Source organism: Cygnus olor, chromosome 1 (assembly GCF_009769625.2).
Source record: "Cygnus olor isolate bCygOlo1 chromosome 1, bCygOlo1.pri.v2, whole genome shotgun sequence".
Taxonomy (NCBI): domain Eukaryota; kingdom Metazoa; phylum Chordata; class Aves; order Anseriformes; family Anatidae; genus Cygnus; species Cygnus olor.
The window spans coordinates 102,869,639-103,010,517 of NC_049169.1; the positions used below are offsets into that span (position 1 = coordinate 102,869,639).

General features: G+C 45.5%; 6 protein-coding genes across 10 annotated transcripts in view; 5 read left to right on the forward strand and 1 right to left on the reverse strand.

The window, feature by feature from the left end:
• Positions 1-13,384: 13,384 nt before the first annotated feature.
• LOC121073131 (alpha-2-macroglobulin-like protein 1) lies at positions 13,385-23,360 on the forward strand. Its single transcript, XM_040563831.1, has 14 exons — positions 13,385-13,443; positions 14,007-14,190; positions 15,222-15,384; positions 15,733-15,785; positions 16,693-16,710; positions 17,212-17,371; positions 17,960-18,044; positions 18,893-19,007; positions 20,290-20,404; positions 20,815-20,924; positions 21,429-21,596; positions 21,995-22,225; positions 22,637-22,700; positions 23,181-23,360. The coding sequence occupies exons 1-14, from the start codon at positions 13,385-13,387 to the stop codon at positions 23,210-23,212; spliced, it is 1,557 nt and encodes a 518-aa protein (XP_040419765.1). The 3' UTR covers positions 23,213-23,360.
• An 18-nt stretch (positions 23,361-23,378) lies between these two features.
• LOC121073181 (alpha-2-macroglobulin-like protein 1) lies at positions 23,379-41,078 on the forward strand. Its single transcript, XM_040563962.1, has 24 exons — positions 23,379-23,394; positions 23,455-23,600; positions 25,746-25,895; positions 26,308-26,424; positions 27,016-27,163; positions 27,581-27,698; positions 29,609-29,834; positions 29,969-30,095; positions 30,390-30,511; positions 31,022-31,076; positions 31,771-31,854; positions 32,262-32,438; positions 32,628-32,709; positions 33,090-33,246; positions 33,444-33,518; positions 36,871-37,033; positions 37,477-37,685; positions 37,882-38,097; positions 38,603-38,727; positions 39,124-39,214; positions 39,643-39,711; positions 39,923-40,025; positions 40,118-40,159; positions 40,247-41,078. Exons 1-23 carry the CDS (start codon positions 23,379-23,381, stop codon positions 40,156-40,158), a joined length of 2,817 nt encoding a protein of 938 aa, XP_040419896.1. The 3' UTR covers position 40,159; positions 40,247-41,078.
• A 4,400-nt stretch (positions 41,079-45,478) lies between these two features.
• On the forward strand, positions 45,479-69,898 carry LOC121073253 (alpha-2-macroglobulin-like protein 1). The gene is made up of 36 exons (XM_040564065.1): positions 45,479-45,537; positions 46,469-46,652; positions 47,380-47,542; positions 48,105-48,157; positions 50,063-50,083; positions 50,596-50,755; positions 51,217-51,301; positions 53,079-53,190; positions 54,159-54,273; positions 54,700-54,809; positions 55,284-55,451; positions 55,700-55,930; positions 56,232-56,295; positions 56,685-56,830; positions 57,123-57,272; positions 57,564-57,716; positions 57,950-58,034; positions 58,869-58,978; positions 59,588-59,896; positions 60,024-60,150; positions 60,750-60,871; positions 61,408-61,462; positions 62,500-62,583; positions 63,468-63,644; positions 63,785-63,866; positions 64,615-64,771; positions 65,171-65,245; positions 65,630-65,792; positions 66,252-66,466; positions 66,616-66,831; positions 66,939-67,063; positions 67,368-67,458; positions 68,069-68,137; positions 68,450-68,552; positions 68,691-68,732; positions 69,595-69,898. Exons 1-35 carry the CDS (start codon positions 45,479-45,481, stop codon positions 68,729-68,731), a joined length of 4,380 nt encoding a protein of 1,459 aa, XP_040419999.1. The 3' UTR covers position 68,732; positions 69,595-69,898.
• Positions 69,899-71,470: 1,572 nt separating this feature from the next.
• On the reverse strand, positions 71,471-94,778 carry LOC121073326 (alpha-2-macroglobulin-like protein 1). Its single transcript, XM_040564168.1, is given in 33 exon segments — positions 71,471-71,511; positions 72,152-72,254; positions 73,456-73,524; positions 73,828-73,918; positions 74,598-74,713; positions 75,420-75,635; positions 75,904-76,118; positions 76,545-76,716; positions 77,870-78,026; positions 78,675-78,756; positions 79,084-79,260; positions 79,696-79,779; positions 80,173-80,224; positions 80,634-80,761; positions 80,925-81,048; positions 81,348-81,576; positions 82,621-82,774; positions 83,393-83,477; positions 83,948-84,142; positions 85,259-85,404; positions 85,929-85,992; positions 86,124-86,348; positions 87,641-87,808; positions 88,146-88,255; positions 89,327-89,444; positions 90,290-90,410; positions 90,958-91,042; positions 91,498-91,651; positions 92,767-92,787; positions 93,090-93,142; positions 93,918-94,080; positions 94,410-94,549; positions 94,688-94,778. Coding segments are annotated over 33 exon segments (4,149 nt in total).
• A 4,205-nt stretch (positions 94,779-98,983) lies between these two features.
• LOC121078608 (alpha-2-macroglobulin-like protein 1) lies at positions 98,984-127,927 on the forward strand. Its single transcript, XM_040574970.1, is given in 37 exon segments — positions 98,984-99,051; positions 99,704-99,887; positions 100,888-100,932; positions 101,262-101,406; positions 102,119-102,171; positions 102,469-102,489; positions 102,973-103,132; positions 103,734-103,818; positions 104,248-104,362; positions 105,642-105,750; positions 106,589-106,698; positions 107,538-107,702; positions 108,577-108,798; positions 109,636-109,699; positions 110,248-110,393; positions 110,960-111,106; positions 111,912-112,085; positions 112,469-112,574; positions 113,136-113,244; positions 113,339-113,564; positions 113,771-113,897; positions 114,035-114,156; positions 114,317-114,368; positions 115,611-115,694; positions 116,151-116,327; positions 117,206-117,287; positions 117,385-117,541; positions 119,169-119,243; positions 119,590-119,743; positions 122,335-122,519; positions 122,934-123,149; positions 123,570-123,691; positions 124,827-124,917; positions 125,614-125,682; positions 125,986-126,088; positions 127,231-127,272; positions 127,694-127,927. Coding segments are annotated over 37 exon segments (4,320 nt in total). The 3' UTR covers positions 127,702-127,927.
• Positions 127,928-137,015: 9,088 nt separating this feature from the next.
• PHC1 (polyhomeotic homolog 1) overlaps positions 137,016-140,879 on the forward strand; it is a 16,677-nt gene continuing 12,813 nt past the window's right edge. For 3 of the 5 annotated variants that reach the window (XM_040574998.1, XM_040575019.1, XM_040575027.1), the window contains exons 1-2: positions 137,173-137,245; positions 140,831-140,879. The exon at positions 140,831-140,879 is cut by the window's right edge and continues 108 nt beyond it. In XM_040574998.1, coding sequence (XP_040430932.1) covers positions 140,874-140,879 — 6 coding nt within the window. In that variant the 5' untranslated portion in view covers positions 137,173-137,245; positions 140,831-140,873. Of the gene's footprint in view, positions 137,070-137,172; positions 137,246-137,596; positions 138,127-140,830 lie in introns of those variants that run through there. The other 2 variants (XM_040575014.1, XM_040575007.1) reach the window with 2 other exon arrangements.

Genomic DNA, 140,879 nt, shown 5'->3' on the forward strand with positions numbered 1-140,879 from the left:
CATGATGAGGCCTCCCCTCAGTCTCCTCTTCTCCAGGCTGAACAATCCAAGTGACTTCAGACGTTCCTCATACATATTCCCCTCTAGATCCTTTACCATCTTTGCTGCCCTCCTTTGGACACTCTCTAACGGTTTTATGTGGCACCCAAAACTGCACACAGTACTCAAGGTGAGGCTGCACCACTACAGAGCAGAGTGGGACAATCACCCTTGACCAGCTAGCATTGCTCTTCTTGATGCACCCCAGGATATGGTTGGCCCTCCTGGCCGCCAAGGCACACTGTTGGCTCATGGTCAGCTTGCTGTCAACCAAAACCCCGAGATCCCTTTTTGCAGGGCTGCTCTACAGCATCACTGATGGGTCCCAATATCCTCAAAAGCAGCTTCCTGGGAAACCTTACTAACTAGTTCCCTGAACAGCCTGAAGTCTGCCATGTCTAGATCCAGGACTGAAGTTCTGGTGGCATTTCTCTTCCTATCACCAAAGATTTTAAACTCGACCACTTCATGATTACTATGGCCAAGATGTCCACCAATTCACCACTTCACCCATGAGATCCTCTCTGTTCACAAGAAACAGATCTAGGACGGCACCTTTCCTAGCCAGCTCCCTTAGTACCTGTACCTAGAAATTATCATCAAGGTGCTTGAGGAATCTCCTGGACCTGTTTGTATCAGCAGTCTGATATTCTCAGTTCACATCTGGCAAGTCGAAGTCACCCATAGGGACAAGGACAGCTGATCTAGAGGTATCTCTTAGTTCCTTAAAGAGATAACTCATCTGTGTTGTCATCTAGGGTGGGGCCTATAGCAGACTCTCACAATGACATCTGCTTTATTTACTTGTCCCTTAATCCTAACCCAGAAGCGCTCAAGCCCCGTACAGTGTAGTCTCTCCATTACACAGAATGCCACCCCCTGCCTCACCTGCCCTTCCTATCCCTTCTGAAGAGCCTATAGCCACCCATCATAACACTCCAGTCACAGGACTCTTCCCACCAGGACTTGCTTGCTTATGACAATGATGTTACAGCTCTGGGACTGTAGCAAGGCTTCTAGCTCCTCTTGCTTGTTCCTCATGTTGCATGCAGTGGTATAGAAATGTTTCAAATGTGCTTCATTGTACCCAGCGCCTCATGGAGCAGACTGAAGGATCTCACAAGCACACAGTCCCTCAATTTTTGGCACGCCATCCCATGGCTTATCATTGGTGGGCCTGGTTTTATCCTTTTTCCCCTTCAAATCTAGTTTAAAGCCCTAATGATCAGCCCTGCTAACTTCTGCACAAAAATCCTTTTTCCCTTCTGAGAAAAGTGTATTCCCATCAGGCACCAGCAGTCCTGGTGTTGTGTAGACTGTCCCATAAGTGAGAAACCCCAAATTCTGCCGGTGCCAGCCTTGGAGCCATGTCAATGTGGTTCCCTGCTATTGGAAGGACAGAGGAAAACATTACGTGCATGCTTTATCTTTTTACTAATTGCCCCAAAGCCCTACCGTCCCTCTTGATTGCCCTTGGACTTCTCTTTGCTACTTCATCACTGCCAATGTGAAAAATTGATAATGGATGATGATCAGAGAGCTGTACCAGACTAGCGACTTTTCTAGTAACGTCTTTTTGACAGAAGGAAGTCACCTATGACAACAACTTTTCTTTTTTTTTTTCTTTTTCTTTTTTTTTTTTTTTGTGATGGAGGTGGTCATGATACAGGGGCTAGACTGACTTGCTGACCCCTCCAACCCAGACAGTCCTCTGTCCACATCACCATTTTCCTGTCCATCCAGTTCCAGAGCCCCATGCAGGTGTAAGAGCACCTGGGAAGATGAGGGAGGCAGGGAGGGGGGGTCTGCCTGTTGCCCTGAGCAGAAGATTGCTTCCATTCCCCCGTCTCCTGGGTTCCCTCCTATTGCCTGGTGGCAAGTGGGGTAGGGGATCCTTTGTTTCTTGTGGCTGGTTGAAAAGTCTGTTTCAGCGATAGTACAGGACGATTCCACCAGCTGATCTCCTCCTCCAACTGCCTGATGCTCCTCAGCCTGCCCATCTCTTCCCAAAGCTCTGTCACCAGGCGAAGCAGCCCTTCAACCTGTGCATACCTCCCACAGCTGTGCTCGCTGCTCCCCTCAGACACTGGCAGATCGCTCAGGTACACCCTGCAGCCCGGGGCCTGGATGGCCGCGTGTCTCCTGGAGAGCTCCGTCTGGGTAGGCGCATTGCTCCCCGTGGCTGGAGAGACCACGAGGGGACACGGAGGACATGGCTTTCTGCTGGGCACATACCATGACTGGAGCTCCTTGTGAGCGGGCTAAAATGGCCGCTGCAAGCATGGCAGCACTGTCCCTGCACCATTCCTGCCCCACTGCAGCCTTCGTTGGCCCACTCAAACCCCGCCAGCCGATCTGGCAGACGCTGCCTCCTGTGAGCCCTTCCCGCACGCCCTGGGGTCCCCTCGCCCAGGCCCTCCTGAGCACTCTGCTCCAGGACATGCCTGCACCGGAGTCCCTCGCCTCGGTGAGTGTTGTAATGGGATCAGGGCACAGGGTGCTCTTTTGTACCAGAGTGTGCTGCTCCTGAGATCAGGGGATGAGCTTTGCAACAGCAGCGTGAATGGCTGGCTGTGACAGGCAGTGAGCCAGTAGAACGGGCAGAAAGACAGAAAAATTGTACTGAGTTGTAGTAGGAGTTGAGCTGGTGAATGGACAGCAGGTGTTTGTGCTGAGTAAAGAACTGGGGTCAGAACTGCAGTGCCTCTAAGATAAACTGATGCAAACTGAAGTGCTGTAAATCGTTTATGTAAATACATTGAAATGAACTAATATGAAGCCGTTAAGATATTTCATCTTCTCTTGGGGTACTAACCAGTATACACTGAATAAATATAGTCTGTGTTACATTTTAAACTATTTTTGCTATCCAGAAGTGTGTATACTAAGGCTGTGCATTTTTATCAGCCCCGTTAAGTTAATGGTTTAGATTCTTCACTTTTATCCTTTTTTCACGATGAGTAAGTAACTAGATAAGCATCAGGTTTTGTTTCTCAATGCATTCAAGTATAGCTTCATGGAAGCTGGAATTCAGTTAATGCACAATCCCTCAGCACTTAAAATTTGTCATTAAAGCTACCTTAAACATGTTGGATTCACAAAAAGTAAACTAGTCTAAACATATTTAACATGGACATGGATTCAATTTAAATAAAGCAAGATTTATCTCTCAAAAAATAATTAGTTGATTGATCTTTTTTCTTTTTCTGGTTACTTCTTTTCTGTGTTTCAGAAATCAGGGAGCTTATCTCCTCAAAACTATTTCCTATTTGTAGATATGGAGGGAAAAAGCAATTTCCATGCTTCTTCAGTCCCCTAAGCCTGTTTTAGTTTGAATAAGCTAGTCATTACTTTGAACCAGGTGAATAAACAGAAGAAAGGAAATATTCTGTGGGGACATGAACAGACTGCTCTTGTCAAAAACTGGCTGAACACCTTTGTAAACTGTTTTCTGGACTGTTACTAATGACATGCTCAGTAGTTTGATCTTCAAAACCTTGTAGGAAACTTCTAGGGCTTTATTAATTTTTTACTTTAGTTAATTGGCTGTATTCTAAAAAGTTAGTCAGAACTCAGCATGTCTGTTATGATTTTAAAATGAATTGTAAAAATACTTATTTTTAAACCAAACTGTTAAATAAACACCAAAAACTAAGACAGTTTGACTTCTTAGTGACTTATATGTTATTTGTCTATGCCTTTCTCCTTCATTTTAAACTGCTTTTTATGAATTCTTAGTGTCCTAATTCTTATAACCCAGTTTTCCTGTATGTCTGTACTTCTGGCTAGGGCAAGAGGCAGTGCATATTCTGGCTGACTGAGAACTATTTGTTTGCTCTCTGACTAACCTGTAGTCATCCACTAACCAGCTGGCCATGTAGCTGCTGTACAAGATAGATCACTGCTGATCTTCAACAGCATACTCCTCCTCTGTGAAATATATGATAGCTGGCCTCTCTTTTCTTTATAACTGTTAACTTCTTAATCAAACGTTATAGAGTCAGAGATGTTTCATATCTTAGAGACCTGATGGGTTAGTAGTTCAAAAAGCTATTGCCAGGGAAAAGACACAATCACCCTAACTTTCCACAGACTTTGAAACCTTCAGCAAGTCTGCTGAAATATGATTAAAAGACACTATAATTCTAGCTGTTAATAACTGATGAACTTGTTTAAATAATTTTTTGGTGCTACAGTACGTGGTGGCTTGCTGGTATTTGAAATGTAAGGAAGAAGGAAATCTGTGGGATGATAATCTATCATGGAGTCACCGTCCCTGGGGGTGTTCAAGGAAAGGTTGGACCTGGTGCTTAGGGACATGGTTTAGTAGGTGATAGTGGTGGTAGGGGGATGGTTGGACCAGATGATCTTGGAGGTCTTTTCCAACCCTAATGATTCTGTGATTCTATGGTTCTATCATGTGTCTTGTCTGCAGTGTGAGCTTTTTGTTCCTTTCTCTTGGAGTTCCTGTGTGATAGCAGGTGGGATAACCTCCATTTTGAGATTGAAATTGATGAGGACATTGACTGCTCTGTACCAGGGTAAGGTCATTTCCAGTACCTGTCATTGATCCTGTGTCCCTAGAACGTAGGAGATATCTTTTCTTGTGGCTTAATCAACCAGCTTGACTTCCTCAGCTTTCTAAAGGTAGATTCCTACAAGCTCTTCCTGAGCTGAGAAGCTGTACAACACCTACAGTGAGGGAGAGAAACCTGCAAAAGAGAGACAAGCTGTTAATGCTTGCTGTGTTTTAACCCCGGTAGGCAGCTAACCACCACACTCCCCAGATGGGATGGGGGAGAGAATCGGAAAGGTAAAAGTGAGAGAACTTGTGGGTTGAGATAGAGACAGTTTACTAGCTAAAGCAAAAGCTGTGTGTGCAAGCAAAACAAAACAAGGAACTTGTTCACTATTTGCCATCAGCAGGCAGGTGTTCAGCCACCTCCAGGAAAGCAGGGCTCATCACGTGTAACGGTTTCTTGGGAAGACAAATGCCATCACTCCAAACATCCTCTCCTTCCTCCTTCTTTACCCCAGCTTTTACTGCTGGGCATGATGTCGGGATGGAGGGGAGAATCAGCCATGTGTTGGTGACCCCTTGTCCCACCCTCATCCTGATATATGTCATATGGTATGGGATATCTCTTTGGCCAGTTTAGGCCAGCTGTCCTGACTGTGTCCCTTCCCAGTTGCTTGTGCACCCCCAGCCTCCTTGCTGGCAGGGCAGTATGAGAAGATGAGAAGTCCTTGACTCTGTCTAAGCACTGCTCAGCAACAACTAAAAACATCAGTATGTTAACACCACAGTTTTCATCAAACATCCAAAACAGAGCATCATATGAGCCTCTGTGAAGAAAATTAACTATCTCAACCATGACAGCGCTAAGAGGCTGTTTTTCAAATGATCTCTGTTAATGATCTCTTTTGGTCATTTCATACTCACAATAGACAAATCAAAACGGAATCCAGCTGGGCCATGTTCAGGTGTCGGCAATACAAACTGTCAGATACTTTTTGTCTTACATGTCTGAAACAAATTAATTTCCAAAGTAAAGCCAGTGAACATGGCAGAGTGGTCTTTAAGTCTGAATGTAAGCCTGTAAGTTTCCATGCTGAATTCTGAGTCCTGCAGCTACAAAAGGATCTGGGATTATTATCTTTTTTTTTTCCTCCAAGTTAAAACAAACAATTAATGCTAACAAAAAACAATTATATCTTTAGAAGTCCAGTTTTCATTTTAAATATCTGATATGGACCATAGCCTTGTGCTTTATGGGTTGCTTCCTGCAGCTAATACAATGTACTACTGAAGCAATCAGACTGATCCTTGGGCATTCTGCTGCTGGCAGTGATGATGACAGATGGAACAACCAGCCACCTTGTGGAATCATTAAGTTTTAGTTTCCTCAACTTCTATGAAAAGACCTCAGGAAAGACTGGAGGAAGAAGAGAACGAGACGGAGGGTGGTAAAGAAAATGGAGGGAATTAATTTAGTGACATACCAAGAAGCAATACTGTAAGGAAATATAGACTTCCATTTCTAATGTTTTATTTGTTTTATTTTTAAAGTCTATAGTGAAAAGAAAAGAAGACATGGGAGTGAAAATTCTTGCAAATGGCAGGGTAAAGAAGCCAGTGGATTTTGTATTTAATTATGAATAACTTTTTTTTGGGGGGGAGGGAGGGGGAGGAGGGGCATGTGTGTGGCTACACAAGAGAAGGACACAATACTCTGTCCACTTCGTGGAACAGCAATACTGAAATACTGAATTTCTTCCTGAATACTTCAGGAGGAAACCAAATGAAGTTTAACAAGAGCAAGTGTAGAGTCCTGCACCTGGGAAGGAACAATCGCATGTATCAGTACAGGCTGGGAGATGACCTGCTGGAGAGGAGCTCTGCAGAAAAGGACCTGGGGGTCCTGGTGGACAACAGGTTGACCATGAGCCAGCACTGTGCCCTGGTGGCCAAGAAGGCCAATGGGATCCTGGCGTGCATTAAAAGGAGCGTGGCCAGCAGGTCAAGGGAGGTGATCCTCCCCCTCTACTCTGCCCTGGTCAGGCCTCACCTGGAGTACTGTGTCTAGTTATGGGCTCCCCGGTACAAAAAAGACAGGGATCTCCTGGAAAGAGTCCAGCGGAGGGCCACAAAGATGATATGGGGCCTGGAGCATCTCCCCTGTGAGGAAAGGCTGAGAGACCTGGGTCTGTTCAGCCTGGAGAAAAGAAGACTGAGAGGGGATCTTATCAATGTGTATAAACACCTTAAGTGTGGGAGACAAAGGGATATGGCCAACCTCTTTTCAGTGGTCTGTGGGGACAGAACAAGGGGCAATGGCCACAAAATGGATCACAGGAAGTTCCACAACAACATGAGAAAGAACTTCTTCACAGTGAAGGTGACGGAGCACTGGAACAGGCTGCCCAGGGAGGTTGTGGAGTCTCCTTCTCTGGGGATATTCAAGGCCCATCTGGATGCATACCTGGGCAACCAGCTCTAGGGAACCTGCTTTGGCAGGGGGGTTGGAGCCAATGATCTCTTGAGGTCCCTTCCAACCCCTACAGTTCTGTGATTCTGTGATTCTGTGAAATGCCAAGACATTCCCAATGCAAGACCCTCTGGTTTCTCTAAGGTGAGTGAAGAAACAAAGCCCCAAAGTTCTGCAAATTTACACAGTGACAGTGTGTTTTTTTGTTGTTGTTGTTTGTTTGTTTGTTGTTTTTTTCCCCACTATTATGTACTTACTATGTTTTCCTTTATGTCTTCCACAATCTGGAAGATGTACTGGGGAGATTTCTCACAGCTCTCCCCTCTGCCCAAAAAAAATGTAGATGTGAATTGAAAAGTCGGGAAAGGCTTCAGAAACAATAGAATTTTCATTTAGGCAGTAAAAATGTGCCGAGCAGGTGCTGGTGGTGAAAAGCAACTAGTACACAAGGAATACTTGTTTTTCTATAATGGGGACATAATTTATATAAATGTGCCAATATGTGTATGTACTTGAAGGTCACTGATCAGCACGTGACCAGTTCAAACTGATCTTTCTTCTTTTTTTCCTTTATTGCTGAAATGTTTAGTTCATCTCCCTTCTGTGTTGGAACTCAGGAGAGCCATCACTATCAGAGGTACTCTGGCTGGGTGGTATGTGTTGAGTCATTATTTTCTTTGCTGTCCATTGGTGGGAAATTTCACCTGGAACATGGTGTCATGCTGCTCCATGAGAACATGGTGTAAAATTCAACAAGGTCCCAAGTGTTGGTGCTGGGTAAGGAATTTGTCAGGTACCTGATGTGGTCAGGAGCTGGGAAAAGGGTGCGTTAGCAAATGGCATGTGACTTGGAACCTGCACAGGTATGTGGAAGAATTGGATGTCAATGAAGAGGCTGGGGACTTTGCAGAAGTGCATTTGGATTCACTGGAATTTTGTTTATTTTTCAGGTATCTGTAGGGAAGAGCGGGTACAGAAAGGGTGGCAGGTAAGAGGAACATGTGTATCTATTGTGCCTGTGTGTTTCTTGTCTATTATTTGAAAAATGAATTTTGTTTACTTTCCAAACAAGTAGGTTTGGAACTATGCCTGAATATCTGAGCTTTGCCCTTTCCTTGTTGTCTTTTATCTTAGATGCCCAGGTAACATCATGGGGATGGCTCTGAAGAACCTGGACCACCTGGTTCTGTGTCCCAACCAGATGCCCATGGCTGTGGGGAGCAGAACATGGCACAATTTGTCCCCATAATTTGTGTGCTACAGTACCTGGAGAAGACAAGGCAGCTGACAGAAAAGCTGAAGATTAAAGCTATGGAATTCTTGCAGACAGGTTCAGACAGGTTCATCAGATCTGTTACACCATTTCTTTACTGTCAGTACTGAGTGTTCCAGTTCTCTTAACAAGTGGTTTCTTCTTCATGAGTACGATACAATTATGGCAGATGGAAAGTAGTTGTTGCTTCTGGAAGATCTTCACTCTTATTTCTCTCCCACCCAGGCTACCAGAGAGATTTTCAGTTCAAACATAGCAATGAATCCTCTGCTGTATTTGGAGAGGTACATGGGAAAGGCAATACCTGGTAAACAACTGCCCTTCTTTTCTCAGTACAGTAAAGAACAAGTCTTCTTAAACCTTGTGTCTCTCCTTATGTGGACCCAAGTCTGTTAGTGGACTGTTCTCTTTCTGATTCTCTCTCCTAGGCTGACAGCCCCTGTGACCAAATGCTTCCTGAGAGCGAGGCAGTACATATTCATAGGTGACAAGATCATCCAAATGGTTGCAAAGTGCATGGCCAGGAAACAGCAGGACAACTGTTGCAGTGCAAGTGTGGGGCAGCTATTCTACACGGCCATGAAGGTACAGCAGTGAGGTCTTCTCTTGCTCGCTACTCTCTCCATGGGCTGCATACTATAGACAGGCACAACTGCACTCTTCCAGATCCATCTTGGGGAGTAAAGAGAGGGTCTTTGATTTGTGATGTCCTCTAGCCATAATCTCATTTTTCTGCAATGTCTTTGGTCCTGGATCCTTTCTTGCACTTGCTGTTTTTGCAGACTGGTTCATACCTATGTCACCCGGTGCTGTCAGTGCTCATGAACCAGTGCTACCTGAGAGTCCCTTTCAGAGCACCTGTCAGTACCAGATTGTACCTATCAGTCCCTTTCTCTCTCTCCCACCGCACTGGGATGGGTTCTTTCATCTTGGACATTTCAGTAAACACCTTCTCCTTCTGCACAGGAGTCTGTCCTGTGTAGAAGTCCTTGTCCTGTGCTTGTAAGGGTGGGGAGCCCTAGTGGCACATATGTACAAAGGTGTCCTCTCTTCCCACCCTTCTCAGTGGGAGTAACTATGACTCATTGTTACTATACGGGCTCAGACCAGTTGTGTCACTTCTTCTTGGTCCCACTGAATTCCCCCTGCCAGGGAAACCAATTGTACAACTGTCCCGGAAATGATGGAGGTGACTTACAGTTGCTCTCACTCTTCTAATAGGCTGGCTAGAGCACCTTGGTGGTAAAGGAAACATGCAAAAATGCTGTTAGTCCTCCTCATAACTGTCACTGGCCTGATACAAGCATAAGGCTTATGATGAACTCTTTAGGACACTGGTATACCTCTCACCTCTCCCTCCCTTTTCTTCTGACTCTTTTAGAAGGTGAAGAAAAGTGATCCAGAACTAGTAGGGTCCAAGCAGCTGGCTGCAAAGACAAGAACCAGGGCAGTCATTATGCCTGGAAAGCTGGTGAGACTTTCTCAGTTCAGTGGGGGGGTAAGTGGGAGAGATCAAGCAAGAACCAGAGATTTGGTTTTGTGTCAAGAAGGTTCAGAAGACAACAGATGCTTTCAATGGGTTGCACAGATTTTTGGAATGTTAGCTAGAAATAAGTTTTGCTAGTTATTTGTGCCCTTTCATGTAAAGTATGCAAAAGCTGCAGGCTTCAGGGTTTATACCTGTGTTTTGGAGAGAGAGACATGGCTTGCCCTCTGTTTGAGAACCTTCTTGTGAAGATTTCCAAAGTCCATACTTCCATAATTCTCCAAAGCTCAGTTCCAGTTAACAAATTCAAAGCTTATGATATAAAAAACTTGCACTAGATTCCCAGGCAAAGATTTCAGAAGACGGGATTAATCCTGATACAGGCTTTTGGATTTTCCTTCAAATTGCAGTTCTTTGGATGGTCTCAGTGTAGAGGCCAATCATTGTTGAGAGGCATAGAACAATTTACCCTATGTCTCCTTCAAGCTTTCTGACCCAGTCAGTTCCTGCTCCTTCTGCTGTTTGTCCAGGTGTGCTCTCAAGTCCTTGACTGACTTTGGTGCAGTGGACAAATTTTGCTGTCAAAGCAGCAGAAAGTAGGCACAGTTCTCCACCTTGGTATTACAGAAAGATTCTTTTGAGGACTCCATTATGTTATGCATGCTAGTCAGGTTGCAGAAATATTATGGCCTCACAGATTTTACAAACCTTGAATGGACTGTGTAAATTCTTAATGCAAAAGTATACTTCAGTATACTATCAAATCCCATTGTCTTCAAAGAAGATACTACACAGTGGGTATAGATGGTATGGGTGTATAAGAAGTGAGCTGGGAATGTCAGTGATCAGGATCATGAAGTCTGCGGTTGCAAAGGAAAGGAGGCAACAATGGAGGAGGCCCCAGGCCTGTTTGAAGATGGAAATGAGTGTTTGCAGGAAAATGAAGAGTGATTCAGTGGCTTTGACGGCCAATTATGCAGCACAGGCTCTGTGACAGATATGGTTCTTTAAAGAAAATGATAAAGTCAGAATCATAGAATGTCTGAGTTGGAAGGGGCTTTTAAAGAACATCTAGTCCAGCTCTCCCCCTGCCATAGTCAGGGACATCTTTCATTAGATGAGGTTGCTCAAAGCCCCATCCAACCTGGCTTTGAACACTTCCAGGGAGGGCCAATGATCAGTTCTTCTTCTCTGCTCAGTCTCCTGTCAGTGCTCTGCTTTCCTAGTGCTCTTCTCATAGAGAACAATAATACTATTGCCTTTATAATTTCTTCAATTAGATTAAAACATTGGAGTGAGTTCCAAGATGCCACTGCACTTAATCCCGATTCTGAACCATGGAAGGTGTCTTCCCTGATCATGGATGTGACCTTTACTAAGTCTCTACTCCTTCCTTTCCATTTTTGATGCAAACCATCTATTGAGAAACAGGTTTCTGTTTGGTTTTGTGTTACCACTATGTGTGTCCTTTGCTCCAGCTGAACAGTGTATTTTCATGATGGATATAGATCCTTTACCTCCCTTGGATTCCTTGACTGAGCACTTCTCTCACAAAGGCATTCTCTGAGTCCATTTACAGAAACAAACTGCAGAAGCTGTGCACAGCTTTGCTGTACTCTCTGTATTTCAGAGACTTCTTCAGGTCTGTGACACCTCTGCAGCTGTCAGTAACTGCCTTCATTACATATCCTTCATATGCATGTTGCTGTGACCAAGAGCCAGGTTTGCCTCAGTCAAACAAGAAACAGAGAATGCACCTGGGCAAACACTGTAGGAGGAGCACAGTGGGACAGGATCAGAGAGCTCTCCCCAGCGCTGGTCTTCGTGGGCGCAGGTCCTGTCAGAAGTCTGCCAGCAGCTGGCCCTCTCTGGCTATGGTTTATTGTTTTTATTGCTTTTATTTTATTGCACCTGGCTGGTGCTTTCTCTGGAAAATGTCAGATTTTAGGCAAAGGAGCAATTTAAAAATCTGTCTGCCATTTTCAGTAACGTGACCTTACTTCACAAGAATGGGGAGAATGTGTCTATCAAAATAAAAAGTGGCCGGTCTCCCTTGCCTGGCTGCCTAGCTCTGATTTAGGCTGACTCAAAGTGATCTCTGAAATGAGTTGTGAGAACTGATAAGCTAATTGGCCAGAGGCCAGATGAGCAGTGAAATACTCACTTGAGGCAAAGGCAGTACTAGCACCAAGTGCTCCTGTGCATAGCAGATAGCTGACATGACACATGCTTGCTTTAGAGTGGCCTGGTGATAGAGGTGAAATGGAGAGCAGTCAAACGGAGATCAGTCTTTCAAACCCCAGCTGGAAAAAGAATATGGAGAGCCCGGGGAACAGCAATCTCAGGTTAGATGGAAATTTCTGGGCATCCTGGAGCCTGGTTTTGCCAGATATGGAGGTCCCAACTGCCTGCTTGAGTAATGCCACATTAGGACCTAGATAGCTTAGCTTAGGCTTAGGCTGCATCAGCACTATTAGACAGTGCTGGGAAATATTTCCATGTACAGAACCTTAGCTGTCTGTATTTTTAGGACAGTCCCTGTTACATTTCCACCTGACCTAACTAATGCTGTCTCACACGAGTTGCAGATGTAGTTCATGAGTTTATGCAATCCATGCACTACTCATGACTGGCAATTTACATGGTGACAATGCTCTTCTGAAAGCCAGGATGGTTAAGCAGCACAATTGCCTACCTTTCTATACAGGTTGTCAGTGCTAGAAAATGGCCCCCATGTTTAATTTCTGAGTTCTAGGCTGACCCTCGGGTGCTAAAAGATGGTATCCCTGCACCCTAGACCTTTCAGACCCAGACATGAACAATGAGGAACTGGAGCTCGTTCTTGAGACATCATCTTTGCAGATGGTGCCGTTTCTAATGGATGTTGCAGAGAGCTGGTGGAGACCTCTGTTGGTCAGTGAATGTTTCCATTTCCCTCATTGTGTGCAGGGAGGGAAAAGGCAAAGTCACTTTCAAACCAGTGGTTGGTGGCTGGTGGTGGTGTTGATACAGTGCTCCTTTGTGCACAAGGAATTGCTCTATGCTTTCAAACCAAACAGCCTACAGATATCCTCATTGCCATAAACTGATCCAGAGCTACTAAACCTCTGTCCTGAATGACAGCACTGCCTTCTGTGTTCTGTGTGCAGGGGTGAGCTCTTCCTGTCGGCTGCACAGCAGCAATCCATCTCCAGATGAAACAAAGGGACGCAAGTGACAGGTGATCAGGACCTGGCCTGGGTCAATGATCAGCAAAGTTCTCTCTGTTTTTTGTGCTTTTTTTTTTTTTTCTTTTTCCATGAAACGCCCATTTGGTCAAATGTCTCCAAGGTGGCCTTGCAGGAGGGGATGTTATGAACTGGTGGATGGCAGCCAAAGCATCTGCTATTGGCTAAGGGACACTTGGCACTGTATGCCCATCTCTGCTGCTGAATGAGTATAATCGCAGGAGAGAGAAGGAGGTGGGGAGAAGCTAGCTCCTCCTCCCATCCAAATCTCCATTTAGGCTGTCCTAGAAAGAAATTACCCCCCTAAAATCAGTCTTGGTGGTTTCAGAGGAAGAGGGTCATTGGAGATTGGGCAGCAAGAGCCCCCAAGATGAGGATAGCCATCCTCCTGAGCCTTTTGTTCCATGCTGCTGCTGCTTTTCACCAACTGTGAGTGATGCTGAATTTCTGTTCCAGTCTCTTTCACAAAAGCATCAGTCTAGGTAGATTGACCATATTCCAGGCCACCAGCTATCCTTCTTCCTGTTCTTATCGGATCACCCCAAAGAGCAGCTGAATTGTTATGTTCTCTCTCATGTCCTGTAAATTAAAATACGAATCTTCTCTTTGGGAGTCTTCCAGGTTAGACCTTATGCCTAGGTATGTTTGCTTCTGTTGTTGTCTAACTGGATCAAATCACTGGTGTCTAGACTGCACTGCTATGAGGCCACCTCTTCCTGAAGACTGAAAAGGATAGTTTTGGGAAGTTGAGGAGATATATGCAGTAAAGGGGTTGAAATAGGTTATAGGTCCGTACTTAAGCTAAATCAAGCAGAAACTACTTCTTAAGTAGGCTGTAAAGCAATCACTACATTGTTGCTTTGGGCTGTTGACTACAGTAATGTCACCTTGCTGAGGAATTCTGCAGTTGTGGGCTGCTGCAAGGAAGCTCTTTTGTGTCTCTGAGCCCTCAACTTGATGCAACCTTTGATGTCTTCTTTCTCCTGTCCCAGACATTACCTGGTGGTGATCCCTGCAGATCTCCGCTACCCATCCACCCAAGTTGCTTGCCTCCATATCACCTGTTATGAAGCAAAGCTTCAAGTGAAACTGGTCCTGGAGCACTCTGCAGGACACAATCTCTTAGCGCAAGAAACCATCCAGAAGGAGAAGACTTTCACATGCGCTAAGTTCTGGGTGAGCCACCCTAGGCAAATTGCATCTCTTCAGGAATTGTAAAACCCTTGTAGCTGCTCCTTAGCCAGGGCTGACATGGACAGGCTCTACTTTGCCTTGGAGTGAGTCTGCTAGCAAGGAGAGTGGATGGTCCTTGTGGTTGTGTAGCTCAGCACAGTATCCCTTGGTCAGCACTGAATTACCCTTCTGAATCTGACTTTTAATTTGAAGTTACGTTTGTTAAAAACTACTACCCATCTGAGTGTATAATAAGGACCTACCTGTTTCCTTGTCCTCCGCTCCAGATCAGATAGAGCAGCTTTTCTTGTCTCTGAAGGAGTTGTGCAGTTTCATAGCTAAAGCCTGGGGAAATGGTGGTGTGCATGTGATAAGACTACAGTTTCTGTAGGACCTGCAGCCAGGCAGCAGCTCAACTCTTGGGATCTACTGAACTGGAAATGGATGTACTTGTTATTTGTAAACAGCATCTTAGAGCTGATTCATTGTTAGTGAGAATTTAACTAAGATTTACGATAAGGCAGGCATGCCTCGGCAGTAACCCTTCTATTATGCATTATATTCTGTGCTGAGGCTGCTGGGATCTTTGGCTGCAGGAATCAGGAAGACCCTGTGGTTTGCTCTGTCCTTATAATACGGCTTTCTTACTTACATATGCTGCATAGTTTTGAAGGCCTATCTTCTGAGGCCATGTCAAATAGCTCAATTTCTCTGTTTCGATTCTGTGCTACTATATCCCACCTTTCTGGTATTTTCTCATCTTCCTAACTGTCACTTTCTTGTCCCAAAAGTTCCTTAGACAGCAGGAAAAATGATGGATTCCATGGTATGCAGGGCCTCTTGCTATAGTGTAGTGTGTGCACTGAGTGCAATCTGGATGTGATCTGAATCCACGTATTGAAAGGGATTACCTGTGACAGGTGGAGAAGAACTGCTTAGTTTTTCCATTTCCACCTTACTCTCAATTCCTGCTTAGGGCCCCCAGAGGTAATATCACTTGGGAGCTTCATGCTCTTCTCTCCTTTTCTGTACAGGTTGCACCTCCAGCTGATGGCACAGAGGAAATTGCCACCGTCAAGCTGATTATCACAGGCCAAGGAGTCAATATTGAGGAGAAGAAAAAGGTCCTGATCAGAAAGGCCAGCAGTGGCACCTTCATCCAAACAGACAAACCCATCTATAAACCAGGTCAAACAGGTAAGAGCTGCAGATGGGAGCAAGCAGGGAGCCTAGGCTCTCTGCTTGTAACATCATATGAAAAGACTATAATTGCCTGAGACTCATGGAAAACCCTAGCAGAAGGCTTTGAGATAACTTGTTGAAATTATGTTTTCAGTGGCTGTGATGTGCAGACTGTGGTGACTGTAAAGTTGCAGGAGGCAGTAGGTCTTTATCCATGATATCTTACATAGGGGAATATCCATGTCAGATGTTACCACACACATATGTAGAATGGAAACAGGACCTGGGGAGACAGAAGAAGCAGGGGTCTTCAGGGAAGGACTGAAATGTAATAAATATATTCCCTGGTTTCCTTGCCTTCAGTGAAATTTCGTATTGTGACTCTGGATGAGGACTTCATTGCACTTAATGATTCGGTAAGCCAGTCCTGGAGGACCATGGAGGAGGCTGCCCTTTTCCATGTGTGAATCCCACTTCTTTTTTCCCCTGCTTACCTGCCAAAGCTCCAATTTCTCCTTGTCCCCTGCATTCATCCCTGGGCCAGGCCTAGTGAAGGTCCAGAGGAGAACAGTTACTCAAGTAAAAGCAGCTAACTCAGGAAGATGGCAAAGGTGTATGTGTCTCTTGCTCATCTTGGTAAAATAGCCCTACAAGCACAAGAATGGCTCATACTGATGTGTGAGGTGCTAATGCCATGTGAGGAGCGAGTAGTTTACTAGTGAGGTTTTCCTGGGCTGGGGAGTGGAGGGGTGCTCTTAGGCTGGCTCTTACAACTTGGAACATGAGAAATTCTGATAAGACATTAGGAAAAAGCTTTTTCATTATGAAGATTATCAGATATTGAAGCAGGTGCCCAGAGAAGGAATTTTCTTCCTTGCAGATGTTCAGAACTCAACTGAAGAAGGCTCTGAGCAATCTGCTCTAATAAGATGTACTTTCAGATGACCTCTAGAGCTTCCTTACAAACTACAGGATTGTGCAACTCTGTAAACCCTTTGAGACTCTGCAGCTGAGCCAGAGCTACATCAGTTTTAGTAGTGAGTTTTCCTGATGGAGGACTCTGTCAGGAAGTCATCAGAAAGTGCTAGGTGATCTTTAAATTGGCTTTTCTTTTCCCTCTCTCCAGACCTGCCCATAATGGACCCACAATGTGTTTCTCCTTTTTGGTGACATTTGGACAATTTATATTACTTATCAGTGCTCTAGATTTCCAAGTCACTAGTCCCACACCCTTCACAGAAGGCTCTGCATCTCAAGTACCTTGTGTGTGTTACCAGCATGTGTTTCTCTCTTTTAATGTTTTTACCTTTCTTTCCCTCCCAGATTTCCCTGTTTCTTCAGGTGAGTGATGCTGAAATCTAGTATTACAGTAATGTTGATGGCAGCCAATTCACTGGGCTATTCATATTCAGTTCCTGGTAGATTTTATGGATCTGTGAGTAGAATGGTAGAACTTCAAGATTACTTAATTGAACATACTACATACAGCCTCTGTGCCTGTTTTATGTACTTGATATTATGCTCTCAGTTACTTCAGTGTACATCTGAGTTGATCCTGACATACAAGAGTATAGATAGAACAATTTAGACCATTATGATAACATGTTAGAACTGTAAAGGATCTTTCTTTAAGATCAGAATTTACAGAAGTGTAGAAAGGGACTCAGATGCTGAGAGCAAAATGTAGCATTACATTGTTTTCAAAATTTCTTGACTGGACTATTCCAAACCTTGTTTCTTACCTATCTGCCAGCTAGCACCAAAATCCTGAAGCTGGGTTTCTGTGGGGTGTGAATCACTGAGATGCTGGAACAATTCCTTCTTTCTCTTTTGTGGATGTAGGACCCTAACAACAACCGGATAGAGCAGTGGCTGAACGTGGTGCCCCAAGATGGCATTGCAGATCTGTCTTTCCAGCTAAGTGATGAGCCACTGCTTGGGACATATATCATCAATGTAACCAATGGGGAAGCATACGACAGCTTCTCCGTTGAGGATTATGGTATGAGCCTGTGGGGGATATGTTTGAGCTGCAGAGATAACCTTTCTCTCTGTTCCAGGAAGCTGGGTGTTTATTCCATCATAGCCATCCTGGGAGCAAATGAGAAAAGTAATAGCATATGTCATAGAAAAGAGTCTGAGCTGAGGCTCAGGAGAGAGAACACTTTGGGACCTTGGGCTGGTGTGTGGGAGCAATGTTGTGCATGGCCCTAGACCTTTGACACAGTTGGTCCCTGTAGATCTCTGTGTGAGACAAAACAAGGTCATTGGGATGGGCTTTCAGGAGTGTGTGAAATTCAGCGCCATCCCATTTCTGTTTTATTCCCTAATTAACTGTGCTGGGATAAATAGCTTTCTGATGTGGAGGGACATGGACATGTTTGGACTTTACTTTAGAAAAGATCAATCAACCAGGGGCTACATGCAAATTTGTTAAAGAAGTAATGGAAATCTTCCGTTTCCCTTTCCCACCACCTTCCTTCTCAATTTCTTGGCTCTTATTCCAACGCAGTCCGTTTTTATGTTGATTCTCTGGAAAGGCTGTCCTTGGCCAGTGTTTCCTACAGTTTTCTGTTTTTTTTCCTTCCAGCGCTGCCAAGATTTGAAGTGATCTTTGAGGTACCAATTAAGATTTATGCACTAGATAAAACCTTCCCGCTCCGGGTATGTGGCAGGTAAGGATTTTGCTTGAAGAGGTGGGCCCTATGTTAATTTCTGGCATGAGATGAGTACAGGATGGTTAGGTACCCCTGAGAAGTTCAAAGGAAATTTACTACGTCAGTTACAGGAGGCCAGAATCTTCTATGGCAGTTGTTTGCACAAATAAAACAAAATATTCCTACATTCCGTAAACATTCCATAAAAAAAAAGAATCCTAAAATTACCCTTCTTGTAATCTAGTGCCCTTTCTGAAAACAGTCCACAGATGTCTACACACAAAATATGGGGAAATGGCTTACCCTTGATAACTAGCCATTTGAGGTGCAGAGCATGGAAGGTGTTTAGTGTTCATCTCCTACAGAACAAACTCATGGAAAAAGAAGGGAAGCTTTTCCAGGTAACAGTCTAGCAGAATCTACAGAGATTCAAAAAGAAATTGCCTTAGGTACACTCCAAGGACAACACTAGGGTCAACAGCCTCATGTAAAGGCATTTTATTTGAGTCACTCATGCTTGTGCTCATTGGAGGATGCATGCCTTCAGCATTTCCAAGTGTTATCACAAGTGATGATAAAGGAAAGCTCAGAACTCTGTGTTGGGTCAGCACCTAAAACATTTCAGTTTTCCAGAATAGAGTACTCTGACACTAATTTTATCACAGAGCTCTTGATCTCCCATCACTGCAGTGTCCTAGCCTGGTCTTGTTGAGTGGATCAGGGCTCCTGGACCTGCTGTACAGCTACCACCTTTGTGCTATACTGTGAATAGCCATGAATAAGTTTCTCTTGGGAAATGCAACAGAAGTTCCTGTGTTCTCTCACTGTGTGTGAATCTCTCTTCCTTTCCCTGCTCCCCCAAACAGATACACCTATGGGAAAGTTGTCCAGGGGATGGTTCACGTGCACCTTTGCCAGAAGATAGCAGTGTTCTTACCCAGTGCTTCGAAACCTGATCTCTGCCAGGAATTCCACAGCCAGGTGAGATGCTTAGCAGGAACTGAAACCCATTCAGTGAAAATTATGGTCAACCTCAGGGTAAGGCAAGGCTGCTGGAGCCCTTAGCTGAAACAGTAGTGATGTCACCCCTTGGTTTTGGCTTCTTGGCCAAGGGTCTGCTAGTGCTGCCTCCTAGTAACTGTGTCTGCTGACTATGACTCTGTGTGTAACATATGCCTGCTCCACATTCTTGACTGCTATCTGTACACTGCCTTGTTTTCTTATTGAATGGGGCCTTATTTAATTTAACATATAATAACATCTAGAAGACCAAAACCAGAGAAGAGAACCAGAGAACTTTCTTCTTTGAAGAAGTCTTCCTTTTACAAGGGCAATATGCTGATGATGCTGATTCCTCTGTGGCACACAAGAGCTGGTGAGAAGTCCCTATCTCCCAAAACCACATGACACTCCAGGTGCTGAGACTTTGCCTGGCCCAAAGACAAAAATATCGTAGACTTTGTGAAGTCTACCTGGACCTTCTCTCTTGCTGCTTGCTGTGCAAAGAAGGGTCAGGTTCTGCAGCCACCAACAGCAGACAACCCTTGAAATAACAAGACCACAAGACTATTGGAGTGTCATATTTGTATATGCCTTTGGCCTTCAAGTCTCATCCTTCCCCTTTGTCTTTTTCTACTGCTGCTTCACTTCTCACTAGGCCTTACTTTTCCTCTTGTGTTTGCCACTTTAGCCCCTTTCTCTGGGTCTTTTGAGGGAAGCTGTGACTACATGTCTTTGATCTGGTGTTTATTTTCTTAGCAGAGACCCTTACCTCAAGGAATAACTGCTGTTTTTAAAAAAGGAATGGCTCTGAACTACATGTTTGCTAGTCTAAAAGGTGTATCCTGGAAAGAATTAAGGGATACAATGGTTTTTTGGTTTTTTTTTCTGGGCATTGGACTACATTTCTTGTGGAGTTCTGATCCCTTCTGAAAAGAAAGGGTCACTTTCTTTTCTGTGTTTATGTGGGTGCTTCCATATAGGTTCCTTTCACTCAGTGAGGAAGATAAATAAAAGTGGTTGTGAAACCGCACCAAAAAACAGGCTAAAAGAGTACTACAGGGAGTACTCACAGAGGATTCACATTGTGGCTTAGTGGATATGGATGGCAGAGGCTGCGAACACGGCAGCACTCTCTGAGTGAGATTGCATCTTAGATAGTCATCTGTGAGCAGGGATTTTGCACTGCTGTTACTGCCCCATTTGGATAATTTCTGACATAATTGTCTAAATCAGACGTTGTTTCCTCTCTCTGTGATTTCAGACAGACAAGATGGGTTGCTTCTTCACAAATGTGACCCTATCCTCCTTCAGCCGAGACTTCCGGTACTACCAGGACAGCATAGTTGCAGAGGCCTCACTGGTGGAAGATGGCACAGGTAACTGGAAATATCTCTGCTAGCTGTGAAGAGGCATGTGAAGATGCAGAGTCTTACCAAGAACACCAGAGACTTTCAGTCTAACAAGGACTCTGAGCTTTTTGAGCCCATTGGGGCCTGCCATCTAACCTCACAAATGCAGGCAAAGCCAGATTCCTGAAGGCATGACACACTCAGATTGCCTGTGGTCTAATCTCATGGAATGAAGCTTAGGGACCTTTCTAAGGGCTCAAAGCAAGTGGGAGAGAGACTAGATACTCAGAGCCCTTTGGCGAGTCATCTCTCTGATATGAAATGTATGTGTGCATGTATGTCAGTATTACCAGTGGGTCACTCGACAGGCAAATTGCTGAGAAGAGCTTGGTTTCCTTGCTCCTCCCTTATGTTTCTGTCTTACTGCTCTTATTCAGAGATACAGGTCAATGCATCCCACAAATTACTCATTTCCAAGATTGGCGGAATGGCCTTGTTTAATGATGTGAATTCTTACTACCACACCGGAGAGATGTACAGGGGGAAGGTAATTGCCAATTATGGTCCATTGGAGAGTAACATCTTTTCCTGCCCCACCTCCAGCATGGGCTTGGGAGGGCATGAAGGACTCCCAGAGATAAAACTTTTGAATTGTCAGAAGTGAGAAAAATATCCAAGACTGTCATTTGTCATTGATAACGACAATTGTCATTGTCAATAAACCCTGAGTAGTAGCAGCTATGGGGATCTAGGGGTGGGGGTGGGGGTGGGGGTGGGGGAACTCAAGCATTTGGAATTTCAGCAGCCTAGAGGCCTTCTACTGTGAAGGGGTGGAGAGTATGGGGATTTCATCATGCTTAAATAGCACAGATGAATCAATAGGGTAGTGCATGGGATAATAGGAGGTTACCAGTAGCAGTGTTGGTAAAATTGTTAGGGACTGGAAGGGTGACCTTGCTGGCTTTGGAAATGCTGCTAGTGACTTGGAGAAGAGGAGACTCTGTCCACTCACACTCTTCTGTGTTTCTGTCACTCGCCATGGTATTCTCAGATTAGAGTCATCGACTACAATGGCAAGACACTAAAGCACAAAAAAGTTCTCCTCGTAGTAAGCAGCAGTGAGCAGCAGTTTCAGCATAAGTACATCACTGGGGATGCTGGGGAAGTTTCATTTAGCCTGAATACAACTGCTTGGAACAGCACCTCAGCCTCCCTGGAGGTGAGTGAAGAAAGGTCTGTCTCGCAGACCTTTGTTCTCACAACTGGCTGTGTTTACATCTGTCTGTTCTCACATTGGTTGTGAAGGTGAGGGGTAAGCATGCTTCTCAGTGCTATTTACTGTCCCACAGACGTCTCCCTTGTTCCCTCCTGAGGGACTGGAATTCCAACCTGAAACACCTCCGCATGTTCTGGCTCTTGGTGCCCCTTTAGAGCTTATTCTCTGGATCCCAGCTGCTTTACTCATGAGCTGTTCACACAGAGACTTGTGTGATGGTGTTGTTCAGACCTGTCCTGAGGTTCCTATTAAGCCACAGCTGGAGTAAATTGCAGCTGACTTGCTTAACTAAAGAAATAACCTGTTGTTTGTTTGTTTGTTTGTTTGTTTTGTCTTACCAGGCAAGCGTCCTGCATCAAGATTTGGATAGAGAGCCTGGGACAGTTGATTTGAATTACCAGAAAGCCTCTCATTTCATACGTCCATTCTACAGCACCAGCAGGAGTTTTCTCACTATTGTCCATGTGCCAGAAACGATGCCCTGTAGTAAAAAGCAGGCTATCCAGGTGGACTTCAGAATCTACCAGGAAGACCTGGAACATGGGCCCAAGCGTGTCATTTTCTCCTACTTCGTGAGTTTCTGGGGAAGTGCTAATAGGTGGTGGCTCAAAACACAAGATCAGCATCCTCCACAGGAAGCACCCAAGCCTGATACTTGATAGCTTGGACTCGGCCCAGGACAGGTAGCTCATCTAGCTATCATGGGGCTAGGATCCTGGTTTTGATTCCGGGACTGCAGTAGTGGCATGAAAAACCAGCACCTTTCTTTTGGGCTCTGCACAGGTCTAGGTCAAGTATTGACTTTATCTGTCTCTCCCCGCCCCCAGGTTCCCTGAACTTTCCTTGTTACCTGAGCATGTGTAAAGCTCCTATCCTCCTCACACTCCCCAATTAATCTCCAGTTTCAGGGATACATTGGTTTGCACAGTGGTCTCAGAGACTATGTGACTGGCATTCCCTTCCCTTTCTGAATTCTTTCCTAGTTCACGGGAAGAAGAGGGATAGTCCATGCAGGCCAGAAGACTGTTTGGGTTGGGCTGCCAAGAAGTAAGTACACTGCCTGGTTTCATGTCTAGCAAGCATTCAGTGTTCTGTGTGGCATCCCTTAATTGGACGTGTGATATAAACCTCTTTGCAGTTTAGAGCTGGCTCACCCTTCTTCTGTCATGTCAGAACAACTTGCATTTCTAGCTTTCATGTTTTGTTTTCCCTCTTGCTTGGTACCAAGAGAACAATGCTCAATATTTCCTGGCCCATAGGCTCATTTCTTGCCTTCATTTTCTAAAAAATTCTCCTTTTGCTGCCCATGCAAAGGGCATGAAACTATAACTTTGTCCTCTATCAAAACTATTCTGCTTTGATTTGTAATTGTGTCTACAAATAACCTTTGAGTAGTTAGAATGACAGAACTTAACATTTTGATGGGTGTTGACTGTTGACTCACTGTTGTCTTTTTTTTTGTTTAACCTAATATAACCTAAATTATAGGTGCTTTGAGACAAATGTGACCTCTTTGTTTGGTGATAGGATGGGAGATGTTTGGTGATGGGAGGCTTTGAAAGATATCTGAGACTCACTCCTTGTGGAGCTAAGTTTGAATGAACAGAACCAAGAAAAGTCTTCCTCAGGTCTTAAATACCGGGTCCAGAGATGTGCTGATTGTTTCAGTGGTCTTCAAAATCTCCATGGTCCTGAAAGAGCTGAGGAAAGGAATTAAATAGCCACATGCAGAAGGGCAAAAGTTGAGTCCATTTCCATTACCAAATTTACTTTTTTCTCGATTCCTCTCTCCTCCATCTAGTGCTGAAAGGCTTCTTCTCCATCCCTGTTACCTTCAGCTCAGTCTATGCTCCAGCTCCAACACTTATTGTTTATGTTATCTTCCCTAATGGAAAAATCATTGCTGATTCTGCCACCTTCAGTGTCTCCACGTGTTTCAGACATAAGGTAGGATTCGTGTCGGAGGCCATGACTAAGTGTGTGAGAGTGTGTGTCTGCTGCAACCGAAGAAGAGACTGTGTAATACGTAATATGTGTGCTGTGTGTGGCTGGCACTGTGTGGGGTGCCATGTCATGTGAACTGTAGTATGTGAACGGTGATGGGTGTTGTAATGAATGGACCAAGTATGTGCTGCTGTGGGGTGCACCATGAGTGCTGAGGGAGCTGAGAGACGTGATTGTGATGCCTCTCTATATAATCTTTGCTCAAATGTGGCAACTGGGAGAAGTGCACAAAGACTGGAGGAAAGCAAATGTCACTCCCATCTTCAAGAAGGTCAAGAAGGAGGACCCACAAAACTACAAGTTAGTCAACCTCATCTTGGTCCTTTGGAAGGGGATAGAGCAGCTAATCCTGGAAACCATTTCTAGGCACATGAAAGAGAAGAAAATCATCAGGAATAGTCGGCATGGATTCACAAATAAATCATGCCTGACCAACCTGATCAGCTTCTGTAATGAAATCACTAGTCTGATGGATGAGAGTGGATCAGTGCTTGTTGTCTTCCTGGACTTCATTAAGGCCTTTGACATTGTCCGACGTAAGATCCTCAGAGAGAAGCAGTTCAAGTATGGGCTAGATGAGTAGACAGTGAGATGGACTGAAAAAAGGCTGAATGGACAGAACCAGAGGGTAGTGGTCAGTGGTGCAAAGCCTAGCTGGAAGCCAGTAAAAAGCGGAGTACCCCAGAGATCAGTACAGGGTCAAGCATTGTTTAACATCTACATTAGTGATCTGGACAATGGGGTAGAGTGCTCCCTCGGTAAATTCATGATAAAAAGAAACTGGGGGGAGTGGTTGACTCACTAGCGCAGCCATCCAGTGGGACTTGGACAGGTTGGAGATATGGGCTGACAAGAATCTCTTGTCAGCAGAAACACTGACAAGGAGAGCCAGAAGGAGCTGGGACTGTACAACCTGGAGAACAGGAGGCTGAGAGGGGGATCTTATCCATGTGTATAAATAACTGAAGTGAGGGTACAAAGAAGATGGAGCCATGCTCTTTTCAGTGGCGCCCAGTGCTAGGAAAAGGGGCAGTGGGCACAAACTGGAACACAACTTCCATCTAAATATCATGAAGAACTTCTTTACTATGTGGGTGATAAAGCATTGGCACAGGTTGCCCAAAGAGGTGGTGGAGCCTCCCTCCTTGGAGATCTTTAAAAGCGACCTGGACGTGGTCCTGGGCAACCTGCTCTAAGTGTCCCTGTTTGAGCAGGGAGGTTGGACCCGATGACAAACACAGATTCCTTTCAACCATTTTGTGATTCTGTGCTGCTGTATTTGGGAAAGGCAGAGAATATCTATGTTTATCTTCATAAGCTTGTATAGCAAGTGCACCCAGTAGGATCAAAGTCCAGCACAGGTTATTTGTGTGACTCCCAGAAGAGCTCAGGGCTGCCCTGCTATTGTAGCAGACACTTAGTCTTGTTGGTACATGAAATTAGAAAGACAGCTGATGGAAGAAATGGATTTTACTAGCCATTCAGAAAGGGCTGAACTTCTGTGATCATTGTGACATTCATGGGAATCTGCTTTCTGAGCTGTGTCTTGCACTCCAAAGACTAATGTCTGAGGTCTGGTATTGCTCCTGCTCCACAGCTGCACATCTGCCATGAACAGTCAGGTTCAAGCAAGAACGAGAAATGCTTCAGGAAACTGAGACCAACCCCACAAAGAGCCTGGAGACAAAGACCAGGCTTGTTCTTTATACAGTGCTTCAAAAGGAGCAGAAAGCAAGCTGTGTGAGGTGTGTGATCATGACTGGCTGGCTTGCTGGATAAAGAGAGTGCTGTGTTCTAACACTGTAATATCTCCAGTACTGTTACCTGCACACAGTGATGGTGGATAAGATGGTTTCCCCTCTGTTGTTCATGTGACCTGTCATCTTTCCTCTTAGAATTGCAATGTGGTGTTTTCTTAAACACCAGGAGTTCTGGGAGTCCCTATGAGATCCCTTGGTTTCCAGTTCAAGTCATGTCCTTGGAAATTTTCTTCATGTAGGACCCTTTCCTGCACAGGAAGTGGTAGGGTGGCCAACACCTGCAATGTCATATATATTTTGCCTGCATTTATTTGTTCTTCTCATCCAGGTGGAGCTGGGCTTCTCAACATCCCAGACTCTTCCTGATTCAGAGGTTGGTTTGAACCTGCTGGCAGCTCCTGGGTCCACATGTGCTGTCTGGGCTGTGGATCAGAGTATCTTTTTGCTGAAGCCAGAAAAAGAACTCAGCAGCTCCATGGTGAGTAAGTCTGCTCTGACATGAAGAGGGAGGGAGAGAGAGAGGAAGACAGGCTGTTGTATCTGTTAAGAGCTTCTCTCTCAAGGAACTAAAAGCACTGACTAGAAGGATCAAGAGCACTCTCAGTGTGGCACAGGTGAGGATTAGGAGGCATCTCTTAAAGAGGTTGAAAGCCACTCAGCGCACCTGTAGTAAATCCAGACCCAGGTTCTGTTGTTCTGTCTCATGTTCAGTTCAGCAGGTTGTGCTGGCTCTATCAAAGAAAAGCTAGTGAAGAGTAACAATGAGCCTGTGCTTTCTGGCATGCATTCATGCGTGATAGCCAGGAGCAATTCAAACAGGCCTTGGATGTGCTACACAAAGTGAATGCCAGGTATTATTTGCACTGATTTTTTTTTTCTTTTTTTCCCAGATCTATGGGCTCTTCCCATCTGTTTATAACTCCGGGTATCCTCGCCAAGTGTCTGAAGATGATCATTCATGTGGGTTCCCAAATTCTGATGAGCCTGATGTGTTTACAGCATTCAAGGTGAAAATGGCTGATTTTGTGGCTTGGTATAATTCATGAATTGAGGGAAGTGTGGCCCCCTGACTTTACCAATGTCCTAGGAATGTCATCAAAGATAGCACAGAGAACAGGTTTGGTATAGGTCCTGATAATTCACTTGTTCTCTGAATAAGTGACTTGAAATTGTTGACCAAGGAGAAATTATTGTGTGGTTACTGCACTTCAGTTGTGTTTTTCAGGATGCCAAGTATCATTGGTTACTTTAATTGGATTCCACATATTATGTTTAATCTCCATATCACGAGTAATTTGGGCTGCCCAAGAATAATCTGGTAGGAATTGTCCTCTGCAGGCTGAGAAGACATTGTGCTTAAATGACCACGTGTTTGAAAAAGAAGAAACTTGGTTGACTCAGACCAGATGGATTAACATAAAAGGTTTGCCCCTTGCTGAGGATCTGAATAATTCTCTCCTAAACTGAAGCAAGAGAATAGATCACCAAGACAGAAGACAACTGGGTCCCCACTGCATAAAGGGACAATAAGGCACAGGATGAAGGACAGAGAGGGTAAGACAAGTACGTGGCTCATTTTTTTTCTTTTTTTCCTACAGAAAATGGGGTTGAAAATTATGTCCAACACCAATATCAGGAAACCAAGACTGTGTCTAACTACTCAGCCAACAACTATGCTGCAGGAAACAGGCGTGATCACTTCCAGGCCCATGTTGATGTTTGCTCAGCCTCATAAAGCACCTAACAGTAAGCACTTGCCAACTTCTTCTTACATGAGATGCTCAGTCTTTCAGGTGAAAGCATTCCCAGGTTTGAGCTAAGAGGCAGTACTTACTGTAATTGCAAATGGAGGAAAGACTGTTCCCTGGCTCTAAACCTGTTATGCTAGCGTGATACTGTGTGGGACTTAGAGCTTCTAGCTCTGAAATGTTAGTGAGCTGTCTGGATCCCAGGTCTTAGCTCTGACGTGAGGGAGTAGTTGCCCTTCCTGTGGTGCCTTCAAACACAAGTAAGGCCCAAAGCAGCTCTATCATTTCAGATAGGCAAGATTAATGCAGTGCTTCCCATGTGCTGGCTGTCTGACCTGCAGCCTGAGCTGGGATGGAGCCCCTCTGTTCTATGGTGCTGAGGACCCTGTAGTAACTCTGCATTTGTTATTTCCAGCAGGGCATCTGTTGACATCTACCCATCAGCCCACCATGTTTTCACCTGTTTCTCCAGCAGAAGAGAAAGTGCACAAATATTTCACAAAAACCTGGATATGGGATTTGTATTCTGTGGGGTGAGTAAACTGAGAAGTGGGGGCCTAGTCTGGGTGGTCTAGTCTGACCTGGAATGGCAGCAGATGCAACCCATTTTAGATCATGAGCTACCAAGGAAGACACTAGGCTGTGTCTCATTGAAGCCGATGTCTGCATCAAATGTGTTGTGTTTTCCTCTACTAGATGACCATCCATCCATAGCAGGTGGCTGGCATGAGCATACAAGAAAGCAGGTGTGGTTTGGCAAAGCAGCTTGGTTTACTGCCTGCACTCTGCTTGTAGTAGCCCTGTAGTAGTTCCCAAAGTGGGCTCACGGGTTGTATCCTAGGGTGCAGGAGAAGCTGATCTCCACAGAAGCCCTTCACAAGACTGGGAATTATGTCCTGTGAGAAAGGCTGACTGTTCAGTGAGTGTTCAGGGAGCCTCATCAGCACAAGTGAGGGAGAGAAGTTACTTGGGTCTGGAGTGAGTATAAGATGGGGGGATGAAAGGGCAAACACTGCATGAACTCCCAGGTAGTTCCCCAAGTACTGTGGAGAAGGAGGTCCTACTCAGCATCAGTGTTGCTCTTCTTCCCTGATGCTCCCTTCCAGCTTCCCTGGAAGGGTGTGCAGTGTATCCCCCAGGAGAGGGAGCAGAGTGCTGGCGTGGGAAGCCATTTTACACTGAGCTTCAGGAGAGGGGCAGGATGAGCTTTTGGAGATTTTTCATCTCTGGCTTTAAGAATTTCTTGTCTGGTGTCTGGAGACTGGCATCTGCTCAGGCCAGATCCCCCCAGATCTGCCCTCTCCCACCTGCCCTCTGTTTCCAGTTACATCCATCTCTTCACCTGCTATCAGTGGATATCTCCTATGTGATTGCCTGCCAGCCTGGTGTGAACAACCAAAGGTGTTTCATATTGTATGTGCCTGTCAAAAGTGGATTCTTTAGGGGAAAGAAAATGTTTTCAATTGTTGGAGTCAAATAATGTTGATTAGCTTTAATGAGGGTTGTTTTTGTCTGCTGTGGTAGCAGCTGTGGAATAGTCTGATGCTCTCAGAAATTGTGACATGGGCATAGGCCCTGTCTTCATGTTAGAGATTAAGCTGTCAATGTGTTTCACAGAAAGGTGAATGGATGGACCTGTCTCTTTGGCTAAATTCTGATGGTCTTGGCCAGTCCTACTGCTCTTTTGGTGCCTGGTTCTCCATTCCTAGGCCTAGAGGAATAAAACTGCTGACAGCTGTAAAGCATTTTCACATGTGCAAAGGGCAAGTGCTGTGTGAGAAAAGTGACAAGTATGATGATAGCATCTTTCAGCTATGTAAATTATTTTCAAAAGTTTTCTGTTGATATAAGTATCTGAGGCAGGTGTCCCTAATTTATCTGGGTAAGGCCATCTGACTGTCAACATGAAAGACAGAAAGAGTGAAAGAAAGGCACTATTCCAGTGAGGAATAGCAAATGCCCATAGTAAGCTCTTCTGGGATAGTCTGGGGACTTTCAGACTTCATATTGGCCTGCAGGAAGAGTGTGCTGATGGATGGAGGGGAATAGCAAGGCAGTGATACACACAGAGGCCAGACAGGAAGACATTGTGAAGTTAGATCAGTGAGGATCAAAGGGTGTAATGCTGAGGGGAGCTTACCTCTCACAAGGGCCTATATGGGGGGACTGAGCTGCCAAAATCAGACACCTGAAATAGATGCTGTGAATACCTGTTCCCTCAGCTGCTCATGGATGCTGTGTATTGGCATGTCTAGTTCAGCTGAATGATGTGTCCTTGGGTGCTTTGCCTATGCTCCAACAGATAAAAATTCAGTAGAGGTTAGGAGTTAGGTGGAGGTTAGGGGATGGGGTGCAGTGGGGAGAAGGGCATAGACCAGGTCATCTGGTGCTGCATACAACAAGATTCAGTTAAGTGCTCTCATTGCTGTCTACTTCTCTTCAGTCCCAGTGGGAACAAGAGTGTCACTGTCACTGTGCCTGGCACCATCACAGAATGGAAAGCAGGGATGTTCTGCACAGGACGTAATGGCTTTGGACTTGCTCCAACCTCCAGTCTGCTTGTTTTCAAGCCCTTTTTTGTGGAGCTCACACTGCCATCTTCTGTGATCCAGGGTGAGACCTTCATCTTGAAGGCCACAGTCTTCAACTACCTGCAGCGATGCATGAAGGTAGGTGAGCCCCGACAGGCTTTGAAAGAAAAGTGGGGTATGAGTAGGTAGGAGATGGCTAAAGTCCATAGCTTATTTTAAGAATTATGTGACATTTGTCTTGTTACCATCTACCATCCCTGCTGCCCCTTCAGGTCCAAGTGACTGTGGAGGAGTTCACACACTTCCAGCTGAAGCCATGTAAAGGCTGTGTCTACAGCAGCTGCTTATGTGCTGGAGAAGCTAAAACGTTTCAGTGGAGTGTCACAGCAGAGCAACTGGGTAAGAAGAACAGGGAGCTGGGGTGGTGGAGTTGGGAGGGAGTGGGACCAAGGTAAGGATGCTTTATAAGGGCTAAATGAGGGAGTTGGGTTATATGCCCTGTTAAATCTGAGGGTACTCATTTGCACTCATCCCAAGGTCATGACTGCTCACAGTTTTGTGCTAGGAGGTACAGGACCTTCTGTATGTAGGGCTCTAATCCAGTTTTGTTGTTGCCGACAGGTGACTTCTATTATATTAATGGGAAGTGCTTCCTCAAAGATGTTTTCTGTACTAAATGTGCCTTATTTTCAGGGCTCATGAACATCACCATCAGCACAGAGGCCGTGGCCACCAAAGACCTCTGTGACAAAGAGATACCATTTGTCCCAAACCAAGGACAGAAAGATACAATCACCAAACTCCTTCTTGTCCGGGTTAGACAACCTCTTCTGTTACCTAGATCATAAAATGGGTTTTGTGCAATTCCCAATTTGGTGCAGATTAATTCTGAGAGTTGCCCTTTGTTATTCAAGGTCTGTAATTAGAATCTCGAGGCATGAGCTGGGGCCAGTTTTGAGGGCTGATGGATGTGGGAGGTATGTGGGTCTCCTCCCAGCCCCCATTCTTCTGTTTGTGGTCAGGCCTCTACATGAAAAACTTTAAATATTTATACCTTTTCAAGTTCTCTCTCCTGAGCTGTCTGCTAAATCTTACAGTATCTGTTTCACAGACATTCAGAAGTTACAATATTCTAAAAATATTTATTGATTTCTTATCTGAAATTAAAATGATTGACAATAATTAAAATGTTTATGTGATAATGATGTTACTCCATCTGAATCTCCAGCCTGAACCAGAATTTTGCTCAAATCTATTTCTAATCCACTTGTAATCCTGCTTCTCTCCTATGTGCTCGTTACCGCTACTTTCAAATGTTCCAACAGCCAGAGGGAGTGCTGGTGGAAAAGGCTCACAGCTCCATCCTGTGTCCCAAAAAAGGTAGAGAGATTGTTTTCTTCTTTCACCCCCCTCATTCTCTGCTTCCTGGCTACCTCCTGGGTCTTTCCAATTATTGAATTGTTTTCCTACGTCAACATGACCAAGCTATGGAAGCACACTATAATTGTGGTGCCTTCAGGAGCTTCCCTTGGGTAAGGGTGGGTAGGGCGGGATTCATGCTTTTAGCATCCACATCCCTGAAGCTAATATGGCAGCTGGAGGACTTTTTCACCTGTGGTAATAGCCACACTATTGAGCATGATGAGGCTAGAGGATACGACTTTGAATTTCTGCTCCTGTCTTGACTATTATGGTGTATTATGGGGCTATTTGCAGCTTTTGAGAGTGCTAAGTGCATTGAGAAGACATGCCTGCAACTGAAATCTGAAACAAGTTGGGGTAACTTATGTAGAGAAAAGCAGGTAGGTGGCTTTCGCCACAGATGGTTTCTAGGAGAAGATCATCTCACCCTCTTGAGAAGTAAGACTTAGGATAGCACAATCACAATGGAGGTGGGTGGAAAAGAGTTGAGGGTGGAATGGAACATGGTTTGTGAGGTGATCTGCAACCTTTGTGACAATAAAATGGGATGTTAGCACTGTCTTGAACAGTTTCTGGGGATTTTTAAGGCTATTTTTATCAGAATCTCTTTCTTTTTCTCCTTCCCCCTGTACCTTACACCGTCTGGTGCCAGGAAGTCCAGCACAGGAGTCTGTGTCCTTGATGTTGCCTCTAAATGTGGTTGAAGGTTCAGTCAGAGCTACAGTCTCAGTCACTGGTAAGGAATTCAGCTGTGATAATACCTTTCCAACTTCTTTATCTCTGAGAATAGTCCTAGGAAAGCCCAAACTGAGAATGCCCTATACTCTTTCTGAGGTTTCTGAGGCTGCAACTCCCTTGGTCTTTCCATGTTTATGGCTGAGTTTCCTGGTTCCAGATGACCTAAAACACTCAGCAAGGGAGAGGTTGTTCTCTTTATGGGTTTCCCCTGGCAGGATGGAAATGTACATGCAGAGCACAGTAGAACTGTGGAACTGATAAGCTGACTGGACAGAGCTACCTGCATACTGCTGTGCTGGGGGTATCTTACCTTGTACACTACCAGGAATTGGTCACTCATTCGAGGAGGTGAATACCCAAAACCCCTGTCCAGGAGGGGGTCAGGGTGCCTATACTCTGTTCCAGGTGACCTCATGGGGACTGCACTGCAGAACCTGGACCACCTGGTGCATATGCCCCATGGATGTGGGGAGCAGAACATGGTGCTGTTTGCCCCCATTGTCTATGTGCTGCAGTACCTAGAGAAGACAGGACAGCTGACCCCTGAAATCAAGGAGAGGGCAACAGGATTCCTGCGCAAGGGCAAGTACAACAGATCCACCTTGCTCCTCTGCCTTCTCCTGTGTCCAACCTAGTAGTAGTCCCTGGTGCCTACTCCCCTTACCTGCAGGGTGCTCCACCACTTAGAATGTTAATACCACTCCCATTACCTGCTCAGTGATTTCATTGAAAATACCAGTTTGAACCCTAACATCCTATCCTACTTCTCAGGGTACCAGATACAGCTGCAGTATCAACACCCTGATGGTTCTTTCAGTGAATTTGGTACCAAGGATGAGTACGGTAATACTTGGTAAGCCCTGGGCTCTCTCCCTGGTGTCCTCCTGCTGTCAGACCACCTGGAGGTGGGCAGCTTTCTGCTTCTAGCACTGAATCCTTTTTTGTCCTGTTGGATGCAAAGTGTTCCAAATAAATGATTTTTTGGGTTACGGCACCCCACTGGTATGCAACTATCCTTGGGATGAAGGATGACACTGGACTGACAGATTAGGATAACACAACAATAGGTGAGGAGAGACCCAGAGGTTTCAAATTCCCACTTTTATTCCTTTTTGTTGGTTTCTGCTTAGGTTCTTTCTTTTGACATCTTCTTCTCTCTCTCTCATTTGCTCAGTCTCTTACTGTTTCTCTTTTCCTTCTCTCATGCATTTTTTCTGTTCTCTCTCCAACCAGGCTGACTTCATTTGTGGTCAAATGCTTCGTCCAAGCCAAGCCATACATTTTCCTGGACAATAGGAGCATCCAAGCTGCTCTCAACTGGCTGGAGTTCCACCAGCTTCCTAGTGGATGCTTCAGAAATGTGGGCCAACTTTTTCACACAGCCATGAAGGTAGGAGCCAGAGTACCTTGAAGGGCAACTCAGAGCAGTTCTTGCCAAGTGTACTGGTAATTGTTTGAGCTCACTTTTCTGTGTTGTTCTGCTTTCTTGCATGGAAGAAAACCTGGGGTAGGTGGGACCTTTTCTGAAAAGTTTCAGGTCTTTGTGTATTACCTTTCCCAGCTTTTGGATATTTATGCTTTTTGCAGGGAGGTGTGGATGGGGAAGTCCCCTTGGCTGCCTACATCACAGCTGCATACTTGGAGGCAGGGGAGACACCAGAGGTAAATACTTGGATTCTTTGCTATGCTCTTGCCTGAATCCTGAAGAACTTAGCGTGGTGACTTTAAGCAGGCAACAGAACATCTTGGAAAGGCTTGAGGACAAAGTAATGGGTCAGAAAGTAAAAAAAAAATCATCACTTCTCAGGAAAAAGCTTAAACTGTCCCTTGTGGAGGACACTGTTGGCAGGGGAAAATGTGAGGTTAAACTAAGGGGAGCCATTGGAGTTCATGGCTAGATACTATGCTCATTTGCCAGTCTTGGGCTGCTGATTCCTGCTCCCTCCGCCATCCTCACACCATCTTGTTGCTCCTCACACCTATATATGTATGATAGCTAGCAGTGAGGTGTTAGGGAGGAGACGTGGGCATAGCTACTCCTGCAGAAACATTAATAGACATAATGACATTTTTAATGTGACTTATCTTCCCAGAAATTGGAAGTCTGGGAAAGGAGTACTGTAGGGAGATTGGATACTGTGGGCAGTTGGAATTGTGCAGATAGGTAATAATAATAAGGGGGAACTCTTACAAGTGCTAAGGTTCATACCTAAATACTGGACTTTGTGGTACTGGCAGTTAAAAAATATTTTCAACTTGATGAAGAAATGCTATTGCTACAGACTTGGAAAAACAGAGTTCCCTGGAAATAAGTAAATTAAGTGAAAGAGCGGTGTTTTTCATTGCATCTGAAAGCTGTGGGCTTAGAAAAAAAAGAGACTGATGGAAATTAACCTTCATTCTGACAACAGATGTCCTCAGATCACCTTTTTCACTGTGAGGACACTCAAATGTTAGAACAAGTTGATTAGAGAGATTTAGTCATCTCCATCATTGGAGATTTTGAAGTCCTGACTAGATAAAACCCTAAGCAACCTGGTTTGATCTCATAGCTAACCCTGCTTTGAAGAGGTTGGATTAGAGACCTTCTGAAGTCCCTCCTAATCTGAATTATTCTGTCTTCTGGTAATTCCACTGAGTGTCTGAGTTTGGCTGACTTTTGTGGAGGAGTCTTTTCATGAAACTATTTGACATGTTCTGCCAAATGTAGCAGAATGAAACACAAGGACAAGCACTTTCATCCTGGTAGAAAAAAAAAAAAAAGAAGACAGTTTATTGTATATCTTAAGAGCCAGTTCTGTTATTTGTAAAGGAAAGCAAAGTTACTGAGAAGCAACCAGACTGTGCTCCAAATTCACGATAAAATCCAGAAAGGGAGACAAACGGGACCTCAAATCAATTTGTGTGATCAACTAGTGGAAGCCACTCTGTCCAGAATGAATCCGCAGAGAGTGACTAGCACTTTGATACTGGTGATGTGATTCTTCAGGCTCCAGAGAAGATGACAACAGCATTGTTAGCACAGAAAGGATTGTCTGTGGAGTGAGGAATGCTTGTTGATCTGAATGTAATCAGAGAGCTATTGGACAGCCATGCATAAACCATTGTTTTAAGATAAAATGGCCATGATAGTGAAAGAAGTCAAAAGTAATGACAACCAGATAAAACACAAGTCTCACAATAGTTATCCTAGCCCTAGTGAAGGCAATTCTGAGGAGGACTGTGAGTAGACGAAGTGGGAAACAGAAAGCTTGTCATAGGGCCCAGGAAAAGAATGTTCTTGACTGGGTTATAAATGGTTTTACAAAGAATGCACAGTCACTAGAGATGAAAACCACGAGAAAGAGATTGAGGGTGTACTGCAAGGGCTGATGCACTCAAGATGTTCAGAACAGATCCTACTTTCCCTTACCAGCATACCTACGAGGCTCATGGAAATTGTTAGGGGTTAAAATGTAAAGAAAATGTTGAAGATAGTTTACGCTGTCCTGAATAAACTAACATTAAAGCATGGTCTGTATGACAAAAAAATCCAGTCAAACAGCCCTCTACTTCCACTGTGTTCTGGAAATAGATCCCTTTGAACAAAACAGATTGTTTATGTTGACTGGAGAAACAAATAGCATATTGTAGAGGAGAAATTCCTTAGCTGGCATGTGACTGCTCTCGGGGAAGTTCAATGCTTCTGTATAGTATGCACTCAGGACTGCTATTGCCGACGCCAGGATGAGCACAGATTGCAGTAGAGTGGCACTCAGTTCTTGTGTTAGTTTCACCAGAAGACACCAGAGACAGATGGGTTAAAATATGTTAAACTGTTCATAGACAAGGTATTAAGATGCGTGATAATGATCACCACTTCACAGGTGACACAACTACTTTTGGTGGAATTCTGGTAGCTGGACAAACACTAGCTCTGTTAACTCCATTTTAACCATCTGGGAAAGTGAGAGATATAAGGAAAATTAATAATAAAGGAACCTCTGAACTGAACAATTCAGGGACTTGCTCTAATTCTTACTTAGCTTTATTCAGTTACAGAATACAAAGATTACCGTGTCACTTGCAGTTATTATATTTAAGATCAAACAGTAAGGTAGGATTTTTGAAATGATGGGAGCTTAGCTTAGCTCTTCTGTTGGGCTTTATCAAGAGAACAACCAAAATTAAACAGTTGTATCCTGCAAACTTTTGATACTTTGTGAGTAGATGCAATGAGAATTTCTGAAAATCACTGGCTGCATCCAGCAATATTACGATCTGGAGAGCTCCAAAATGACATAGACAATATCTTTTCTCCTTTCTAGAAGGGAAAGAGGTGAGGAACATGTCACATGTCAGAATAAATCTTAAATGTAGCCCTTGTGTGATCCTTACCATACTTCACCAAGAAGCCACTTGTAGAGGGAAAACCACAAACTGCTGTATATACACAAATACCCAACAGGCAACCACTGCAAGCCTTTGGTTCATGCTTGAAATGGTGTAACTGAATGTTGGAATACAATGCTGCTGAAACTGGTAGATTTGCTGTGTCCTGCCAACAGTACTGATATTGTGAGGGAAACTGGAAGTCTGAGCAACCTTAAATTCAGCTCTTCAGTGCCTTAACACAGTAATATTGGTCACTATGCTGGGTACAAGCATTTGCAATTGTGTTGTTACTCTGGTGTTCAAAGTAAGAAGTGGTGGTGTTATTCCAGCAGTAAGGGAACTGATTTCTCTGAGAGAGCCCTGCTGAAATCCATGACCTGCTTTGGGGGCAGTCTCTGTCAAGCACCCTGCAGCAAGGGCTGGAGACACAGCTTAGTGTCTCAGGACACTAAGACATGGCAGAGACACTGCAGTGATACACAGGTAAGAGTGCAGGCTCAAGCACAGTGACACATGGTTGTGTGTACAAGGTGCTCTCTATGTCAGCATATGCTAGTGCATCCTTCTGCTTGTGTACCTCCATGTTTGCCTACCTTGTGTGTCTGTGTGTGACCCATATCAATGTAATTCTTCTCTGTAGAGTACAGTGGTGCGCAAGGCTCTGGGCTGCATCGCTCCTTCCCTTCCCAAAGCTGCCAGCACTTACACACAGGCCCTGCTGGCCTACACCTTTGCCCTGGCTAAGGACCATCAACGCACACAAGAGCTTCTCGACATGCTTGATCAAAAGGCAATCAGAGCAGGTATGGGAACCTGGTGATCATCAGAGAAGGGACATGTGATCCGACAAGCTGTCTTACTTCTTAGTCCCTGACCCTCAGGACCAGCTCGTGAGTAGCTAGCTAATATCAGGTATCTAGTGGACCTGGCAAACAGGACAATGGAGAAGTCAGGTGTTTGGGAGCTACTCAGTATGCAGATTTTTGTCATATTAGTTTGCGTTTTGTTTTGTTTTTTTTTTTTTTTCTATCACGTTGATAAACGGGTCTCCAATGTATAATACGGAGTTTCGGGTATTGCAAAACACAAGTTGCATACATGATATTGCAGTTCACCCAGTGATGTGATGACCAACCCAAGTGGTATTTACTCATTGGTCTTTGCACACACAAGCTACTGTGCCTCCTAGACCTCAAGATTTCTTCCCTGACATCTCTCAATATTATCTACTTCCTTTCTTTCCCAGGTGGGCAGATCCACTGGAGTCAGAGCCCATCCGAGACACCCAGCGCTTGGTCACAGCCACTGTCTGTGGATGTGGAGTTGACGGCCTATGTCCTCCTGGCCCTGCTCTCCAAGCCAAATGTCACAAGGGCTGATCTCACCACAGCCTCTGGCATTGTGGCCTGGCTCACCAGGCAGCAGAATGCCTATGGAGGATTTGCCTCAACACAGGTAACTCGGGGCTGGGGAAGGTGATACTGCCTGAGAAAGATTCTTTGCAGAATCTATGCAAACGTGAAAACAACAGTGTGAACACTGATTAGAGGAGTCCTTGTATACAGAGGTCCTCAGCTCAGCAAGTTCAAGTGTCTTTGGGCCTCAAAGCTGTGGAGCAAGCATGCAAATGTAATCGTTTCTTCCTTTTCAGGACACAGTGGTTGCCCTGCAGGCCTTGGCTAAGTATGCAGCACTGACGTACAGCACAAAGGGGGTTGCAGAAGTGAGGGTGAGGTCCCAGAGAGGCTTTGGGAGGAAGTTCCAAGTCTCCTACCAGAACCGACTTTTGGTGCAGGAGGTGGCACTGACAGAAATCCCAGGAAAGTTCTCAGTGCAGGCCCATGGCAGCTGTTGTGTCTTTACCCGGGTAGGTTGCCCACTTCCTACAGCCCCTTCTGCTCACCCTTCTGTCAACCTTCTGCTCATCATCTTGTCAAAAACAACAATCTCTGCTGCAGCTCTGTGCAAAGAAATGTGCATTAACTGGGTCTTACTTGTACCTTCTTGCCAATGCAACAAACCTGTGTATCGTAAGAGACTGAGATAGAGTGTGTCCAAATGTGAGTGCTGCTTCTGTGGTTCTTGGGGTATTGGCGGGTGTAAACCTTGCATAGTGGTCCCTCTGTTGTGTGCCTGACTTTGTGTGGTCTCAAGCAGACAGGAAAGCAGAAGTAGCCCCAGCTGGAATGATCATGGAAGTTTTCCATTCTGAGTCACGTTTATTTCTGGTACAGGGATGAGTGTGCTCACTGCATATCCAGTCACTGTCTGTGGTCCATACCTTGAGGATTGGAATAGTCGCTGAAAAGGTATGGAGATGATACTGAACTTACTATCCATGTCTTATTCTGTCTTTTTGTCTCTTTATGCAGATGGTGTTGAGGTACAACACACCCTTCCCACAAGTCTCAAAATCCTTTTTCTTGCGAGTGAAAACCAAGCCAGTCAATTGCACCAGGGATGATACCCACTCTGTAACTCTCTACGTCAATGTCAGGTGATTGTAAAGACACAGAAGACACAGCCACACTTAGGAAGGAAAGCCACAAATTGCTGGAAAGGTTAGGGGTGCTTGGCTGCAATACAGGCATCCAGCAGTTTCAGCAGAAGGGCCAGATGCCAGATGGAATGGGTGGGAAGGAAAGATATAGGTGTCTCTGGGGAAGGGGAAATGTTTCCAAGGTCTTTGGTTCTTGCTAGGAAGAAGAGTGGAAGTAGTCATCTCAGATTAGGGATGCTCACAGCAGTGCAGCAGTCATCTGCCTCATGAGAGGGAGCAGCAACTGCCTTGGCCACAGTCCTGGCTGGGCTTCCTGGCTTAGGGTCTGCACACAGGGTATGGTGATGGAGGAAAGGGGGAGCTGGGTGAGCTCTGTTTGATCTTCTCCCTCAGGTACACTGGGAAGAGAGCCATTTCCAATATGGTGATTGTGGAGGTGTCCCTACTGTCTGGATTCGTCCTGGCTCCAGGATCTGGGATGCCTGTAAGAAGCCTGGAATCAGGATGATGATGTGGTGTCAGTTGGACCATCCATGCCCAAGGGGAGGGGAGATTGCATAGGAATGTGTTGCTTCTCTCTCAAGCAATCTCATCATCCCTACCACTCTGCCACGTAAAGAAACGTGAACTTTTACTGTAGTCTCTTACCTTGTACCTTGAAGGTGGTGATCCTTCCAGCCCAATTGACTCAGTATATAGCAGCCACATAGCCTAGGTTCCTGCCTTTGGGTTCTGCAGGAGGTGGGTGGCCCAGCAGGGAGATCAGCCTGAAAGAGTAAGAGCCCCAAATAATTTTGGAAGTGAGTGAATGAGAATCTGCTCAGTCAGGCTTAGATAAACCATTTGGGGATGTCTCACACCTTCTTTTCCACATTACTCAACTAAATTGCCTCCTCTACTCTCCTGTCTTAGATGGAGCATTGGCACCCTGTGAAAAGAACTGAGAAAACCCAAGCAGGTGTTGCCATCTATTTGGACAAAGTAAGTGTGTGCTACTAGAGAAGCTGTAGGAGTGGAGGACACTGGAAAAGCTGTGTGGAGAATCCAGGACTGGGGTAGCAGAGCAGGATTAATCTTGAAGTCCTGTCTTTGGCTCCCACAGAGTTGTTATTGCTTATCTTTAGGATCAAATTTAGGTGAGGAATAAAAACAACAGCTCATAAGTGAACTGTCATTTGCCTTTCTCCCTCAGCTGAGCCATAAGTCTGAGACATATGTCCTGCACCTGGAACGGGAGATTGGGGTGACCAACCTGAAGCCAGGACATGTCAGGGTCTATGACTACTACCATCCAGGTGAGTATGGTACCATGGGGTGCCAGGGCTGTCTGGGTATTTGTGCTTGACTCTGTGCAAGGATAACTTTGGTCTCTCCTGTCCTGTTGCAGAGGAGCAGGCCATGGCTGATTATAATCTTTTCTGCATCTGAGGTAGGTGTGAGCCCCACAAAGATGTGTTGCTGTTCCCTTCCTTAGCCCCTGTACAGACCTAGCAGCCTCATGATTTTTTCTCTGCAGCCCCACTATCTTTGCCTGAGAGGAGGAGCCCTGTGTACCTCTGATTCAGCATATTCCCTTTATCTAGAACTACATCTGGAATTCCCTGGGCCTCCATCTGTCCTCTGTTTTCTGGATTTTTTTGTGTTGTCTTTGCTAAATTGCTCTGTAGGTGGTACATGAAATGGTTAACACGTGTTCTTGCTGTAAAGTCTGGGGGATATCTGGGCTTGGTATAGCTGATGGGTCTGCCTGCCAGCTGAGTGACAGTGCTTGCAGACAGTTTTCACTGTTCCAGAAGAAATTCCAAGCAGAATTCATGGTACTATTTCCAGCTTACACTATTTGGGTATGGCTGGATATCCCACCTCTTCCTGGGGAGAGGCTGAATTAAGACAAGAATACTTGATCAAACAAGAGAAACACTTTCCCTGAGAGTCCTTATTGAGGGTCTGGTCTCCCTAGCTGTTAGCATCCCAGGATTAATCATTTCAGTCATCCTATTTTCTCTCTGTTTTCCTCCCTCTTCATACTGTTTTTTCTCCAAGGACCTGGTATGCTCTCTTACTATCCCCTGTTTCAGCCCTCGGGGGTCCCATTAGTGGGAGATGCCCTAGCAGAGCACAGCTACTGCTTTATTGCTTTTGGTATGGTGGGGCATACGTCACCTGCAAAGTCACATCTCAGTGGGCTTGGGATATTGGTGCTGGAGCAGATCTCAAGTTGGATTTCAGGACTAAACCCAGCCCATGCCATGCTGCTCATCCTGACAGCCATTTCCTGGTGAATTCTTTTGGGTGTCTGATTAATTCTGATTGTTTTAATCCAGGGATTTTCTTGCTTGTAAACAGAAGGAAAATAAAATATAAATCACAAATCTGGGTCTTGTGGTGTGTTTGTACTCTATAACAGATTATATTTACTCTATAACTTGGAGGAGAGTGTGGAAGCAAACTCCTACAGAGACAGGTACCTGAACCCTACACCTGGCATTCATTTCTTCCAGCACTGGTTTTCACTCCAGCAACATCATGCAGCAATCAACATGGGGTGAGGACTCTAGCCCTCTTTGGGGAGTGATCCCACTCAACTTCTGTCTTCCTTGCCCAGAAAGAAGGAGAGGAGTGATTCTATTTTCTCCTTCTCTGAAGCTGTATCTTCCACACGACAACTGAAACACGTGTTGTTGGGCAGGGATGGTGCATGAGGCTTGACTCCATCCCTCCTAATGAGCTTCTGGAGAGTGGACAGAGTGAACAGGTCTCCTCAGCATGAGATGATAAGAGGCAAGGGCAATTCGGCAGCCAAAGGGCAGGTGAAAATTCAACATCTATTACTGCTTTTTAAAACCAAACCTCACAATTTAAGAAACTATATCTCGTGATCTAGGATTTTTAAGCTTGTCAGTGCTGTGTCCCTGTATAGACAGGTCTCCCTAGAACCTTGCTAGAGTCGGCTGTGACTCTGCAGCAAGGCTGGGATTTGTGGTGGTTTGGAGGGAGGGATTTGGAGAGTGCACTTAAATTCCAACTTCAAAGTTCCAGAGCAACCATAAAGTCTCAGCAAGTCCCCACTTTGAGGCAAAGACAGAAGCATTGGAAGTTCTTCTGTTTAAGAGTCAACACTCTCCTTAAAGCACTGAAGAATTCTCCCAGTAAAGCAGGCTACTGAAAGCCTGCTCCATGTTTCATGTACAGGATAATAAGACCAGAATGAATGCCTAAATTCAGCATAGTGGTTAGGTGTTACCAGTGCCCTGTGCAGTGCCAGAAGTGTCTGCACTGAAATTGGCTTCTATTCCAGGAGTCACTTTCTCCTTGTTTGTGCACCTTTGTTTAAACAGGTGTTTTTTCCACCTCATTATTCAATTTCCTCAGCATTTCATGAGCAATGCAGAGCCCAACTCAGCAGAACAGGATTTTCACCAGAATACTACTTTCTCTAAAACATTTCAAAAACAACTTTACAGCTACTGCAGGTTCCTTTGCAGGTATCTCGTCTCCCCACTTCCTTTATCTCTGGCAATGCTTGTGTCCTTGCTCTTAATCCAAAACCAGAACCGTAGCGCATGAGGTTTGTACTTTGTACTGGTATCAGTATCTAGAGAGCAACCAATAGTTATAGCTTTGGCTTTTGCAGAGAAGGAAAGACCCACCTTAGCACTGCCATTGGCACAACGTTCTAATTATCTGTTTTGCACTGCTTAGCAAAGCCCAGGCAACAGATCTGATAAAAGTCCCTGTATTCTGGAATAGCGATGTATTGGCAAAGCAACTGCTATATTGGTCACACCCACACATATATTCTGCATACTCCTTATTGAGTCCAGAAGGGGTAGTTCATACCTGAACACATTATTGCCAGAGGAGTTCACATCCCTGAAAAACAGAAACACTCACATGCATATGTGTACATTGCACGTAGCGACATTTTTTGACTTGCTATCCACTGCAATTTCTCTGCCCACATTATTAAGAACTCTTCCAGTTCTTTCAAAATATTCTTTCTCAGACTTAAACTGCAGTATCTGTTGGGTCTGGCTCTTAGACAGCATTTGGAGGGAGGTGGCTGTGTTCCAGCAAGGAAAAAGTAAAGACAGAGAAAAAAAAGAAAAAGAAAAAGAAAAAAAGAAACTTTTGTACAAAATGCATCAACTTCTCTGCAGCTTAATTTTTGCCTTCTCTGCTTAGAGCTAGCAGTATCAAACATCACACTCATTTGTTTATCCTTTACAAAATCGAGAGGGTGAGGTGATTTATCCTGGAGACTTAGTGGAGCGCATTCTTCCACCTGGCTTTTGATCAGCTCCGCTGTTTGAGCACCAATTACTGACTGCCTTCAGAGACACAAACCCAGCCCCATCTAGAGGACTGCAACAAAGGTGGTAAAAAGCCTGGAGGGCATGTCCGATGAGGAGAGGCTGAGAACACTTAGGTTGTCTAGTCTGGAGAAAAGGAGGCAACCTCATTGCTCTCTGCAGCTCACTGTGCAAGGGAAGTGGAGAGGGAGATGCAAGTCCCTTCTCCCTGGTAACCAGTGACAGGGCGCATGGGAAGAGCACAAAGCTGTGCCAGAGGAGATCCAGGCTGAACACTGGGGAAAATTTCCTTACTATGAGGGTGGTCAAGCACTGGGACAGGCTTTCAGATAGGTGTTTGATGGCCCATGCCAGTCAGCGTTCAAGAGGCATTTGGATAATGACCTCAGTGACACGCTTAAGCTTTTGGTTAGCCCTGAAGTGGTCAGACAGTTGGACTTGACCTTTGCAGGTCCCTTCGTACTGAACTATTCTGTTATATTCTAACTACTTGTAGGCCTCTTGCCTGTCTGTTGTCCTCATGGTCAATGGGTCCATGAGAGAAAGGACCACAGCAAAAGACAGCAGCCACATAACTTGTGTCCTGCCACAAGCTGCAGCAGGGGCAGAACCCTGCTGAGAGGTACTCACTTCCTAGGCACCCCCTGGCCATGAGTAGCTGGTCACCATGCTGGTCACAGGGGATGGAAATGGGACTGAGTTGGATGAATTGTACATGCCAAGCCTGGGACACTGTTTTTGCTGTTCCAACATTTTTTTTTCATTCTGCTTCATTGTCTGTGAGTTGGATTGTGGGTTTTTGTTTGTTTGTTTGTTTGTTTTCCCCTCAGGATATGAGTTTCCAATCAGTATTAAGTAGAGAACTCAAAGATGTTTGGACTCTGCGCTCACAAAACAGCTACAGAAGTCAGTAGGAGCCAGGACTCTAAATACCATTGTGAGCCCATATGCTTTTATGAAGAATTTGGCTGTCCCCTGGAACTGCTGTGGGTCTACTGTGAACAAACAAATGTCAGCTGGGATTGTTCAGCAGGCACTGCCCGTACTTTTTGAGACCCATTGAAAGAAATGAAGGGCAGCCTGGTGTCAGAGTGATTCCCTTTCTTGCTCTGGTTCCTGTTCATTTGTTTATCCAGGTGCACTTTCACCTTCTTCTCAGCCATTGACACCAGAATCACTCAGCTGAACAAAGCCCTGGAAAGAAAGAATTTTTTTTTTTTTTAAAAAAAGGATTTGCATCTGCCCACTCTGCCAAGAAAAGAAAAATCTTTTTTTTTTTTTCTTTGTAATGCGTCAGTCTTTCCAAAATGAAAAGAAAATATTCCTAAATGTTTAAGATCTCAGTTTAGCACCTGAAGATAAATTGGTTTTTGATATAAAAATGATATAAATCATATAGATATGAAATGGCTATTACACTAAAATAGAAGAGCTTCCTTAATTTAGGAAGTATTTCAAGAACCAGATTTTCCTTTGAATTGTGGTAACATGCTCAGGTAAAAGTTCAGTATAAACAGTAGATAACAGGTTTAAAACTGGCATGTGGAAAGAAGCTCCCAAACTAGATAGCATGTGTTGCCATTTTGTAGAGATAGAGACACACCCTGCTGGTAGCTGGGGAAAACCACAGGACTCAAGGCATGCAGTTTTTGACCTGCCTGCCTACTGTCCAAACCCCATTTCCACTGGTGAATGCATGCTTAAGTTGGCCCTGGACTGGACTAAGCAGGGATGCGTGATACTGCTGGAGTGCACTGCAGTTGTTGGATTTCCTGTTCAAACTCAAACACCTGCAGGGCAGAGATACGAATTCTAGTTTTTCCTTCTCTCTCTGCTGTCCTGCTGGGCGTGGGAGTACTGTGTCAAGGAGCCTAGCGCTATGTATATGCAATTTTTGTGTTCAGAATCCAGTCTCCCTTTCAAGACTGAGACCTGCCTGGGGAGATGCGGACGTAAAAGGTTTGGGGACAGTATGACCACAAGAGTTCGACTTGAGCTCCAGCTGAATGCACACGCCAAGGGGTCGAGCAACAATCCATCTCAAGGCAAAACAATGGAATAGAGGCTGCAGCTGGAACAAGGAGCAGGGGCAGTGCAGTGAAAAGGAAACAAGCTGTTGCTTAGCAAAATAAAAAGTAAACTTGTCTAAATGATGCTAGTGCATCCACAGGGAAGTAGGAAAGCAGAGGCTGGAGGCCAAAAGGACTTGGATTGGCTGGAGAACATCCTGAATGGTACAACCCTGTACCTGGAGCACTATAAACATAGGAATGAGGCAGAAGGAAGGAAACTCTGGGGCTTCTTGTCTGCTTCCTGGGAGAAACGGCAACAACAGCAGGTGGCTTGGAGACCTTGGAAGGAGAGAAGCTGCACTCCATCTTCTCTCCTGACCTGCCCTCCAGACAGACCCACCTCTCTGGGGCTCTCCCAAGAAAATGTGGACTCCTTTCCTCCTGAGCTGCCTGCTCTACACCCTGGCGATAGTGGCACAACCGTAAGTGCCATTTCGAGGTCTGGTGATTGACAGTTCCAGTGCTGAGGGAGGGGCCAGGATAGCAGGGAGAGAGTATGCGACCCTGCGAGTCATCTCCTATAAGGGATAGATACGGGGTGGTATGCATGCTACAAGCCCTGTTATGAGCACAGGATCCTTCTAAAGGTGGCAATTTTTTCTTTGGATGTTGCTGCAGTGCAAGATCTAAGTGAGGACTGTCAGTGGGAATAAGAACAAGGGTCTGCAGTCTGAGGCAGTCTTAAGGGAAAGGTGTAGGATACAGAGAAGGGCAAGAGGTTGAGGGTTGCAGGGCTGGGAATAATTAAGCAGGAACCAGACTGCTGCCAAAGTAATTAAGGAACCTTCTCGAAGCAAGAAAGGTGGATCCTTTTCTCTCGAGGCTGGAGTAAAAGCTGTAGAGAATCCTGCACTTCTGATGTTGGAGTCAAACAGACCCAGAGCCACAGAGAGCTTTGGGATCAGAATTACACAGCTGCAACTTCCTGAGTGAACACAGCAGTTTGGTTTTGGATCCAAGTCTTAACTTTGAAACTTTTTCCATCTCCCAGTCCGATAGCACTGTTCCCTTTTCCCTATGTACTGGGAAGCCCTAAAAAAGAGTTCTCTTTGCAGAGGCAGAGATGGTCTCTACTGTGTACGCTTCCTTGTGCCACTGTAGCATGCTCCAGAATTCCATACACACCAGTGTAATGTGAGGTCACCTCAAAGCAGTTTTCATGTAGTCTCCTGAAATTTCTTATATCCTTTCCATCAACACTGGGAGGTGCACATTCTCACTGTTAATCACCTGTCCCTCTCCCCAAGCAGAGCAATTGGTCCTGGAAGAGGTAAACCCTGCTGCTTCCTCAGACCGTGGAATATTAGTCTCAAGGCAGAGAGACTAGTTGATTGTCTTGTTTCCCCACTGCAGGAAGTACCTGATCATCCTCCCGGCTGAACTGCCCTTCCCCTCTTCCCAGAGGGTGTGCTTGGACCTGCGTGGTGTGGAGAAGCCTATTCGTGTAGCCTTAACTCTTGTGCATGCCTCTGGCAACATCAGCATCTACCGCAAGGTTGTCCGGAACAACTGGATCTTTGAGTGCTCCAGGTTTCAGGTGAGGACCATTCTTGGGAGCAGCTTGTAGCTAGCGGCTCCCAAAGCGCTCTTTTGGCTCTGACTCTTCTTGCCAGAGAAATGGAGAATGAGGATGATGGGAGGAGAGAGGGCATGGAAAGGAGTTAATGTAAAGCCAGGCAGAGTGGGAGCTTAGTGTCTTTCCTCCCTGCCTCTGTCTGTCTGCATGATATTGTTCCTGTTGGGTAGCTTACTATCCACCCTGGTGGCCCCGTTCACCATGGGTGCCTGGCCAGTCACCAAAGGACCGAGGAAGGTAGAAGAGCTCAGAAGCACCCAAATGGCAGCTGTTACCTCATTCTCTCCACCAAGAAGGATGCACTGTCACAGGATGTCATCTGTGCACTGTGATGCACGAAGAACCAGACCTTTCATCTCAGGCAGTCTCACCTCACACCTGCATCTCTCCAAGCTTCTCTTGCAGGACTGTGAAGTGTGCTTCAGGACTAGGAAGGGCATGGCAGGGTGTCTACGCAGGCTCAATACGATGCTTTCTGATCTGCCATACCCACGAACCTTATTTTCTTTGTTTGTGCTGGCAAGTAAGAGCTAATAAGCCCCTGAAGGGACACACTGTGCTGGCCTTTGGAATGAGGTGGGGAAGAAGGTGTCACAGTTCGGGATATGCGAGGAGAAGAGCATATGCATAATGTCTAATGTCTTCACCTGCTCCCTGCTAACCTGGCGATTTCTCTTCCCTGTCCTAGGTCCCCAAACCTGCAGGCAGCCAAGAGGTGGGCACTGTCCAGCTGCATATCTCCAATGGCCACTATTTCAGTGCAAAGGAGGAGAAGCAAGTCCTGATTCGTAGGACTGGCACTGGCACCTTCATCCAAATGGATAAACCTGCCTATAGGCCAGGACAGACAGGTGAGTGCTTTGCATGGAGCACCCTGGCAGTTCCCCTGCCTTGACCTGTCTTTGTTTTGTTCCCGTTTTCCCTCGAGGGCTGTGCTTGGAGCTTTGAGCCTTGTAGTCCTAGCCGGGACAGAAGGAGAAGCTGTATGTGACCGAGGCCTCTGCTGCCATCTGGGGAGATGTATTCATGCTTGTGTTTCAGGGAAGGGAGGCGGGGGGCTGGAAGCTGTGGTCTCACAGGCTGTAGGAGCAGGCTTTCCAGCCACAGGCTGGGGACGAAGTGAGACTTTGTGTCCTCCTCCTCAGCCTGTGCCTCCAAGCACTTGCCTCTTTCGTGGGTGAGTGGAGCCAGCGGGTGGGACAAACTGTCAAAAAGCAAAGCAGGAACACCACAGCCTGCTGTGTGTGGGGAGGGAAGAAGTGGTGAGCAGGGCTGAACGAGCACCAAGAGGGGGTTGCAGGCAGGCATGGGGGTGCCAGCAGAGCCCTGATTTGGGGTTGAGGCAAGCACGGGTTTAGCCCCGTCTTGAATGTACTGTCTCTACAACATGCTCTTCTCCTTTTCTCCCTTCAGTGAAATTTCGGATAGTGACATTGACTGAAGACTTTGTCCCCGTTAACAGCAAGGTAAAGCCTGTCTAAGTGGATGCAAGGAAGTCTCCAGACTTCCTCTGCCAAGTCTGCCTCCTCTGCCAGCCCCACGCTGTGCCTGCTGACACGGTCTGCGTGTCTGCAGTACCCAAGGCAGCAGACACTGACCTGTTACAAAACCTTGCTGAATTCAGTCTCCCAGCTGCACTGTCACTCTGACAGGACAGTTGTTGGCTGGTGGTATCTCTGGTATGGCTGCTGAGGTTTGGGGAGCGTGCCAGCGCTGCCTGCTAGCTGAGTTAGGAGCTCAGAACCTGCTTGCACTTTCCCCTTGCCAGAAAAAAGCTGGCTTCTGAGGGAATCTGCAGGCTGCTGGCTGTGGGCACGGTTACCAGACGGACTGTGCCCAGGCTCAGCCAGAACTGGAGTTGTGTAGCTTTGTGCAGCGTGGTGTTCTTACGGGTGGTGGGAGGGTCTGCAGCAAGCCACGGCACGTCTGCAAAATTTTAAGAAAAATTAATTGATATGGGAAAGGATGCACATGAACTGATTATAAAAAGAGACAAGAGAGAAGGCAGTATAAGCAAATTATACTTACTTGCTGCTGGCAGCAGCTCGTTCTGCCTGAGTCAAGGAAGTGAGAAGTTGCCAGAGACTTGCATAGGTGCTAGCCAGGAAACTGCAAGACTAGCATCTCTCTACAGTGAGCAATTTTACCTGCTGCCAGCAGCTGTAAATATCTTACATTCGTCTGTCCTGAAGCAATTTAAGGAGAGCCAACTGGAATTCATGCCATGATAGATAAATGCTGAGGGGCACAAGTGTGCAGAGTTAAATCAAATCCCTCCAGACTGAGATGAAGGGAGAGATCCTTCTGGCTTCTTTTTGACTTAATTTCCCCTTTTTTTGGTTATTGATGAGGGCCTAGGATCATGCACTCACTTCCTGTCCCGGAAATAGAAGGCATCTGTCTTATATTAGTTAGGTAATAGAGTAAGCAATACCTTTGCTTCCATGCCTACATTTGGTTCATGAAGATATTTGGCCATAAATGTTTGGTGGCTATGTGTAAGTATGAGTAAATTAGCATTATAACTGTTAATAATGCTGTGATGAAAATTCAAAAGAGGTCGTATTTAACCAAAGCTATTATGAGGCTTGAGTGCACTGCAACATTAAAGCCATAATGTCTTGTTTATGAATTAGGTGGGTTGGTGATAACACAGGTGCTGTTCACTGGCATGTTTTGTTTAGCATTGACAATGGATTTGGTTATATAAATAGTTAAACTACACTGTTTTTGTTTGTTTCAATGAAAACAAATGTCTATGATAACTTGCATGAAAGTTCATAATGATGAATAATGTGAATCAAATGTGGCCTTCTGTTTACACACCAGTTACTTTCTCTAGTCCCCTTCTTCTGCCTCCTTATGCTTCACTCTCCTTACACCACTACTGCCTCCTGGCTGGCAGTTCTTGTGATACAAGAACAGAGTTAATAGACATAGGAGGCCCTTCTTTGCGCCTGCCTGAATGTGCTGCTGGAGTCAGCAGCATTACCTATCTCCAAGCCTTACCTCCTAGGCCAGGGACTTTACAGGAAAATGTGGGGTTTATTCATCCTATAGATGATGCAGTTTTGCTATTTATGAGTTTGGAATGATTGTATTTGTGAGTACCTCTAATTTTCTCCCTTTTTTTTTTTTTTTAAATAGTAAACTATAGCTTTCATGGTCACAGAGTAAAGCTCGAATATGTCTAAATGCATCTTAAAAATATATCCATATTATTTCAGAACCATTTTCCTGGTTTCTGTAGGATCAAGCTCCTTGTATCGTAATGTTTGGGACTGTCACGTGGGCTAGGTGGGTAAGATAAGTCTATATGTAGGTTGGTATATCATGCCAGCTTCTGACATTGCTATCTGTTTGCTTTGCAGTACTCCATGGTGGAAATCCAGGTGGGTGTGTCAGACTCCCCAGGTGTTATGAGGAAAGGTACTTCAGGAGGGATATTTAGGCCGTTGTCTTACTGAGTCAACTTACTTTTTTCAGGGTCAGTGTATACATGTGTATGCATCCACATGCTTGTAAAAACCATTGAAGAGACAAATTGTTTGTTCTTTTCAATGTTCAGGAGCTCCATCCAGACTTTAGCTAACTCTTACAGTTTATCCTTACATTAAGACTGGAGAGTTTAAATGTTGGGATCTTTCCCACTTTCTTTTTCAATGGCAGTACAATGTAGAGTAACCCTTGGTGTGTTGGTCTCATCTCTGTCGGTGTTTCAGTGTTCAGGTTGCTGCAGCACCTCCCATTAAAAAAGCAAACAAACAAACCAAACCAAACCAAACCAAAACAGGAGCCTGTGAAAGCCTCTGAAATCTCTCAAACTTTAAATCCAGTGGGCTTTGGGAACAGAACAGCAGATATTTTTAATGACAGTCTCTTGTCTCCTTTCCTCTAACTGCAGGACCCAAACCAAAACCGCATTGGCCAATGGCTGGATGTGAGACCAAAACAGGGCATTGCAGATCTCTCTTTCCAGTTAGCTACTGAACTCTCTCTGGGGACTTACACCATCAGTGTGGTGAACCCAAAAGTGTCCAGTACATTTAAGGTGGAGGAACATGGTAAGATGGAGTATGGGGAACAAAGAATGGGATGGAAGAATTGCTTATTTCTGTCCTTATAACAATATGCAGCCAAACACTGTAAACTAAGTTTTAATGTCTGAGAGCTAGGTTTCAACAAAAATGTATAGAGTGGGCGATATCACAAATGCCAACAAGGGAGATTGTACTGGAGATTCCTGGAGAGGGCATCTAGTAACAAGAGTTACTAGAGTGTCACAGAGAGAGAATAAACCTAAGACCTCTGTAGTACTTCATAAGGTTGGGGAAAAAAGGGAGATTCTTCCTTTAGTTTCCCTGTTTTAAAGTAATTTTAGTTTAAACATTTTAATTAGCTTTTATTTCACGAACATGCTCCTTTACGGGACTCCAGCTTTATGGTAACAAACTCATCCCTTTCATGATCCATGTCTAGGTAGACTGCTGCCTTTGATAGAGTAACTTTGTGATTTTTGTTCCAGTGTTGCAGAAGTTTGATGTTTTCTTCGAAGGACCGGTTCAGATTTATGCTTCAGATAAAACCTTCCCACTGCGTGTATGTGGCAGGTGAGGAGACAATCCTGGAGAAAGGAAACAGCTCATCAAAATCTTGTCTGTTCTTCCACACGTGTACTCTCTTGAGTCCATCAAGGAGAATTGGCTAAAGAGGGGTGAAACACAAGCATTGCTTTCAAAGAATCATAGGTAGTACAAGAGTCTGTTTGGTTCTTGCTTGGGATGGAGGTACCTGAGCTACACCCTGCTCTGGAAGCTGTGTCCATCTGGCCTTGGTGGACCTTGTATGGGGGAATATGCATATCTGATATGGGACTGATCTGTTGAGGTACAAGGATCAGTACAAGGTTCTCATTTTATTTTATGCTGCTGAACTTCTTTCTTTCTTAGTAGCAGTGTTTCTCTAGTTCCGTAATCATTAGCAAACACTGAGCAGATGAGGGTGTGAAGGCAGGCATGACCTCAGAAAGTATAAGCACAAAGGAGGAAGGAGAATGCTCTGGAAAGCACTTTGTGGACAGATAAGGAGGCGAACAGAGCTGTATTTGGAGCTGGGTTGTCCGAAAACTTTTACTGCCTCTTTGCTGCTGAACAGGAATCATTTCTTATTAACTGGGCATTTCAAATCAGAACATTTAAATTGCTAATAGAAACAGCACAGCACTCTTCATCACCAGGGTAGTTCACGAATGTTTTCCTGTCACTGATCCTGTTAGGGAACATTGTTCCCCAAGAGAAGACCAGAGAGGAGCTGAAGCACAGAAAGTCAGCAAGGCAGTCAATGGAAAAGTCCGCCTTGACAAGGGCATGATTCTGCTATAGTTGAGGGGAAAAAAAAAAAAAAAAAAAAGCAGAGCCAGTCTGGTGATGGAAAGAAGAGTCCAGATTATGAGATAAACCCATGGTGAGGAGGAAGGACTGAGGTCAATCCTGGAAGTCAAGCCAGTGCGTCAGGCTGAGAAGCAGTGCACTGGCATAGGTAAAGTTATAATGTAGCTCAACGTCTGGAGCTTAACCATAGCTCCCAGATGATGTGGGGAGGCCCCAGTGAAGCTTTTAACAACACCCTGTGAATAGGGGAAAGGGGTTGCAAAGCCTGCTGGTTCATCCAAGGCTCTGGCAGATACTGCTGCAGAGGTTCTTACACCTCTGCAACTAAATAGACCTGTTAACAGCCACACAGAAAGACAGTTTGCTGGATAAACAGATTTTTCAAACCACAGAGCATGAGTTTTGCCCTTGCTCTACCAACCATCCCACCACCTTCTGAATTACAGTGACCAAGGAGTCAGTGTGACAATGAAAAATGTTTTTGATTTGGATGCCCGGTGGGGTGTGTCTGCTGTGGGGGCAGAGACAACTTTGCTGGGGCTGCTAAGGCCATCACCAGAAGGAGAAGTACTGTAGCTCTATTAATGTCATATCGTGCACATTTTATTGATGTGTACAAGAACATAGGCTTCTGCTCCTTTCGCACCTGAGCCAATATATCCAATGGGTGCCGCTTCATGCTGTGTGCACACAACTCAGGCCAGCTCTTTTCTTCTGCCTGCAGTTCCCGAACAGAAAGCACCCAGAAGTGAGAGAGCTTTGGAAAGTGTGGTCCTTTTTTTGCCTAGGCTCTGTTTCTGACTGCGTTGGATGCAAGACTGTGTTATTCCATTCCCCAAGTGTACTCTGTGCTGTATTTTTGTTTATGCCTGCTTGCTTGCAAACTGAATGAAGACCGGCATCAGGAAGCCCACTTGTGTGTAGCAATGTGCTCAGCAAACCACAAAATTCTCCTCAGTGTCTCTGCTTGGCAGCTCATCTGGTGCTTTCCCTGCAGGTACCACTATGGAAAAGCAGTGCAAGGGACCATGCGGGTGACTTTGTGCCAGAAGGCAAGGAGGCGTCTTCAAAATGTCAGCAAGGATATCTGTAGAGAATACAGTGGTCAGGTGAGTAAAATCCTGGAAGATACATGGTTGGTGGAGGAGCACCACATATGACAATGTGTGACAGTGCCTGAGAGAATGGAATGAACTTCTACTTAAGGAAGGTTTGCCAACCTCTGTAATGTACCTGTAGACTAATCAGTTAACATTTTTATTAAATTAATGCAATTATTGTTACCCTGACCAACTGAGATACCTTTACCCCTAGAAGTTCTTCTATGTAAATTTGTTTATTAAGGATAGGGAATAGAAAAGAGGAAATCACATGCAGACCTTAAAGTTCTGTTCTTTTCTGTAAAGAAGCATAAATACCCAAGAACTGATATAGTGCAAGAAACAACAGGTGCAAAAATACCATGTTAAGGTGAACCTACCCTGGAGATGCACAAGGATACCAATGTACAGTGTACAAGGTTATTTCCACAGCCAAATCACATACTGGCTTTTTGTTTTTTCACCTTATTTCACTCTTTTCATCCCTAACAAAACATGTCATAACTGGACTCTTCGTATCTGCATATATGATTAAAACTTTTCATGTTTTATGATTTGTCATCAGGACATCTTATGGTAGTTGTAACTTTCCAGCTCTGAAAATAATAAGTTACTTTGATTCTGCAGATTCATTTGATTCTGCAGTTTTACTAGTCAGATCTCTTAAAATACTAATATACCTCCTTTGTGATCCAGTTAATGCAACCTTCAGTTTTCTACTAAAGCTGGAAAGTTACCAACATTGCAAACTTCATGCAACTATGGTGATTTGTTTTATATTTCTACAATATGAAATGAATTACATGCATGTATACATATAAAATAGGAAATACCAATTTTAAAATGTGAACAATTTCTATCTGAGTCTGCATTATTACTTGTTGCGATCAAATTATGACAGAATGATTAATATCGTGTACTTCTAACTCCTTCACTTCCCCCCAGCCTCAAATAATATCTACCATTTCACCTTGCAGACAGTGAGCAAGGGGTGCTTCACACCTTCTGTAAGCACATCGGTGTTTAATCTGGCTCCCAGTGAGGAGGACAGCAAAATCTATGCAGAAGCTTCTCTTCTGGAGGCAGGCACAGGTACCCGTAAGGTCTGCTTACGGTCATTTGGTGCAGAGAAGGTACGAGGATGAGACTGCCCGTACCTGGGGTGTGAAGGTCAGAGCAGGCACACTTCCTCCTCTCCTCCACACTGCTGGGGCCATCACAGGACTCTGGGTGCTCCTGCTTGAGGTGCACTGCATCTGCAGAGAGCTGCTCTGCCGGCAGCAGGCAGGCAAGGAGTGGCTGGGAGCCTGGTCCATGAGGCCAAAAAGGGTCTTAGGAACACCTTAGCTAAGGATTGAGCTGCCACAGGAACAGCCTCTGTACATTAAATGTGCTCGTCTTGGGAATGTTGAGATGCTCCAGTCAAAAGGCCTGGGCGTAACGAAGTGAGATTAAACTAGGGTGCGGCAGTCACCTCCAATAATGATCTTGCATCCCTTGTACTCTGCATTCCAACAGGGGTCCAAATCAACTCTTCCAGCCAAATCCTCATTTCCAGGACAGCTGCATGGGCAGTGTTTGAAACACCAAATGCTTACTACATCCCGGGAGTACCCTACAGGGGGAAGGTGACTTTTCCCATGCTTCTTCCCTCCCTATCATTTGCCAATGAATTTAGTGTCTAGCAAATTTTGCTGACCCAAACCATTTTCTGTTCCTCAGAGCAGTTTTCCTTACATTGTGTCACATTACGTGATAGTGCAGCATGGCTCCAGTTTCTGCATTTCAGATTCCCTGGTGTGATTACACTTCTGGCTTCTGTTGAGAGCACTGAGTGATTTTTGCTGGAATTTCTCAGCTGTTGGCTAGGAGCTGAGCTCCTCATGCTCTAGTTACATGCTGCTTTTGGGGAGGATAAAATCACCCTCAGCTTAACTTTACAGATGAGGGAGTTTTACAGGTCTGCTATCTTCTTGGGGCCAGGCTGAAGCCAAGGCCACTTAAGCAAGAAGGTGTATGTTTGTCAGAGGAAAGAAGGTTTGGGTATGACACTGTGACTGACATCTGACTTTGGCTTTTCTGTCCTTCCCCATTGTCACCAGATTAAGCTTCAGGATCACCATGGAAATGGTATGAGAAACAGAAAAGTTTATCTCGTGATAAAGTTCATGAGACGTCGGCTTATCAAAATGTATATCACAGATGGCAATGGAAGAGCATCGTTCAATCTGGACACAACTGCCTGGAACAGCTCCTCAGTCTTTTTGGAGGTAAATCCCACCTCTGCATACAGGAAAGTGAAAAGCCTCAAACTCTGTCAGTGCTCCCCACTCCTGCCCTGCAGCCCCCTGACAGCTTGGTCCTGGGTTCCCCACACAGTTCTGTCGGTGTAGAGCCATGGGGAAGGTGTCAAGCAACGGCCTTTCCCAAACCAAGCTGATGACATCCTAACCTAACAAAGCACTGAAGCGTGCAACTCCCATGTCCTGATTTCCGTATGTCTCTGATCTCCTCTCAGGGAAGGTTTACACTGGAAGATCTCACGCACACACCCTGGAAAACTGGTGTCAGTTACACAAATGCTTACCATCACCTGCAACCCTTCCATGTCACAACGAAGAGCTTCCTGGACATACACCCACTCACAGGAACACTGCCCTGTGGACTAAAGCAGAGTGTCCAGGTGACCTTCACACTCAGTCGGGATGACCTGGGAGAAGACACCAGCCGGATAGGTTTTGCATATTACGTGAGTGAGGGTAGTAGAGAACCGAGGTGGGGGGAGGCAATGCTGATGGGACCAGGCCACAGTGAAACACTGAGTGTGTAATTTAGATCATCCCTAGAGGGATGACAATATGGACTTGTTCTTGAAGAACTCAGGGAACTCTACCCCTGCATAGAGCTCACCCTTCTCACCTGGGTCACCTTGGATTGGGCCCACAGTTTATTTCTATGGTTGCTTTAGAGTGCAAGACACACACAGGGCAAGCATGAGTGTACCCTGGTGACAGACAGCAGTCTGCTCATCCAGTGTCATCTTCCCTCAGGTCACTGGGAAGGCTGGCATTGTTGTCAGGGGACAGAGGAGCGTCCAAGTTGGGAAGCTGAACAGTAAGTTTGCAGTGGCCTGCCTGAACAATGGGAAACAGTTGGGCCTGGTGGGTTCCTAGGTTGGATGGTGAAAGTTACTGGAGTTTCTCCTGAACTCTCTGAAGCTATAGCTCCTGGGCAGTCAATAAACAGGGTGGATGGAGACAAAGAAGCAATTATATCAGCTGAGAGAGGACAAAGAGACAGAGCAAGTGAAACAATGAAGGGAAGAGAGACTGGGAAGAACCGTGTGGAGACGGGACACACAGGGTTAAAGAATGGAAGGAGAGAACAGACAGAAAAACAGAAGGAATTAATTTGATATTGTGGGATTATAAAGCAGAAAAAAGGAGACCGAAAAAAGATCTCAGTGGGGCTGTGATGGAAACACTTTTCTTTTCCTTCCTCAGTGTTGAAGGGCTCCTTCTCCATCCCTCTGACCTTCACTGCTGACTTCACCCCATCACCTTCTTTAGTGGTGTACGCTATCTTCCCCGGTGGAGGGATAACAGCAGATAGCATCCGCTTTGATGTTGCCTTGTGCTTTGAAAATGAGGTGAGACTCACACTGACAGCTGAGGGACAGCTGACAAGCTGGAGTCAGCATACTGTGGAAGGAAAACACTCAAATCCTTCAGAGAACTGGGGAGAAGAGAGGAAGGGGATGTCTGGAGCACAGTGCCCAGGGTCTGGGATCTTCCATTTAGCAGTGACTTCTATTTGTAGCAGAGGTTGAGCAGGGAGGATGTTAATTGAGCTCCGTCTTTCTGTCTGTGCCATGTGTCTGTCAGCCTCCTTACCCCTCTTTTTCTCTTTTTCATATTTCCTTTCTTGGTATGCTGCTCAAGGTCAAAGTAGGTTTCCTGGCTAAAGAAGCCCACCCAGAGTCAACAGTGCAGCTCCGACTGCAGGCAGCCCCTGGCTCCGTGTGTGCAGTACAGGCCGTGGATGAAACCATGTTCCTTGTGAGACCAGAGAGTGAGCTGACAAGCCAAATGGTGAGTGTCTGTGCAACCAGATAAATACATAAAAAATAAAATAATAAATAAATAAATAAAAACAACCAACTACAAAAAACAGGCATGATATATGAGCTGGGCAAAGACAGGCAGGGCTGTGGCAAAGGGAGCTGGAGGCTAATGGGTGAGAGGATCCTTGTGTGGAGGAGTGTAAGTAGTAAGTGGTGTCTGCCTAGAAAGACAGCAATCTGTATGTTGGGGAGGTTGTAGTGAAGCATTTGAAGGTATCTGCTCCTGGCCTGACTCTCCCCTGCCTGTGAGTTTTCCTAGGTCTATGGCTTGTTCCCTGCTATCTACCGACATGGGTACCCTGCCCAAGTCGAGGAGTATCCAGATCACTGTGTTCAGCCCCACTCCACATCACCTCTGCTGCAACGGAAACTGCAGCATTCCTTTCAGCCTGACATCTTCAACCTCTTCTGGGTAATCATCTCTGTCTTTCCCCAGTGAGACACTTGTTTAGAGTCCTTCTGAGAAAGAAGGGACCAGGGAGGCTGTGCCATACCTCCCTCAGCATGCTGTCCATTTGGGCCAGTGCTGACATGGACTGTCTGGGCAGCTGGCCGTCCTAAAAGTGATGGTTTTCAGAGTCATTTTGAGGAAGAGTGGCTGCCCTTCCCCACTCACATCCCCTCCTCTCCTTCTTTCTCCAACAGAACATGGGTCTGAAAATCTTCTCAAACCTTGCAATCAGGAAGCCAACTCAATGCTCTCATCGGGCAGATAGCAAGCCAATGATGGGTGAGCTGAACTTTCAGCCGACCCTTGTGCCGGGACCTGACATCACATAGATGGAAGAGCTTTCTGATCACTGGGGTTTGCTGGTGGTGAATATTAACATGCTAAGGTGTAACAGATGCTGCTGCCACAGCCTCACTGCCAGGTCCATCGGACCTCAGCAGGAACAAATGGGTCACTTTTTAAAAAGCTTTGAAAAATTCCCCTACCTGCATGTTCCCTGACATTAAAGGATGGCGTTCCCTTTCTGGGTACAGACAAACCCAGTGGTTTCTGAAGGGGAGTGTCTCCCATTCATTATACCACAAACTGTGCTGTGGCCTGGCTTGTGTTCCCACCTGTGGCTGCAGGAACTGTCACCTGCTTCCTTAATGTCTCACTTTGCACTAGGTAATTATACCAAACTGCCTTATCTGCCTGCTGATATTGAAACTACTATTGTTTGCAGAGGTCTCTGCATTTTCTGCAGACAAGCAAACGGGAATATTGTTATTCCCAGAATTACAGAAATGTTGGTTTAAAAGGGCCCTCTAGAGGTCCATAGTCTCTTTAACACCAATTTTGGTTCAGGTTGGGAAGAGTCTTTGCCTAGCCAAGTCTTTCAAAACTTATAGCCACAGCCTGCTCACTGCAAGCTGATTTTCCTATTACCATTTTCTTCTCCTTCCTACTTTCCCTCTCCTACCAACTCAGCTCACTCCCTTGTGTATTACTCTGCCTGACTCTTCTCACATCTCTGTTACTGCTTGCTTTGCCTCTTGTCCCAGTGTTTGGCTGTTGATCATTGTCAGGGCTCATCTCTTCCACTCTTGTGGGAATTTTTATTCTTTTTTTCAGGGGGTCCTTCTATGGAATACAAAAGAATGACCGAGGAACAACCCCAATTAACAACCCAAGGAAGATTTCACCACTATTTGCCTGAAACTTGGATCTGGAATCTGTTCTCTGTTGGGTAAGTGATGCTAGACTTTACAAGTGGACAGAGGGATGAACCCTTTGTTATTGAGTTTTGGCTGACTTGTATCTGTTCAAAAAAGCCATCCATAGGTGTAAAGAGAGGTCTGCATGTAAATTTTATGGCTCTTCCCTGCACTTAAAGTGCATCAGAATGAAGAACTAGTGGACTTCAAGGAGCAAAACTTCAGTCTGCTTAGTCATGCTTAGAAAACAGCAGTGCTGTTCATCATCAAACCACCAAGTATCCTCTCCTCACGCAGTGGTGTACACTCTACTAATTTCCCAGTTTGGTGGGTGCACTGTCTAAATTTGTAGCCTTTGTTGCCACAATGCTTGTATTGGGACTGATGAATCAGCACTCAGGCTGATGTGGTGCTGCTGCTTTTCTGGACATTATGCTGTTGACTGAGTGTATAGAGCTGGAATGCTGGGACAGTGTCTTTCTCAGGAAAAGGGTATAACATAATTACTGGAAGCATTTAATCAGCAATTATGGCTTTAAGGAACAGATTTTTGAGATCTGTCTGAGATCTGAGCTACTCGAGTGGGAGTAATTGATGAGAGGGCAGAGGTTGATCTCAGTCTGAGGATCTGCACAGCATCCCTCACCTGGTGTCCTGAGCTCTTCCTGTTGCAGTGGGGTGGGACAGACTTCCTTATGCAAGTGCTCTCTTCCTCTCAGCTCCAACGGGAGCAGGAGCGTCCCAGTCACAGCGCCTGCTGCTGTCGCTGAGTGGAAAGTCAAGACATTCTGCTTGGCTGGGAGGGGGTTTGGACTTGCCCCGACCACAAGTCTCAGAACAGTACAACCTGTCTTTGTGGATGTGACATTGCCATATTCTGTGATACAAGGAGAGACCTTCACGCTGAAGGCTACTGTCTTTAACTACCTGCAGCAGTGCATACAGGTATGCGCTTGTGCCACAGGAAACACTGTGTGGGACAGGCCTAGCATGCCTTCCAGTTTTACAGCAAATGTACCACACCATCTCTCCCAAGTTGCCCAGTCATTCTCCTTCATCGGCACTCTTTCAGATACAGGTAGCCCTGGCTAAATCCCCGGACTTCCAGGTGGAGCTGTGCCGGACCTGCAGGGACAGAGAGTGCCTCTGCGTGGAAGAGTCCAAGACCTTCGCGTGGAACGTGACAGCAATCCAGCTGGGTGTGGCAATAAGAACGGGAGCAGTGGTGGGGAGCCCTCAAAAAGAAGTGGAAGGGAGTGGGAGGTCCAGAAAAGCTGGCAGAGCCTTGCCTTCCCTGGATCCTAAAGCTTATTTTTAGTGGTACAAGAATGCAAACCATCATGGTTGCTTTCTTTCTCCCTTCTTAGATAGGCTCATCAGAGAGAGTGGGAACTGAATGGGTAACATGGAGAACTCTTGGGGATAGAGGTGTAGAACCGTGTAGAACCAGATTGGGAGGAAAGGGCTGCATGTGTGTGAGTGGGAGAACCTAGTATGGCTGGTGCTATGCTTCACGTGCAATGGGAAGGGGTCACTGAGGTCCAAGGGGCTGCCGAACCTTCTCACACTACAGTCACATGTAGTGTACTAAGGTCACTGTTGGTGAGGCACTACCAAGTCCCCTCATACTTAGGGTGTCTGGACAAACCATTGGCACTGACTGGACCATCTTTACCTGTCAAGCAACTGAAGCTGGGAGGATCAGCCTCCTGAAGCACCCGAGACGACTGCCAGCTAAAGCAAGTCGACTCCGTTTGGCTACAGACGTAAGAAACAGACTGTTCCATTTATTTGCTAGGGACTCTGAATATCACAATCAGGACTGAGGTACTGGACACCACACCACGCTGTGGGGACAGGAAGCCCTTGCCAGCTACCACGAGGCGGAGGCACATTCTGGTCAAACACTTGCTGGTTCGGGTCAGTGTAAGAGCAGGCTCACTTCTCTCCATGAGTGTCCTTGCCCCTGGGTGAAAAGAGACTGAGCTGGGCTAAGTGGTTTTCTCTCCTTTTTTTTTTTTTTTTTTTTTTTTTTTTTTTTTTTTTTTTTTTTTGTCCAGCATTAGCATACCAAGGCCTGGGCTCAGTTTACTCTGTTCCCCCCAAGACCTAGCCAGGCCTATTCCTTTCTTGCAGTACTCTTTCTTGAGCTGCATTTGTATGCCGTAACTGCACTTCTCCCTATACATTCTCCTGCTCAATGACCAACCGTACATGAGCTTTTGTATCTGCTCACTGACTAGAGAGTCCTGTCCCTCAGACTTGCTTTTGCTTTCTTAATCAGTGAAGCAAACAGTTTCAGTGCAGCCCTGCCAAAGGTGAGGAGTAGTCCCTGACAGCCTGGGAACTAAAAGCTGAATTCAGACCTGCAATTGCTGTGCGATTTTACTGCTGTTTGGGAATTTTGTGTGTAATCTTGTTTCTTCTCTCTCATATCTATGTTTCTGCCCTGGCAGCCAGAAGGTGTGCTAGTGGAGAAGTCTTACAGCTCCATTCTGTGCCCAAGAGGAGGTACGTGGACAGTTTGAAATAACTAGACCTGGTTATTGTTCAGGTCCTGCAGCCTGAAATAACTAGAATCATAGAATGGTTTGGGTTGGAAGGGACCTTAAAGATCACTTAATTCTAACTCCCTTGCCATGGGCTGGGACACCTTCCACTAGAACAGGTTGCTCAAAGCCCCATCCAGCCTTGCCTTGAACACTTCCAGGGACAGGGTATCAACAACTACTCTAGGCAACCTATACCAGTACCTCACGACTCTTATATTAAAGAATCTCTTCCAAGTATCTAATCTAAATCTACCCATTTTTAGTTTAAAACCATTACTCTAGTCCTATCACCAAACTCCCTGATAAAGAGTCTCTCAAGCTTTCTTGTAGGCCCCCTTTAGTTACTGAAAGGCTGCTATAAAGTCTTCCAGGAGCCTTCTCCAGGCTGAACGAGACAAAACTAGACATGAGAGTAGGACTGAACTGTGGGAGGGCTAATGAAAAAGATTTTTTTAAAAAAAAATTATTTTTTTTTTCACACAGGAAATTTAATTTCTTATTAGGACAGAAAAGGACAGTAAATATTATTTCCACACTTGCTTCCCTGTTGAATTTGTCACTGAGTTTAGGTGGCAAAATTGTGCTCTGTAGCCCCCTTCCCACAATGTAGCCTCTGGGTGTTCCTGGAGCATGATAGTCACTCAAGAGAGAGAAGCTCCTGCTATACCACCCTAACCCTGCAGCACTACAAGCCTCTGCAGGATGTCCCCCTGCCAAGTGGTGACCAATTGTGATCCTTGTGGAACTTGTGAAGCATGGTGAATTGAGTTGTGAAGCTTGGTGTGCCCTTGCCCTTGCCAGCAGCTCTCAAGTCACTTCTAATCTGAAAAGTTTCCAAGCAGTGGAGCTTGGCGTGATGACTGGGACAGATTATAGAGAGCAGTCTGCATGAACAGGATGTAGGCAGTGTCCCACTTATTTGTTTCAATTTTGTCACTCTGGTTAGATACTTTTGGTTTGATTTTTCATGCTGCACCTTAACCCTGTTGTTATCAGGAAACATGGTTGAAGACCCTGTGCCCCTTCACCTCCCTGATAATGTAGTAAAGGGATCTGCCAGAGCTTCAATTTCCATCTCAGGTAAGCCATTTCTGTTGTGAACTCACTGACCGATGTTACAGATGAGCAGGGATTAACTTTGTAATGATGTCAGGGGATCCATTTGGAATGACACTGCTCAAAAGAGAGAACAATGAGTTTCAATGCTCTGCAAGGTTTGCCAAAAACAGGGTTTCCATATTTTATTTTATTTTTTGGATTTGCACTTAGATTTTCGTGAGAAAAGTAGGCTGCAGAGGAGAATAATCCTCATTTTTCTGGCTAGGACTTTGTAGCAGAGCCTTGAGGCCAAAATTTATCTGGGACTTTGGGAGCTTGGCTAGTTCTGTGTAGATACAATCAGCAAAATTCATAACTATCTCATCCCCTGCTAAGTTTCAATGTTACAATAAAAGCTGCTGGAAAGAATAAATCCTTCTCAGCATTACAAAGTTACAAAAGGATTATCTGGGGAGGCCACTGGGACCAGACAAATGTTTTCAATATGTTTCCTTGCACTGTGCTCCTTTGTCCCCATGTTCGTACTGGTATGAAGCCAGGCCTGCCATAATTCCTCAAAGAAGAGAAGACCTGAGACAACTCAATCTTTCCCTAAGTACTTCTATATTTGTCTGTCTGCATGACACAGCCTGAGCAACTATAGCCCTGCTCATAGCCTTTTACAAGGTTGGAGCCCTTCACGCTGAAAAGGTTCCTCAGAGGCTCCACAGTGTGCTCATCCTGTATCGCATCCCCCCCAAATTGGGAAGATGAAAAATAGTCACCCACCTTCATCCTATACTCAGTTGTTTCTTTCCATTTTCTCCTTTCTCCTTTGCTGAGATAACACACTATTATCCAGTGCCTGGCTGAGAAGCACCTCAAATCATACTCAAACTTGCTTTGTTTCTTATATTGTTGCATAGGTGACCTCATGGGGATTGTGTTACAGAACCTGGACCGCCTGGTGCAGTTGCCCCATGGATGTGGGGAGCAGAACATGGTGCTGTTTGCCCCCATTATCTATGTGCTGCAATACCTGGAGAAGACAAGGCAGCTGACCCCTGAAATCAAGGAGAAGGCAGCAGGACTCCTGCACAATGGTAAGTACAAGAGATCCACCTTGCTCCTCTGCTTTCCCCTGTGTCTAATCTACCAGTAGCTCTCTTCCTTGCATTTATTCTGACAGTACTGGCCTTTCTGAATTACTGTGCTATATTAATCATTGTTCCTATTTCCCCAGGGTACCAGACACAGCTTCTTTATAAGCATAGAGATGGGTCCTACAGTGTCTTCGGGCAGCAGGATGGGGAGGGGAACACTTGGTAAGCACTGGGAACATCCCTTGCTCCTAATTTGTCCTGTTTGGGCCAGAGCAGCTAATGTGTCTGAGAAGAGCTGATAGGATGCATGTTCCTTGTTTTGGATGGAGCCACCCCAGGAGCGGTCTGGCATGGATACAGATTGAGGGATTGAGACAGGGCAGCAGAGTTTCTGGGAAAGTGAAACACAAAGATGTGGTCTCAGGGGGAAGGAGATCCCTTTTTTCTCTCTGTGGTCTTGCTGGCGCCCCGAACAGAGCAATGGGTTCTACCTGTGGAGCCCCAGCAAGACAAGAGGGGTACATACTGACTGGAGGAAGATCAGGGAAAGACAATGAAAAGTCATTTTTCCCAGGGAGGTTTTTGCTTGGGAGAGTTTGAGTGAACTGCATTGGCACTGTGATGGCTGGGCTGGGAGTAATGAAGAAATGAAGGAAATGGAGTATTCAAGATTGTGTCTAGGTATTCAAGGGAGATGAGATGCAAGAGACAAAGTAGAAGGGGTAGAGGTTTTTCACTTGTGAAATGACTAGGTAAAGCAGTACGTGAATGTGTGGACCCAGACTGAAGAAGAGGAGCTGCTTGTATCCCAGAGACCATTTCCACTTTTAGTTTGCTTTTGCGTATGAGAGAGTCTTTTTAAGCACCCTGGTCTGTCAGTGTTAAATTCAGAGACAAGCACCAGGAGGCATTTGACTTTCTTTTTGTCTTTTTGTGTTTCTATTTCTCTCACAAGTCATTCTCTTCCTAGGCTGACAGCTTTTGTAGTCAAGAGTTTTGGCCAAGCCAAGAAATACATCTATGTAGATGACAAGAATATCCAGGATGCCTTACGCTGGCTAGAGCAAAATCAACTCCCCAGTGGCTGCTTTGCCACCAAAGGGAGTTTCTTTCATTCCTCTATAAAGGTAAATGAGAGACAATTCAGGCAGCACAGCTGGGGAATGGCTGGGCAGGTGTTGTGGCAACAAAGAGTCATAGGATCACAACCGATCCTGGAAAGTCACTTGTGCAAGTCATGCAACCAGACTGAAAGAGAACAGGGTATGGGGTAGAGACAGCATAAAGAATGCCTACCCTTCTTGGAAATTATGCCCTGAGCCTTTGAAACAAGCCTTAGAGAGTGAAAGGTGCTTCAGGTCCTGGGGTGTCAGAATGACACACCTGAGAGCCATGGAGACCATGCTTACGAGAGGCTCCAGGTGCAGTGTTTTGCCTCTGCAGAGATGGAATCCCTCATCAGCAGAGGGTCTCTGGTGACTGGTGATTTCTCACAGTTTATCTCTGGCAATGGATTCCCTTCACAGGGCAGTGTGGATGATGAAATCTCCTTGGGAGCGTATGTCGCTGCAGCACTGCTGGAGCTGGGTCAGCCACTGAAGGTGAGCACAGGCCGGCTGTCTCCTGCTCTCCCTTATTATCCCATGCCTGCACTCTGCTATGGGGAAAAAGCTCGTAATGTTGACATTCTCCAGGCCAGGAACACATCAAGGGCTGCTAAGAGGGAGACAATGTTTGGTGAAACTGAAGTAATTCCTCATAAGAGACAGTGTTGTAGCACTAGCATGAAGCAATAGTGGAGCAATAGTGTTTGGTGGCCATAGTTTCCAGTGCACAATGGGGCTGTACTGCCTTTTTTTTTTTTGCAAGAGAGGGTGATAATTTAGTGGGTTTCTCTGGAGCTACATCAGCAAGACATAGTCCCAGAGAGAGCCTGACCCCTGCTTTGCCCCTGTCAGTGTTTGGCATGTCTTCTACCAATGCAGGGCAAGATGATGCAGAGTACCCTCCACTGCCTGCAGCAGGCAGTTCACAACGTCACCAGCATCTACACAGAAGCTGTACTGGCCTATGCTTTTGCCCTGGCCGGAGACTATGAGACAACCCAGGAGCTGCTATACAAGTTGGAGGAACAGGCCATCAAATCAGGTAGGTGCTGGCTGCTTGTTGGAGTAATGTCTCTTGTTCACCTGCTGGGATTGGAGCAATGTACCCATGCAAGTTGCCTAGCCAGAGCTGATAAACATGGAATATGCTAACCTATGCAAGAGGCTTGCTGAGGGAAAAAAAAATGCACCTGCTATTCTTGTATTTGTCCAGGAACTGCATCATGTTAACTGCAATATGTTGTTTAGCAAGCTGTGTGGGTGACTTACCAGAAAGATTTTCCTCAGCCTTTAGGATTTAAAGATCTTATTGAGGGAGGAGGTAGAAACCTGTGTGCTAGGACTGGATGAAGTCCTGGAGAACCAACTTAACAAAGTGATACTGGCCTGACAGCGAAGGAGCAGGAGGAGCTCTAAAAGCCCTCTACTGCTTGCTTTCTGTATCCAGAACCCTCTGTTCCCTTCTCTCCAGATAGCTTGCACACTCCTTTTCTTTCTGCAGGAGGACAAATACACTGGAGCCCCAAACCAAGCTCCCCGGCTTCCACAGCCTTCTGGCCTGGTACTCAGTCAGTGGATGTGGAACTGACAGCCTACGTGCTCCTGGCATACCTCTCCAAGCCACGGGTGCATGCAGGTGACATGACAACTGCAGCTGGTATTGTGGCATGGCTGACCCAGCAGCAGAATGCCTATGGGGGCTTTGCCTCCACCCAGGTAACGAGTAGCTCCATCTGGATCCATATACTTTTCTCCCTGAGGTTGGCAGGGCAAGTCTTCTCAAGGTCTTCCTGTCCAAGTTCGAGGCCAAGTTGGCCTCGCTAGAGATGATGTTTTCAGGGAAGTGACTGTCTCTTTCTCCCTAGGACACAGTTGTTGCCCTGCAAGCTTTAGCAAAATATGCAGCAAGGACTTTCAGCACATCAGGCCAAGCGCTTGTGAGGGTGAAGTCCCACAGGGGCTTTGGGAAGACATTCCAAGTCACCCGCCAGAAACGGCTGCTGGTGCAGCAGGCAGCGCTGACAGAGATCCCAGGGCAGTTCCTGGTGCAGGCCCAGGGCAGCAGCTGTGTTTTTGCTCAGGTAAGGTGGTGGGGTGAGTGTGGGAGAGGTGATAGATGGAGGATTCTGCCTCTTCTCCCTGGATGAAATCAAGCCTGTCTTTTCCCCTCCTGACCCTCAAACTGCAGACAGTGCTGAGGTACCACAAGTCTCCCCCACGGACCACTGTAACCTTCACTCTGCGTGTCAACACAGAGCTGGCCAACTGTAGCCAGGCCAACACGCGTGCCCTTGTTGTCCGCATCCTTGTCAGGTAATCCTGAGGATTGTTTCCTCCTCCAGCAAGACATGCTGTGCTTGGGGAGTGCAGCTGGAAAAGCCTCAGGGCTGCGATGGAGGGACTGAACACAGGCAGGACAGAGGGTAAATTTGGCAGTAGTTAGGGGTGGAAAGGGAAGGTGCTGGCTACCTGCATCTCACCTCCTGTGAGATGATAAACTGTCTGCCTTGACCCCAGTCCCAGATGGCTCAGGGTCCTGCACACAAGATATGGTGGTAAAGGGAAGGGGGGGCTCTATTCTCTCAGACAGACCCTCTGACTGTGTGATCTTCTTCAGCTACATTGGCAGCAGAGTCACATCCAACATGGTGATCATGGAGGTCTCCTTATTGTCTGGATTTGTCCTGGCTCCAGGCTCCAGGATGTTGGTAAGGAGTCTGGAATCAGAAAAAGGGTGGCTCTGGTAAATGGGTCCCACCTGCTTGCTGCTGTTGGGAACTATTCATTCAGGCCATGAGCCAACTACATTAGGAGTGACCCTTCACTGTTGAAATTGAACCAAAATCTCTCCATTTCCATACAAGGTCCTGCAAGGACTGCCCATGGCATTTCAAGGATGGTTCAGCTTCTCCCACTGACACTATTCTGTTGGGTGTGCTAAACAACAGTATTTGTCACATGAAAATGAAAGCTGAATTATTTGCACAACACCCAGAGGTGTATTTAAGAGCATTCTAGCAGTTAGTGAGATAAGATAACAACAGTCTTTACTTGTGCCTCTTTGCTGACCAGTGCATTAAGTCCTATATACTATCCACTGCCTTTTGTCCCCAGAGTGGGAGATTCCTCTAACTGAGCAGGGACAGCATAGTCCATCCTTGAGATGAGGCTCACAAGGAGTGCTCCAGGAGGGACTACTGAACACAATAAAACCCTTGCACATGCAAAAGACAAAGATCCACAAAGAGTCCAGGTCTACTTTGTGCCATCAATACAACATCAATACAAATTTATTTGTGTTGTTCTTTCCTGTCCCAGTTGGAGCGCAAAACCATCATTAAGAAAATAGAAGTGAAAGCTGATGTGGTCTACATTTATCTGGACAAGGTAAATAGGAATGACGGCATTAGGTTTGGCATAATGAGAGCAAGAGGCCAAAGGACAAGGAACTGTGTGAGAAGGCCAAGGCTGGGCTAGCCATGGGGAAATAACACTGGTAGAACTGTGGGCAGAAGAAACTTGCCTACTTTCATTGTTGTACAGTTAGCATTTGCTATTTCTCACATACTCCATTTCTAAAATCCAGAATCTCTGATGGATTAGAGAGATTTTTTACAGGAAAGCATTCAAGCTAGGGAAGACAAAGATGCAATGTCTTCTTTCTTCCCTTCCTTGCTAATTTCTTTAAATCTCCATAAGCTCAATGATGAATCTCAGACTTTCAGTCTGCAACTGGAACAAATATTTGAGATGAAGAACCTGAAACCAGCCACCGTCAAAGTCTATGATTACTACCAGCCAGGTGGGTTGGTGATTCCCCTCCTACTCTGAGATTGGGAGCTGGATTCCTAGTTCTCTGGATGTGACTTGAAAAGTCATTGTGCGCTATTTCTTGTGCACATGATGTACGTGTAATTGTCTTTCTCATTTCCTTATGCAGAGGAGCGAGCCTTGGCTGACTACAATGCTGTCTGTAGCTGAGGTAGGCAACAAGTCCCTGTGTGATACAAACAGTGGCATCAGGAAATGATGGGTCTTGGGTGGGAGAGAGGGAATGTCTGGGGAGCATGTGAGCAATCTGAGGTGGGAAGGAGAATGGTAGTCATTGGGGAGTATATGTCCAGCAAGAATGAGGAACAGTCGGGTGCCTGTGGCTGAATGTGTAGAGCTAGGCCGAGGGCTCTTTTTCAGACAGGAAAGCAGCTGAAAGGCTCTGGCTGACAGCAGATATAGTCTTAAAATGGGAGTGAGGGAGGAAAGACTGAGCATGGTGACTGCATCATGTGGAGTGAGAATGCAGAGCTATAGTGGCTTGCACTAACAAGGGACTTCAGACCCAGACAACTGCTCCAGTCCCTCCCCAGCCCCTGCTACCTTCATTGCCGGGTAGAAAGGGGGGATTCCGGGAGCCGAAGGAGCAAGATGAAGCTGGGAAGAGGTAATACTTTGTCTTGTGGGGTGACAAAAACAGCTGTTAAAGGGGATGGCTTGTTAGCAGCAGCCTGAGGTGAGGACAGGTTTGGATCTGTCTTTTCTGGAAGAATAAAGCAGAATTTTGATATGGCATATGCTTCATCCTGACATAATCCCACACACAGAGCACTGTGGGACCTGCCTATACAGATCCTAGGGATCTTCCTAGAGAGCCACCGCCACTACTATCCAACACAAGTCTGGTGATAGCCATGAAGGTGCTGGATCACTCCCTCCTTGTTTGCCTTACCTTCTGTTCCCCACAATTGCACATGGCTCCTCAGAAAGGAGAGGAGGCAGTCACAGTTTTGTGGTAAAGGAGAAGTGAGAAACTGCTACACCGTGACTTCTGCCTTTGCCCAATGTTTCAGGTTGGGGACCGAATGGAAGGAGATGCCCCAGCTATCCCCAGTAGAAGGACACTGCCCCTATTAAAGTTGAGCCTGTGTGGTCTTGTGCCTGAGTGGATGGACTTAGGGATCACAACAGTCCAGCAGTTGTGCCTGCACTGGGAGGGGGCTGGTATGTGAGGGGGGACTGTTATATATCTGGTATATTCCTGGGAAGAAGAATTAAAGTAAGCATCACCCCTGACCTTGCTGTCATTGTGCCAGTTGTTGATGAACTGCAGGCTTAGCCCACAAGGATACCATTTCTGCCATCAACAGTGTACAAACTTTCTATCTCCTCCATTGCTCTCTCCTCATGGTCCCCATGGTTTCTTCCAGCACTTTCTGCTGAGTAGGACCCGGGAAACTTTGGGGTATAAGGTGCAACTGTACATGCTGTGACAGCCATATCTCATATGTCCTTCCTGCAAGCTCCTGCATTCCTGCTCTTGAAGTAGGCTCCAGATAGTAATGCAGTGTGATTGAGACTGTAGCCCCTCAATCCCTCTCCGCAGTAAATCCTTGCCGACTGCTCTTGGTAAAGTTCTCTAAGTGCAGCTGTTGGCCAGAGAAGTGTTGAACATATCCCAGTCCTCCCTTGCCTTTGACTAAAGCTTATCTGTTGGTCACAGTCACCAAGTACAAACTCTGCCTTGGCGCGTGCTCTACCTTCTCCTGAGCAAGTCTGCTACTGGCAGGGCAGAGTTTAGAACTTGTATATGCAAACACAGAACAGAGTTGTTTTGCCCAGGTTCTCCTAAACATGATTTTCCTAGTTTGGAAGAAAAACAGTAAACTTGAATGATCACTCAACCAGACACTTCTAGTCTACTGACTTTTAATAAGACAGCTGGCATAGTCCTAGTCTTTAGGAAACTAACTGCTCAGAAGGTGATTTCAAGTATTTTCTCTTTGCTTCTTATCTCCATGTAGTGGCTGTTAGCAGGGATGACAAAGGACTGATGGACAGAGACTGCAGAGAATGTCTGTCCCTGATCCTGTGGAGACAAAAAAAAGGACAAAAAAGTCTGTGTTCCTGAAGTATTAAAACTAAACATTGGGAACTCAAGGGTGGTTTTTTGTGCCTCGTGACCAAACAAGACTGCCAAGCTGTCAAGGACAGAGCTCTCTCTGGCTGTCCTACAAGTACATCTCAGCTGCCTGTACAAAGCCTGCAGCAGCATCTTCACCAAGAATGTGGGGCTTGTGGCAGGCATCCCAGGGCAGGGCTGTGTGTCTCCCACAGGTGACCCATGAAGCAGGTGTTTGTCTCCATGTTGTGGACTGAAGACAAGGAAGCACGGGGATGCAGCAAAGTTTAGAACATGACCAGACACTCAGAGTTCAAGCATTGCCTTTGCCCAGCCTGGAAGCAGGATGGGACAGGTATCCATTCCCTGGCACAGCTCAGAAGCCAGTCTGAGGCTGCAGAAAGCTTGGCATTGAAAAGAAGTCAGGTCTTGCAGTAAAGCTGACATAGCATGTTGCATGGACAGGGCTGGAGGGTTGCAGAATTGCAGGACAAATAACACGAATAGGAACTGTGTTAAGTATACTCAATACAAAATGCCAGGACTGGTGGTAAGACTCAGGACAGTCAGCCCTTGTTTTATGAAACATGCCTTCAACTCTATTAAGAGCTGGTCACCTCAAACTTTCCACTTCAAATTCAATTCTCCCTTTCCTCGGTTTAATCACTGGGATACAGGAATTCACCCTTAACCTTGCTAATTGTTCCCTACCCTCAGTGTGTAGTGTCAAAAGTTTCTTGACGAAGAGCCCTTGCCTGCATCCCCCTCCCTCTCCAAACTCTTCAGGACCATGCCTGTGATGGCAAAACAGGTGTCCAGCCCTCACCTCATGTGCAGGGAGCATTGTAGCTGATCACCGTTGTTTCTTCTGAAAGAGGAGAGGAAAACGTGCCAGTGAGATACACTTTCCAAAAACTCCCTAAAGCAACCCAGCATTATGCCTCTGTTTCTAGAAGAGGTGTCCCCTTAGCTTACAGCCCACATCTTCCCTCTGCCATGACACATGAAACCACTTGCATGTAGCAAAGTTCAATTATAGTTATGGACTCCTCACTTGCTCAAGTAATAACAATCCTAGACACATTTCCAGCTTTTCGTCCTGCTAAAGAACTCAGGGAATGGGGAACAAATTATTACTGTCATTCTTCCAAGCCATCCCCTCACCATAGTGACTACAGTCCCTTTCCTTTGTTGCCTTCCACAAAATGAGTGTGCAAAAGCATGGCTCCGAGCTTCTTGCTTGTCTCTTGTTGGAAGAGTTAGACTTTGAGTGGAGCCACGTGCCAGCTTCAAGCTTGCGAGTTCTGAGTCCAGAAAAAGAAAAATCCACCATTTTGAAGCCCAAGAGGGTAAGTCCATCACTAGAGAGTTTCTAAGGGGCAGTTAAATAAATATGCTAAGGATAGTATTGTCTTAGACCAGAAAGTCTAATTTCAGAAAGACAACTTCAGAAAGTTCCTCCCAGTGGGACATTTCTGTGATTTCTGCAGTACAGCATCTGAGCTCACCTGGCATGTAGTAATCATAAACCTTGATATTAGCTGGCTTATGATCTTTCACTTGCATGTCCTGCTGCATCAGCAAAGTGTAGGCCTGAGGCTGTCGAGTCAGCTAAGACCAAGAGATGCAAAGATTACAGCCAGAACCAGTCATGTAAGACAATCCCTTCCACCTGCTCTCACCCAGGCTCCTATGGAGACATCACCACTGTAGCAGATCCTTCTAGTCCATCTCAAAAATACCTTTTACTTCACATTCTGTGGCCATCTCCCATTTTGTGTCTCCAAAATTAACTCAATTCATGAGAGACATCAAGTCCACAGAGTCAATGTGCATTAGGTACAGTGTTAGTGTTCCCAACCAATCCCACATTCCGATCCAGCTCTTCTCCTTCATGTATTTTGCCTCAGTGGCTACTTGCTTATATGCAGTCCTATTGCATCAGCTCTTACTCTGTAGTCTCACACAACTCTCACCATGAAGCAGCCACATCCAAGCTGTGGATTAACATCTGTTGGATGATGGTAGTTACATAAAATGCTGTTTGATCGGTTCCATCTTGTGCTACCAGGCAGCCTGAGTTGAAATCTTTCCCTTGCTTTCTGCTCTGTGCTGTAGATGTAACAGAAGCAGTCCCCCTGCAAGTCTAATGCATTACAATAACCAGCTTTCTATGAGGATAACTTGGTTCAGCTGAATGACAGCTGGAGATAAAGAATCGCAGAACAGTAGAAGTGCTCCTTGGAAATTCAGAATTTTAAATTCATGCCAGCTCTTGTTTCTGTTGCTGTTTATGTATACATAGAGCTGGAGAAAACCTGGAGTGGTTGTTAATCTGTTGACTAACGAGGCTCTGGAGAGAGCACTGCAGCTCACACAACCACCTGGTTTAATTTTGGGTGATCTTGGCAAACTCCATGTGCAATCCAGGATGTGCCCTACTAAATTCAAGCCACTTAAGGGCTTTCTAAGAATTCAGACTGGCTTGAATTTACTGGATGGATCCTCCTATCTCTCCAGTCCTGATCAGACCCTGTATATGGACTTTTAACAGTCTCTGAACAGTGCCAGCAGATGTAGTCTTATCATCAGTTAGCTGCATTTCACTTAAGTAGTCCTGTATACAGTCTCTAAAGCTGAAATACTGCAGGCTGACACACATACTCCTCCAGGTCAGCAAATGTGGCTGGTATGCAGAACAGCAGCTCTCAATACTTAAAATACTACTAGAACCAAAATGCATGAGTAAGCTAAAAGCTATCTGCCAGCCCACAGTCCTCCTAATGATGACATTAATCTAAATTCCACTCACTTCCTCCAGATAAAGAACGACTCGGTCAGCTTCACTTTCAACTTTCTTCACTAAGGGCATTTTCTTTAGCTGAAAAAAAAAAAAAAGTCGGAAAAACTCTAGCAGAAAGCATAAATATTCAGGGATATTTGACCTTTGCACGGGTAAAATGTTCATATGGCCAAGAAAGTGCATGGGGTGGGAAAAGGCAGTAGGAAGAAAAGGTGAAGATCTCTGTGTGGCCTGGAAGAGACTCTGGGTGTAAAGATTTACTAGAAGGAAAAGAACAATGTTTCTCTGCCCACAGAAATGATGATGGTTCTGCATAGAAACCTGCACAACGGACATCTGTCACCATTCCCATCCCAGCTGGACACAAACTTGTGGTCTCACCTCATCCAGTGAATCTGCCACGGGGCTGTATCCAGACAGCAGCTCCACTTGGATCAGGACCATGTTGGTGGACACACGGTTCCCTGTGTAGCTGCAGCAGGAACCCAGGGGACAGCACTAATGTTACTTTCTGAGCCATGATCTCCACAGATACTCCAGCCCAGCTTTGGGACTCAGGTGGAGGAATCTGCCTTTCCTTCCAGTGTTCCTCCTGTAAGCATACCTGCTTCTGCACTATGATAAATTTTTGTACTTCCCCTGATTTATCTTTTAATTATGCTCAGCCTAGGAGAATTTTATTCCTTTGGAGGCTTCTGGAGTCTCCTTCTCTAGTCAGGGCAGGGAATACCACATCCTCCTCTTGTTCTGTTGATAGTTTCTGTCCCAAATCAGGCAAGGGTAAAGCAGAGGAGAGTGACGTGACAGCTAACCAGGAGGGAGGGAGACTTAGGAATAAGTGTCAGCAGTCAGTCCCACAGACCCTTCACAACACTAGTGTTTTGGGACCTTGTCTTGGAAGGGGATGAGACCCACAGAGCTTGGGAGAATTTGTGATGACTGGCATGATGATGAGATAGGACTACAGCCCAACTCATCCCTCCATGGCCTTGTACCTTCCACCCAGCTGAGGAGTGGCATAGTTAAAAGAACAGGGACATCTTAGCGCTTGGACCTCATGAATAAAGGAGAATCCTGGCTGTCAAGAGACTGGTGTAGTGCCAGGAGCCTCTTAGCATAGGGGAGGAGAGGGGCAACTGAGTGTCTCCTACCGAGTGTGAACGGTGACAGGAAACTGGGTGGCGTCGGGTGCTGTGCACTCTGTCTGCACAGACACAGCAAAGGTGAGATCCTTCCTTGGCGGAGGGATGTGGTACCGCAGAATTGCCTGTCAGGACAGAAAGAAGCTAGTTGGCAGAAACAGCAATTTTTTGATGGTGAGTATCCTCATCTAATGTTTTGTTGCTGTCTTGCACTGGTGTAAGAGAAAGTAGAGGTGATGCTACTGTGCTGCTCCTGGTGGTGGTCACTGCACTCCTTGGAGAAGAAATACAGCTCTGACTGGGTGGTGATGATCTTGACTTCATTTTGGGAACTTCTTGGTTTTCCTTGGGTTTCCTCCCTGTTGGATCCCAGCTACTCCTACCAGCCCTGAATCATAGAATCATCACAGAATCGTTGAACGACTCGGGTGGGAAGGGACCTCAAAGTTCCGCCCACCCACCATAGGCAAGGATGCCACCCACTAGGTCAGGTTGCTCAGGGCCCCATCTAACCTGGTCTTGAGCACCTCCAGGGATGGGGCATCCACAACCTCTCTGGGCAACCTGTTCCAGTGCCTCACCACCCTCTGAGTGAAGAATTTCCTCTTAACCTCTAATCTAAATCTCCCCTCTTTTAGCTCAAAACCATTCCCCCTTGTCCTGTCATTATCTGATTGAGCAAAGAGTCACTCTCCATCTTTTTCTGAAGCCCCACACTCTTGCAAATCACTGCATCAGACTGTTTTCAGTCTTCACTTAACAGCAAGGTAGAGGTCCCCAGCTTCCATGTTTTTTCCCCAGACAGACCTTTTGTCCCTGGACTGGTATTACCTGCAGGAAAAGGCACCCATGGCCCTGTACATGCACAGTATAATCTCTGGGAATGGCAGGCAGCTCCACTGTCTGCAGCAGGAGGCGATTGGTATTGTCTACTCGGACGTTTTTACTGAAGCTCTCAGAGGAGAGAGAAACCTGAAGATCAGGGCCATCCTTGCTGAAGGTCTTGGTTGCATACAGGGCTAGGGCTTCCAAGGCAACCACTGTGTCCTGGTGTAAAAGACACATAGTTGGCAAAACAGAATCCTTGTTTCCTGTGCATCCCAGTCCTTAGCTTTTCCCTCCCTGGTTGAGATTTCCCATTGGAGTTTTAGAACAGGATTAACTCAGAGGAATACAAATATTCACCCCTCACCAACACCCAGGAGCTTGTAAATCCATACTTTTTTTTTTTTACCTTTTTTTTTTACCTTTTTTTTTTCTTTACAAACCACAGCTGACAGCAGGTTCTCTACTGCCAGTGGCCCCAGGGGATTACCTGGGTTGAAGCAAAGCCTCCATAAGGGTTTTGCTGCTTGATGAGCCATGACACAATCTGGGATGCCTTTCTGATTTCATCTGAAGACAAGCTTGACTTTGAAATGTGAGCCATGAGGATACTAGATGTCAATTCCACATCAACAGATGGAGCCCGATACCAATGTAGGGAATCTTCTTCCTGTTTGGACTGTTGACTCCAGAATATTTGAGCATCTAGAGGTGGAGTGTGGGAAGACTTATGGAGTGTGGAGCTGTATCTAATGACCTTGTAGTTCCTAGGCACTGAGTAAAGACGTGCGCTGGGACAAGATGTGGGTACATATTTTCCTATTTGTCCCCCACATCCTGCTTTTGCCAATAAAGACAGTCCTGCAGGCTGGGGAGGAGCTCTACAATATCCATGACACTTCCCTTGTTTGGATGACTGGAAGATCAGGACTGTGATATCATCCACAGAGCAAGTGTGTCTCACGGTATGGGTATAGCCTGTGGCAAACAGAGGCTATCCAAGCCTTGGGCTCTCCCCAGAGCTCTGCCAGTGTTCCCCACTCTTGCCCCACATTCTCTTGGTGATTCAGCCCTGGGTTCTCTACACAATCCTGCCAACACCCTTCTCTCCTGTCCTGCAGTCTCTGGTACCTGATCTTATGGCTGCCTTATCCAGTCTTTTGAGGATTTTCTGCTTCAGTGCCTTATCACCTGCTACTGCAAAGGCATTTGCAGCTAGTGCCAGGCTGTAGAGGCTGGAACTGCCGCTGTCAGCATTGACCAGGTCCGTTATGCATTTCAGAGCTTTCTGCACAGCTGGGTCCTAGGATGCAAATGAAAGCACACCAATTGATAGCAGGGTGTAGGGGAGGGGATGCAGCCTTGATGTGTGCAGGGGAGGGTGGAAACAGGGACAGGTCACACAGGGAGAAAACACATCATGCACTCCTGTGTGAACAAAAGCAGGGTGCCATTGTACTGTCTGCAGTGCGGCTGCACATACAGCGTGTCCCTTCTGCTGTTACTTACAGAGCGTGGCGTCCCAGAGTGTATGAGAGCTGTGATGATGGCAGAGCTCAGCCCCAGTCCTTCCTCCACTGCACCCTGCAGCCACCACAAAACAGAAGAGGAGAGCTGCCATGAGAAGAAAGCAGGAGAAGTTTTCCACTGCATTCTGCCCCCTGAGTGAACTCCAAGCCAGCAGAGACAACAGTGCTGGTCCCGTTCCTCTGCTAAAGAAGTGCCAGGGCTGGTGTCTGTTCTTGCAGGTCCCATTTCTCAACAACAGCACCTCAAGCTCCTCTGTGTAGCTTATTACCCTCTGCTGAACACAGAACGCATTCCCCTTTCCCTTTCTCCTTCCCTGCAAAGGATTTGCAGCAGCAGATTTCAGCGCCAGGGGAAAGTGATATTCCCACAACCCAGCTGCACAACAGCACCTCAGCTGAGGGCCTGGACGAGCGGCAAGAGTCTGGAGGACCAAAATAAAACATAGCTTTTGCAAGGGGAAATGAAAGGTACCATTCTCTTCACTTGGAGTAGTTATTATCTGAAGTCTGGTGCATTGAACTGCTGCAGGCTCTGCTTTGATGGTGCTGTGTGTGTGTGTCTGTGCATGTACAAGTGCTGTTTCTGACTGAACAAGGCGCATCCCTGGTATGGTGAGTCTTACATGGGTGGCTGCGATTAATCGCCATTCGCTCCATTTCTGACTCTCTCTGTACAGGGAGAAACTCAGACTGAAGGCTGAAATAGCAGTTCAGCAATGGGAAAGGAAGCTGTTTACCAAGGGAATAACAAAAAGTACAATCATGACTAAACACAACCCTGGCTGTCACTCAAGGGTGACCTGAGCACACCAGAGCCTCCCTCCTGCAGTAGTACTGCAGTAGTTCTCATTTGTTTTTGGCACCCAAATTAGGCAAGAAAGTGAAGCAGCCCTGAGGTACCCAATGAACAGCCAGAGTATGTCATACCATCAGGCCATTGTTGAAGAGTTTCCCCACACTCTTGAAGCAGCCAGATGGAGTCTGACTTTTAATCAGGGCACTGGCAGCATCCTTAATGTTCTGCTCATCTATATGGATGAAGTCCTGGGCTTGGCTGAATGTCTTGAGGACAAGGGCAGTCAACCTAGAACCAAGGAAGGGTGAAGAAAATCAGACTGAGTTAGTTACTGACATCCATCTCCAGAAGGAGACAAAAGTCTCTGTGTCTTCTGTTATCTCATCCCTGGAGAAATGCCAGCACATCAGAGCCTCTGAGCAGACTGAGAACTGGAAGCAATGCACATAAGATAGATGCTATTGAAACTCAAGCTCAGATTCACCCATTTGCAGAAAGAGGATGTCTGAGATAGAAAATTCACTGACAGTTCACTGCTCCCCTGGACCTCTGCCAATTCCAACACAGTACACATCTGTGATTTAAACACATGAGGGCTGATTTTTGGTAAGTATAAAGGCTGCTCACTCAGCCCCTTTCCCAAATCCCCTCTGGGAACAAAGCACATTGGAAAAGCTGGGAAGAAGAAGGCTTTGCAGCCAAGTTTTCAAAAGCAGGCTTGGTTGGGGTGTCCAAACACAAACAGTCAAAGAGCAGTACCTCAGGTCAGTTCACTGTCTCGTGGTACTCTTCCAAAAAGTCTCAGAAGTGGTGTCCATATGAAATACCTGCACATCTCCAGACACCCTTATATTCCCCAGGCCAAAATCCAGGACAGCTTGAGCCTGACCAGGTCAGGCTGTTGTTCCTCAACTGTGTCTGGACATCTCTGCTTACCATGTGTTCCCTGGCTCGCTTCCTTCCCCAAAGGCACTATATGAGCCATCTGCGTGTTTATATAGAAGCTGCCGTTGGTATCCTGCAGGAAGAGAATGGAGGTAGTGAAAATTTTCTGTGTCTGGCATGTTCTCAAGGTGACAACCTGCCCTGACAATAAGTCTGCAGATCACTATAGAAAGTATTGTCTCCAGGGAACTCAGCAAAGAGCTTTTAAAGGTGTCTTGAACCCTTTGTTTAGCTGAGACACAGCAGCCTGATTCACAACACTGCAATTCCCATGGCATCACACAAATGACACTGTACAAATCCTGTTCAGCATCACCTGTCTCCTGAGATCCCCACTGTACAACCTAGCATAGTGAACATCACCAGCTTAATAACTCAGCATGAGCAGAAATCCACTCACCACTTTCCAGATAGCCAATTGCCTTCTGTTTGATTTCTGGAGTCAGTTGTCCTGTCTCTTGGAGGTATCGTGTGATAAAGACATTGGGAGCAAAATGAACCATGTTCTGCTCACCACAACCACTGGACATCTGGAGGAGCTCATCTATGTTGTCCAGTGCTGTCCCCAAAATGTCACCTGTACAATAGAACCACAGCTTTGGCAGCTTTACATATTCTTGCATATAAAAAAGAAATCTATGCTCACTGATTCTCCAGATAACCTGCTAAGAGTGGGCTCAGTTCACCCCTGTTCACACTAGGGTGACTTTAAAGTCTACAGGGCTCTGGCCATGCAGAGCTATATGGTCAAAGGTGCATCCCTATAATAATAGTGATATGGTACTCATCTATGTCTCTTGGCTTGGTGGAATTACAAGCCCATCTAGCCCAGTGTCACTTGTATAAGAGAGACCAGGACTGGATGAATCTCTGGAAGAATGGGGACCAAATATTACACCTCACTGTACACATTTCCTCTTGTTACTCTGCTACAGAAGTTACAGAAGCGGCACTAGAAGAAAAGAATCCTGCAGGGAAAAATCTTACTTTCTAAGATCCCCCTAGATCTCACCTAAGAAAGAGATGTGGGCTCTCTCTGTCCCGAGGACCATGTTCTCTGGCAAAGTGAAAGTGATTGTCTCCGAAGCTGAAGTTCCTGCAAACGGCAAAAGCATCAGCATAACAACATGCAGGAGGGAGATAGCAGAGCCACAGGCATCCCCAGGAGATGGTGTGAAAAAGGCTGGAATCACCTCATCTGTACTGAAGTAAGCATCGAAAAGAGAGGGTGACACAAAGATCAGGCCACCCACTGATTTGTGACTGTGATGTAGTTAGGCTTTGTGCTGCCAAGAGCTTGTGCTACTGAGTAGAGCTGAACGGCTTTGCCTCTCCATAAAAGTTCCAAAATCCTTGACTCGCCCCTCTCCGTGCCCCTCTAGACACTCCTGGATTTGTTCACAGACCACCCTGCTTCTGTTTGGTCTCCGTGGTTCACACACACATACTGCCCCAGTTCTAAGCTAGTCCCTGTCTGCCTGGTATCTACACCTACCTTTAGGGCACAGGAGCGAGGTGCGGGTCTTTTCCTCCAGCAGCCCCTCTGCCTGGTGGGGAAAAGGCTGGTCAGTGCAGAAGAGGGAGCAATAATCTCAGATATCAGCTGCACAGCACCCCACCTTCCTGCAAGACTTCCATCCTCATGGGCTTTGCAAAGGGATATGCATGTTGCTGATGAAGTTTTGCTGGGAAGCAGGTTTCTTAGCTGCTCCATGGCCTCTGACTACATTGCTTTGTTAGCAATCAGTTCTGATGTCTCTGTCCTACCAAGCATATCCAGACTGGTGGTATTCAGCTCTCATCCCTACACAACCTACCATTAGAACCTCTCCTTGACCAACCTCATTGAGAAATGTGCCAACAGACAAGTGGGATTTCCCTTCCTAGACCCACCCCACCAGGCTGTATTGAGTCTGACCCAGTTCTGATCCCACCAGGAACCTGAAGCACACTGACCTTCACCAGCAGGTGCTTAACCACTGTGTCCTTCCCTCCAGATTCTGGCACAACAGCTGTACTCTCAGTGCAAACATCTTTCTGATCAATCACCTCTGCAGTGATGGTGAAATTCACCTTCCCTAGAGAACAAAAGTTTAAGATGCCAGGTGGCACATCAGTGCCTACATTTCAGTTTGTTCAGCCTAAGGCTGCTCATTTATGGTTCCCATAACAGGTCACTCTCCCTTCCAGACCAGTTCCATTCCTGCTTGAGACCCTGCCCCTCCCTTGTCTTCCTCTTACCTGGCTTAGTAGCTTTCACATCCCAGAAAAATGTCTTCGCTGAATCGGGACACAGACAAATGGTGAACCTGACATTTGCATGCACAAATTCAAAATCACTGGAGTTCATTACGCTAAGTTGGAGCTAGAGGTGAAACGAAAGGGAATTCAGGTTACAGAGCTGCTATTTTCAGCTCCTTGATCCAAATGTCAGTTAGAACCAGGGTGAGTTTGATAATGGCCCTGCTGCAATACCTGTGGGCCACCAACAGCCCATGGCATCACAACCCTACCGTGTTGAGATTATGGGGAAGGATAACCTGGGCCGAGATGGAGGTGTGTGGAGATTTCTGAAGAGCTGATTTCTGAAGAGGGCCTCAGTCAGTAAAGTACGGTTACCATACATTCCCTTGCCCAACACCAATCCTGGAGGGAGCCACTCACCACCATGCACTGCTTCAGGTAATTGAAAACTTTGACAGTCAGGGGAAATGACTCTCCCCGGAAGATGGAGTAGGGCAAGACGGGTTCCACAAAGAAGGGCTTGAAGCTCCGCAGGCTGGTGGTCTCTGAGATTCCCAACCCATGCGTCTCTGATGTGCAGAAAGTCATGGCACTCCAGTCTGTGATACTATCAGGTACTGTGACAGATAACTCAGCAGACCCTGAATCACTGAGGAGAAAACAGCAGAAGAGGTAAGCCCTGTCCCTGTGGATCATAAGCTGAGCAGAAAACTCACTTGACCATCGCGGTCAAAGAATGGTGAACAGTGACACAAAATTCAACTGGTGACTGCTTGCCTGTGGCATCCCTCAAGGATTTATACTGGGACCAACACTGCTTAATGGCTTTATTAATGATCTGGGTAATAGGATAGAGCACATCCTCAGCTGGGCATCCTGGTGCATGAAAAATTGAGCGTGAGTCATCTCATTTGCCCTTACAGCAATGAAGGTCATCTCTGGACTATATTAAGAAGACTGCAGTTACTGGGCTGAGGGGAAGTTACTTTTGCCCTATATTTCTCACTTGTGGGGCCACATCTGGAATACTGTGTCCCGTTTTTGTCCTATGGTATAATAAAGACTGATATACTTGCATGAGTACAGTGGAGGGCTATCAAGATGATCAGGGAGCTGGGACATTTGATGTACAATAGGAGGTTGAAAGAACCAGGGGTTTCAATATTTAAAGGGAAAGGCTATGGTAAAATCACACTGCTTTCTACAGCTACCTAATGCAAAGGTGTAGAGACAATGGAGCCAAGCTCTTCTGAGGTGCATAGTGATACAATGAGAGGTAACAAACACAAACTGGAACATGGAAAATTCTGACTTGAGACAAGAAAAAAAATACCATGAGAATAGTCAAACACCAGAACAGATGCCCAAGGAGTTTGTGTCTCCATCCCTGGAGACACTCAGAACTTGACTACAGCAACCTGATCTAAAACCTCATCTGCCTTGTACAGGATGATGAGCTCCAGACCTCAGGAGGCCCCTTCCATCCTACAGGAGCCTGTGATTTTAAGTTCCCCAGGGTCATTTGGAAAATCTCAAGATCCAGGAACTGTGCTGAACTCCTTATCCAGTTCTTCACACTCCCCTTTTCTTTATGGGCATGAAAGTGGTAATGCCTTGGCTCTGCTCCTGCCTATTCTCTGTCTGCTGTGGCTGACAGGAAGTCCGTGTGGGGCCACAGCCCATAATTACTCACTTGATGGGGACCAGACTCCAGATGAACGTCTCAGGAAACCAGGTACGTACTGGCCCTGCCTTGCTGCCCAGCTCAATGTGCTCTGACTCAGTATGTTCAACAGCAGCATCTAGTTCTGGATCCAAGTCTTCCAAGTCTTCCAGATGATCATAAGCTATTGGGAATACAAGCATTCATACAAAGACAGTACTTTGCTGAGATCAGGATACAGTTCAGCTGGGAAGAACCCAGTTCTCCATCCTTCCCACTCCCATTCGGATCCCCATTGTCCTCTCCAAGATGCCCTTGACCTACTTCACTACTTTCTTCCAGTGGACTACTCAGCACGTGGTTTCCAGCATATGCGTGCTCCCCCATGAAGAACTCCGCCTGCTCACACTTCTGATCTCTCAGCCTCTACTGAAAGACTTAGATACTATACTGCCCAGAGCCAATCTTGGCTCATTATCTGGTTTACAGTGAGACCTTTATTAGTCTTACAAAAATATCCTTCTTCCTGGGAGAGTTATCTTTTCCCCCTTGGCCATATTATCCTCCTGTCTGCCAGAAGCTTCCAGGTGGGCTCTTCCAATGCAGTCAACCTTCTGCCACTCCAGTGCACTAGACACGTCAGGACCCTTCCCCTCTTCCTGTGGTTCTCATCTCATGTGCAACATCCCACTCATCCCTGGAAGCCATTCCCAGTTCCTCAACACACTGCACGTTTAGCTGCCCTTGTGCAACCTGTATGTTACCCGTGATTTCCAAAGAAGCATGATAAATTAAAATGTACACATGTAGTCGTAGAAAGTGGTCTGGGTGCGGCACTCAATTGGAGACTTGATTTTAAGGCTGGTTAAAAATGTTAGACCTGAATTCTGGGGGAAAGAAGGGGAAGAAAAGAAGGCAGATTTCAGTGGAGGGAGTGGTATGTCTGGGGTTTGTCTCTGCCCCCACCTCCCAACATATCAACCACCCCGTGTTGTTACACCTCTGACTGACTTGAAAATTTAAACAGGGAGAATGGGGAGCCACCCTGTTCACAAAGCCCAGCTCCAACCTCCTATTTCCTCTGACTCTTCCCTTTCCTTCCAACCACTACGAAGTCTGAGGGCTTAGAGTTTTGGATAAGTGGGGAGCCGGCTTCTAGGGATGTGCCTGATCAATGGGAATTTATAAAGCTTGGAGCATGGGATGTCAGAAATCTCTTACTTCAAAAGCTTGGCAAATTCAGAATGTGAAGTTGCTGTGTTTACAGGAAGAACAATCTGTGAAGCTGCTCTGGGCTGACCCAGGATACAAAAGGGCACAGCTCTGGTATTTCAGGGTTTATGGAAATTAAATTTACCCTCAGAAGTCCATAGACATCTGGCTGGGACACTGCGTAAGAATAGCTGTTGTACATAAAGGGTGATGTAGTAGTTGGTGGAAGCATGGTCTGAGAACTGATGGTTCCTGAACTCTTGTGGACAGTACAGTAGTCACTGTAAGAGTCTGTGAGGATACTGGGGTGCTCTTGAGGATAACTGAACATATTGTACACCTGCAGACAGAGAATGAAAACAGTACAGGTTAGTTTGAGAGGTAGGCAAGATTCTCTGTGATGGAGGCAGAGCTTGGACCCTGCCTGCCACAAAAATCCATCCCCAAAGGTTTTCTATCTTCATGGAAAGCATCCACAAGTTTCAGGTATGTAGAACAAACATTAACACAAACCCCTCTGGGGCACAGGTGCATAGCTGTGGCTCATAGTTTTCACCTGAGAGCTTAATGCTCCTTAAGGAGGCCATTAAGAATCCTTAGAAGGCTTCTTTGACTGTGGGCACATCCTGGATTCGCCAAGACAAGTGTCAAGATGCAGCTCAAGTGTCCTCAGACATAATGCATCCCAGGCCTAGGTGAGAAATGAGACCTTTCCACTGCCAAAGCACCACTTCCAGTCTAGTCTGTGCATGGAAGGACTGTCCAGTTTGTGTGAGTTGGAACAAAGTTATGGAGCCTATCATACACTGGGCATATCTTCTAACGTAACTCTTCTTTTGGAGCGCTGTCATGAGGTGGTTCAGGAGATGGAAGTCCCTAGACATTTGGTTGCCACTACTGCAAAGTACACTAAGTTTGGCAAGAATGTGTCATTAGTTTGTACTTGGGCTTGTCAGTGGGTTATTCTATTAGATCCATCCACAGAAACTGGTAATTTTGGCTGATGATTGATGTTTGTCTTCATTTTTTTTTCTCATGAAGCCATGTCCTGTCCCCATTTAAATACCTGTTGATATATCCACTGTGCCTGATTACCCAGTGACTGTAATTAGATATTCAAAAGGCATCTCTCCAATAACAGCAGGGCTCAGCCTTAGACTCACATTAGCCCTGGATAGCTCAGCCTCTGGCCTTAGCAAAAGTACACTCTGGTCTACAGCACGGATGCTACATAGGGAGTGTGGTGCAGCCTGCAAATGGAGATGGACAGCTGATCCTGGAAGAGCCACTGTGTCTGAAAAGCCAAGCTTCACCTGAAATGGAAGAAGAAAGAGGGACAGAAGACATTGAAAGAGGAGTCTGTGACTACTGGGTTCTACCGGACATTTATTGACAGTTTTTAGCTAATTGGCTACCCTCCAGCCTATGACCCCCTTATGTTTTGCGCGTTACTTACATGGTTCCTGAAGCATTTGGAAACTTTCAGGCTGAAGCTGTCAGCTGCCACTTGACCCTCAGGGAAGGCAGTGTAAACAAAGAGCATAGCCATGGGTGAAATTATGTCAATGGGAAGACTGATATTGAACGTATCACTGTACTGACCTGAGGGAAGAAGGAGAAACAGCAGTATAGGAAGAGGCAAGGAGGTCTGTCTGTAAGGATTATGGCAGCAAAATGGTCATCCTCTGCAATACTTCTGTACAGTTACTTGGATAAAGAGCTATTCTGTCTTGCTTCTGGGGAGGCCACAGCTAGACCAGGCTGTAAGTTAGTGCCATTTTGTAGCACTGATCTTATATCATGAGGGATCTTGCAACACTGCATGCTTGCAAGAGAAATGACTTTCCACTGGAGCGTGGCAAACAGATTCTCTGAGTTTTCTCTTGGAGGCCTCTGATAATTCCTGCTTGGCAGCTAACTTCTGACAATTGCTTCATTTGATCAGAAAAAAAAAAAAAAAAAAAAGGGAAATTAAAAGGCAGAAGAGAGATAGCATATTTGCCATTCCACTTGAATTATTTTTGCCAGCTTTGTTGTTTCCTGTTGGTCTCAGATCTCTCTGTCCTTCCCCATGTAGGCTTTCCTGTTGGGTCCTTAATCTGTTCTTGGTATTTAGACACTCTTACCTAGTGGTGGATCAAGAAGTACTCTTGTTTTGCCGTGATGCACAAGGGATCCTCTGGCCAAAACCTAAAGGGGAACGAACAGAGCAGTGGGCTGACAAGTGCCACTACTCTGTGTCTCTGGGCCAGCAAAGGGCCCTGTGCCAACATAGACCCATTGCAAAGCTGACCTCGTTGCCTGTGCTGCCCTGCACTCACCAGGTGGTAGAACTCTGCTCTGGCAGCCCCGTCCCCCAGCTCAGTGGCCAGGAGATGATAATTCACGGTGACCTGCTGCACGTCCCCGCAGGGCAGCGCTGCCTGCACTGGTTGGATCCTCACAGAGCTACGGCTGGAGGAGTAGAAGGCCCTCAGTGTGAGGGATGCAGTACCATAAGACACCCTCATGTTCTGACTGCTGAATTCCTCTGGCTGGGTCTTTGCCTGTGGCACAGAAAAGGTGACTCAGTCTTCAAAGATTTCTTACCAATCTCCCCAGGCCAAAACTGTGACTGATGGGACAGCAGCCTTTGAACCCTCCCACAGTAAGGTGTTGAAAGCACCACTATACTGACCTGAAGGAAGGAGAAATAAAAGTACAGAAGGAGGCAAGGAGGAGGCTTCTGCTAACCCTAGAGCAGGCCAAATCATTCAGTTGTGCAGAGTGGCTTAATAGTCCCTGGATCAAACCACTGAACCCTTCACATTCATATGGTACACTTGGGGAAAGTATCAACATGGATCTGCCCTGATAATGTATTTCACTGTTCAGTGTTATTCCACTCACACACCATATTTCTTTTAGCAATCTCCCTGATCCATTCAGTAGGGATGGCAGGGGACAACTGAAGATCAAGAGCCTTGCTCATCTCTAAACTATGATCTATCTGTACCAAGACTATGATGTTAACATCTTTCAGACTTCCAGCCAGGTCAAGATCCTTCATATAAGATACTACATAAAATATGATGAAAAGGAAAGACGTGCCTTGACCTGGAAGTGTAGATATGGCAGGTATTAGAAACCTACCCCTAGAAGCAGATGAGCCTTCCTGGTTCATGGGAAAGCAGACAGAGAACTTTTCTCTGTCATTTCCCTATACCTGGCAGCCATCTTTAGCTCCCACTCTGCTCCTTCCATCCTGGTTACCTGTTTTGATCCAGATTGGCTTGCAGCAACTGGTTCCTTACTAGCTTTCCTTCCTTCCTACGTTTTCTTCCTCTTATATCCAAGGTTCTTATATCCAAGTTCATTATCTTCCTCTTATATCCAAGGTTTTTATATCCTAGTTCTTATGCTATGAGGGTGATACACAGCGAACCGGTCACTCATTTTTTCTTCTCTACGTGTATTTTCAGATGCTTCTCTCCTGGCTCCTTTCCTAACTTCCCATCCCATGCCATGTGGGAGTCCTTCCTCTGTTTTCTGTCCCTGCCCAGTCTCACAGAGCCTCGTCCACCTCAACCAGAGGTGCTATGGGGATAGACCTCAGTCACAACATCACACAGCCTCTGTCCACAAACCTGTCTGTCATCATGTCTCCTGACTGCTCAGGGACTGCGTGTAGCATCAGAATGCTGGCTCTGCCAAGGAATATTTCTCTTGCCCTAGATCTGTCATTTCACTGCTCCGCACTTCCACCTCCCTGGCTATACAGAGACAATGACATCAACTATGGATCTGAGGGATGCATTGCTTAGTGCTAGCCAAATCCAGTGTGTTCATTGGCCTTAACCTGCAGTCGGACTTCACTGCTGTTCCATGCTGAAGTCTCTAAGATGAAAGAGGCCATCCCAGTGTCATCTGTGAAGTAGGTCTTGGTCTGCTTCCTGCTACCATAGGACACTGTAAGAATCACCTTTTTGTTCTTCAGGTGGGTCCCATTGCCACTTTTGAGTTCCAGCTACAACAATGCAGAAAACAGAAAATTGGAGGCCTTGGAACTGAAAATCTGCCTCACAGTAGAAGACTCAGTTCCCCTCTCTGCAAAGGGATTCTCAGTGTGGCCCCCTAACTCCTCCAATGCCTCCCCATTTATGCAGAAGCCATCCCACCTGGCAAAGCTATGTACCTATTCTGTGGTCACACCTTTGGATTATCTCTTGGTGGAGACATCAAAGGAGAGATTGGGATAGAAGAGTTGTGGCAGCTTTGGACAGCTCAGAGCAAGGGGACTCATTATTTCTGTGTCTGCCATCCCCTCAGGCTGAACATTCCACGTTTTTGCTCTGTTCGCTTACATTTCCATAGTAGGGAGCTCCTTGCTGATAGTAGTAGCTTGTCCCCCAGAACTGAAGAGTTGTGATACCAAAAGTGACTTTGCAGTTTTCAGTGGTGTTGAACTCCACTCCTAAGAAAGACAGGAGATGCACGCAAGTGAGTATCATGTGTCTGAGCAAAGGCAGAAGGATTGAATGGATGGAGGTAAACGTTGGAGTATCACTCACAGGGAACTGTAGTTTCTCCATTTAGCTTCAGGAGTCATTTAACACACATTATTTGTTAATAGTGTCTCCTACATTGTGAGCTGCTGGAAGGACAGAGGCCTACCACGGGGGTTCTGCCAGACCCAAATCCTCTTTCTGACTTTGTTTAAAATTGTTCCACTCCCAATTATCCACTTTCATTCTCTTTCCATTCTCACAGCAGAGTCTCTATAAGGCAGCATTTCCCCTTGACTACACAACTTATTTTACGGTCTGCTGTCTTGTCATGTGGTGCCCAACTGAAATCACTGTCATTGCTTGGTAAGTGAATATGTATTACTGCTTTCAGCAGGGGGCTGGGAAACATTTTCTTGTAAGGAATGGTTTGTAACATTTTGGAAGAGAGGACACCTTCCAGGATGGGCTATTTAGCTCTGGGCAAGTAGCTTCATATCCCTGCCTGGGATGTTGAGATAAATCTGGCAAGATGCCATTTATTAATGGTACAAAGTCAGGGCTCACGTTATCACTGGTTGCTCTAAGCCCCTCCTCATTCCAAAGGACTTCCCTAAAATGTGGTTTAAAAAAAAAAAAAGAATGTGGCCTGGTCCACATTTTTGCTGTAACCAGAAGAGGAGAAACAGCAGCTCTAGTCCATCTCTGATAAACCAAGGTGACTGTCAGAGCTGGAATGGCCAGACCAGCTTCTAGAGGAGCAAGCATACTGGTAAAGGCTATCTTGTAACTGGAAGAACTCACATTGCCTGTCTGAGTTAGACCTCAGTGGTATGCCCCATGCTGCTGTAGTGCTTCCAGGAAAGACACAACCCTCTGAACACCTGCCCCCTGGAAGCCAGTGTAGAAACTTCCACTTTTTTGCTGTGTGCAAGACACAGGGAGTCTTGCAGGTGAAAACCCAAACGAAAGCATATTGTAAGAGTGTAAATAAAAAGACCTTCCACAAAGTGTAGAATTGTGTTTTTTGTTTTTGCTACCTGTTCCACTTTCTTTCAAAGCAGCCACAGCTTCCAGGTTGAAATCGTAATTGTCAGTACGCTTCTGGTGGTAGGTCTTAACGTGCACCTCAGTGGTAAAACAGCCGTCCTCATTTGTCTGAGGGTGTGAAATTGAATCTATTAACTGATTATGAATGCACTAATCATTTCTGTTGTTCAGATTAAACCCAAGGCCCAGAAGTCTAAATTACGTGACTAAGACACTTGAGATAAAGGAGCGCTGCCCATACTGGCATGAACCATCTTCTTTCTGGGGCACTGAGGAATAGGAGATCCTGGTTCACAAGCATGGGTGTGTGAAACATGCTTTACACTCTTTACACAGTCATTCACATGCCAGTAGGAAACATTAATTGCCATTTCTCCTTGAAACATGATGTTTTCTGCTCTGGCAGGATTTATCTTTAATATATATATGCTGGGTTATTTAAAAACATGTAAACAAATGTAGATACATTTATTCAACCCCAAAGATGAATGAGTAAAGCTTATGCTGAACTGCAATTGTTTGCTTAGACATAAGAGGTAATCTCTGTCTTTCCAAAACAGCTGTTTCTGGGAAACAGTATATACATCTTTCTTTACATCAGATGAAAATCTCTTGCTAAAAGGCATCCAGCAGAAGTCAACTGATGTGGACAGTATCTCTATTTTTATTGTCCTGTCACAATACCTGGCTTGTAGGTGAATCTGCAGCAGTTAGCTTGTCTACAAATGCTCCTTCCTTTGAGTGCATTAAAGTGCATTTAGAGAAATTACTGAGATGGGTTAAGATTATTTCACAGGGGAATTAAGAACATATTAGTCCATCATCCTTGACTGGACTGAAGAACATGCTGCTTCAACAGCTGATCCCCACCCCACATCTTACGTTAGCATTATTCCTTCTCTTTGCCCCCGTTTTTCTCTTTTTCAGGAGTAGTGGATGGCCCGTGTGCTCACCTTGCCAGTGTAGTCCTTACAAATACTACGCTTGGCTTTGGGAGACTTCCTTTTATACTGGATATGCTTACGGCACACCACAGCCTTCACACTACCTTGAACTGGTTTTCCATATGTGTACCTGGCAAAATAGCAGAGAGGGCTTACATACATGCACAGAAACACTGACTCAAGACAAATAATATCTGCTTTAGCCTGTGGTTTGCAGCCATACCGCCCAGCAGCTTGAAATATCTTCATGGATCATGAGCCAAGAATTTACAAAGACTTAATCAGATTAAAGCAGAAGGCAGTGGTGGGTGAATTCTCCTCTCTAAATTTACGTTAATCCCACTAGACAGTGCTAGCAGACATTGTGCTGGCCACAAGTCTGAGTCATTATTCCCTCCCCACTGGCACTAATCAATGCAGCAGAGGTACTGTACTGTATGGCACATGCCCCACTGAGGAGATCCACTGTCTTACTTTCAAACTCACAGATAAATAAGTAGGGAGAGAGAATACGGAGAAAGGTGAGAGTCCAGGAGAATTCCTTAGCAGAGGATGTCAGGGTACCAGACATCAGGGAGAGGGACAGTTGGCAGAGATCATTTTGCACTTGGTTACTGATAGCTGCTCAGTTTCCAAAACAGTAAGAATGCAGCTTCTGCCAAGGTAAGTCAGCTCACATGCCACAGATATGGAGATGGAAGGTCTCCTCCAAGATGGTGACCACCTGAGGCATCTGGATGGAGACACTGAACTTGGGCAGAACTGTGAGAAAGCAAGAGAAATATAATGCAGTAAGGAGAGAGAGCTTGTTTGTCCCAGATGTCCAGAACCTCCCCAGATGGTTGTTCACAGAAAGACAGTCTCTCCTTTTGTTCCCTGTCCCTGACAGGACTGGCACAAGGCCTGGTAGGAATGCATCAGCAGCCTGGCTAAGAGAGCGTGGTGTGAGTAGACAGCTTTAGTCCACTTCACAGAGCACAGTTGCAGGACAGTGCCTCAGTCCCTCCTCAAGACATGTGGAAGGAGAAAGCCAGTGGGTCTGAGTGAAAATCAGTGATTACACCTATTAGCACGTGGTGGGACATTTCAGGTGCTAGCACAAATAGCGCAACTAGCACAGCTGTTCACAGCTGCAAGGCCAATTCAGCCCTGTGAGAGGTTGGGAATCCGGAGGGAATGCATTTTTGTCTGTTGCTGCGAGCTCCTTAGACCCTTACCATACTCCTCTACCCTGAACGTATGTGTGCGGTCAGGCGTTTTGATGGTATACTCTCCAACTGGTGCTTCTGCAGCCAGAGGGAAGGACAGATCCACAATGCCTCCCACAGGGGTAACATTCAGCCACTGTGCAATTCGGTTCCTTTTGGGGTCCTGTGTAGGTAGTCATAGAGAATGGTTATTTCCAAGTGCAAAAAGAGACACTTCCAGGATACCTGTGCTTGAGTGCACATAGTCATCCTGAAAGCCCAGACCTATGACACAGCTATGGTGCTCAGGTGAGTTCCAGCTTAAAGAATATAGGGCCTTTCTCCCTGTCTCATTGACAAAGTCATTCTATTGTGTTATTGCTCTCTACCATCTCACTGACTGTGGTTTGCTGCCAGCCAGTCTCACTAAGAGATAGAGGTGGTTCCTCTCAAATGCCCCTGCGGTGATCTGAGCTGGCATATCCCCGAGGTCACTTTGAAAGTGGTCAACCCTGACAGCACGTGCTGCCTAAGGCATGATCTACTAGAGTGATCACTGGGGAGTGTGATAGCTTGAATCCCTGGGAAAGTCTGGGGAAATAAGTTCAGGACACCATGCAAGGCACCATGAGGTCCCTAACAGAAAGCAGGATTTAAAGACCTGTGATGCTGAGCAGAGGCTGTGGAGCTGTAAGGTCTTTTTGAGGCTTTATTGATAGTCATAGTTGGCCCACAACTGTCTGTTGCTGTTTGGAACTGGGACCTCTCTGTATGGGTTATTACAAACACACTGCTTTTGGGCATCTTTCCTCAGCTCTGGTGATTGTAGTTCATATTTTATCTTTCATATTAAGATGAGCAGATTGTAAGGTCAATATCCTGAGAGCTGCTTTAGGAAGCTTGGCTCTTTTAGGAAGCTGTGTAGCCACAACACTAACTGATCTAACTTCTATTTTCTGTATGTTAAATATAAAAATCTCCTGAAAAAGACGTTACATTTTCGTAAACTTTCAATTCACAGGCTAGAGGGACTAAAAGTACTCTGACCACTCTAGAAAAGTTGGCTGGACAGCTGACTGATTCTCACTGGCACTGCAGGAACCCTTATGAGACTGGTATCATAACACTGCACTGCCACACTTGTGTGGACAGTAAAGGAAGGGCAAGAATTCAAGTGCTGTTCTCATTCATTCTGAGGTATTTGTCTTTCTGCATCCGTACCCTCCCTCCAGTCATCTCCAAACCTTTGTCTTCCCCAAGGGGTGAAGAGATCGCTGCTTTCAACAAAGTTTTTTTTACCTTCAGTTCCACTAGGCGGTGCTGTGGGAAGAAAATAACAGTTAGTGGTAGGACGCTTTCAGGAAAGCCACTTCTCATGCCCCTCTCCCCTCCCCAGCATTTTTGTCTCCCAATCATCCATGAGCCTTCCCTAAGCAACACCCCGGGATTGCCTGTGACCCAGCATCATAAGCAGTATCTGCATTGCCCAGTGCTGTTTGTAAGCACTAAAACCAAGACTGAGACTAGCTGTCCACCTAGCAGGGCCAAACACTGATCCAAAAAACATGGAGGCAACCCATAGCACTTTCAGACACACCAAGTTTTCTCTGCTCTTGACTTACTGTTTCATTGCTGGCAATGAAGTTCTGATCCAAGGTTACGATTCGCAACTTGACTATAGAGCAAAAGAAAAACAGGACTGGTGACATTGGTGGTAGGGTGATGGTTGGACCAGATACCTTGAAGGTCTTTTCCAACCTTAATGATTCTATGATTCTAAATGAAAGTCTGTTAATAGGTATGGATGTGCCAATGTGCTTCATTGAAAGGGTATAGGCAGAAGCTAGTGCCTAAGTTCAAAGACCTGCTCTGAGCTGGCAGCCTGCTAAAAAATAGGAAAAAAAATGCTACGAGGGACAGTGTGGGGTTTCTGGGAAGGCTGATTGTGCTGGTGAGAAACAGCATTTTTTATGGACATTGGACCTAAATTGAAGCCCCCAGTCTTGCCTGCCGTGAAGGTCAATGCCAGCAGCAGGTGGAGAGATAATGGGGAAAAGAGCTTTGCACTGAGGTGATCTGAATTGTGTTAGTGTGGGGCCTGCAGCCTGTTCTGAGGAAGTCTGTGAGGGAGAGAAGGCTTTACGGCAGTCACAAACCATGTCTGACTGGAGCAATTATGAATACAACACAGTGCCATGTGGGCCTTTTCTCATGCCTCTGCCAAAACACAGAAGCCCTGTTCACACTGGCACGCTGTCCGAGTATGACTAGTAATGCTAAAAACATGCCATGCCGACACATGGCAGAGGTATCCAAATCCCTCAAAGCAGGAACAACCTCGAAGAGTGATGGAGGCGGTGCAGGCCGCACCCCAGGAGCTGGAGGCTACCCTGTATTTGTGGCCTGAGGACTGCCTCTTCCTCTCACAATGCAAGGCGTTATAACCATACCAATCTGACCGGGTTTGTACACAGGTTTGTCTGTCTGGATTAAAGTCTTCTTCTCTGCATGCTTGATTAGGACTTTCTGTTTCTTCTCAAACTCTGAATTGGCTCCCAAGACTGTGATCTCAACAAAAGCTACTTCCTCTGGCTGTCCAACAGGGGGAGGGACCTGCAGGCATAATTGTAAACATAACTGAAGCTGAATCTCATTCGTGGATCCCCAGTCTTCTGCAATAATGATTTTTATACTGATTTTTTATTGCTCCAGTTCTTCTTGCCCTGAAAGATATCACAGTACTTTTCAGAATGTTTTCTAGAAGAGTAAAATATCAGTGGGGCTCAACAGCAGGAAGAACCTGTATAGGCTGAAGCAGAAGATCCAGAGCCCGATTAAGAGAGGCCCATGGGATGACACAGTTAACTGTCTTTCCAGTCCAGCTAAAGCAGAATTCATGAAATAGCCACCCTACTCACAATCCTTGAAAATATCCTCCTCACCTGGAAGCTTGTGCAATGGAAGAAGATGAGCTGAGAGATGGTCTGCGTGATCAGAGTCTCATTCCCAGCTTTGCTTTGCAACGATACTGTCACATGGATTGGGACTGCTTGCTTTCTGCTGAGCTGGAGGCACACTGTCTCTGAGAAGGGGTGGTAGAGCTGAGATGGTATTGCCACAGCATAATTTCTTTAAAAATAAATAAATAAATAGATAAATAAATAACTCAGATGAAATTGATTTTCTGATGGGATGGGTTTTGACTGTGGGATTTGGGTACTTCTTAGTAAGACTTCTGGTTGCTTCATTCCACTGTCAAGATCCTGGTGGGACAAGATCACACTGTTCTCATCTATTGGTAATGTAGGCATTACCACCGAGGCTACAGTACATGCTGCATACACTTACAGAAAGAGACAGTCGCTGCTTCCAAAACCAATGCCATTTGTTGTATGAGACCCAGCGTACTGACCTCATGTCCCAGACACAACATCTCATAAACACGTTTTCTTCAACCCCTCACACATCCGCCCTCACTCTCATTCCAGATCTCACACATCTGTGGCTACTATCATAGCTGTGCCCATGGGTAACACCAACAAGCTGACCGTATTGTTTTATTTCACCTTAAATGGCATTGCAGCAGTTAGGACCAAAGAAATGCCAACATTCAAGGAGATCTGAAAACTTACTACTGCTTACTGCCCCTAGACTGAGTCAGATATCAGCACCTTTTGCAGCAACAGGAGTGCAAGGCCTTGAAAGATCAGAACAGCAGGGATATGGTGACATTCACAGACGTGAACTGCTGGCAGTTCTCAGCTGGAGCTCATAACCATAGCAAGAGGGAGTCAAAGTCCTGTTGGCCAGGAGCCATAAATGCTTTCACAATCAAGTGCTGTCAAGCTGCCTTGAGCAGCCTGTCTGCTGCTATTATTAGAGGAGATGATAACAGGTGCCAACATTTTGATTTTCCTTTTTAGGACGACTCATAGCACCTCCTGCCTGCCACTGTGCCAAAGGATGCGATGTGCACTAAAAGCTTACTTCTTGAATTTCCCAAACCTCACTTGCTCCTAATGGTCCCTCGGTGCACTCTCTACTCTAGAACATTTTCTCACACCCCTCTGCTGATTCTTCCCATGTCCTTGCCTTCTGAGCTATAAAAGTATCACACAGCCTCTCTGAGGCTGTTTTTCCAGGATCCCTAGAGCAAGGCTAGATTACCTTCTGATGAAGCTACAAAAAACATTGACATACAGGTGTGACAGCAGCCTGCCTGCTGAAACCAACAGTATTACCATCAAGGAAAGCTTCATGCTGAAGGCAGCAGTAGGAAACAAGCAGCAGTAAAGACGTATTTGATTGGAAGCTGTATCAGCCTATAGAGTATGTCCAAGGCTGTACTCCCACTAGAACAGGCTTTTAAAACTAAGCTTGTGCATTCCACACCACACGTGGCTTGAGAAAACTCAGCTAAGACCCAGTGACATATTTCATACTGTTACATCTACCGTAGGGAGCACACGGCCAGCTAAGGCAGAATCAACACACTGCTTTACAAAGATCATGCGTATTAGATACCTTGGACTCACATTTACCCAGTTTGTAAAGGCACCCAGCTTTGTCTACCAAAGGTTTAAATGGCAACTTCTGACTCTGGGGAGAAAAGCAAAGCCTGGAACACAGTAGGACACATGAGATGCTGGCAGGTCAGAATTAAACACATGCAGAAAGCTGTCAGGTTTGGTATAACCTGAGTCCTTGCAGAAATACCTGGTCTACACCATAGGCACCAGAGGGAGAGCCAAGTAGTAGGAGTAACGTGGTGGGGAGGGTGCATGAAGACCAGGTAAAACCTTGGGCGTATGAAAAATGAGAAACTCCTTCTGTCCTCTTTGGAAACACTGCCACCCCCCAAGAGCTCCCCCCAGACCAATGCGCGTATGCGAAGCAGCTGAGGTTCTTACATCACTGCAGATGTTCCAACCGGGCTAGGCAGGAGAAGGATGCTGCCCCACAGGAGAGCGATGCTCCACATAGCTGAATGCAGGTTGAATCCCTCCACGGGAAGGTGAGCCTCTCCTCTGCCCACCTTTGCCCCTGTTTCTGCTGCTTTCTTTCTTCCCTCTGCCCCTCATCCAGAGATGAAGGACTATGCAGCTCTTGCTCTGACAGGGTGCCTGTCTCTTTCGAAAGCCTGTCTTGGCTTCGAAACCAAGAAGGTGGAAATCATGCTGTGCATGGCTGGGGCTGGGATGTGGGCGGGTGGAAGGGGTGGAGACAATGTTTATTGCTGAGGCACCAAAGGCACTTGCCCCAAGGCTTTGTAAGCCTTGTTGATATTTCTCTGGGAGATGTGTTTCTCTGCCTTATCTTATGCAGCATAGCTGATGACAGCAGGAATGCTCAGATACTTGATTTGGTATGGGGGTTTAATTTTTACAAGGGTGTCTTTAGTGGGATTTCATTATAGAATCACAGAATCACAGAATGGCCGAGGATGGAAAGGACCTCTGAAGATCATCTAGTCCAACCCCCCTGCCAACCAGGATCACCTAGAGCACATTGCACAGGGCAGCATCCCGGTGGGGTTTGAATCTCTCCAGAGAAGGAGACTCCCCACAGCCTCTATGGGTAGCCTGTTCCAGTGCTCTGTCACCCTCACAGTAAAGAAGTGACTCCTCATATTCAAATGGAAATTGGAAACATTCTTGGAAACATTCCTGGAAACATTGGAAACATTCTTGGGCAAATTTGTTGTTTTTGATGTCAGTTGGATTTTGCTTTAGGTTTGAATTTCTTCTGTAGAACTTCTTTATGTACTATTCATTTTGTATTGAAACTTCATTCCTGCCCTGCAGCCTCTGGCCAGGCCAATCCAGGGCTCCACATACAGCTCTCGTAGTGTCCCTAACTTCTCCCTGGAAGAAGGGAGGAACTTTAACACTTTATTATCTTTTAGTTGTCTTTCTGTTCCCATTTAAATTCTGACGCAGCTAACTTGATGACTATTCAGAGATGAAGAGCCATGGGGAATGTTTCTGAAATCAGATAGAATTCTGTTTTTTGTCTGGCTAATTTAGGCTTGAAGTCAAAGTTGATTTCAGAGAATCAAATGTATTCCCAGATCAGTGACATACAGTGCTTCAAACCTGCAGATTATTTGAATGTCTGTGCTAGGTGAAAGGTGCACATTGCAGTTACATTGCTCTGTGAGCTCAGAGAGTGGATACACATGCACAGACTCCATGCCAAAGTAAATCCAGGGGATTGCTTCAGCTGGGATCAAAGAGTGGGCAGACGGCAAATTCATTCTGTATTGTGTACCTTTGGTTATGATCTGCAAAACAACAGCTGTGGCCAAAGCAAGATGAGGACAACCACCTTCAAATAAGGTTGTACCTAGAAGGCAAATAGATCCAAGCCCTGCTCACTTCAGCTGCCACTGCTGCCATACAGAAAAAGGAAATAGAAGTTTGCAGTACCTGGTAGGAGTCTGAAGGAGATTGGTGGTGGTGTCACTGTAGAAATACCTTATGGTTGGATGAAGCTGTGAACTGGATCTGGCTGGGATGGAGTTAACTTTCCCTGCGGCAGCCCATACAGTGCTGCGCTCTGCACTTCACAGAATCACAACTTGTAGCTAGAACAGCGTTGGTAGCACACCAGTGTTTTGCCTATTGCTGAGCAGTGCTGGCACAGCATCAAAACTGTCTCCAAAGCTCCCCAGAGCCAGTAGGCTGGGGGTTGGCAAGAGGTGGGGAGGGGACATCACCAGGGCGGCTGACCTAAACCAACCAAAGGGATATTCCATACCATGTGGTGTCACACTCAGCACTCAGCAGTAAATGGTGGGAAAGGGGAAGGAGCGGGGGGGCTCTCATTATGAAGACATCTGTCCTCCTGAACAACTGCTACACATATTGAGGCCCTGCTTCCCAGGATGTGGCCGAACATTGCTCGTTGATGGGATGCAGAAAAGAGTTGTTTTCTTTCTCACTTTGCTTCCATGTGGTCTCTGCTTTTTTTTTTTTTTTTTTTTTTTTTTTTTTTTTTGAGGTGGGGAGGAAATTAATTGAAAGGTTTTGAATTCAAGCAGTGATGAAAAACTGGATGAGGGAAAGATCACTAATAAAGCACAGTCAGAGAGCTGAGGATCCTTTTTCACAAGCTAAGGATAATAGCTGCTTTGTCTCCCATGGGGTGCTACAGCCAGAATCCAGACCAGCCAAAACTGAGGTGAGCTTTTCTGCTAAGTCCCTTTCAGTTTGGGTTAGAGGTCACCCACTCCACATGTCCCCCACAGTGCTCTGACATCCCACCACCTGGAATGCCATCTGAGCTTAGACGTGGGTGGAGAACTGTGCTGTGTGGTCTTTGCCATTGGTGGAAATAAGTAAATATTAGCTAGTGTCATTAGCCTGGAAGAGATATAATCTCCATATGTAAACTTCCCCCACACTTTGGCCTTAGGAACATCTGAGGGGTGTATTTAGGATTGTTCCAGCCCATCAATACAGGCTACTCTCTCCTCCTGTGCGGATCTTGACAGCTGTCTTTCCCAGCCCAAGCAATGAGAGCACCAGTGCTCCTTTTAGCCCTGACCCTATTCCCAGTTGCAGCTGAAGCAAGCCTGGAACCGTGAGATTATCTTTTGATTTTGGGGGGCTTGGTGGAAAGGACTGTCATTGAAGGGTGTGGTGCTGAGGTGCTGCACGGTTTAGCATCACAGAGCTGCATGCAGGGAATCTTGTTATTAGGGAGGCTGAGCAGAAGCAATTCCTTCTGAGTTAATTTGGAGCTCTGGGTGTCAAGCACCACTGCAGGTGAAGCCCCTGGTATATGCTAGTGCAGGCACCGCACTAGCAGTGCACTGTACACACTGAAAAGCTACAGAAACCACAATTTTGCCTTCGTTGATCCTGTGCTTGTGAGGATGAAATTTGGTGTGAGGATGAAATTTGGTGTGAGGCCTGAAGCCTTATGCATCGGTCACTGAGTTTTCAGCTTCATTCCTCACCTAAACTTTCTGTTCTTGTGTACTTGCTGCTGGGGCAGCTGTGTCCTGGCTGGTGGCAAGGTGGTGACAGACACATACCAGGAGCCATCTGGTTCCATGCTGGGCATGTTGCTTCTTTCTGGCATGGAAAGGGAGATGCACCATAGTTCCTTCACTGTAGGCCTCTTAGACATTTCTGACCTTTGGTGTGCCTCTTCATGAAAGCAGCAGAGATTTATTCTGGCCTGTCCATCTCAGCCTCTGAATTGTTTCTGAACATCTGCTCTCTTCTAGTCACTACATGGTGGTGTTCCCTGCTGTCATTCACCATTCCCAAGAGGAGAAGCTCTGCATTCACCCCAGCTCCCTGACTGAGGCTGTTCACCTGGCTGTCACCCTGGAGGTGGAAACCGAGAATCACACACTGGTGGAACAGGATGTGGAGAAGCCAGGTACTTTTGAGTGCATCACCTTCCAGGTGAGTGTAGCTGTGGTTGCCAACTTGTCAGTAGATGATCTTCCTCTCACTTCAGACAGGAGTGCTCTCCTGACACACCGTCCTTCTCTGCCTTGCCATGAGGTTCCAAGCAGGCGAAGTATCTTTTCCTACCAGTTCCAGGCAAAATACAAGTATGCCCTAGAACCTAACAAAGTAGGCAATCTTTCACAGTGTAGATATATATTTTTTAATCTCTATCAGCTGATTTCATCCTACTGTTGTAGTTAGCTGAACTAGCCACACTGAGGCTCTGACACGACTACAGAAATTTCAGTTACATTTCTGGAGAGACGTGGAGATGTGTCTGGTGCTGAGACTCTACAAACTCTCCCTGTCTCCTTCAGCACCATACTAAGTTGTTGTGCCTATGCTCTGATTGTCCTACAGATTCAGCAGAACTCGAGAAGGGTCTGTAGTCAGTTCTGGTTCTTTTATCAGCAAGACAATATTTAACAAAGTGTTTGGTGCCAGGACTTAGGAGAGAGTGAATCCTGGTTCTGGAAAGCCAGGGACATCTGTAGTTAAAAAACAAAACAAAACAAAACAACAAAACAAAATGAAAAAACAAAAACACTTTCCCCTGGTGAGCTTAGTCTTTCTGATAGTGAGATGTCCAAAGTTTTTGCCTGACCATTATCTTTTTCCCATTACTGCCTTAGTCAGCTCCATATCTGTCTTCCCTATGTGTTTTTTTGTTTGTTTTTGTTTTTGTTTTATTTTGTTTGTAAAAAAATCTTAAATTTCTGTGATGGGGAGAATGATATGTCAGATGGTTCGCTCTTACATTCATGAATAAAAGACAGATGGTGACTGCTTCTTCTTCAAGCAATATTAAGTGGGCTAGAGACTGATTCATGCAGTGGAGTTTGGACTCTGAAGTTTGAGGATTGTTTAACAGTGAGGTGATGTCTCACATCTGGGATAAGATGCAAAATCTCTGATGAATTTGTTTTCTGTTTCCTTACATCAATCAACCTAGGTACCAGCATTAATTCCGTGGGAAACAGATGCTTCAGCTTCACAAGTAAGACACCTTTCTTGGCTGCCTCTCCTCTTACAAACTAGAGAGCTTCAGCCTCTCCTGTGTCTGAGCCATATTAAAGGGAGGAGTTGCAGGGTGGGAAATATAGCAATGGGGAGAAAGAAATGTAGAAATGCACAAGTGCGACAAGGGGAAAGGCAGAGAAAAGAGAATAAGGAAACTGGGGAGCATGTGGAAGTCTATGACTAAAGAAAGGAAAGAGCTAAATCAAAGAAAGGGGACAGAGAAGAATTAAGTTGGAGATTTTGGTAGCCTCAGTTTCCTCTTCAAGTTACTTCTAGTCTTAGGCAGTTTTTGTTTTAATCTGGCAGTCAGAGGAGGTGGTTTTTCTGCATGTCCTGATACACAGAGGTGACAGCGTGCTCTTTGAGGGTCGCAAGAAGGTACTGGTCAAGCCCCAGGAGAACGTAATTCTGGTAAAGACAGACAAGGCCTTATACAAACCTGGAGAAACAGGTAAGGCAAGAAGGTGACATGTGGAAATGGGGAGGGAAGGGTTAAGGTAGCAGCCACATTTTGAGGGAAGACTTCATCAAGTGCACCAAGCTAAGCCTTTTGGAGCTAGAAGAAAGCAGGTCTCTTTTTTTCAGTGTTTCCAGGAACAATGTGAGTCAGGATATTCCCCATAAGCCGTGCTCTACCAAATGCTCAGCCTGCTGCTTCTAGGTGTTGTTCTGGTGAAGTATCTCTCATGAGGCCAAAAGGAAAGCCAGAACACTCTAGGACACTAGGCAATCTCTTGCTATTTTTTGAATACTTGTTTACATTTGAGTAAAGCTTAAAGTCACTGCATAGACACTTTGTGCTTAGAGCACCTCCAGGCTGTAGAAATATGGAGATTTATTCCGCAGTTTTCACAATATGAACAGACTGCAGAAAGACCAACCCCACTGTTTTACACATCATTATAATCCTTCCAGGTAAAAGCAGTGAGTTTCTGCAGCCTGCAGCTGCATATAAACCTCCCAGACAAAGTCCTGGGTGGGGTGGGGGCTGGGGTTGGGGCTGGAGGGCAGGTGCTGGGAAGGACTGTTTGGGGAAAGACCTGAATACCACTAAGGTAAACAGAGAGATGCGTAGATATTGGAGAACAGAAAAGGAGAACAAGATTTGTGCAAGGACATGTTGAATGCAGAATGCTTTACTATCCTTTCCTTTGTATTTCCAGTGAAATTTCGAATTGTGAACCTTGACAATGACCTTAAAGTCATTAAAAATGAGGTGAGTTTCACCCCATGCATTTATAGAAGGAGGAGCCTCAGCATGATACACATTGAGAGGCTTTTGAAAGAGACATTTCCCTCTCCCTGCATGCCTGTTAAGTCCTAAAGACAAGCGATCTTTGAAGGGAAACCACTCATCCATTGGTCCCCTGGAGAAAGACTGCAGTGTAAGCTAGCACAGAAGGAGACATAATGTAGGGTCTAGATGGAGCAGAACTTCTCTGGTTCGCATGGATGCTGTTTTGCTCTATACAAAACTGAGCTTGTGTCTTTTTTTTTTTTTTTCTCTTTACAGTTTCCCCAGATATGGCTGCTGGTAAGTGACAAAGAACTGACCAGGGGGAGTCTGTCTCTTCCACTGTGCCCTTTCTCTCCTTGACTGAGCTGTGCCACAAATGTAACCCTATAAATAAGTCATCTGAACTCTTTTCTACCTGGGCTCTTCTTTCAAAGCAGCACATAGCTGAGCTAGAAGCATGGCAGTAATGAATCAGAGCAGAAGCACAAGGCAAAATGGTCAATAGATACAGCACAGCTGCTTCTCCTTCCTATGGTTCTGTGGTATTACCACTTCCCAGTAGCTTTACTGACAGCCTTTGCAAGTCAAAAGTTCAGTAAAAGGGTACTGGAGGGAGGAGAAGGAGTCTCACCTGGTGGTCTCTGCTGTGACAAGGGATCCTCTCTGCTGGGGCAAGGCTAAGCCCTGGTAGTGCCTTCTTGTGCCTGAGTATGGTTGGACCTTCCAGGTACCTATGCTCCCAGTGTGACTTAGTGTCTCTGAATGTTCTTTCCCAAATAGGATCCTAAACATAACCGTATTGCTGAGTGGCTGAATGTAAAGTCAAGACATGGCATTGTGGATCTGTCCTTCCCCTTGGCCTCTGAAGCAGCCCTTGGGAATTATACCATCTCAGTGCAACAAGACATGGCTAAAAATACCTTTGTCGTTAAAGAATATGGTGAGACTTGGACAATAGAGGTGAGGGAAGAGCAGTGTTGGTAGGTAGAGAAGAGATGTGGACATGTTCATCAGACCTTTTGCCCTGGGAGAAGAGCAGATCAGGGACACAGATGGGTCTGGGCACACATCTCATGCTGGTCTGAATGTTCTGCAGCTGAGTAGGGTACAAGGCAGATGTTGTAGTCTGACAAGACTGTAGATCTTGTTCTAGCTGCAGCTGGACCCTGTGGTGAGCACTTTCTGCTGCTCATTGTCACCCTCCTCTAAGCTAAATGTACTGTTCGCTCCAGTCAGCTGCCATAATAAAGAGCTGCATCATGCCCTAGCCCAGTTCAGTTGCAGTGACCCTAACCTGTTTACAATGTTTATGCCTGATGGAGCTAGAGTAGAAAGCAATTCCTTGTGGAATTGTAGCAGCAGAGGGAGGCAAAGGGAGTAAGCACTATCACAACATGGGGATGAATAACTGGCGTCATTACTATCTTGACTGCAGCTATAGCAGAATTTCCAGTCAGTGCCCACCATACTCAGTACTGCTTTTTTTTTTTTCTTTTCTCTCTGTCCATGCCTCTTCCCCTCTTCCATGCCTCTGTCTGCAGAGCTGACGAAAATTGAATTAGAGATTGAGCACCCTCCCTTTATCAGTACAGCAGATGAGGAATTTCAGCTGAAGTTATGTGGCAAGTGAGTACCATTGTGGTATCTGTCCTTTGGCTCCACAATCACCTCTAAATTGCTGGTAGCAGAGAAGTGGCCTTCCAGTATGACGTTCTTGCATTACCTTGTTGAGAGAGCCAGATCACTCTGTGGAACTGGTTCCTTCTCACCTACGGTCATTCACTGTGAGACTGAAGGACACTAAGGATGCTGGTCAGGGGCACACTTGAGATGGTGGCTTGAAAATGGGCTGTCCTGATTTTGTGAAACGCATTCCCAATGTATAGTGGGTGGAAAGAAATGCAAACTGTTTTGCAGGGATGAGCTGAAGTTCCTGAACAAACAAGATACAACACTCTCCCAGGCTCCACTTCATCCATGATAGGGTGGGGGGCCTGGTTCAATTTTTCTGCTGAAGTATCTCATCTTCAGGTGTGTTTCTACCCTGTGACGCAGGTATACTTACGGGAATCCTGTTCGAGGGAAAATAGATATTACTTTTATGACATTGCCACAATTTGGGAAGAGAGATTTCTCAAATTCTACTGAGATGAGGAAGGAACAGAGCTGGGTAGGTGGAAATATGAGAGTGGAAAGTATCACCTGATGGAAACGTCTGTCCATCTGTCCTCTTAATCTGCCTGACTGCACCTCTGATGTACGCAAATCTGTTTAATCTGGTGTCTTTCCACTTCTTAGACCTGCTTGATTTCTCTTCCTGTAACTCCTGTATTACTTGAATTACTTTTCTGGCTGCCCATATCTGACTCAGTAATTCAGGAGAAAGCATGAGTTCTGTGTAAGTAATGGTTCCTGTGGCCTTTCCCAAGAATCTGTATCATACTGTGCAGAATCAGACCACTGGTCTATTCAGCCTTGTGACTGTTCCCACCAATAAACAGTAAATCAGACAATCAGATAGTCAGTGGCTTAATGTACCATTTCTTGCTCTGTTCACACAGTTTAAAGATAATCTTAAGCTTACCAGTGTCCTGTAAAATATTAGGTCCAGTGCTGGTTACACTTTCTGCACATTTGTGCTCGTTATGTATTTTTGGTTAAGCCCCAAGGTTATTTTTTTTTTTTCTCTCAGCTTTCAGATGCAGCTCTTTTAGCTTGCAAGTCACAAGAAAATATTTTTAAATGTCAGGTGAGCCAGAAACAAGCCAGAATATGGAAATCCAACTGGATCTCTGCATTTTTTAAAATCCATCCAGTAGCAAAATATCTCCATCTGGAATGATGCATGCCAACTTCCTCTCACATAGCATGCAGAAAGCCATGCAAAGTTCTCCAGAGAACTTAACAGACACAGCTAGAAACACTTTGTCCGCCCCCACGCTCATGGCAGACTGCCTGTACCTAATGACTGCCTCTACCTAATGATTGGCACAGCTCTTGAAATCTGTAACTGGATGGATGCCCTTGTTTAGCATGGCCACATCACAGAGACAGTTGTCACTAGAATGCCACCGTATCAGACTTAATTCATCAGGACCACAGTTTTAGGGAGAAGACTACCTCCGGCTCAGGTGGACACCAATGCTCTTTTAAAGGCAGGGTGTGGGCTTAATCCAGTCTCCTTCTTAGCCAGTGACATAACTAACCATTGTGTCATTTGTCTGAAGCACTTTTTTGTGCCCCTTTTTTGGTGACTTTAATCCAAGCATGCTCAGTTTTTTCTCTGGCTAAGGTATCCGTGGCGGATTTCTGCAACTACAGGTTTTTGAGCTTCCCTCTGTTCCACAAGTATTTGGAAATACTTCTTTAGGATTACCCAGCATCTGTGAAACAGCTCCTCTACCTCCACATCATGCTCTTTCTTTCTGTTCATGTCTTTGTTTCTCCAGACAGACAAGAATGGCTGTACTACTTTTACAGTGAAGACAAGGACTCTGGAATTAAATGAATCTGACAGCTACATATATGTGAAAGGGGAAATGGAGGAAATTGGAACAGGTACTGCAGGACATGTGAAGAGTTCTAATCCCTGCAGACAGCTTTTCATTTCTTTGATTTTTTTTTTTTGGTTTTGGCCTTTTTGCAGCAGTTGAATTCCTTTTGAAAGGAGAGTTCCCTAGTCTTCCATCATGATGATGTTCTCTATTCTAGTACCTCTTCCACCTGTTATGACCAGATTTCCTAATCCTCTCTACCCTTCATCTCCACAAGCACACAGATGTCATTTCAGTGACTGCCTGGACACTGAGGTGTGTCTCAACCATTTACAAAGCCCTAGCTAGTCATGGAAAAGTCTGCAACAAATCCTCACAGTTCTTGCTAATTGTAGTGCACCATCCCAGCAGGTAGTCCCTACTCACAGAGTCTCTTGACCTCTCACTTCCTAAGCCTGCGGCAGGGTTGCTTATGGACACTTCTGCTGTCAGAAATCCCATTCTGCTCCCTTTTATTCTGCTACAATATTGACTATGAGGAGGTAGGTTCTCAGCATCAGTGTTAATGTCCTATTGTTCTGGCAACGGGAGGCGTCCATTTTTTGAACTGCCACACTGTGGGTGGGGTTTCTCAGGCCACTTTTAGGCATCTACAATATAGTTGTCTATACCAGAACAGTCATCTGATTTCTCTTAATCTGCAAAAAAGAGAAATATGTGCTTATAAGGTATGATGTATCCTGTCATTAAGCAAATATCCCAGAGAGATTGAGGGAATCGTACACTAGAAGAATGTATTTTCTCTTCTAAATTTAGATGTAGGTAGTGTAGAAGCATCTTCTCATCTTCTGCTTCCTAAGAGGACTGCTGGGGTTTAACAGATTTCTTCTCTCTCCACACAGGAGCAAAGACTGAAAATATATCTGGAATTCCTATTGCGACAAGAATGAAGTCTATAGAGTTTATCAATCTCCATCCATTCTACAAACGTGGATTACCATACACAGGGAAGGTAACATCCTTAGGTCCCTTCTCTGCTGAGAATACATCATAGGTCTAATTTTCCGTAGGTAGAAAGAAGCAGTCTCTGGGAAAGTAAGTGCTGCTCTGTCAATATCTGGCAACTATGAATGAAGCCTTCTATAGAAGCAATTTCTTTTCTACACCCTAACCCAGTAATTTCCCTGAAAAGGAATTTTAGAGCCAGCTGCAGTCTCTGAGAGCCTCCTCTGGAGCAGCTCCTGAAACTACTCTGAGTGATATAAGGCATATGGAAGGGGGTGTCGGCAGCAGGGAAATATTATTACCTGTGGACAGCTGTCCAAATGGTTATGGCAGCTTGGCAGAAACCACTAAAGCCTTGTGTATCCATTCACTGTCAGTCATTGCTAACCCAAGTCCACAGCGTGATGCTAGGACTGCTGTCCCATTGGAGCTAGAAACACTTCCATCTGGGCCAGTACTAATCACATAATGAAGGAGGGCAAAAAACAGTAAGAGTTAAGTTGCTGGAGACAAGACAGCTTCTGATCTTCTAGGATCTTGGAGCATTGTTCAAGAAAAAGCTCAGGATCCAAGGAAATTACCTCTTTTTTAACCAATATAGGTAACTTTTACCTATAGCCAACTGTAGGTATAGTATAGTATGGCTGCACTATACTTTATTTCTGGTCCTGAACTGCTGCACACTGGTGTTTTTGTGTATTTATTCAGTTTTTATTTGGATCCTTCCAACCTGTCTGAAAGCTCAAAGGACTTAGAAAGCCTGATGATAGTAATAATTAGTATTAAGCACTGTCGGGGCCTGGGAGTGTGGCATGAGGGATATTAACTTCCTTCCCTTGTCTGCAGATGTTCTGCCACAGTGATGACTCTCCCCTCCAAAATGAAACAGTCTACCTAACAATTGACATCAACGATGAGGAGACACACCTGTCATTCCTCACAGATGAGAAAGGGGAAGTCCACTTCTCACTGGATACCACCAGCTGGAACAGCACACTGGTTTCTTTGAAGGTGAGCATCAGCCACAGTGAAAAGATAAATAAAGTAAGGGCAGTTGGAGGAATGGGGCAGAAAGTGGAAGACATCTGAGGTTTCTAGGGCACAATCCTCTGGCTTCTAATCTCATTTGATCTCCCTTTCAATACCAGACTTTGAAGCACTTGTCTTCTCTTCACACCTTCTGATCCTACACCTGAAGCTCATTGTTGCCAGCCTGGCAGTACATGCATCTTTCCAACTCTCTGCATTCCTTGCAGCTGATGTGGGATTCATGCCCAAGCAGTATGACTTCCCATTGCTATTTGTTTCTCAGACTGGAAGAAACTATTGCTCTGGATGTTTTCCTCTGAGACCCTAGCCTATCCAGGGTGAGGTCCCCTAATTTTGGTTGATGTGGTTTGATGATTAGAGGTTCTGTAATCTGGGAGGTAGATTTCTGTCCTCAGGGAGCCCAGGGGCAGGCTTTAGTTCCTATTCCTAGGCCCACAGATATTGTCCGCAGAGCCCTAGATTCTCCACATGGAAGTAGACCTTCATCATGCAAAAGCTGTTTCTGCACCTGTTGTACTTAAGGGCATCTAAGCAGAAGTACAAACACAAAACATGGGTGTTGTATTCATGCTAGACAGTTAAAGACTGATGTTAAGTGGAAAGGCAATGGAGGAAAAGTAAGATTGTGTGCAAAGCTACTAAACTTAGATTTTTGCTAAAACTTCATAAGAGAAAGTATTATTAACTTCAAAATTGACCTTAAACAAAAGAATGTTTTAAGCATACAGATGTGTCATCTGCCAGGTAATAACTTAGTATTTTCCTCAGACTCAAAGTGTACAAACTCATTTGTCAGGTCATACTGACTGCTTACTCATGTTTTTGTGCTCTGAAGGGCACCTACTACCTTGGAAATGACACTGAGGAGAAGTCTGAAAGTATTGAGGATAGCTTCCACTGGCTGAAACCTTTCTACTCTGAGAGCAACAGCTTCCTTGAGATCAAGGCCAGGAATGATGTGATGCCCTGTGATCAAGAGCAGGAAGTGCAAGTGGATTACATCCTTGACCAGAATAAACTCAGCTCTAAAGCAGACCACATTGATTTCTACTACTTGGTGAGCAGAGAAGACATCTGAATCTCGGGCAAGGTCACGCTTACTGGTATTTTATCTTTTTCACAATAGCACACAGATACTCTTGGTAAAGGGTATACTGTTCCCAGGACAGTAAAAGTCAGTTTGTGTATTCTGTTCTGCCCCAACCTCCTGTCCTCCTATCCTCAAGATCCTGGGCCTTCTCCTATCCTCCAGCTGCTTTGCTTTGTTTGTCCTGGCCTAACCTTGGGTGATAGATGCCTGCCATTCATCTTAATTTCTGTTATGTGAACTCAGAGGCAATCTCTGGTGCAGCTGACTTCCCCTGGCCTGGTTCCATACAGAAAAACAAACAAACAAACAAACAAACAAAACAAAACAAAACAAACTTGAAATTGCCAGGGCTTTGATGCACTCCAGAGGTATGTTACAATGTGTTGATGAAGTCCAGTTACAGGAAAGTGAGTCCAAAGCAAGAGTCCAACTACTTTCAGCCTAGCTGAGAGGTTATTAGTATATGGGTTACTGAATTGAGCTCATTCATAAGTTTGAAAAGTGTTGTATCCTAACAATGTGAAATCAGACTTCAGTCGTGCTTAAAAACAGCTGCTAGTGCTAGACTCAGATGTACCTCTGGCTTCATAAGTGGCAACTTCTTCTCGCGTCCTAACCAACACCTCTGAAGTCCCTTCCCAGCTGTCACCACCTCTGATGCAGAGCTCTTTAGGTCATAGCCTACCAGAGGAGCATCTGTGGCAATATGTCAGGCATTTCTTTCTCTCTTCTTTTGTTCTTTTCCCACTGTCCTCATGCCTGCAGAATTCCGGCCCTTCAATGGCTCTTCTCTTTGCTCTTCAGGTGATTGCCAAAGGCAGGATCCTTTTCAGTGGAGAGAAGAAGGTATCAATTCTCCAGCATGAGAGTGAGTAGAACCTCATGAAAATTAAGTGCACCATAACAAATACCAGAAAATTGTGACTGCCAACCAATGACAATCTCTGCAGGTGTTACTATTATCCACAGGAAGAAGCTGTTGAAATGAGTTCTTAGTGTGTGGTCCACCTCATTAGACCAACACAACCTCCACTCTCATCAGTTCAGTGGCCTTCTAGACAAGTGTTTTTCTTCTGTCTTGTCTAATTGACCTAATACCCAACCTTATGACTTTGCTGCTACCTTGTATCTTTGGAGACGATAAAAAATTTGTGTAGCTTGCCTGCTTATCTAAGGTGCGGGAGGAAAAGGAGATATTTTTGCCAACCTTGAGCCAAAGCAGTGCCTAGTATACTGGGATTATTGTTAATCTGTAATCTGTGACAGTGTATGTGTGGGATGTTCCTGTCTACAGGTATAAAGTATTGAATTCCCTCTTTTGATTCTTATTGTATACCCTACCCCAATCAGCTGATTCTGTGTGGCGTGAATTCAAACAAGAGCTTTCCCCCTCTTCTCAGCTGTTGTCTTGTGCAGATCTACAGGGTTCCTTCTCGTTCACTCTGACTGTTGGCAATGACTTCCTTCCTGACATCAAACTTCTAGTGTATGCTCTCTTCTTGGATGGAGAGGTGGTAGCTGATGTGGAAGAGTTTCAAGTAGCAACGTGCTTTAAAAACAAGGTAAGTAAAACACAAAATGGAAGGAGAGCACAATTGCATCACTGATATGCTCTGGCCTGCTGTGGTTCTTGGTTTTGTTTTATCCTCAGCCAAAACGTGTAAGTTGGACACACGCTAAACCAGATGTCCAGTATTTTTGACTGGGAAACAAACAGGTAACCTCCTTCTTACCTAGATTCCTAGTTCTGCCCTCCCCTACACTGAGAGGCAAGCTGTTCCAAAGGAGTAAAACAGGCCCCCTTGAACTCCCAACATTCCCCATGAGTGACTTGGGAATACACTATCCCTTGTGCTCTCCCCAGTGCAAAAGAAAGCCTGCCTGCCTAGCTACGTGTGTGAGCTCTGGATCAGCAGGAGGTAGTGGTGTGGTAGTAGGGGAATTTTGACTGGGGTCTATGCACTGCAGCCCCAGTAACCTTCCCAATAGGTTTCCAGGATGGTTTCTGTCAGTATCTCAGCTCCCTTTTCTATCTTATTCTTTGTTTTTCACCCTGCTGTCCAGACACCTAAGACTCACAGAGTCCCACTCTCCAACAGTGAGCCCCTGACCCCATCTCCTTTTGCAGGTGGCACTGGACTTCTCAAGCAAGGAAGAAGTCCCAGGGTCAAAAGTCAGTCTGGATCTCAAGGCTGCTCCAGGGTCCCTGTGCTCTGTCCAATCTGTTGACAAGAGTGTCCTCTTGACGTGGAACAATACCCTAACAGCATACACAGTGAGTGCAGCCTCCTGTGGCCATCCCCATGATATCTGCCTGCCTTCTATCTCCATGCATTGGCAGGAAGCTCCTGAAAGGAGGAAGCCCATAGTCCTAACAGGACATAGCATCGTTAGGTGGCTGCTTTGGTATCCCCCCTCCTGGGCCTCTTCTGAGCAGTTGTGTGTTGTTCATGTTCCTAGTGCGTCCGCCCTGCACTGTGGGTCTGTCTGGAGAGTGGTGGAAGATGCACACCACTGCAGAAGTAGGTGGGGAGAGCAGCTTCAAAGAGATGCTAGTGCTCACTGCTTAGAGCGAAAGCGCTTTCCTCACATCTACCTTCCTCTCTGCTCTTCTGTCTGCTATCAGGCAGTGAGACTAAGCCTTTAAAAGTGAATTTTGCCCTGGTAGGGTCCTCCTGTTCTTCTGCCTCCAGCCTTGCTGAATTATAACCATATGACAGCTCATGCTGAGCACCTGAGCAGTTCTTTAGAAAACAGAAGACAGGACATAACCCCATAAGGCTGAATTTGTAATTCAGATATGCCTTGTGCTCAAACTGAGTCATGTGTCCTACCCAAATCTTTCATTTTAGAGTTAAAAGGCTTGAGCTGTCAGAAGTGATAGTCTGCAAACTAAGGGCTTCTTGCCTACATCCACTCCTTGGGCTTCATGTCCTTTAGTGTAAGCTGGGCCAGTGCCAACATCTTCAACTACGAAGCTTTATGAAGTATAATAGAGGGCTACAGTACAACTATGAGACCCATACAAATACATGCATGTTGCCCGGTTCCTTATCAAGACCTCTGTTTTTCCATTGCAGCTGTATAAGACAGTCTTTGATGACAGTTTTATAATTGGAGGACGAGGGTTCCCTTATCACCTGGAAGACTTTGATGCATACCCTTGACTGCCCCAGAGATCTGGTCTCCATAAAAAGACTCGGATGGAAGCACCGTGGTACCAAAGTGAAGCTGATGTCTTTAATCTGTTTAAGGTGATTCTCTGCATTTGTACCAAACTTTTCCTGAGACAGTGATTGCCAGTATGCCAACCTGAATGCCTACAAGAATTTACTCTTAGCAAACTTCAGCTGCTCTGACTTTCATTGATAAAAGTCATCTGTGCCTTGTTCTTCTCCATCATGTCCACACTCACCTGGGGACTATGGGGAAAGATTAAACTTATGAGTAAGCATAGTGCATTCCTCATACACTGCCCGGAGTGTGAATCTGTAAGTCTATGCATATGCATATGAACAAGTAGCATTTTTAATTGTTTCATCTATGAACAACTCACTTACTCTTGCTATCTCAAGTATTTTCAACATTCCTGTTCCCTTTTATTTATCACTGATTTATTCTCTTACTGTTTTTCCAGATGTTGCGCATGAAAATATTAACCAATACTAAAATCAAGAAACCAGTTTCCTGTATAAAACGAGACTTCAAGAAAAAGATGTTGTCTAGCAAAGACAGTGTAACTGGTAAGTAATGGAAATGCCCATCTCCTTGACTGAAGGGGCTCTCCTCTCCCAGTCCTAGCCAGGCTGCAGCTGAGATGGCTGACTTCCACCCTGCTGTGTTTCTCTTTTGTGTGTGTATGAAAGGAATGATGTTTGTGTTCAGTTTAAAAGGCCTGATTTATATATCACAGATAAAAGCTCAAATCTCTGTGCCTTATTGGCTGTCCCTGGGTTCTGCACTCTTCACAGAAAATGTAGTGTGCTCTCCACCAGTATTTTCACAGACTGCTTAAAACAGTGTGACTCCATTTAAGTGTTCTGTCCCTTTCTGGATCCAGACCAAACTTTCTGGATTTGTCAGACTGAGCCTCAGGCTAAAGTCCATCCAACTCTCTCTCCCTAAAGTTGTGTTCCCCAAAGATACAGACACTGTGTCATATTGTCACTGAAAAGCCAATCCTGCATACTCTGTTCTGTGTCGCAGGTCATTTATGGTTTGTGTTAGATTGCCTGCAAATGAAGAAGCAATTTCACCTGTACTGACACATGCTATTTTCTGATGTACCACTTGCTTTTCTGCAGACAATTATGTTGGCCGTGTTGATTCTGTACTTCAGTCAGATGACACAGAGAAGCCGAAACCACGGACACATTTCCCAGAAACCTGGATTTGGGATTTGGTCCCTGTTGGGTTGGTAACAGTCTCTGCCTGCCTTCCCCAGAGAGACCCCTGGAAACTTCTGACTGCTCCTGAGCAAGTTCTCCTCTCTTTCTTCCTGCTGTAGTAATGACGGGCAAGCATCTCTCCAACTTACTGTACCCGACACTATTACAGAATGGCATACCAATACCTTCTGTGTTGCTGATACTGGCTTTGGGCTCTCTCCTTTGGCCACGCTTAGGGTCTTCCAGCCTTTCTTTGTAGATCTGTCACTGCCCTACTCTGTGACCCGAGGAGAGACTTTCAGCCTAAAAGCCACTGTCTTCAACTACCTCAAGGACTGTATCCAAGTGAGTATTCCTCCAGTCCCATAGCCTCTATTGGAGCAAAAGCTTGAGCCCAAAAGCAAGCTCTGAGCTTCTCAGGAGATGTAGATACTGGCATCTGGGCCACAAAGCACAGTCTTATATTTCGTGACCCATGGTATTTGCTCATTTGAGCAGGGCCCGGTACTTACTCTATGCTAATGCGTGTTTGTACACCCCACCACACTCAGGTGCACACCACCCTCAAAGACACCCCAGAACTAAAGGTGGATGCCTGTCCAGGCTGCCAGTTCACCAGCTGCCTCTGTGCCAATGAAACAAAAACCTTTGTGTGGAATGTGACAGCCACCAGACTGGGTGAGGTTGAGCAGAGGGATGTGTGGCAACAGTGGGAGGAAGTGTGAAATTTGCCTGCCTCTGTGTCTGGTCCTGTCATCTGTACATAGATATCTCTGCTGCAAGTGCTGAATAACGTACCCTTTTGCTTCTTGCAGGCAAAGTGAATATCACTGTAAGCAGTGTGGCAGAAGATTCACATGATCTGTGTGATAACCACGTTGCTGTGACACCATTGCGAGGAAAGACAGACACAGTGATAAAACCTCTGCTTGTGAAGGTTAGTCAGACCCAGTCTGGAGAACACCTGGGGACAGTGAGTTATCCCATGAGGCGATTAACAAGAGGAAGCTTAGCCCTTTCTTGGAAACAGGCCTACTGGGTCATGGAGACTTCCTTTCCTGCCTTCCCATTCTGAACTACTCTTTCTTCACCTGCAGCCAGGAGGTGTACCACAAAAGAAGACGCAAAATGCCTTTCTCTGTGCTACAGGTATGGAACATAAATCCCTGGCTGCTGTCCATCATGAGAGCAGGATGGAATCATAGAATGGTTTTGGTTTGGAAGGGATCCTTAATGATCATCTAGTTCCAACCCTCCTACCATGGGCAGGGACATCTTCCACTAGACCAGGCTGCTCAAAGGCCCATCCAACCTGGCCTTGAACACTTCGAGGGAGTGTTTTGAAGTTCTGTGATCGTGAAGTTGAAGTGAACTTTCCTGGGCAACCTGTTCGAGTGCCTCACCACCCTCACAGTAAAGAAATTCTTTCTTATATCTGATTTAAACCTACTCTCTTTTAATTTGAAGCCATAACTCCTTGTCCTATCATCTTGCACTTGGCCTTGTTGAACTTCATGAGGTTTGCACAGGCCCACTTTTCGAGTTTGTCCACGTCCCTCTGGATGGCATCTCTTGCTTCCAGTGTGTTGACTACACCACACAGCTTGGTGTTGTCGGCAAAGTTGCTGAGGGTGCGTTCAATCCCACTGTCTATGTCACCAACAAAAATGTTAAACTGCACCAGTCCCAATCCTGACCCCTGTGGAATGCCACTTGTCTGGTCAATCTCTTGGTGACATCCCTGATTTGAGCTCCAGGTAAGCAGCAGACTTCTATAAGAAGCAGATCACATCAGCAGATCAGGTCAGCAGATGGGTGCTTCTATACCTCTCAGAAGAGAGTTTCCCACTACAATCACCCGTCACCTTTTTTTAGTTTCACTAGTTGTTATATGGGGAGCAGATCAGGCTGCCTTACTCAGCTCCATCCCCCCTGCAATGGGTCTTTCCTTGTCAATCAGCAGAGGGGTGAAGCAGTTCTGCAAGGGCACCTCAGGTTTTGTGTGAAGACTTCCTCCTGCTGGCCCTTGCCATTGCAAGCTCCCATTCTTCTGTGCTATTGGCGTCTCTCCCTTTCACATGTGCTGGTTTTGAGGGGAGTTTTTGGTTGTTTGGCCATGGGTTCCCTGCAGACTGCACTTGGAACCGGCTATCTGGTTCCATTATGCCTTGACCTGCACAGATAGTCATGGAATGGTGCCAGGTTGTGGGGTTAAAGTGTACCTGGGCCTCCTGCTCAGCCAGTGGAGGGGGTGCCCTGCCCTGCTGCACCCAGCTGGCACACCATGCCCTCACCGCTCATGCTCACTAGGGGTTGCCTATGGAGGAGGCCGCCGTCACTGTGTGTGATAAGTCTTCCATTGAATACATTCCTGGGTTTTGCCTTCCTCAGATAACACAGTCTCTGAAGAATTCTCCCTGACCCTGCCTGCAGAGACACTGGAGGGATCTGGCCGAGCCACTTTCTCTGTCATTGGTGAGAAAGGCTTTACCTGCTCTTGGGTCCCAGTGGGAAAAGCTTACATAATACTTTGGTCTTAATGCTGCATCAACACAGTTCCTCAGAAGATAAACTGAAGGGGGTGTAATGCTAGCCTCAAGAATGTGTATCAAGTAAACTTTTTCAGCAGTAATTCCTCTCAATATGGAATGATCTTGGGTGATCCCTAGGTGGCTGGAGCAGAAGACACGGGGTATCTCCTCTGATGTCTCTGACTGCCTCCTTCCAGAATGATGCAGTCTTCCCTTGCTGTGCTGGAGCAATCCAGGAAGGATTTGAAGAAATCTGAGTGTGATATGAATTGCTTGTTTAATGAGGAGCTGGCTCTTTTCCAGGATTCCAGTAGAGTTTGGAGACGGCGGGAGTTCCCTCATTTCATATTGCTGAATGCCTGTGCTTTTCTTTCTCTATCTCCTCCACCTCAAACTGTAGGGGATATCATGGGCCCAGCACTTCAGAATTTAGGTCAGCTGCTTGAGATGCCCTTTGGCTGTGGTGAACAGAACATGGTTCAGTTTGCACCAAACATCTTCATCCTCCAGTACTTGCAGAAGACTAAACAATTGGACCCAGAAATTGAAGATATAGCATTGTATTTCCTGAGAACTGGTAAACATTGTCCTTCCTTCTCCTTCTGCAAAAAGAAGGTATTATAAATCAGGAGTGTGGGGCATTGGTTTATTGGGTTCACAGCAGGAGAGGAAGCACTGCCAGAGCTATGCCAAAGAAAGATACTGCACAGTATAGGAAATTGTTTCAAGAAAGGTAAAGCATCCTTCTGAAGAAACAGGACTTCTATCTCTGGCTATTATTGAGGTATTAAGCGTGTTTTTCTGAGAATGGTGTGGGTAATTAATGATTTGCATTATAACATGATTTGCATTATAACGTGATGCCCGTGTTTTGTTCTTTTATCAGTCTGAGGCAGACGGAGACATTTTCCTTGTAGAAAGAGGGCATCAGCTGCTTAATTGGAATAAAGAGTGGCCATAGGGGACAGATAGGAGTTTAGTAACTTAGTGTTTCCTTTTGGTTTAGGACATTTATTATGGTGGTGTGTCAGCTTTGTCCAGTACAATCCAAATTTAATGCAGTGCTACTATCTGTGTCTCATTTTGCAATGCACATCACATTCCAGCTTGGCAGTCCTCTTAACCTGCTACACTGAATGCTCAGCAGCCTCCCATGGATAGGAAGTTTACTCCCTTCATCTCCCTTTCTTTCCTGTACCATAAATTAGGACAGATGTTTGGGAGATGGGAACTTACACAAGAGAATGGTATTAGCAGAGGGGCAATGGTAACTGATAACTGGTAACTGGTGCCATGGGATGCACAGGGTGTTGTGGTGTAGTAGGTTTGATTCAATGTCTCTGTAGGAACTGGTGAAGTCTCTTACTGTAAAACATACTTCCTTCAGCAAGGGTAAAGTTTGAGATGCTACATGCCTTCACACTGAGAGTTGTGCCCTTGCACCTGTCTTCACAGGTTACCAGCATCAGCTGCTCTACAAACATGATGATGGTTCCTACAGTGCCTTTGGGAAGGCAGACACGCAGGGCAACACGTGGTGAGTGACCAGAGTTGGTGCTGTCATCCCAAACCTATTGCCCTTACTGTTTCTGCTCCTGGCTGTGACATAGGATTACTCTGTGCTCTGTCCACAGGCTGACAGCCTTTGTGGCCAGGTCCTTTGGGCAGGCCAGCTCTCACATTTACATCAATAAGGATCATGTGCAGGATGCTGTGCTTTGGCTGCGGAAGCACCAGCTGCCCAATGGATGCTTCCAGATTGTGGGGAAGCTCTTCAATAATGACTTGAAGGTATGGCCAATAGCCATGGAAATAGTATTGGGAGGAACATAATGTAGGGACAGGCTCATTCCCTAGGCTCTTCTGCTGTGCACAGTAGCACAAAGCAATCTCCTCATGGCTTAGCACAGCCAAGACAGCTTCCCAGAGCAGAATGAAGAAGCATGGCCTAAAACACCATGCATTTCCTCAACATGAGGTTTTAGTCTTTGCTGGGTTTTCTTCATTTTTACTCTAGCCAAATGGCACCATGGCTGATTGTGCCAAGGCACATTAGAGGCACAGGGAGAAATATTTGTATCCTCTAGTGCTTGTCTAGAATACTTTGGCCAGATTATCCCTCTTCTCATGCCTTATGACCCACAGTAAAGATTGTCCAGATAGGCCTGACTTTGTGCTCTAATATGGGATTATCTGAAGACACAATTGTCCCTGCACTGTACACTGACTGTAAATTCTCCTGGAGCCTGGCACTCCAAAAACTGGTCCCTGCACTGTAGCTGGAAATGCACAATGAACGTGCCCTGGTGCTCAGGTACCAAACATCTGCATGCACTCTGGCAGTACCTGGGTTCTTGTTTTTTGTAAAGGTATGAATAATCCAGACTGATCATATTGCAAAATCACCCTTACTAAATACAAGGCAAATTTATGAAAGAAAGCAAGCTGATATTTTAGCAAAGCAAGGGGTTACACTTTTTTTTTCTTAAAAATTTAATGCAGTACAAAATAAAACCAGAGTGTACATGTAGACCGTTCATCCTTGTCTGACTTTCATTCATTTCTTAACATGGGCTTTCTGTCTGAACACTTATTTTGGGGCACAACAAAGTGCCCTCCTATTGCACTTTGAAGATTTTGCTGTCAGTGTGAACAATGCTACACAGCATCTCAGCCCAAATTTTCCCCCTCATTTATGATGCAGTCTTGTCTCATGTCTGAGGATGTAGGCAAAACTTCCCTGAGAATGCATGTCCTCTGATGGGGAAGGAGACACTTGAATGCCTGTTTACCCATGTTAACCTGTGGCCTCTCACAGTCAACTGATTTGTATGTAAACTTGCATTGCTTCTTGTATACAAATCCTGCATCATAAAACCTTTTCTCTAGTGTCCATTTGTAACATACATTATAAAATAAATAGCTCCCCACTATGAGGGTGGTGAGGCACTGGAACAGGTTGCCCAGAGAGGTTGTGGACGCCCCATCCCTGGAGGTGTTCAAGACCAGGTTGGATGGGGCTTTGGGCAACTTGATCTAGTGGAAGGTATTCTTGCCTGTGGCAAGGGGGTTGGAATTAGGTGATATTTAAGATCTCTTCCAACCCAAACCATTCTATGATGCTATGAACACTTTGTTTCATTCCCTTCTATGAGAAGGCATGCCTAGACTGCATGCCTATGCTGCATGGCTCTGAGGCTGTTCTCAGGACTAGACTTTTGCAATGTTCAGGAAATGAGCCAGGAGTGATTTTTTTCACTTCCTACATCAAGAATTTCCAGAAGCATGCTACTACACTCTGGCAAATATGCTATCCATAGGTAGTTTCAGTGGTTAAACAATAACATTCCACACAATGCTTGTAGGCAAGCAGTGTTTGGTTTTGTCCCTTTCTGATGTCTGTCTGTGTGACTCGCAGGGTGGTGTGGATGATACACTCTCATTAACAGCCTATATCACTGCTGCACTTGTGGAGCTCCACCTGGAGAAGAATGTAAGTTACATTTGAACTCTTGTAGGGTTTGGGAGCATGCTCCACCCATCATTTCTCACAAGGTCTGTGGGTTCAGGGAGTACTCAGATTGAGTTGGTGAAAGGCTCTGTCATGCCCCACCTTGGCACATGATCAGCTCAAAAGGAAATTTTTACCATGGGGAATGTGTATGGCCTGAATTGCAGCAAGCAGAACATTTGCCATTCCCAGATAATCTTAGGGGGGACAATTGTCTCTGAAAATGATGGAGGGCTTGCAGGAAGGATGGGATACTTCAGTGTTGTTGATACTATTTCACAACAAAAAGTCCCAAAGGAAATTTACTGTGTTTGGATTCCTTTCTCAGGACACAATGCTGGATAATGCCTTGCATTGCCTCAAGAATATAGCAATTGATGAGACCAACCTTTATGTCAAGGCCTTGATGGCTTATGTCTTCACATTGACCAAGGATATGGAGATGAGACAACAGCTCCTGGATAAGCTAGAGAAGGAAACTGGTAGGCTGTTGCCTTATAGAAGAATGGGTTCAAGAGAGTGTGTTTAAGACCTGATATTGGTAGGATTTAATTATAGTGGATTGGGAAATTTAACTTTTCTCACATTGGCTTTTGTGTCGGAAAATGATAATTTATTGAAGCTGTGAAAGGTCTCTAGTATTTAGGAGAGAATTCTGGAGACAATTTCTTGGACCCAAGAGAAAATTTCTGGTCAAAAGGAACAGATGCGATCTATATTTAATTTGTGGGGTCAAAGTCTCACTTCACTTTAGGAAGAGTTGGCTTCAAATCTTGCCCTATCATTCCTCAGCAATGCATACACAACACAAGAGACCTCACAGAGGCAACTTGCCTTACTGTGTCTATTCAGCTGCTGGTCAAGACATTCAAGCCTTTTGACAGTTTCCACATTGCTGCTCTGCTCAGCTCAGGGATCTTGGGTTTATGAATCTTTAGTTCAGTTCTTCCTTTTGTCTCTTTAACTTGCAAACAACTGGACTTCTATCCTGAATGAAGATTCCAGGTAGGGTTTGAAATCACCTAAGCATATGGTGATACAGCTGGTAACAGCAGTACCTGACTTGGGTTAATTAAGTTCTTCCCCATATCTGTTCATATGGCAGTATGGTGAACTACACCGAGAACTGAAAAATAACAGAAGAAAAAAGAAGACAGTATTTTTCAGCCACACCAGCTACCAGTGTAGTTCACTGCATATCCATTCAAGCTGCCGAGGTGGTTTGATAGGGTGGCAGGTGTGAGAACTGGAAGGAGTAGAATTGCACACACTAGAGCTACTACTGAAAAGGTACATGTGGAATGAGTGACTGGAGCACATCCTCACTGATATTCAGTCAGTCTGATGCTTCTAACTTACTGAGCACTTTGGAAAATATCCCCTTGAGAACTTAAGGCATGGAATGCTACAAATTGCCTATGGGTCAAACAATAGTTTTCTTTGGGTCTTGGTTTCACTGATAATAGCTAGCAATGACATGCCAAGAGCAATGGAGTTGTAAGTGAGTGAAAGTGTTTGTTATACTTGTCTAAATGTGTCTGTGTCCTGCCTGCTGAGTCTGAGGATGTGAGGGCAGCTACCAGCAGCAGCGAGTTTGTCTGCTGGAGAATCCCTGCCTGAGAGGACTACCTTCTGTTGGCTGGAGAGGTGAGGTGTCTTCCATGGCGAGGTGTCTGGGATTCTGTTATCTTCACTAACAGGATTACAGTTGGATCTTGAAGAGAAATTTGGTGCTTTTTAAAGAATCAAGGTTAATCTATAGGTTGTCTATGGCTGTATCTCCCAGAGGCTTTCTACCACTTAACGAAAAAATTGTTCTGCTTATGTCACCTTGGAAGTAACAAATCAAAAATGCCTCGTGAAAACTTTCCACTGTGATAAGCATGATGAAGTAATACAAATCTTTAAAGTCCCTAAGCTAAGTTCTAAAGTCTTTATGCTGGTTTTATGCAAACAACTGATTTTTGTGATTCTTTTTTTCAAAAGTGAAGATTTGTTTTGAAAATAGACTTAGTACTTCAGGTTTCCACATATTTGCAGAAGATTTCTACAGTGGCACAATTAATCAAAACTCTTAGCTGAATTTTAGATACCCTCTACCAACACTACAGCAAAGCTTTCAACCTGACTCAAGTGCATTCAGCGCCTGCAGGCTTGGACCATAGGTGGAAACCCACTAGTATCTCAAATTGTCCCAGCATATCCACCGTATAGGTAGGATGCAACAAAATCAGTTGGGTAGTCTTGCTCCTCCAGTTGCCTGCCAGCAATTCTCCCTCAAGGAGTGACCAATTATTGTACAATAGATGCAACTGACTGTAGGTAAGTCCTAGAGCTTCTCAACATGAAGAACCCTGTTAGATTATCCCAGGTAAGTGCAGAAACAGCAAAAATACTGTAGGATGGGAATAATTTGCATTGGGGACTTCTACAAGAGTGTAAAACTAGGTTCTAAGGCAAGAAATAGTTGTGTCTTCATGCCAGACCAAAAATGCCCTCAGGCTCTCAGAGTCAAGTTATGCATTCTACACCACTTAATGACCTTAATGAACTAGTCACTGCCCAGAATCCACCCCCCTCACAGCACATCACTGAGAAAGCAGTTCATGGGTGCAGAGTGAAAACCAGTATGGCTCCCTCATCCTAGGTTGGGATGAGGGGAATTGGATGTGGTTCGTCATTGTCACCACTAACAGGACATAGCTTTCAATATACACAGAGCTCAATAAGACCAGGATGGCACTTTAAACAAAAAGCCTGTGTTGAGAATCAATCAGTTCCAGAGGAACAGTTTCTTAGAAGAACTGATGAGGATTTGGGGCCATATATGCAACCTGGATCTCCTGTGCTTTCAAAGGAAGAAATGCAGTCTAATGTAGCTAGATGGCCTTTCAGAGCACAAAAAAAAACGCAGGAAGGATTGGCTTCTGGACACTGAGGTGGTCCAGAAAGCTGCAGGCATTTCTGATGTTGTAAAGAAAGCTGCCAGTCCTCCAGGGCTACTGGCACAGGATGAGCTAATGCTCATAGGGATCTAATGTTTTGCTCTTCCACGTGTTTCTCCCTGCAACAGCAGAGCATCTGACATCAGATTCCAGTAGTGAAGAATCTTCTTCTTCTATGATTGAGATAGTAGCCTACATCCTTTTGGCTCATGTCTCCAACCCAGACTTGGCAGTCAATGAAAACACAGTGAGCAAGCTTGTGCACTGGCTCACTGAACAAAGAAATGCCCGTGGGGGATTTGCTTCCACACAGGTAACAAGCTGGGGAAGGTTACGGGGGAAGGAGAGATACTGTACCTGAAGTGATGTGCATGTGTCTTGCATGTGCATGTGTCTCACATGTGCATGTCACTCCAGATCCATCCTTTGCAGAGAGGCACACATGAGCCCTGTTTGGGAAGGGGAGTGCTGCGGGGAAGCCATTCTTTTCTGTGGTATAATTGGGATCACCTAAGTCTGTGACTGCCAGTCCTAAGGTTCTGAAGCCACCCTTGCCAACTAACAGAAGTCATCTTGCTACCTGTGCACTTAGTGGCACATACCCCAGTCGCATCACAGCGTGATGCAGGGCCATGAGGTGTGTGGTTCTCCATGTAGTGCCTGGATTAGTGTGATGGATCTTGTACTGCATTGCTTCATACCAAAGTGACTTTCTTTTTATCTTCAGGACACAGTTGTTAGCCTGCAGGCACTGGCTCAGTATGCAGCCCTGTTTCCTCATGAAATGAGAAATGTAAATGTGACAGTGAAAGGAAAGGAGGCTTCTCCATTAGAGTTCCACGCGCACAGAAACAACAAGTTGGTCCTGCATCAGGCATCTCTTCTTGCAGTCCCAGGGACGTACACAGTACAAGCGACTGGCAGTGGCTGTGTGTATGTACAGGTGAGCGCACAGAATGAACAGAGCTGTTAAGTTTTTCCACTGACTCTTTAAGTGAGGTTTGGTTCTAAGTAGGTACTATTGCCTTAAGTTCTGAGAACTTGAAGAAGCTTGGCTTCTTTCTCCTTATGGGCAGGATTCTAGCTAATGTGCTTTCTCACAACTTAATTTTTTCAGTAAAAATGAGACAGTGTTGTACTGAATGGGGTCTTGGATAACTGAGCCTCCAAGCTGGGGGTTATATTTGGCAGATGTATCAGACCCTATGTGCTGAACACAGCTTATCTAAACAGAAAGCACAGCTGTAGCCAGCTGTGTTAGTTGCTGGTTATTGATTTGTTAAAAGCTGGAAGCACAGATAGGCCTTTGTCTTCTACAGGGAAGCTGTGGGGCACTTCACAGACATGTTTTCTCCTCCACCAGAGTACTCTCTACTATAACACCCTACCACCAAAAACAGAAGAGGCCTTTGTCCTGGATGTGCAAACAGTACCAAGAGAGTGTGATGGTGTCAGGAAACAGCTTGACATCCACATTTCTGTCAGGTATGTGATTCCTTAAAGCTCTTCCTTCAGCAGAAAGAAGTGGAAGCCCCAGCAGTATGACCAAAACCGCCTAAATACCTCCTGTCTGTGGCAACAAACACCAGGCAGACTCTTATTCTCTACAGACTCCAAGTGTTGAAATGACAAAATGTTTGTATTCGTTCCCGGTGTGCAATGAGCCAATCCACACGCTGTGTCGAGATATTGTTTATTTCAGAATTGCGCAAGACTGGGTACCAGGTGGTTTCCCACAAAGCTGGCACCCCTAAGGATTTTTCAAGCCACTCTTTATACAATCTCTTATCAATACATTTACATGTTTGTACAATCCCCTAGCCTCCTATTAGTTACATACTTAGCAAACTGCTGGTATGACAGAATCATTCTACATATCCTCAGAGAGGAAGGGTCCCTTGTTGAGGTGGTGTCTCCCAGCCTAGGGACATGATTTTTACTATTACAATGAGGGTAGTTCATTGATAGTTCACATTAGAATACTCCTAATCTTTGTTTTTCAGCCAACTATTCACATTACATTGACTGGTGACACATTTAAGGGAATACATGAGGATGCTTCCCTCAAGAATGTCAACATAACGTTCTTGCTGATTAGCATTTCCTCAGTTAATCATCCCGTAGACATCTCCAAGGCCTGGGTAATCTCGTCCTTTCCTCAAAGTACATATTTTATCTCTTCCACACAAAACAAAAGTTAACTATACACTGGTATCACAAGAAGATCATGAAGTGAGAGCTAAGGCCTGGGGAAGCAAGGGAAACACATTGGCAGTGGCTTACATAACCACAGCAACCATTTCAGTCAGCGCAGCAGCTCCCAGAGCACTGGGAAAGCAAGAAAATGAGACCAGTCCACTCAAAATCTGTAACGTCACAGATAACTTCCATTTTTGTACAGGGCAGTGTGAATATTAAGCATCATACATTTGCTGCACAATCTGTCTCCATATTGAGCAAGAAGATGGGGCATAGGGCTTTTTCATTTCTCCTATTAGCTAGGCAAGTTTCTGTGCTTTCACATCACTGTAGAGCATACCAGAATTTGGACCGTAGTCCATCACTGGAAATGCTGTGATGCCTTCCGCATCTCATGTGCTTCTCTCCTACCTTTCTTCAGTTACACTGGGGACCGTGGGACCAGTAACATGGCCCTGGTGGAGGTGGAGATGCTGTCAGGGTTCATTGCTATGAAGAGGTCTGTGAAAGCGGTAAGACTTTTTCCTCTGTCCCCCTCTGAAGATAAGATGATCTACTTTCCAGACGTAGCTCAGCCAGAAATATCCAAACCTCTAAAGAACTGCTGGAATATGGTAGCTACTATGAGGTTATCTTAATATAAGTTAACTAGATGAACCAAGTGCAGATATAGTGAGCTATTTCACAAGGTAACTTTCTACTTATCAAACTGATTGTGCAGTTTTGTCATGTCCAGTAGTGAAGGTCACGTATGAGGGAAGAAGTTAGAAAGGAGCTGAAAAACACCTAGTTAGAACCATTTGGGATGCACTGAAATTCCTCTCGGTTGCCAGTGCTATTTTATTTGTAGGGATACTCCATAATTGTTAAATACCATTGAGTTGTTTAATGACATGCTTCAGTGTTCCAGGAAATAGCTAAAAGATCCATCATATTTTCCTATTAAATGGCTTTATCTTTTCTACAAGTACTGAAAGTAGGATCACAGCTCAAGGACATTCTTTCCAAATCTGAGAAAATCTTTTCTAAGGCTCTGTGTGCTCTCAGCAAATATCAATGCCGTTATAGTTAGGGAATGCAGGCCTTCCCTTATCTAGGCTAAGTGCCATAATTAGTGGTACTCTGACAAGTACCAAAGTATGTGTGAAATAACAGGCAAGTCCAATGAGCTGATGCTAACCAAGCTCATCTCTTGTCTTCCAACATAGCTGGAGAAGGTACTCTTTGTGAAAAAGACAGAGATAAAAACAGACAAAGTCACAATCTACTTGGAAGAGGTAAGAGGAAGACCACAGCGATCTGCTCATTCAAGTAGGATTCAAGTAGTGATACTGCAACAGCAGAACTTTGTGTTGGGTCTCTCATAGTAGCAACAGCAGTGTTTTGTGTTGGGACTTTTAGAGATCAGAAATACAAATCTCTAGGCTGGTCAAGCAAGTCAAAATTTTGGCAAAAGAGGAAGAGGGGGGGAGAACATGTAAAGGTGAAGAAAGAAATCTGATGCAGAGGGGATAAAGTCAGGATGCAGATGACTTTGAGATGGTCAGTACATTTCTGCTCCTTTCTGTTCTTCCCTCTAGCTGGATAAGACTTCTCTGAAGCTTAACATCTCAGTGGAACAAGATATTGAAGTACAGAACCTGAAACCAGCAACAGTGCATGTCTATGACTACTATAAGCCAGGTGAGATTTCAGTGGCATAGGCTAAGGGTCACTATCTTACCCTCCACTCATGTCCTTCATAACCCTTACTCGGTGCACTTATTCCTGCAGCTCCAAGCTTGGGTTTCCTCTGTACAGAACTTCTACATTCAAGTTGCAGAATCATTCGCTTTTCTGTCCCTGTACATTTCTTGGGATGAGACTGCTGGACACTGTTGTTATCTTTTGGTGTACATGTATTCAAAGTTACTGTGTTTTTTGACTTGGTCTAACTTCAGGCTAGGTCTCTGCAGAAAGAAAGCTTCTTTGTCAATTTACCAGGTCTTCTCCTGCTTCTTAGCTTTCTTGAAAATATTTAGGCATTTGTTTAAAATCAGTATTATATACTGCCACCCTGATCCATCATAAGGCAGAATTTATTTCTATGCTTTTCAGATACAGTGTAATGATCCTACTACCCACTGGGTGCTGTCATGTCTGAGAAGATATTAGGAAAATAATTTCTTATCCTTTAAAGCTCTAAATGAACTATTAGCACACAAAAATCTTGGAGTTATTGTGAGCCTCTCTCTGATTATTCCATGACCAGTATGAGGCAAAACAGCAGACATAACAATAAGAATTATTAAAAAAGAATTTGAGAGCAAAATGCAGAAGGTACCACTGGAGATTTAGAAAGCTGCACTGTAGGTCTACATGTTATATACTGAATTCCATTTTTGCTCCCCATTCCACACTATGTCAAGAGGAGGAGAATTCTTAATCCAGCCTTTACAGAGCTAAATACCGTCACCTGATATGGTCTCTCTTTGCTATGCCATCCTCTACCAGAATTTTTGTGCTTTATACAAACACTTTAAAAATTCTTATATGACAAGAAAATACTATTCATCAGTAAAAAATGAGGCTTCCAGGAAAACCTACTGAAAGGTTCTCTGTTTAAAAAAACATCCGTCTATTAGAAGGCATCACACTGTGTAATAGTACCTTTTATAGCTGGAGTGGACACATGTCAAGGAAAATTCTAGACATTTTTCTCTTCCTATATTCACAGCCTCAAAAATGAAGGTAGTGGGATGGCTGTGTTAAAGAAAAAGAAGCTTGGCATTATCTTACCATGTAGTTCTGCAGCTCACCATACATTCTTTTTTTTGTTCCTACAGATGACTGCACAGCAAGAGAATACAATTCACCTTGCAGTTCAGGTTAGTGTTAATAGGCTTTCAAGACAGGAACAGCTGAAATAGTTGGAACAGAAATCTGGCTGTAAGCAAGCAAAGCAGCCCACCTCTGCTCTGTATTTAGTTCCATCAACTGCTGGATGGACTGCACGTTGAATTGAAATCTACTGTATTAGTTATGGGCACTGTTTCTAGTCCAGGTATGATCTCAGTGTAGACCAGGATTTGAACATACCATAGAGAGTTTAAAGGATCCATTTTTATTCCATTTCCATATATCCCTCAAGTGTACAGTCCTCACAGTATCCCAAATCTGAATGCAACTGGAAATGCCTATGTCATTGACAAAAAGATGTTGCAATTCATTCCCAATGACCTCTTGGCCCTTTGACTTGTTCCTAAAAATTTGTTATGCACTGTGCCTTTTCTTGTTTTCTTTCTGCAGATGTCTAGATGGATTCCTACAAGAACTCCATGGCTCTGGAACTAGCAATCTGAGTTTCCCATTTCCATAAGGAAAACTTCATTGCTCTGGCTCTACTCTGTGTACTCTGCTGTACACACTTGCGTTCTGTTGGATGCACCCTATTTCTTTTGATGCCCTTAGTTTCTATCTGAAACATGACTTGACATGCAGTAGTTTGGGTTCAAGTGAAATAAAGTATATGGAACTTGAAAAGAATGCAGTGACTTGATAGTTGTTGAAATCTGCACAGAGTTCAATGTCTGAAAAAAAGAGAGAAACATTTCTTAGGTCATGATTACATATTTTTCTTTTGGTTGTCATATTAGCTTAAGCATTCCTCTCCTTCCTGAGTCCCATCTCTGGGATACCTTCTCAAGTGAGTTAACACAACAGTGTGTTTGCAATCAAACTCCAAGCAAAAAAAATAATTTTTAACCATGATCTGGGGTTGCTACTTGGCCCTCTGAACCATCTTTCTGTCACAGCTGAAGAGTAAGAACAGGCAAGGGGAAGCCAAAGGACAACTACTTTACCAGTTCTCCAGACAATGTCCTATGAAGGGAGGCCATTAGGCCACAATAATACTCTCCAAATTCTCTATGTGTTGTGTAGACACTTGTTTGTCTCTAGTTCTTATGTCAAGCTGGAGTATTTTAGGAATTCCATAAGGGCATGACCCTGCAGATCTCACCTTCAGATCCGAATTCCATTCCAAGGGCTCCAGGATTTTTTTTTCAATGCCAACTACTTTGAAAACCGGTCTGATATGCCATACAAAAGAAGAGCTAAATATGTATGTGTTCATGGAGCTCTTTTTATGGCCTGTGCCTCCTCTTTTTTCAGAAGCAAACATTAGTAATGTCCTTTTTGAGATTCAGTTTCCTGCCATAAAAAGATACAGCAATATGGGGCAGTGATGGACTCTGCTTGCATGCAGGACTTGTAAAGCTAAAGCTGTTGTAGATGTTTCATACAAACAGAAGATATTAATAGACATTACAATGCACTGTACTGTCCATGATTGCCCACAGAATATGTCTGTTTCACCTTCTAGTACATGGAAATGCAGTACTGATGTCCTTACAGCTTCCCCTACACACCTGTGTTGCAAAAGGGGATCAAGCAGCTAGCTAAAACAACCTCAGAAAGCTAGCAGACTATATGCATATACTATGGATATAGGGTAGACTAATACTTGTGTAAAAAAGACTGTTGCATGTCACCAGCTTGTAGTACCAGGACAATGGTAGTACTGCAGGATGGGATCAAGATCACAATTAAGACCCCGTGGCAAATACTGGTGAATGAGCAGAACTGTATCTGTCCCCAGATTCCTGAATGGGTCCTGAATAAGGAAGGTGAAGAGGGATGAGCACAGAACAATTCCATGCATAGTGTAGTTGGTGTCCTTTTCATTGTCATATCTCCCCCTGAATTGTAGTGGTTCCCTTTTTTTGCTTGCCTTTTTGCATACCCATGCATTGAACGATATATTTAGCGTTAACTACACCTTCTTTACTATCATCTCTTGTATTGTGCACCACTACTCAATGTTGATCTTTTTCTATAAACAATCTGAAATGACTGTCTCTCTAGGAGTGATTTATGGATCTGTTTTCCTTTTCCCTCTCTCTCTTTCTCTGTCTTTTTTTTTTTTTTTAAAATGCAGGGCCAGTCACATAAAAGTGTATGGCCCTTCCTGTTTTCTTTGAAGATTGTCATCTCCCCATGTTGGAACTCTAATTTACATGACTATGCCTCCCACTTCCCATAGAATTGGTTTCAGTTTTCACATTTCAGGGAAATATAAACTGAAGCAAGTCATGAGACCAGAGTTGTTTGGGGAAGTTCACTCTTTCTGTGAACTACCGTGCTGGGTCTGGCTGGATCTGGCTTCTTTCCATAATATTTTCTTCTCCCCCTCTTCTTCTGAGGAAGGGGAGTGAGAGAGCAGTTATGGTGGAGTTTAGCTGCCCTGAGAAGTAAAATCACCACAACATCACTGCTTGGACAGTAAATCTATTTTTTCTCCGCCCACTCAGAATATCTGCCCATAAAGCAGGCAGAGCCAGTCCTTCCTCCCCTACTTGTTATTGTTCTGAATTTTATTGTCTGGTAGGGACAAGAAAAACAAATGAAAATATAAATTCCACAAACATTTGGTGCGAGGCAGAAAACTTGAGAAAGTAATTCTGTTGGCAACTGATACGAAAAGAAGACAGGGCTGAGTTCAATGGATCAAAAAAATGAACGAACTGGATGGGGCCTCTGAGCAGCATTCCTCTAACACTGATCCTTCCCAAGACATCCTGGGAGTCAAATGGTGCTCCTTTGCCACTGGATGGGAAAAGACAAGGGAGCAAAGTGGGCACCACAGGCTCTCAGTTGCCTTCCTGGCAGGTTTCCTACTTTGGATATTTGGGCTGCACAGAAGAAGATTAGGTAGGAAGGTGCTTTTACCTGGTTGAACTTCAGATAGGAAGTTTATAAATAAAAATAGAAGATTGTAACACAATGCACTTGGTGTGCACATGTGCCAGGATCTCCTGCCCCTGAACAGACACATGTCAAGGGTCTATTTTTCAGCTTCTGCCATGTGACAACCATGAAATTAGATCTGAGTAGAAACAAGCCTACCAAGATTCCTCTCCTAATAAAAAGTCTTGCCACCTTGCATTTGGGTGGAGTAGGTAAGTAAGGAAATGAAGTGCATGAAACATGAGTACAAAAAGATGTTTCCGGGCTGTGGTTTCATATCAGATTGGTGTTGTTCAGCTGCACATGAGGGGCTGAGGAAGTTGGCAAAACAGAGGGTTTGAAAAGAGCTGCTGTGCAGCAAGCTTCCTTAAGATAGGAGTGTACAGTAGCTGTCAGTGAAGTCTTTGCCTCTCAGAGCAAACATTAGGGACTGTGGTAAGTGGCTAGTCTGTGCAGTTGTTGAGTGACCTGAAGCTTGCTTAGTTCTGCTGAGTGTAGAATAGGTGCTCCCTATTCTAGGTGATATCCATTAGAAACACCTTCCAGTGCCAGAAAGGAACTTTCGGTATGTGTAAATGAAGGTGGGGTATGAATAACTGGCAGATGGCCAGGAGACTTCCTCCCATCACCTCACCACAGCAGCTTTCACAATTTGGTTGCCCAGATGGCCTGGAGGCAGTTGAGAAACTTCCTATACTTCCTATAAAGTTTTGCTGCTTCAGACTGAAAAAAAAAATAAAAATAAAAAAGGCCTGAACACAATACAGCTAACAGGAAATCTGGTAAGTAGCATCTCAGCTACCAAGGGATTTTTCTGCAAAGAAAAGCTCTTAAAAGGAGTGAGAAGTAGGCCCCTTAAAAAGGAGAACTGTAAGCATGTGAGATGGCCCTGAATGGATTCTGACCTTGTTAGGAAACTCTTATCAAAAATAAATAGCATACTTAAAATCTATACATGAAGAAGATAGTTGGCATGCTGAAGAGATAGGGATGTGTTGAAGCATTCATAAAGGTTTGGTGAGCGTGGCTTACTTGGACTTTTGTGGTTATCTGCCGGTATTGTGCAAATAGGGTTGAAAGACTGTACTGCTTCTGGTGGGTCAGAAGAAATCACTAGGCTTTCACAGAACGTTTTCACAGAGTTTATTTTCTCTGAAATACGCCCTAATAAAGAGGAGTTAGGACACAGGACATGTGGATGTTATGGTCTTCTGTATCCTGATACTTTGAACACCTATTTATGCTTAGAAAACACTTTGTCTCTAATCTTGATAGAATATTCAGTAGGTATCTGGATACCTACTAGAAGTTGAGCTTCTTGCACAGCTGTAAAACCGAAAACACTGAGCTCTGTCAGAAAACAACCCTCCATTCTCCATAAAGGAGAATATTCAATGTCTCTTTAGCGCTTGAGACTTCCTGGTCACTACCATCTCCCTCTTGCTCACTCCCTTGGCAAACTCTTCTTGGAAGCACATGCCTTATTCCCTGGATACATGCATGTTAGTATACACTCAACTAACATGCGCCAGTTTGGAGATAGAGCAATGTGCTTTGAATCTGCCTTTCTTATTCTGATTTTAGCCCCCACAACAGCAAAGAAATACAAAGCTGCAGAGCTGTAGTTTGGAGTGGTAAGGCTTGTTATTAGGAAATGTTGTACAGTATATAGATTCTAAAGTTTATTCCAAGATTTTCTCCTTCCTTTTGAGGTGCGCAATGGCCTAGATTTGTCTCGTGTAACTGCAGGGCAATGACAAGCTTTTTAAGTAGCTGCCACTGAGACTATGTGAGACTACATGGGTCCATCTCATGATTTGTACTGTCTCTGTGCAAGGTAAGCATACTTTTAGACTTGCATACAATGACTTGCTATTTTTTAAATCTTACTCCATTAGTTACTTTTCTACTAAACTCAAATAATGGCGTCAAGGTGTATCAACCCACAGGTAAGGCCAAAACATCCATCAAGATGTCAACCCACAGGTAAAACCAACATATCCAATAGATTAATATTTTTTAAGCTTTCATCAGTAGATAAAAAGTTTTAAGTATGCCTGGAATTCCTTTGTTAACCTGGTTTGATTTACTTTAAGGGTAAAGGCCCTGGAATGTGGCTTACCTTTGACATTCAGAAGCTCCTTTCCTGAGAAAAGTCACAACCTGTGACTTCATGTGTTGTACAGTTTCACAGATGATGTCTCATAGTGGGCCTATTCCCACTCTAACTAGAGGGTCATGCAATTTAAGTGGGATGATATGTTGATAAACAATGAAATTCATACAGTCTTGATGGCCAAGCCCAGTAACATCTGGAAGTATACTGGTATGTATCAGCCTTTGCTTGTTGATCTGCTTTTCCTTTCATATGTAATTCACAATTTAAAGGCAGAGGAGAGGTGAAGCCTGCCTTCAGGGTATGGCAGGTAACTGCCCCTTGGTGTTGGCTCCTTAGACATAGACAAAGCATTCCGATCTTCCCTTTATGTTTTCCAACATCCCAATCACTGCAGGGAGCAGAAAGGTGATTTGGCATGCATTGGCCTGTTTTGTTGTTGATGTTTTTGTCTTGAGGGATGGGAAACAAAGATGAGGGTATTTGTGGTTGTGGCCTCTGTACTATCTCAGCTCACAAACATGGAGAACCTTTGTCATGGTAGGAAGTGCAGATTCACACTAGGATTGGTTAAACAGGAAATAAAAGATAGGGTATATAGGGTAAGGAAGGTAGAGATGATACTATATAAAGACTTATTAAAAATGCAAAGCTGGAGAGGTAAGAGGACAGAAGCTAGAACAGCCCACTGAGTCTCTGCTCAGAGAGAGGACAAAATGGCAGTTACACCCTGACATGGGTATGATCATCTGACCACCTTCGTTCTGGAGATGGTGTTGGGCCAGACTTGCCAGGGCTAGCAGGAAGTTGATGAAGAGTTCCAGTGACATTATGAGGGTGTGGATGGGCTGGTCTATGTGCAGGAAGGCATGGATACCAACGGAGATCTGGGCAGCTTGCAAGAGGTACGAGGTGGGAATATATTTGTCTTTGAGGCTTATCAGACAAGACTGCCAGCTGGAAGAAATAGGGATGGAAAGGTTGTGAGTTTGGCTAAGTGGAGAAAAGAAGCAGTGCTATCTCACCTAGCTGGGCCTCTCATACAAGCTGCAGGAAGCCTGTTTGTAATGAGTAGACAAAATAACTACCTCTTCCTTCTCAGAAACCTACTTGCATTTTTCCAAAAGTGAATGTTGTGGAAACTGACATCCAGGCCACATCTTGCAGGAAGGCAGTTTTATCTGGAGCTCTCAAACTCTCTTCCTGACTCACACCAACAGCCCTATATAGGAAGAAGGATCAATGAGTCCTTTATCATCTTAGGAACTCATCCTAAAAGAGTTGAGGTAGGTGAAAAGTGCTTGCAGTAAACTGACTGTCCAGACACTCTGTGACTCCTGCATGTAAGCCATGTTTTATAAGAAGACATTATTAGGTACAGTTGTGTACACTTTGATTCTCATATCCAGTAATGATGGTCAGCAAGTTTTCATAATAGTTACGGCACTGGAATGCCTAGTAAACCTAGCTTTCCTCTCATTTCCTGTATGATGTGGAAGTACTGCCATATGGCTAGAGGACTCACCAATCTACTCAAATATCCTCTTGAGAGTAGTCTTGGAGACACTGCAAGCTCCCACAAATTGGAACCAGAGCCAAACTAGGTAGGTGGAATAATGCTGTTATTTTAGCCACTACAGCAGAGTGTGGAGTACAACAGTTCTTTGAGGAGGTGGATAAATCACTATCTGAAGTTGATTGCAGACTGCAGTGAATACTTGCAGACTGAAGTGAGTAAATGAGTATGGATATGGGAAAGAAGGCAAATACGGATACACAGGCTAGATGCCCATTTGTATGTTTGTACTGTATGATTCTGTACAGTACAGTATGCAGACTCATCCTTATGCTAAGCAGTGCTGTTTACTTACCTTTATACAAAGTTCCTTTGCAACCACCGTCTTCCTAATAGCTTTAAAAAACCGTGAACCAGGAGGTGCACTTCTCCTGTAGGGCCACTAAGTGTCACCATCACCCCATAGCTTGCTCTGCAAGATGATGTTTCTCCAGCAAAATTCTTTTGCTGAAATAGGTTGGGATGTCGTAGCTTGCTGAGAAGCTCGGGGTGGGGAAGGTCGCCACCTAAAATGTGAGAAGGCGATGCCACCGATGAAATGAATCCTGGATTATATTTAGGCATAGTGCTAGACAGGTTTCCAGCCAGTTCTTACCAGCCAGTTTCATGAAGTGTAGCGTGAGCCTCAGTGAGAAAAATTGAAAGATGGAACAAGTGCTTTATGAGGATACTAGAAGGGCTGAGATTCTATCATGTGATGAGCACAATTTGGTGAGCAGATGGGGGAATCGAGATTTACAAAAATAATGAAGGCAGCGGATAAAATTAAGAAAAAAATGTTCTTCAGCAAAGAAACTGCTTTCTTCAGTTCTGTCCATGATAGAACTGGGGGCATATGCTAAAACTGGTAGGTGCTCAGTTTAAAACAAAGTACTTTACACTATAAGAACATGCAGCTATGGGAGTTGTAGGAGCAGACAATATTGACAGTTTCATAATGCATGTAGACAAACTAATGGAAAACCAATCTATAAAGACACCAAAGGGAACAGGTAGTGATATATTCTCTAAAATCCCTACTATCATGCTTAGTTGTGGGAATAGAACAAGGAGAATGGACTGTAGATATTGGCCAGGTGCACCTGCCATCCCTAAAAAGTATTAAGTGTAGCTGAATCTGGTGGATTGAAAGACCCAGAGGCTTCATTTCTTCCTGGACCAATGAATGGGAGCATCATACATGTTTGAATTCCCCCCAGTAGCAGAGTGGTGTGCAAATTCACAACAGGCATGCACACAAAGTTTAATACAGAAAGGAGATAGTACTTTAAAGACACTCACATAAACATAGCATGAATAGCCTGATCTTGTTTCTAAGGATCGGTGGTCAGAAAAGCTTTGCTTTGTAGCCCTCTCTTGGGTTTTTGGCTCTCAAACCATTCACCCTACTTGCGGGCTAAAAGACTTGTAAGTTTATTAGTGTGTCACATACACACACACAACAGAGCATAATCACACAGGAAATAACTGAAATAGTTTATTAAGAATATAGTACAGGCTGGTGATCAGGTGCAAAACTTGTTCAGACCAGCACACTGACCAGAAGCTTCTTACATAATTAGCAGCTTAGTTTACTCTTCTCTTCATTTTGTCATGTCTGTTCATCTCTGATCCATCCCGTTCCCCCCATTTCCCTGCCTGTGATTATTGCCCCAAACATACCACTATAGTCCTGCAAACCATCAAATTCTCTTGTTCAGTTGCAAAATCCCTCTCCTCAAAGCATCCCATGGTAAGTCCTAATGCCTCTTTATTGCAGGAGTTCCCCTTTGTTTGCACAGATTCCAGAAAGAGTTTCTTCCTTTGAATCACCTTTAGTGGGTTTTGCAACAGGGACAAATGGCTCAGCCCTTGAGGCTTTTAGGAGTGGTTGATTCACAGGGATTAAGTTGGCTGAGTTCTCCGCCTTGTCATTGTTCCTTTGATCACTATCTGACCTTTATTTAAAAAATAAATAAAATAAATCAGTCAGATACTTTTCCATCTGAAAGAAAAAAGAACCTCAAGCATTTGGAGCAAGAAGCCTAAGCACCTTCCTGTATGGTGTGTTTTTCAGTTTTTCAGACAGCAGCAAATGTCATTTTGATTCTAAATCAATGGGATTGATTTTGATACTAAATCACTGGATCTCCAGTGAAATGATAGTCCAGCACTTGGACTACTGAATCAGATGCAGCATTCCTGCAACACGAGGCTCAAACTCATCATTTATGGGATTTATTATGGTCCTTGTACATGCAGGTGAAGCGTGGTTCCTTTCTGCTTTTCTTTTGTTTCTTCCCCCTCTACCTTGGTGCACAGCCAGTCATCCTTAGAGGAGACTCAGCAGCTCTGGTCAAGATGAGCCACTAGCCTGACACGACAGGGAATTTCTCATGTTAGAAACAACCACTCTTAAAATGCTATTGCTACAAATGAGTAACAGTCTACCCTAATCGACCACCTCCCTAAGACAGGTAATCGAGAGAAGAACTGGTGTTCTTCATCAGTAATGAAGTGAAGCAAGGCTATAAAGTGCCTGTGCAGTGTAGCTTCTCTCTTCATGACTAAGCGTGGTCGTTAAACTCTGGCACTTGTTTTCTTTACACTCTCTTCACATGGGTTTCCACTGTGTACACAGCAAAGTGGTGGAGTCACCGTCCCGGGGCGTGTTTAAGGAGAGGCTGGACGTGGTGCTTAGGGACATGGTTCAGTGGGTGACATTGGTGGTCGGGGGACGGTTGGAGGCCTTCTCCAGCTTTAATGATAGTGTGATTCTAAACAGCCAGCACAGGTATTACTGCTGTGCCGTTTGCTCATCAACACCTTCCCCAGGTGGTAACGCAGACGTTTCTACGCCGACACAGCACCACCAGCCTCCAGCAGCGCCGAGGCCTCAGGCCTCGAGCCCCCGGCCCCGCCAGGCCGCGGCCGCCGTCACCATGGCAACGGCAAGCGGGACGAGGAGAGGCATCACGTGCCCGGAAGCGCCCCGAAGGGCGGAAGTGACGAAGCGGGGGAGGGGGGGGGAACCCCAAAGACCAAAATTTTTAAAAGAAAAAAGAAAAAAAAGAGAGGGGGGAGCGGCAGGGGGCGGGGCCTAACGAAGCCCCGCCCCCTCCCTCCCGCCCCGCCCCGCCCCGCCCCTCCAGCCCCCAGCGGCCGCGCAGGGCCCCCGGGGCCGGGGCCGGGGCCGCGGCGGCGAGGTAACGCCCCGCCCCCCCCTCTTCCCCCCCCCCCCCTCCCGGCACCAGGGGGCCCCGCGCCCCGCCCCTCACCCCCGCCCCTCCCCGCCCCGCCCGGCCCGGCGGGGCTCGGCCCGGCTGCCCGCGCACGGGGGGGGGCGTGCCGGGCGGCGGCGGCGGCGGCGGCGGGCGCTGCGGTAAGGCGGCGGCGGGGACGGCGGGAGGGGAGGCGAAGGAAGGCGAGGCCGGGCCCGGGGCTGACAGCGCCCGCGGGGCGGCCATTGTGCGCCCTGCCCCGCACCGGGGTAGCCTCGCCCCGCCGCCTCCCGGCTCCCCGGCGCTTTGTGCGGGCGGCGGGGCCGGGCCGGGCCGGGCCGGGCCGGGCCGGGCCGTGCAGCGCAGCGCAGCGCAGCAGGTGTCCGTGCCCCCGCCGTGCCGCAGCGTCGCTGGGGCCGGGCGTCGTGGCCCCGCCGTGCGGCTGCAGGGGGCTGTGGAGGAGGGACGGGCGTGCGGGGGTCCTGGTGGGTGGGTGTTTTTTTTTTTTTTTTTTTTTTTTACGTGGGTCTTGCGGGCACACCGTGCTTGTTTGGGACCTTGGCTCCCCCGGGGTGAAGCTGCGAAGCCGGGTGCGAGGTTAGGAGATAGTCCGCAGGCAGGAGCCGTGGACGCGTGGGGTGAGCGAGTGAAACTTTGGTGCCTCCTCTCTGCTCGGGCGTTTGGTCTGAGCCTGCCGCTGTTGCGCCTGGGAAGGGTCAGGGGCTTGGAGGCACGCTGCCTGAGCCTGCCCTGTCCTGTGCGGAAATCAGCCGTGCAGCTGGGGCACCGGGCCGGCCCGTGCTCCCACGCTTGCGCCGCTCCGTGAACTGGTTCGCTCCCTTTCCTTCCCCATCCTCCCTGCTGTCCTTCCATCCCCGCCGTGATGTTAGTAGGTCTTTGTATTCCCCCGTGCCTGCCTGTTAGGGTGCCGCGCTCTGCTAGGCGTGATCTGTTTTAGCTGTTGTTTGAATGACAATTTCTTCTAAGGACCACGTTTTTACCGCCCTTTTTTTGCATGGGATCTACCAATTACGTTGGCAAGGTGAGTTGGTTAACTCAGTTGGTTAACTATTTTGGAAAATACATCGTTTCTACCTTTTTGGTAGATCATCCATCTCATGGAGCAGCTAACTGACTCAAGTGATCTGACAGCTCGGTGGTCACCAGACTGACACGGGGAGGAGGGTGCTGGAAGATGTGCTTGGAGGGGGCGAAGTCTGGGCTACTTTATGTGGAAATAGCCTGTGCCTGGATTGGATTGGCACTAATGTGGAACTGCATCCTTGAGTATACTTTCCTGGTGGCAGTGGAACTTGGCTGCTCATTTTTGAGTTTGGAAAGGGTTTTGTTTGTCCCTTCTGCAAAGAGACAGTGTGCTTCTCCGTCCACGTCCCCAAAAGGCCTTTTGCCTACAGAGACACCTAAATGGTTTTTGATGCCTTTCATCCCAGAGGCACCATTGTTTCAGTAGGGTTCTAGATTTATGATAGCTCCTGTTTTTAGGAAGCTCTAGATCAACATGAAACTCAAAAACGTTGGTAACCTTAAGAATTGATGCTGTTGTATATTGAGGAAATACAGGCTGGTGGAGCAGAGCACCAGCTCAGAAGCCAGGCTTCTCCTCCAAGTACCCTGAGAGTAAGGTCATATGTGAAGCTGGACAAACAGCTCGCTGAGTTGCCTTCTCTTCCACCTGGCCGGCATTTGAATTAGCTCACCTCTGAGCCCACAATTCACTGATCTGACTGAAAATGATATTTAGGGTAATATTTCTGTAAAATTAACAAGTTAAATCAACTGATGGAAGCGTCTAGTGAGTGCTGGAAGTAAGGTAATTGTCTCCTGCTTGTAGCTGAGCTACTAGGTAACTTGGTGTAATGTGTGTAGCTTCGCCCTGAGTTGCATTTTAATCCCATTTGAAGTATTTCATTTATTTACACCAGTTCCTTTCTTTGAAAATGTCTGTGTTCTCTCCTTTTCAGTTGCTCTGGGCTTCATCTACTTTTTTTGGTGCTGCCCCCTGGGGAGCATCTTTAAGGCAACTGTCTTCTACAGAGCTTTTGAGTTCTGGGTATACGTATTGATCGGCTGTTCCTAACTATAACAGAGCTGTGGGTGAAGACAGTAGTGGCCAGCTGGGAGGGTGCGTTTCAACTGAGGGAAAGGTGACTGCGTGTTACCCATGGTCAGTGCTGGAGCAGGTACAGGACCCTAGTGTTGCATTAGGAGGGAGATGCCTAGACAGGACTCAAGGGCAGAGGTGTAAAGATTCATGGGGAAGCCAGGACTGGAGCAACACCTGCATGCTGGTCAGTGACAGAATTTTCCAGATTTCGAGGAGTAGGTTTGGAACAGTGGTTCCCTGATTTAATCAGCTGTCCACAGCTGTTAATGTTGATGCTATTGTCCTACTTCGAAGTTGTCTGCTGTTAGCACCATTCAGGAATTTAAAAACTTGTCTGGTAGAGAATATTGTTGCACTTCCTTTTATGCTGTGCTGGTCTGTTTGTTTACTGACCTGGAAGAAGTTGCCTTTGGTGAAGGCTATGAAGCTTGAAAACTGGGTTTGAAAAGGTCTAAGTACAGGGGCTGTGGTGATGCTACGGGATCTTGGAAGCCTAAAGGTCTCATTTAGAGGTCTCTCAGGTTGGCTTCAGGGGAGTCAGCTGGTAATTTGGAAACAAAAAGGCCATCAGTGATACAGAGACTATCGGAAGCCTTTTTTTTTTTAAACCTTATGCAAATGATATCCTCCCGAAAAGTCATTTTTTTTCAGTAGAATTCTGTTCATGTCTAACCACTTTTGTACATTTCCTTTTCTCACTCCAAGCCCTCCTACCATTACTCCCTGTATAGCCCATCTTTCTTGCTACACGAAGACTCCCTGATCATCCCAATACATTACTTTTCTGCTAAGCACTTTTTTCAGTCTTGCTTCTCTTCCTCTTGGCTGATGGATGCCTTCTCCAGGCCTTTCTTAGTTGTGCAGTTCACCGCATCTCATCTTTCTGCCCCTGGGATATCTCTCTGGCTCTGTATGACCTCTTTAGTGTGTTTCCCCTCATAAGTATTGCTTGTGATGCCTTCATCCGCCCTGCTTCTGGCTCCACTCTTCCTTAAAGCAACTTGCCACCCCAGATATCAGCTTCTAGTCTAACATTTGAGTTACAGTCTGTCAGGAACACTGAGTATAGCTGGAGGTGCATGTGATCAGAGAAAGAAAGAAACAAGGACTGGGGGGCAAACTGGGAGAAAGGACTGAGTTGGTGTATCCGCAGGGCAGCAGTTGTAGAATAATTATACCTCTCAGGAGACTACAGGAAGAGGTGATGAGAAGTTGTGGAAGAACAGTGGGAGACTGGAAGTACAGTTAATTCACCTGAGTTCACTAGCCTTGAAGTAGAGGTGGTCAGGTCTGTAACCAAATGGTTGTCTGGGTGAGCTGCAGCTGATACTTCACTCTGCTGCCTGTTTAAGAACTCAGGATGCTGTAGCGTCCAATTGTAGCATGGTGATAAAAATACGAGAACGTGTGTATTACTTTTCACACTGTGGTAATAGAAGACTTAAACTGTGAGTATAATTTCTGGGTTATGTCAGCTCCTAGCATCCCCAGCCCCCTTTGATGTAGCATAGCTGTGGAAGAAGCCTGGTACTGGGATATTCAAGTAAAAGCTGTGTAATGCAGCGAAATACAGTTTGGCTCTTTCTCTAGCCTGACTTAGTTTCCAATTCTTTCGATTTAGATCTGGAGTCAATCCCAGCCTGAGCTCCCAGGATCCTGTCACCATGGAG

Coding starts and splice junctions, on each gene's coding strand:
- LOC121073253 (XM_040564065.1), top strand. CDS start 45,479: ATGTGGACTCCTTTCCTCCTGAGCTGCCTGCTCTACACCCTGGCGATA. Junction 65,793..66,251: donor GGAACAGGCCATCAAATCAG/GTAGGTGCTGGC, acceptor TTCTTTCTGCAG/GAGGACAAATACACTGGAGC. Junction 68,138..68,449: donor TCTACATTTATCTGGACAAG/GTAAATAGGAAT, acceptor AATCTCCATAAG/CTCAATGATGAATCTCAGAC.
- LOC121073181 (XM_040563962.1), top strand. Junction 32,710..33,089: donor GATGAGTACGGTAATACTTG/GTAAGCCCTGGG, acceptor CTCTCCAACCAG/GCTGACTTCATTTGTGGTCA. Junction 39,215..39,642: donor CTCCAGGATCTGGGATGCCT/GTAAGAAGCCTG, acceptor CTCCTGTCTTAG/ATGGAGCATTGGCACCCTGT.
- LOC121073131 (XM_040563831.1), top strand. CDS start 13,385: ATGAGGATAGCCATCCTCCTGAGCCTTTTGTTCCATGCTGCTGCTGCT. Junction 14,191..15,221: donor TCACATGCGCTAAGTTCTGG/GTGAGCCACCCT, acceptor TTTTCTGTACAG/GTTGCACCTCCAGCTGATGG. Junction 21,597..21,994: donor GCACCTCAGCCTCCCTGGAG/GTGAGTGAAGAA, acceptor TTGTCTTACCAG/GCAAGCGTCCTGCATCAAGA.